This window comes from Phoxinus phoxinus (assembly GCF_949152265.1).
Source record: "Phoxinus phoxinus genome assembly, chromosome: 3".
NCBI lineage: Eukaryota > Metazoa > Chordata > Actinopteri > Cypriniformes > Leuciscidae > Phoxinus > Phoxinus phoxinus.
In genome coordinates this window covers 4711402-4855580 of record NC_136878.1, presented here as the reverse complement: position 1 = coordinate 4855580, position 144179 = coordinate 4711402, and the positions used below count along the sequence as shown (strand labels likewise).

Genomic DNA, 144179 nt, shown 5'->3' with positions numbered 1-144179 from the left:
ACCTTGATGCTCATGGCAAGAATAGCATGTATCTTTATTGAAGTGAATTACCGGTAGGTTAAAATCGCCGTCATGCATGAATGAATGATATTTTTGCTATTTTACACATAATAATCCACGATGATCGCATTACACAAATCTGAAATTGCACGTCAAAATAACACATTGTCAAACTTTTTGAGACCCCCAAAAATTTCACAAATCACGTTTTCAGGGGAGCCGAGCTCCCCCTAGCTCCCCCGTAGTTCGCACCCCTTTTAGTCCATTTCATTCCTCTTACCTGTTGTTTTATGTGTGTATGTCTTTAAATGATTATGGGTCTGCCTGTCATGTGAGCAATCACATGACAGGAAACAGGAAATAGACAGTATTCGTCTATTCCCTACCCTGCAAAGGGTGCAGCATGTCAAACAATGGAGGTCGTTGCTCACACTACGGCCAAGTGGACTTTCCTTTCCAGGACTATTTGGATCATCACTTCCATGGACTTTGTATATACACCAGTGGACATTACTCACATTCACTTCAGGGACTAGCAATACGCCAGGATTCATGGACTGTTTTAGGGTATGGTGCAAACGGACCCCACACTTTTAACAGCCTAAATTTTCTAGTTTTATTGTGTTGTTTTAAGTTACTTGTGAATATTGTTAATACACTTAATTTATTGAATTTAATTTCTGTTGTTCGTCTCATCTTTTTAAAGCACTCTCAACCTCACACAGTTTAATCTGACCCCAATTTCAAATCAAAAATGTCTTTATGAGCAAATCATTGAATCATTTGCATCTGATTCGTTCAAAAACGATTCACTCATAGTAACAAGTACTGGTTTATTCTGAAATCACAGACAGTATGTCTGACAGTCGAATTTACAGTTCTCATAAAAGCGATTAGGCAAAAAGTACCCCGGATGACCTCCTGTTTCAGGCGAGATTCTGAAGTGTGCATACGATTGACACTTTACTATCCTATGCGGCCATGGGAGAGGATTTGGGAATGGCAGTGAAATGTAGTGACATGACAAAATGTAGTATGTCCGGATTACCTTCATACTACGTACCTTTTTGAGGTTGGCAAAGCAAGTACTTATTCAAAATAAGTACCTTCTCAAATGCCACTGTCTTTGAGTGAGTCATTCAAAAATTCTAATTCAAAGACATTTATTCATTCAGGAACTAAACAAGCGACTTTCTTTATGAACAACCTAGGCTATTTGTTAAAAAACCCTAATTAATTCAGGAACCAAAAGACTGAGTGAGTCATTGAATCGATCACTGAATTTATTTATCTAAGTTACTTGATATTACATTCTTGTGTATTTAAAGCTACACTGTGTAGGATTTACTACCATCTAGTGGTGAAATTGTATATGACTACCAGCTGGATATTACTTTCTAGCCCCTCCCATTCCGAAGGCGTTTTAACTCCTACGGTGGCCGTGTTATTTCAAATCTGCCGGCAGTCGCGAGTAATCTCCCCCTCGCATTCGTCACAGTGCCACTGAGTGTAAAAGCGCAAAAGGAGAAGCTTGAATTTCCAGGTATGTCCCTCTTTGGCTAATGCATTTTCAACATGGAGGCGCAACATGGCTTCAGCCATTCGAGTAGCTCACCCGTATGTATTATAAATGGCAGATTCTACGCTCACGAGAATACTTGATTAGTTGGTGGAAGTAATTATACATTAATGAGCACATATCATTTTGAAAGAACAAAGTGGTTTTTGATAAGAATCAACAAAATGTTTTACACAGTGTCGCTTTAAGTGTTGTATAAAAGCAATATAACACAATTGAGCTGTTAATTGGTCATGCTATCGTTTCCATTCTTTATTGTTCGGTTTTACAAATTTCAAATAAAACTCATCTTAACCGACATGGATTAGGAATTAAGATTTTATGAATATTTGTTTTAATCAAGTAATAGCTTTAGTACAGTGCAGTCACTGCAGGATTTTACCACATATAGATTGTATGTGGCTGCCACTTTACATCAATAACTGTTCGTTTTCAAAATAATGGAGCGCCGACATGCATGAGAACGCTTCCATGCCACAATATAACGTGCTCTCGGTATATCTACTTCACAGAGAACGAGTTACGGGGGAAAAACAGCAGGAGAAAATGCACAACAAAGACACCACTTATACCCAGAAGGGGAAAAAAACACTTTAACAACTCAAAAAAGAGCGCAGCATCAAAAGAAAAGGATGAAAGAGGCCAGAGAGGACACAGGCGGGAACAAGCCTTCACCGCTCACATGAAAGCGAGGGGAAAATGATCCAGGGTGGATTCTGTGCTCCTGACTCCTGAGGTGAGACGAGAAACAAGCGTTTACACCCACAAGTGTCTTTCCACTTGAACGGATTGAATGTTCTTCAGAGATTAATCACCATGATGTATGGCCACATCTCATTAATAAATGAAAAGGCAGAACAACAACAGAAGAAGAAGAAAAAGACTCATTAGAAGAGAAGCTATTCGGATACTACCAGCATACAGCATAGCACACTTTTATTCCAACATTTAGACTTTACTTTAGGTCTGTCAATCGATTATATTTTTTATCCAATCACTGACATTGCATGCTGAATAATTCATTAAATGAATCAAGATTCTAGTAACTTTATTGGCACGATAAAAGACTGTTAAAGCATTGGTATAATATTAATCATAGTTAATAACATATTTCAATAATTGCTAAGAAAAGCCCCAGAATGAAGATTCAAAAGACATTATTATGGCAAATGATGAGTAAATCTCAAAGATCCGCTATAGATTCAAAAAGTGGCCAGCCTGTGGTAATGTCACACATTTGTATTGATGCTCCAGAGCTGGTGGGGCAGTGCAGAGGCTAATGCTGTCATTTGAGTTGTTTAGTAAGACAAATAAAAGCCAGTGAAGCAAACGGCGTGTGATTACTCTGTGCACCTGCAGAAACAGTCAATATTTGACTGGAAATCCTTCAGTCATGAAGACACCTGCTGTTGTAAGTTACAGTGATACAAACGTGATGTGATTGTGTTTTTGGGAGCTGACATAGGCTGTATTGACACTGGCAAGCAATTGTGATTTTGTTCCCATCGATATCTTCAGGGGAAGTCCGACATTTGTTTTTCGAATAGGCCTACAATCTATTTGGACATTACTACTCCTTTTACTCCGTACTGCTTTTATATATAGTAGGGAAATATTTGAGTTTGGATGCAGATATTGTCGTGGGAAACAGGGTGAATCTAACTTCTAGGTTGGCCAACAAAAGTACGCCATCACAGTTTTTAAGCACCGGATCGTATTTACTATAAGCCCGAACAGTGACATTAACCAGCTGGAATTTTTTTATTTCACTCAAATATTACCAAATATTAGTAAGTGAACCCAATGACTGATTATATTAGACTTAACCTAAACAGATCAAGTGCAGCAGACTTTTGCTTTGTTTAATGCCTTGTTGGCTGGAGTAAATTGCAGGTAGTGCAAAACTCGGCTGCTAGAATCCTTACTAGAACTAGGATAAGAGATCATTACTTCCATTTTGGAGTTAGCATTGGCTCCCCGTTAGGTTTAGGGTAGACTTTTAAAATTCTGATGCTTATTTACAAGGCTTTACATGGGTTGGCACCTCAATACTTGACGAACTTCTAATTCCCTATACTCCAACATGTGACATTTGTTCATTTGAAACTGTTCTTTTAACTGTTCCTTTAACTCACTTATGATTGACGGGAGATGGGCTTTTTATGGAATTCTACCGATCGAGATAAGGCAAGCGAAATCTCTTAGCATTTTAAAATCTTACCTTACAACTAATTTTTCAGTAATTTTCACTATGCGTTATTGTATTTGGTGTATTTTGTTGCTTTCATTTTAATTTTATATTGTGATATGTTTATTTTATTTTTTTTGTTTGTTCTCAAAGCGATTTGAGATGTACAGTTACATATTGAAATGAATGTGTGTTTTTGTACTATAAATATAAGTGAGGGGTGTGTTCGTGTTTAATCTTCTGTTATGTAGGGATTTATTGGGTTTCTGTTCTGTTGCAGTTTTGCAGGTTATCATTATGTTGAAAAATAAAGACCATCTTTGCCCAAATAGTCAAGGATGACTGCAAAATTGGAAAAATATGTATATGACATGTTGCATATATGCAAATTAGTCTCCTTGCTAGTTGTATTAGCACTAACTAGCAGCTTTTGAAATTGTGTTAGTTAGCTTATTCAAAATTTCAGTTGGAATTAACATATTTGTGTAGTACAAAAAAAAATCTAAATTTTAAGTTCTGCTAACTCAATCTTGGAGTTTAACTTTTTTTTTAAATGTATGCAACTGATTACCTCATAGTTCTGCTAACTTATTAGGGTTTACAGTGTTTCTGAAATTCTGTTATACCATATTATGGAAATGATTCCTAAATTGCATATTCATATTTTAAGAGTTGCAGAGATCATATGTCCTGAACATGAATGACCCAGCTGGAGTTTTAGTTGTAGCGTCCCATGGGTCGACGGAGGTCAGCGCTGAAGTTTCTGGAAGATGGACTTCATCTGTCAGTACTCCTCCTCTTAGTCTTGTCTCATAAATTTCAAAAACATGCTGTGCTTTTTCACCGAATCACTGTGGTAGTGATGGAAAGGAGCCCGGTGAGAAAGAGAGAGATTGAAGAAGGGAGATTAAAGGAGCGGGAGATGGGGATAGACAGAGGGGAAGGTGTAGGGGAACTTTACACCCAGGTTAGCGGTTGGCAGGTCAGTCACAGACTAAGGTTTGGAACAGTGACAGTGATAGGAATAATATGTTTTATTCAAAAGGATGAAACTGCAAGTTGGGCCGCCGAAGCTCTCAGCGATTCAGACTTCTTGTCATTTGCTGGGGTTCAATTAAGCTGCAAAGTATCAGGTTGACGTGAGGAGAGAGCCAAAGAGGGGAGAGATGGCAATGGAAGCCAAGTATATACCAACACAGCAGCTGTGAGAAAGCAAACCCTGAAGGAAGGCCACTGAGGATTGAAATTCACTCATTTTCAGAGCAGAAAACCAAGCCTTGTCCTCTCACGTTGCATATGAGCTCATCTCTTTAAATAAACATTCCTGTCCTTCTTCAAATGGAGGTATATTCAGACCTACATACCATCTCAGAGGAACAACATATGTGTACTGTACACACAGTATCCAGATTTTCTATATGTTTTAGAATTGAATATGCTAAGTTCCTTAGAAACATCCTTAGAAATGCTTTGAACATAGAAAGTCAGTGGAGAAAGTATATTTCATCATAACATCATAATATGCCTAATTCATCCGCTATATTGCCATATACCCATTTTTTTCTGGTCCTTCTTAAAGGTATTCTTGAGCTCACTGTGTTAAAATGTAACATTTCCTAATGATAGGAAAAGCCCCGCCCCACACGTTGATAGTATTGGTTACATGTTTGTGATGGAAGTAAACGGGTGATTTCAAACCGTGTTTTTGAGGCCTTCTGAAGCAGAGCGATGAATTTGTGTAAGCAAAATATTCATATTTAACACGTTACAAAGTAAAATTCTAGCTAACGGCCATACGCAGTCTACTTGCATCTAAAGCGCAACTTATGACGTCGGAAGTAGCGAAGTGCGTCATGGCGTAGCGTAAATATCAGCAGTGCGTTGCATTACTCGCATACGTTTGTTTGGCCGGAAGCTAGTTATTTTATTTTATAAAGTTTTAAATATTTATATTTTTCTTACACAAACTCATCGCTTTGCTTCAGAAAGCCAGAAACCCTATAGCCGTGTGTAGCACTTTTATCATGGAGAGATGCACTTTTTTTGCGCTTCAAACTGATGGTTGCAATTCACTTCCATTATAAAGCTCGGAAACGTCAGGGTGTTTATTAATATAACTCATATTCTGGCTTGAGGGTGAGTAAATCATGGGGTAATTTTCATTTTAAAGTGAACTACTCCTTTAACGAAAAGTGTTTTTAATAGTTTTAATCAGTTAACAGTAACAACAATAGCTCAATAAACCCTTATGGTTGTGGCAACTTTTTTTTTTTTTAACTATAAATTGGATTAAAACTGCGAAATGAGGAATTTTTATTTATTTTAGAATCGATTGCTGTACGCCATTTATCCGCAAACATGCAACATAGCGAGGTCATCTATGCATATGCAGTATGCCAGTGTTTCATTTCAATCATACACTCTTTCTCCAGTTCCTCTTCCTCATCCACAGCGGTGTAACTCTGCTCTCTCCCTCCTCGCTGACAGACAGGATCACTTCTTGTCCTACTATCCACTCACTCTGGCTTTGTACTTTCGCCAGCTCTCCTCCCCTCCTCTGGAATTGTGTTCTTCGCACTGCGGAACCGAGTGGAAATCATTGAATCCGAGGAAGTTTCAATGCATCACAACTATCTCCTCGCGCACTCGCTCGGGTTCATCTGCATTCCAGCTGTACGTCAATCGCCCCTCCACTTCCATTTATTCTAACGCTAAAGATAAACTGCTGCCAGCAGGACAGTATTTGTAAAATATCATTTTGTATTCTCTCTTTGTCTCTCTCGCCCTCTGTGAGCGGAAAGTTTCCCCTCAGCGTACGTGTACATGCTCATCAATGGGGAAATGGGTTTTAGCTCCCACAATATAGCTCGGGTCATTTAAAAAGATAGATTTTTTTTTTTTTTTTTGTCAGTAGGCAGTCAGCTTTGAGAAAATCTTATGGATATACAGTACTATTTGATACATGCTATTTGACCTTTAAGTTTGCCCGTGTAGTGCACAACACAACAAAATGTATGTTTTCTCTTTAAATTTGGTTGTGCTGTGCATACTGGGTCATAGTCCTTGATGGCAAAGCTGAATTTCAGCAGAATTGTAGGCTATATCATGGTTTCCATAAAAAAATATTAAGCAACAAAATTAATATTATTATTATTATTGATAGTAATTAATGTTTGTTGAGCAGCAAATCAGCATATTATAATGATTTCTGAAGGATCATGACACTGAAGACTGGAGTAATGATGCTGAAAATTCATCTTTGATTACAGGAATAAATTAGATTTTAAATACATTAAGTTATTTTAAATTGTAATAATATTTCACAATATAACTGTTCCTAAAGTATTTCCGAACAAATAAATGCAGCCTTGGTGAGCAGAAGAAACACACAAAAAATCTTAATGATTCCAAACTTTTGAATGTTAGAATATACGTATAATGTTTTTTATTAAGACTTTCTCAATAGACTTTCTCAATAGCTTTTGCTTCAGGATGCCGATTTGGACATCACATCTTATATCACTTCTTTTATTTTTGTAGTTTTGTTCAACTATATCACATAGCCTGTTATGATGCTTTCTGTATAATTTGAGTTGCACATATTCAGCGTATAAAGTCTAGGTTTTCTAACATGCATTGAAGCTCTAGCATCTTTTTTCAGTCACAAAACACAGGAGATCCTATGGAGTTGATGCATGGCGTTTGGTGTCATTGATGCAGAAGCAAGTTTGAATATGAATATGAATTTTAAGAGCTGCGGCAGAAGGAAATATTACCAGTGAGTGAATAATAACTTTGTATGGCTTCAGAACATAGAGTGCACCAATTGTGCAATGTTAGTTTTCTGTCCTTTTTTTCTGAGCTTGACAGGTCCAGTCCTGATTGACTTTGATTTGATGTAAAAAGCAGCCTGTGAAACCCATTTTGCAGTCCACAGCGGGAGACTTTTTTTTTTTTATGTGACAAGAGGGTGAATAGATGACAACATTTTCATTTTTGGGTGCCCTATTTTAGCAAACTATAAGGCCTCATCCAGTTGTTGTACTGTGATGTGTTGTATGTCTTCTGAGTTTATTGAACAAATGCACAGCTGGATTTGAAAGCAGGGGTTAAGTGAAGCGGCTCCTGTTTAGTTACATGCTGACTGATGCCCCCTGCTGGCAAATAACAATCACTCTCTTCATTAAAAGCCGCACACACCTCATATCACCTTTCAGATTTATTTTTATAGCACTTTATACAATAGAAATAGTTTCAAAGCAGCTTCACAATAGGAAAGTAACAGAATTAATGATGCAAACTTCCGCATAGAGGAGACAAATTCAAATTCTGCTGTGAAGCAGCTGTAACATAATTGTCATTATTTAGCTCAACTCAGTTCAGTGATGATTAAGTTCAACAATAGTTCAATTCAGCTATAAGCCGCTCTACAGAAGACAACAGTGATGTTATTCAGCTCAATTCAGTTCAAGTTTTGTTTTCAAATAACCATTTTAATTAAACAAGATTAATGAATGACAACTGTTAAATAATAGAACTAATGAATGAAAACTAACTAGAATTCAATTAAGTTCAATGCAATAGATATAGTGTAAAACGTATGTGACATTGTTGTATGTCGTATTGTATGTCGTTTGGACTCTGATAACCTCTGAGGCCAAATCATTTTATTGGCGGGATATCGAAGTTTATGGTGTTCAACTAGCTACTTTTAATGGCATGTTAAATAATAGTTTATCAAACATATCAAATCGGTTTTGTGCAAAAAGTGGCTTTTTGACACCAAATTGCAGTCTAAATGTGGGAAGTACCAGTGTTTTTGCAACCATGTATTTTCACTATACAGTTATTGGCACAGGTCTCCTAGAGTCTTGGCAGTGAACGACCTGAAAATTAACATCATTCAGTTTAGTGAAGATTATAGTTTAGAACAGTTTTACACATACTTATATGTAGCCAAATTAGGAAGTATATTTTCTGTGATTGTGCAATAACTGAAAGAATCACAAATGCAGTAAATGATCAAATAATTTATGCTAGAAAACGGTGTGTTTATGATTAAGCTAATAAGTTAAAGGTACACTATGTAAGTCTTTTTTGTTGTTTAAAATTTTAATGAGTCAAATACCTCATCAATCCTTCGAAAACACATTTTTGTCTTACCCTGATTCATATGGTAAGCCAATTATAAGTGTTTATATTTTAGACCGGGCGGGATGGCTTTCGCGGGAAATTGCTTACATGCTCACTTGTGTCTCATCATATCCATAAATAGGGAAAAGTTACTCCGGCTAGGTTAGTTGTCACAACGAACGATAAGAGCATAATCTCAAACCTTCGCTGAACAGAGGAGAATCTACTGGCAAAAAAAAAAAAGAATGAGACAGAGCTCGTAATAAAACAAGAATCAATATTGGCTTGGCTTTTCGTAGAAGGCGAGAACTGAGTTATTTGAAATGTTGTAAAACGTGGAGAAGGTGTTTTTATTGCCAGTAGGTGAGTAAAGTGTTTTATAGATAAATTGCCATATGTAGAGTTCATTGCAGTTTTCATTGCATTGCATTTTTAAACTGCTATAGGGCCAAAAGTGACAGTTAAAATAATTTTAATGTGATAAAAATAACAGATTACAATATCAAGCAGCATAACGGACAGTTCTTACAGCTAAAATAACCAGAAGCGGATGAGACCGGAAGCCTTGACACAATCAAGTTACTTCAAGTTGCGCTTTTACGTTAAGAATAAAGTGAATATATTTCCAAAGAGATGCATTAGAAATGTCTGAAGCCTAAAACATACTTTACATTCGCAAAATAAAGCAAACGCTTAACATTATTCACAAGCTAGTGTGACGTTGCAATCCAGATTTGGTCCAAATGTTGATGGTGCCGTGAGTAAATAAATGTACATTAAATGTGATCTTCATATATCAAACAAATTGAAATCTTTTACTTCTACAGTAAAAATCAACATAACCCAACCTGAACTTAAATAATGCTTCAGCTCTCAATGACACGTCAGTATTGTAGATGTAGTTTCATTACAGGTTCTGCAGAATGAAGGCCGTTCAAACTATTCTCGACTGACGGGTGAATGAATCTCGAGCACCAGCTCATTCTCACTTTAATATAGTTCCACTTCACAGAGGGTCATTGAATAACTTTGAAAGATGAAAACGCACACAAATGCATGGAAAAATTCACATTCAGCAATAAATATGTAAAGGCTTGCATTTCCTGACTTTTTTATTTGGTTAATGCATGCGCGTCATGTTTTTCCCTCTGCTTTTCCAGAGAACTGAATAGTATGTCATAATCAATTCTTCTGAAAGCACAACAACATTATAGATTTATTTTACACAAGCTGCAAAATACATTATTAAGTCGTGTTTTTTAGCAAAGACAAGAAATATGCCAGGCAGGCGGAAACTATTCTGACTCATGAAGCCAAACGCGTGTGGCATCCAAAGCGACGGTCTTGGTCCAAGATGGATATGCTAATGGAACTGTAACTATCCAATCAAAGGCGTTCAGAGATGCGGACAGAACATATAGTGATATTCAGTGTTGGGAAATTGCTTGAAAACAGTTTCCAAAGCTGCTCATAGTAGACTATTAGGCCTCTAAGCTGCCAACAAAAATAGCTAACCACATTGATGCTATTTTTTTATATATAACTATCAACATTATAAATGACTTTACCGTCACTCTTGATCAATTAAATGGATCCTAGCTGTTAATGTTTGAACAGTAGGGTAGCCTTTTACAGGAAAAGATTGGCTGTTATGAAACCATTGTATGCTAAAGGAACATGTGGTTATGTTAGAAGTTACTGTTTCCAACACTGGTGCTGTTGAGGGAGAAAGAACAGTGAAAAAAGTGTGTGTTCACACTTGGCATGTTTGGTTGGATTAAAACAAACTCTGGTGCGATTGCTCTGTCAGTGCATTTCATTTGAATAAGTGTGAACGCTGCCATCCGAACCCTGGTGCCAAACCCATCTTTTCAGCGGTCTCGGTCCGCTTCCAAACGAACTCTGGTAAGGTTATATTTGAATTATTATATATGAACGCAACGCGGACCAAAGACGTGTAAACAAAACCAAAAACAGGAAGATGAGACCCTAAAAAGGACAGGATGCGCAAGTATACATTTTTTCCCTCTCGTCAGATGCCGCATTGCCATAACCCTTCAAGTTGCGCAAATTGAAATTGAAAATTGAAAATGCGCCCTATAGAAACTTTTTGGAAACCTATGGAAAACGTATGGAATTTCACAAAAACTCCCATATATTGCAAAAACAGTTTTTCCGCATTTACAGTCACCTGGCGTACATAAAAGTCGATCATTCTTTAAAGATGGCGTGGTATGTGTGGACAGAAGACGAGATAGAGTCCTGTTTTAAACTAATGAAAGACAAAAGTATTACGGGAATACTGGATTCTAAACAACAAAGAAATGCCACAATTTACTAGTGCGGTGATTTTTGGATGACAAAAACATGATTTTTGGATGACACATCACGAGAGGAAAAAATTATGTATTAATCGCATAACATCGGTTAATGGAAACGCCGCCATTTCGCAATGATTTTTTAATCAACATTTCGAAAATATCACAAAAAAGTTTGCGCAAATCTGTAGTGGAAACACGGCTATAGTCGCAATGTTGCCCATCAGAGGCATCAGACCCGCATCTCCTCGCAGCAGATCTTCATGTGTGTGTGTGACGGAGGGATTCCTGTTTCTGTTTTAACTCCTTTGCACATTTTATATAAGCTCTTCACAAGTTCTCAGCCGTTCAAAATACATATGTAGGCTACGCACATACAACGAGCGCATCTAGCCCAGCACACGGCATATTGTTTAGGATTTTCTGTAACTTCCGTCACAAAATATATGTAATAAAAGCCGACCAATCAGGTTGTGAACGTATCCCTGTGTCTTTAGGTTCGGTGTAAAAATGCCAATGTGAACGCTAAGCGTTCAGGCCAAGCAAACCGAACTACAAGTGTGAACACACCCTAAAACACATTCATATTGTATGACCAGTCATGTGTGGTGTTAATTTCCAGGGGAAACTTATTTTGATGGTCCACTTTAGACATTCTACTAACTACTATAAGTAACTTTGCAACTACAAGTCAACTAACTCTCATTATTATTAGTAGACTATCTGTTTAATACCTGCTAACACTTTATTTTGATGCTTCGCCAACAGAAAATCTACTGAAAACTACGTCAACTTATTTTAACCTGAACTCTAACCTCTAACCCTAACCTAACAGCCTATTAACACTTTAATGAGAGATATCTGACATGTTGTTGCATAGTTACTTATAGTTAGTGAATGTATAAAGTGGACTATCGAAATAAAGTGTAGCCGAGCAAACATGCTGTGACATATGCTGCCAATGATCAACAATGTAAGGCGTTTTCTCATGACTCACATCAGGGCATCAGCGAGCCTCTTGCGCCGCTTTGACCTCCACATGAAAAACGTTGTCACAGACCGGTGATTTTACGAGGTTGCTATCTTGGAAGAAAGCGTACATGGTAGATTGTGAAAATAGTGAATGCTGACTTGCGGTACATAAAAGTGTTTGCAGAGACAGGTGTACGGTAAGGTATCCTTGATATGTACACTTGATAATCGTACATGTGCAGAATGAATTCTATAGCATTGCATTCTCTGTAATGTGTTGCTATGAAACATCTTTGAAAACTGAACATATGAAAAACGAATGGTAGTCAGTATGTTTTCTAAAAGCCAATTCACACTGCCACACAACAAACTGCAGAAGTTGGGAATTCTTTTTTTTTTTTTTTTACCATTAAATGATGTGGATTTTCTGGAAATCATTGGGGTGCTCTTTTGAAAGGTCAATCAATAATGATACAATTTAATAATAATAATTAAGTAAGTAATTAACACAAGTTAACGCAAATCTTTAAAAATGTTATATACTTTTAACGCTATACTTTGTGTTATTATATGTAATTTTATGTTTCTAATACAACAGCTGAGGGAGTGAAAGCAATTTTGACACCATTCTCTCTTCCGACTGTTCCCTCTATTTTTTCCTCTCTGTTGGAAAGTCACAGAAATGCTGTTGTGCCCCCCCCCCCCCCCCATTTGCTGTCATCTCCCATTCACCACTATTGAAGTTCCTATCTATGACGACTTCCACTTCTGAGATCTCCAGAAATGTGAAAATCGTTTTAAATCAATTGAATCACATATTGAACGTTGTTGTCTTATATGATATAACTTTTACTTGCAATTCATAAAAGTGATAAGCCATGAGAGGTTGTGTTACAGTGGTTTTACCACGGTTAAGGTGGTTTCAAGAACTTCTCTGAACCTACAGACATTTATTGAGTTGTATGCATCCCGCTCCATTCTGCTGGTGAATGCGTGTTGATTTCTGAATGCTGACGTCTCCCACCCAGCGGCTTCGAGCAGCAGTGTATCTGAGTGGTTTTTAGAGATGAAAAGTGGTTTACAGCTGTGGCTTTGAAAGCCGGATTCAAGTCATAAAGAGGCAAAATAATAATTTTAAAGACTTGTTTTAATTAACACAGTCATGACTGACTGCAATGACAAGATTGTGAGCTGATCTTTTAATAAAAATAAAAAAAACTTCAGGAATGCTAAATAGCAGCCTTTCAAGCACTACATAACTTTTAAATATCCAGCAAGAAATATCCTTTCATTTCAGAAGCCTCAGACCGTAGCATGTTTGGGTGTTGTATTGTGCTATTTACTGTTTTTAAAAGAAAGTTATATGCACGTTTTCAATAAGCTATATGGATCGAACACCTAGATGCATTTGCATACTGCATATTGTTTTCTTAAAGAAGGCCTACTACTTGTATATGGGCTGCAGTCTTTAGCCTCCTTGTTAGAACGCCCGACTCTCACGTCGGAGACCCGGGTTCGAGGCCCGCACAGAACGGAGCGAGTAGGATCCGGGTGGAGGGGTTACATTGGTGCCGTGACCCGGGTGGGAGTGAGGTTAGGGGGGTCAGTGCAACAAAAGCCAGCTAGTAGTTGCTGTGCGAGTAAACCTCACTCCTCTGATCTCAATAGGCACTCTAGCGACTGATGCTAGAGGCTGCAGTCTTTAGCCTCCTTGTTAGAACGCCCGACTCTCACGCTGGAGACCCGGGTTCGAGGCCCGCACAGAGCGGAGCGAGTAGGATCTGGGTGGAGGGGTCTATTTATTTATTTATTTATTCCTCTTTCTTAAGTGTATAATGTTACTGTTTGAGCATGACAAGGTCTACAAAGTTACAAAGCATTCTCTAAATCAGTGTCACTGTTTCTGAACTCCCTGAAACACCTCCATTGAAGTCCTGAGTTTTCTTCTGGGAACGAACACGTTACAATATTCCTCATTTAAATAATTCCCGTCCAAGGCATACGCAAAATAAAGGGCCGGGGCCTGATTGAATTAGTTAGTAGTGTGTTGAAACTCGCAGTTATGGTAAGCGGCATGACATTTCCTCAAACAAGCTTGAAGTGGTTGACCAATCACAACACACTGGCCAGCCAGCCAATCAGAGCACACTGCACACATCAAGCTGACATTCAGTACATTCTGTATCTTTAATCCCATTTAAATATATGAATCTATATATTTTAGCATGCCAACAATCACCCGTTTTTGAGGAGTGTGCAAGTGCAATGTGTACAGGAACCCCGAAGTATGACACATGACATGAGGGAACCCACAATGAATCAAACATCAAATAAAGCAAAATGACAGAGAACAAAAACAGTGAAGTTGTCCTTAGTTCATTATAGCAGCATGACAAAAAAATGATGTTACGTGGAGAAAGCTGCGGACTGAATGAACCGCATACGGGTAAATTAATTTAAATAATGCATGTTAATGTGATTCAATAAACGGAACAGCTTTCTGTTGTTTGTGTAATTTAACTATAATAATTTTAAATACATTTAATTGCTATCTCGAATCAATTAATTAGCAGAAGTTATTGCTATACCGCCTGCATAACGATAGTCATATTGTTGCACATGGTTAAAACGGTTTAGGGAAACAGTCGTGACTAGCTAGTTAGTTTCTATGGTGGTTAAGCAGCGAGTTATTTCAATGTACGGGAAACGCAGCACAGAGCGTTACTGACAGACTGGGAAGAGAGGTGCTGCAACAATGTCAAAAATGTGACAAATAATGTTTTATAAACATGCCAGCATGGAAACATTCTAGTAGACCCCAAAAACTTAATCAAGACTTTGAAAAAGAGCATAATATGGACTCTTTAAAAACCGAGTGTGCAGTATGGAGTAAACCCTATAGCCTAAACTGCAGTGCATTCTGCACAGCCTGAGCTGCAGTGTGATTGATGGAGTGTGTCTGTTGTTTTGTGTGAGAAGGAAGATGGCCAGTTAAAGTTTGTGGAGGTAGTATCTCAGTAATCTCAGAGGTAGTAGTTACTGTCCTATCAGCAATCTGCACGCGCTCAGTCTCTCTTGCGTTCTCAGGCTGATGTTGGATCAGTCCGAGTCAGGTCCTCATTAAAGGAAAACCTGACCACAGAGGACTTCTACAGTCTTTCACAAACAAACACACTCAGTTTCTGTGTGTGTTCAGTGTAGTTTAGTTCTGAGGTTGTCTATAGTGTGCTCAAAGGGTTAGCGCGTAACTTTTAGGGTTGTGCACCATTCATAATTGAATTGAGAATGCATTTTAAATTCCAAATTAATTCCTGGATTTTAATTTGAATTGAGTTAGCAATCAGGATGCAGCATTGGGAAGGAGAAATAATCATAATGAATTTAAATTCAGGAAAATACATACCGTTTAAAAGTTTGGAGTAATTATAACTTTATTAATGTAAGTCTCTTCTGCTCACCAAATCTGCATTTATTTGATCAAAAATACGGTAATATTGTGAAATCTAATTACAATTTAAAGTTGTTTTCTATTTGAATATATTTTAAAATGTAATGTATTCCTGTGACGAAAAGCTGAATTTTCAGCATCATTACTCCAGTCTTCAGTGTCACATGATAAGTATATGCCTAGATGTTTGTAATGTCACCTATATACATTTGTATTTAGTTTGTATATTTCATCATTTTTTTTGTGTGTGTTTCATTGTATAAGGACACCCCATTTTCCTGAAAGCAATTTAAATTTCCTGTTACTGTTATTCCAATACAAATTCTAGTTCAACTTCCTGTGGGTGTGGCCAATTCAATTCAAATGAACATGAACATGAACTGAATCGGAGCCATTTATTAAATTCACATTTTTTTTCATGACCCTGATGCATATGCATACATCACAATTAGGGAGAAACAATTCTTATGATTGCCATTCCATAAAATTCCTTTGGCTTTAATGCAAAAAATATTCAGTAAAAAAATAAAATAATATATAAAAATACTTTTGCAAAAAATTACAAATTGCAGCAATTTGTCAAACTTGGGTTAAATGACCAAAAGTGTATGTTATATAACTATATATTAAAGCATGCCCGGTTTTGTTTAGTATGAAACATCTGTTTGTTTGGCCCAGTGGATTTGCCACACATAAATAAATTCACACTTCTTCATGTTGTGATTATTGTCACTTCCGTGCCTCCAAACTGCTGGTGTAGGACAAAATCGATAAACATCCCAATTTTTTTTTAGGCTTAATTAAGTTATCATTGATCTTTCCCTATGACAGAACACATGCAGAGCGTTAACACTAAACATATGGCAGCCAAACACAGAGAAACCTCAATATGTCCGTCCACAAATCTAACCTACCTGACAGTTAATCAAGACAATTCCTTCATTACTCGCCGGTACACATGCGACTGAAATGCGCTTTATGTAAGACTCACACAGGCTTGATTAACATTGCTGTGGCTACACACAGAAGTGGATTTGCAATTAATTATCAATTGTCAAATATTTCTGAAAGAATAAAAGGCCATATTCCAAAACCTAGTCTACTGAGGTACAGGCGGCTGATGTGCAATGTTGATGTTCATGTACTTATGATGCCTTAAAATTATGCCTATATGTAGCTTTCTAGGATTTGCACCAAATCATTTTCTTTGAGAACGTGCTTATTGTATTTTATACTGAACTGTTAGCATACACCCTTGTGAAAAAGAAGCACACTTCTATTAAAAAAAACTACCGAATAGGCCTAAACATTTCAGACACTTAACTGAAGTTATTTACAATTAAATGAACAGTATTTTAGTTAACATTTATATTAAATATAATTAGTTGAACTTAAGAGTGCTTTTTGACCCACTTATGACATTTATAATAATTACTTCTGTTGTCTTATATGGCTAAAGTGCACTGACAAATGTATATGTGTGATTACACATTTTTTGTAATAATGAGGTTGCAATTTAGTACATTCAAAATATACCAACTGGATAATCACGTACTTTGCAATGTTATGACCCCTTTAAAGCTCAACGTTTATTAAAACATGATTTAAAATGTAGCCACTTTAAAGTAAAACTTTTAATTTGACATTATGTGCACTTTTTCAAAAGCGTACTTAAGTGTGTTAAGAAACAGTCATGAAAGTTACACTCTTACACTTAACTCTTTCCACACCGTTGGTGGAATTTCCCGACGTTTAATGTTATACGGTAAATGGCACTATTACGCAAATTCTGAAAGATTACAGAATCTCTGGGTCAAAACAGGCAAAAAAAAAAAAAGCGAAAAGTATTGCTTATGCATGTTGTAACCTTTGACATTAGATAGCATTTTGTTCATAAAGTTATGAAACTTACCCACATGTGTTGATAAAGAATGCATGAAGCTAGAATAAAACGTTTTGTTTGTTTGTTTGTTTGTTTGTGTGTTTGTTTGTTTGTTTAAAATGAGAGACAATATATATATATATATATATATATATATATATATATATATATATATATATATATATATATATATATATATATATATATATATATATATATATATATATATATATACTGCATGTTCATGTGTTCATACAACAAAATATTCTGGGGGCCATACATTTTTTGTGAAAATTATCAACAATGCTGGCAGTGGCTGGCAACTTTTTTTAAAACGCTGGCAGGGAAAAAGTTAAGTGGCCTTTTATATCATAAATATTATATATAAGCGGCAAATAAAGTTTTTTTAAATGTGCTTTTTAAGATTTGAAATAGCTACACAACAAGTGCACATTCAATACAATTAAGCGCACTTCTTTTTCAGGGATATTACACTACTTATTTTAGTGTATATATTATATTTTACAGTACGACGACTGCCAAAAAAAAATTTTTTATATGTTGCATTGCATTGCAGTAGCACTGCTGTACTAAAACCATTAAAGAACATTAATGCATGAATGCTTTAATATGAAAACCAGCCCAAGGGAAAGGAGAGGCAAAAAAAAAAGAAAAAAAAAAAAAAAAAAAGGAAGATTTAATCAGTTACTTTCCCTTCAGCATTCAGAAATGTTCCATATGCAGCCTCCATTATATTCTAACTACACCATTGAATCAATTTCTGCCTTGTGTTTTTGTACTTCTTCTGTCAGTCTATATTGCACATTTCAGATCTTCAGCTGGGAAAAGCAGTCTGAGGTTTATTCTTGAAGTTCTCATGTGGCGGCTTTCACAAGTTTCCATGTCTGACTGAGAGGGTTTCTGTCGTTTTGTCATTCGATCAGCCTTTCCTTCTATAGAGTTTCTCATAAGTAACAAGTGTATTTTTTCTGCGTTCAAATACTTTCATCTTTCTCAGTCTTATGCAGAAACGACCAAGAATGTATATGAAACCTGGAGAGAGTTTTCATTAGCATTCATATTCATCTCAGTGGAAATCGCTTGGCTGGCATGGCGACAGTCCCAGAAGTCCTTGCTTTTAAACCAATCACCTGAACTGTAAATGCCATGTGTCTGAGAACTCCTTGCAACGTCTATAAAACACTTCCACAAAAAAAAAAAGAAAAAAAAGAGTAAGAATAGATTGTTGTTGTTGTTGTTTTTTAACAATTAAAATGTTGCATGCTTATGTATTCAGTCAGATTACACTTCTTTTTTTACACTGAAAATTACCCCATGATTTAGCACCCCGAAGCCATCCTAGATGTAAATGACTTTCTTCTTTCAGCCAAACACAATCGGAGCTATATTAAAAAAATGTCCTGGCTCTTCCAAGCTTTATAATGCCAGTGAATGGAGGGCAAGATTTTAAAGCCCAAAAATGTGCATCCATCCATCATAAAAGTGCTCCACACAGCTCCGGGGGGTTCATAAAGACTCTCTGAAGCGAAGCAATGAGTTTGTGTAAGAAAAATATCCATATTAGTAACTAATAACTCGCTTCCAGCAGACGGCCATACTTTTTTATGTTTATTGACGAACGCGGAAATGCAGAGGAGAGAGCGAATCAAAACACAATCAACATGTCGGAGGATTTGGATATAAGAGAAGAGGAGCTTGAGTTTGTTGCCCAGCCCTATTAGTTTGAACCGCGAAAGGCGTTAAAGCTTGCGCTACACCCTATGTCATACATCGCGTCAGGGTTACTTTTGGCGCAAGTCAACTTGCAGACCGTCTGCCTGAAACTAGTTATTCTAATCTATAAAGTTTTAAATATGGATATTTTTCTTACAAAAACGCATCACTTTGCTTCAGAAGGCCTTTATTAACCCCCATGCAGCCGTGTGGATTACTTTCATGATGGATGGAAGCACTTTTTTGGACTTCGAAATCAGGATCTCCATTCACTCCCATTATAAAGCTTAGAAGAGCAATAATATTTTTTAATATAACTCCGATTTTATTCGTCTGAAAGAAGATAGTCATATACACCTAGGTTTGCTTGAGGGTGAGTACACTTTTTTTGGTTAAACTATCCCTTTAAGTTGGTCTGTGAAAACTTTGAATATATATATATTTTTTTTTTACTTTTGTCAGTTAATAAGAGAATCAACAAATCACAGATTCCTGATTTTATTGCATTTTACAAAATGTTCCAACTTTTCTGGAATTGGGGTTATGTTTTATGTTCAGTTCAATTTTTTTTTTCAGTGTAAAATTCTCTAGAAACTTAGCATATTATTATTGTTATTATTTATATCTTTAACCAGCCATTTAGAGCGACTGGAAAAATCATGCTTAAAATGATCATTGAGCTCTGTCACTGGGAACTGACCCCATGATCGTGGGTGATTTACCGAGTTCAGTGATCTGCAGGGTTTGCTGTGCGTCTGTTATCAGTGAGAGACTCACAGAATGCCTGCAGTTACCAGGTGGGGGTGGTATAGTCCAGATGTTGAGTAATTCTCTGTTTCAGTTCGTCACAACAGCATCATCTGTGACTCTGAGACAAGTAACTAACAGAACAAAATACAGTGGTTCCAAGATGTATTTGAACAATTCAATCACATTTAAAAAGTCTAAAAATGGCATTCATTGGATAGCAAAATATGTCATTTATTTTAAAGAAACAGCTCAAAAACACCTTTCAAGGAACATTTTTTACAATTTGTTTTTTAAAAACATGATACAAATGAAGACTTTGTTTTCCATGTGTTTCGTGAAGCATTATAAGACTATAGGCCTATGTTAATAGTCGATCTGATGTACACCTGTGTGACAGAACTGACTTCATACATCCACTAAAAATCATCCAAACAACACTTCGTTAAAATACATTGTACAAAAAAGTGAAGTCAGAGAAAAGATCTTGCAGCATTTGAACACAGATCTCATTTATTTTGTGATCTAATGCAATGACATTTAGACATTTATAAGTGTCCAAAATAATTTGTGGTTCTATTGTATATTGCATTAGTATTGTATTTAGCTGTAGAGGAATTTCAATACATAGAGTCCATGAATTATGCATTTATTCTGAAAGGATCTTTTTCACTGTAGTATTGAGCGAACATGCTGTCAGTTCCTCTTTTCCTTCACGGCACCATAAATGTTTTAATAATTTACACCATTTGGAAGGTTTGTGTTGCTGCATGGAAAGCAGAGCGATTCATAGGCATCCTAAGAGGACGGAGTGTTCCTTCTGGACGCGCCAAACGCCTGCTTTTGAAACCAGAGACAGACGCTCTGGACGGAGTATCCAGGATACAGGTTCATGAGATACAACAAATAACAAAAGCGATGAAATGTTAATTGATGCGATGGACCCTCATCGCTTTAACTTTCTATTTATGGAAGATTCCATGGTATGGATGATCACAGTCTCCATGTGTGATGCATGAGACCAGAGACCAGGCCTTAACAAACACCTTAGTGCACTGAAGTTTACAGCAGGAACAGTATCACTCTTCAAACTGTATACTTTCATTGTTCTGTACTGCTTCATATACTGTGAATGTTCTGTATGCAATCTTGCATTTGTTCAAATGTGCAGTATACTACATCCAATGCACACTGTGTTAGAAGCACCATACTACCATTTTACATCTGCTATCTCTGCAATATGTGCAAACAAAGTATGCAACTTGACCTAGCAGAGATGTCAATATAAGAACAATGCATGAAATACTGTCTCTTACTAAACATTGCACTTGACTTGTCCTTCCATTTCCAGTGTGACGTCTGAACCGGAAAACATATCAGCCACAATAATAATAAAAAAATAATAATTCTTGACTCGGACTGCCAAAAGTTTCAAAAGCAACAGTTTAAATTGCTGATACAGTTGTAGAAACACCATCCCTGCACCCCAGTTCGCCTACTTATGCCCTAAAAGACTTTACTGATAGGAAGAGCTACAATCCCATGAAGCATTGTGAACAGCATAACTCAATTAAAAATAATGGAGAAATATAAAACTACTCATTTAAAAATATTGAACAATATATTTTAAGTTTATTGCTAAATATGCATATTTTCAGAGAGTATTTCGAGAGCATAGGGAGATGCTTCATGGGAGTGGGCGAAGCTAACAAGATCTTCTGGTGCTTTTTGCTTGTTTTGATACTGTAATTTGTAATCTGGTGTAATTTTCTGTACAGCATCATTGGTAATGTAATTTTTCACCATGAATTTGGCTGTTAAACACGATTAATTTAAAACTAAGTTGAAATAATGTGGGCTTCAATAGAAGCAAATGCTATAAATGAACGACCTCGTAGCTCAGAGTAAGGCTGTCTTTAAAGGTTTATACATTTTTTTTTAAATCCCTATGGAGAAATGTAATGGTGTTTTTGCTTCTGGAACCCGACTGTTGCCCTTTATTGTCAAAAATGTCACTGAGGTTGTTGAAAAAGCATATGGGAGTATATCTTCTATATACTGGATGTGATGCTGCCCAAATAAGATCTTATAGGATGCATAACGTTTTTGACCATCTAATCTAGAGCGTGCCTGTGTCCTCAAATGCTGTCTATGGCTGTTGTCTGGAACAGAGCCAGTGTATCATGTAATAGCAGATGTTAGAATGCCTACCGCTTTCCACTTACAGATCACAGGTGTGCGTTTTTTTTTGTTTTTGTTTTTTCAGATAACCATGCAACATGGTCCTATACTGCTCATGACATGACTATATATATATAAGTAAAATATACACTCATATATTTATTATAGACATTTCTCAGATGTAGGCCTATTACCTAAACATTGGTGTACTTCAGGATTTCTTGAGGTCAAGAATAAATTCTTCTTGTTTCAGGGTTCCTGCAGTGTAATCTCCAGATTCCTGTACTTCTGTTATCTAAACATTTGGTAACACTTTATTTTGATAGTCCACTTTTGACATTCCACTATATAAGTAACTTTGCAGCTACATGTCAACTAACTGTCATTAGACTGTATGCTTAATATCTGCTAACACTTTATTTTGTTGGTCCCCCAACAGAAATTCAAGTATAGTAACTTGGCAACTACAAGTCAACTTATTAACCTAACCCGAACCCTAACACCTAACCCTAAGCTAACAGTCTCAACAGTCTACTACAGCCTATGAATACTCTAATGAGAGTTAGTTGACATGTAGTTGAAAAGTTACTTTTAGTTAGTAGAATGTCTAAAGTGGACTATCGAAATAAAATGTAATCAGACATTTACATTACTTGTGTCCACGCAGATGTGTGAAAGGGTCTCTGAAGTTGCTCTTATGCAACAAGTTTTGACAAAAGGATAAGACATACATTTAATTGTGTTTGAGTTTTGGATTCTTCTCCTCTTATTGGGAAAAATATTTCATTGTTTCAATTTTCCAATGTTGTTCCAATATTCCAAAATAATCCATTGAAAACATACCAAGATTCGTTGGACCATTTCTCACAATTTAGACCCAAAATCCATCAATAGTGGACAAATAGATCACTAGAGATGAAACCTCATGTATTTGAGTACTTTGGTTTCTCTATTTTCTCTGAAATCAGTTATAGCTTTTAGGACACACATAATTGGATGAATTTCATGAAAACGTGCAATGCCTTTAAGCTCAAATTCTCAGTATGTGACAAAAAAAAACATTAAGTAAAGTTACTTTACTTAACATTTTATGATAATAAACTAATTTATTACAATAACATAAATTATTATAAAAAAACAACTGTTTTGCATAAGCTACTTACAACTGTACTTTACTAATGTGATTTAATCACCATGAAAATAATGAATAATGTAAAAATGCAAACATGTTCCTAAAAAAAAAAAGTCCTTTTATTTGTGAAAATATAATTTATTTTGATACAATTTTACCTATACATTTATTCATGAGATTCAGACCTTTAGATTTGTGCTTGAAAAATCATGTAAAATATTGTATTTTATAGACACTTTACTTTTTACTTTTTTCAAAAAACAGTCTCACTATTGTCCATGCAGCTCCGGATCTAAAGAAAAAGGATAAAGCTGGATTAAGACAGGAGATAAATATGAGTATATTGGTCAAGGGCATTTCTTGCTGCAGTGCTTCAAATGGCTTGTCAACTGCAGCAATTCCACGCTGTTCCATAATTCACGGATGATGCCCGGATGAATCCCAGCATGATGGAATGGTAGCTCTAGAAACACGTGGATGGAAAAGAAAAAGATCCCATGCTAGCAGGGTGAGTTGTTTAAGAGGCGGACCGGTCTCAAATCTGCGATTTCCAGAGGCGCTACATGCTTGTCTGCATTGTGTAATGAGATACTGTTACCTGCAGGCCCGCTTTACAAGCATCTGACTCACATTTGAGACACCTGGAAATAATCATTCCAGCGACCAGAGAAGCGTGAGGGTTGTTACGGCACTCAAGAACCACGTCAAGTCTTTATGAAACCGTGTGTGCTGACCAGACATTTGTCATGGAAGATAAAAGCCTTTGCCTCATGGGTACCACAGTGCATTGCCATCACATGAGCGTATGCCTCATAAATCACCGTTTGGTCCCGCTATGGCACTGTCTAATACTAATAAGTTTTCTGTATCTTGTAAGCAGCAACTAACAAGTGGGTCTGTTTGTATGACATAATTTGTGGTATCAAGAAATGTATACTTTTATTCAGCAAGGACACATTAAATTAGTCAAAAGTGTCAACATTTTTTACATTCAATTGTCACAAGAAATAAATATATTCACTGTTGTTTTGAACTTTCTATTGATCAAATAATCTTAAAAAATGTATCACAGGAGTACAGGAATAAATTACACTTTTAAATATATTAAAATAGAAAGCAGTCGTTTTTACATTGTAATAATATTTAATTATGTTCCAGTTTTTACTGTATTTTTGATAAAATAAATTCAGCCTTGGGCATTAGAGACTTCTTCCAAACACATTAATTATTTTTCAATTAAAATATAATATATAAATGTTGAAGGTATGTAACTAACAAAATGTAAATTGCGTACACTGGCTACATCACTACATCAGTTGTACACTCGTAATTGCAGTGCATTGTGGGATTGAATAAGTGCACTTGATAATGGTTTCGGACACCACTACAAATGGCTGTCCACTCAAATAGTGCCCTATTAACGATTTTGGACACAGCCATTGACATGGAGAATGTTCCTATCGGATTGTGGGATGTCGTGTAGTTCCTACCAGCCGTTTGTTGTAGTCCTTTTCTTTAAAAGCAAATATCTCCCTTTGCTTTGAACTTTGAGCGTTGTAACTTTGCAGATGTTGTTTATGCTCAAACAGCAACATTACACACTAACTAAAGTTAGAAAAGTCAAATCATAATCAACCACCCCTTTAAATTCTGTAAAAGCGACGCGGAGATGATGGTGTTTTTATTACTCAGCAGGAGATCAATGTGTTTTATTAAACAGATAAATTGCCACATGTAACTCTCTAACAGAGTTCATTGTGAAGCATTATCTATTGTAACGACTCATTTCATTATATGGTTGTAGCTGTGCTGGAATTTATTTTCAAGAAAGTAGCGTGTCTATTAACGGGTAAAGATACAGTAACATCTTCAGACAGCTTGAGATCCTTTCCATCTAAACTGGTTATATCTCACAACCAAAACATGCATGCAGTTTTGTTTTTGAACAACTAGAGGGCCAAAAGTTACATAGTGTACATTTAAATTTATATTGCATATTGTGTGATTAAATCGAATCATATTTATACAGTATGTGATTTATTTTATACTCAATGTATGATTCTTCTGTGCAAATGCGTTTTGTGACAGGATTAGAACTGTTGTGCTTTACTGTAGATATATTGTCTGTTTTTGAATATTCCTCAGCCCTTCTGAGCCATAAATAACAGTTTGTGGAAACAACCGGCATTCTTGAAGACCTGTGTCTGCTTCTGGCAGGAAACTTCCCCAAGAGTGAACTTACACATGTGGGTGCTGTACACTAATAATGTCAGAGAGATATACGGAGTAATAGACGGAAAAAGACAAGCACACCTGACAGTGTCGTAAGTTGTAAGCACTGCTGTGCTTTCATGGAAGAACATTACGTGTTGCCAGTGTAAACTGATATTTGAATATTAGTCTATGATAAAAATGTTTTGTGCAAGGGGTGGGAAACTCTGACCGTTTCGGTGTCGTCTGATGGATTTAGAAGCATCTGGATGTTTTTTAAGGTTGTGGAAAAAGGAAATAGTGTAAATGATCCTTATTACCGAGATTTGCAACTCACTTGACGAGACCAGAAAAGACCATCTTAGACCGGATTGAATTTCCAAGCTGGTTAATGGAGGTTAGTGCTGGTTTACAGGCTGGTGGACCAGCAAAACCTTCCTGTGAAGATGCAGGGTTCCCACGGTCACGATAAAAACCTGAAATATTTTACAATTTGGCCTGAAAAGTCATAGACACTTTTTTTTTTTAATCTAGAAATTGCTTTTCGTGAGTGCAATCTTTTTAAAAATTGTTATCTAGCATTCACAAACTTTTGTGAAAGTTATGGAAATGCTTTGGTCAAAACTTGTGGAAACCCTAAACTTGTATCCACGGTAGTCTTAGAGTATAAGACCAACATCCAATACTAGGGACTAGAGGTTTGTGTGGGAATTTCAGTTAATTCTTCTTGATGGAGACAGAAAGAAAGAAAGAAAGAAAGAAAGAAAGAAAGAAAGAAAGAAAGAAAGAAAGAAAGAAAGAAAGAAAGAAAGAAAGAAAGAAAGAAAGAAAGAAAGAAAGAAAGAAAGAAAGAACATGTTCTCTGCTCCATGCACAATTTTCTGTATGATCTTGAGAAATTTTGTGAACACTTTGATATAAAAGAATTACCGAGTCATATTTATGTTTTTCTTAGTTTGTTCTTTATTTTACTGACTATGTTTTGCCTGTTTAGTTGTCATCCATGTACAAAAATCTCTCACCAAGGCTGCATTTTTTTTTTTATATAAGTAAAAACTTTACTATTGTGAAATATTGTTGCAATTTAAATTAACGTGTCTGTTTGAAGTTTATTCTTGTGATGGCAAAGCCATTATTTTGTGATATAAAAGAATCACTGAGTCTTTTTTTTAACCGATTCATGGAAATCAAATTTTTTTTTTTTGGACTTGAACACAACTGGGAACAAAGAACATATATATATATATATGTATATATATATGTATAAATATAAATATATATATATATATATATATAATAGTAATAATGCCAAAAAAATCTTTACTTTTCAATTTATTAGGATACTCCCAGACTGGCCAGCTCAACTCTGACCTTCACTCTCTTGACTCAGAAATTCAGTCTCAGACCCTCACACCAACAAATCTAACCGGATCCCACTGGATTCAGGCCTTCACCGGGGACCAGGATCCATAGCCTGACACATACTGGTGAGCAGGTTGAGTGTTTCAGCAGAGCAGCTTTTTGTCATTAACTTTCTCTTTAATGCTCTCATGCATTTGTTTCTATTTCAACACTTTGCATTTTGAGGAGTGACATCTGTCAAAGACTAAATACAGACTAAACATGAGTTTCCGCAGCACATCCAACCAAAAAGGCCCCAATAACCATAAATCTTCCTTAATGCATGTCATAAATATTTACTTTACCAACATTTCTATTTGACATAATGACACAAATTAAATTAAAACCGAATGTAAGTTAATTGCATATTCCCATGTGATTTGACTATGGAAGCAATGGTCTTTTTTGTCACAAGTTGTAACTTGAAAATGGCTATATTGTATACACACACACACACACACACACACACATATATAAAACATATGTAATCTTATAAAAAAGGATTAAATTAACCATTTTCACTTTTGACAAAAATCTAATATAAATCAAAAATAGTCTATATACTGGTATGCAAATATATATAAAAATACAAAACATGTAATCTTATGAGAAATATAATGTATGTTTATATTAACACTATTTATGCATTTTGCATTTGTTTTTTTATTAGTGTAATATATATATATATATATATATATATATATATATATATATATATATATATATATATATAGACAGTATAACATTTAAACAAATACAAAACTAACGCATAATTCATAGTTTTGGCTTGGTTATGATAAATAACTAAAGGTCTGGTTGCATGTTGATAATGTTTTGAATTGATACATAGGTCTTAGCACTTAATTAGCTTAATTAACATTTTGATAATGTAACATAAATGGTGTTCCATAAGACTTAGGACTTGTACCATGTAAAGACTTGAATTTACATAGCTTTGCTTGGTCATTTCAGAAGTCCCCTGCATTGCGTTTAAACTGTTTGTTTGCAGATGTTTCTAAGTCGCTGTAGTGATGTAAATAAAGATGTCAAGAATAACGCACCCACTGATGTCTAATTCTGATCTTGTTCCAGACTTTTGGCCATTCCCAGGAAAGCCCTGACTTCATTTCATCTGCATTTCTTTCCAGTCCTTTCACTGGATGACTTCACCTCACTGCCAATGCGATGTCGTCAGCTCACCGGCGTGCTTTAGTCATCAGATGTGCCAGCGTCGAGCTGCGGTCTGCAGACTAAACACAGGCCCGTTATGAATCTCCCACTGCACGGACTGTGGCTGAAGTCACATTATAGTCGCTGATAAATGTGAAATGCTAATCACTCTCCGGAACGCTGGTATTAAGATTTGTCATGAGCAATCTCCATTAGGAGCACTAAAAGCAAACACAACCTATTTTGTAGGATTTTAAAACTCATTCTCAGACATGAGTGAATGTAAATGATTATGTGCAGTCTGAGGATTACTTTGAAATCAATGCTAAATGCTGAATGTTTTCCGGATTGTTAGTTGAGATGGTAAACTGAAATGAAACCGAATACTTCACCTTTCTTTGGAGTTGGTAAGATTTTTTTTTGTGAGTGTGTTTTTGAAAGAAGACTCTTGCTAATAAAGACCTTCAGTGATCTTCCAAAGAAAAGCACTGGGTCAAATCACTATTACTATTGTGCACACTTAGGGTTAGGGGTTTGTTTAAATCACTTTGTTTGACTGATTTCGGACAGACTTCTGCGCAGTGAAATGGTTTAATGATCTACAGCTATATAGAGAGAGCTTTGGTGAAAACTAAGTGCATATTTCACGAGTTCACACTTACGAATGATCAGAGAGTAAATGGTTATGTGTATTTGGCGTGCTGTCCGGGGGGAGGGCTCCGAGCTCGGAAATTGGGCCCGAACCCAGAGTACTCCCCCCGTCTCTGGTTAGGAAGATAGCCATGCAAGTGTGAGGAGATGGGGTGGTGGAGGGATGCTGAAAACTGTCGAGGAATAAGGGTGAGTTCACTGCGTATAGGTTTTACTCATGCTGATTGAGTGGATCTGTTGATTACTGATTGATGACAGCTGGTTGGAGTGACTTGATTGCTTGATCATTAGAACGTGTTCCTCCCGAACCTTGTTAATAAAACATCATTTAATTACTACAATAGTCATTTCTCGCTAGAAATTACATAAAAAGTGGAAACCATTGTTCAAAAAAACGTAAATTTACACATAAAATGATCACCAACCTCAACTTTCAGACGCCATCTTTCTTTTTTAGCTCAGCTATCGCAGAATTGGAAAGTTCAGGATTGTGGGATATCAAAAGCAGCAAAGGATACATCTATGTTGCCTTCAGAAATCGATCAGATGAAGGTATCTCAGGAGACAGGAAGGATTTGGACGTGCCTAGATGCTTTCCTTGTAATGTTGTGTTTGTTAGGACACCATCGGTACATGCAATTTACATTTTTGAGCAGAACTATAACCATACAGTAGTAATGTTTCTTGTCAACACGATCTTACGGGAAAACTTAACTATTTAACGAGGTGGCAATTTCAAATACATTTATATGAGTTGAATCGTACAAAACGTATGATTTTTTAAAGAAACTCATCATGAATGACCACCCCAAACCCTGACCCTAAACTTATCCATAACTGAGGTTTATACTGATCGTAAGAAAAAGTACAAGTGAGATTGTATGAATTTGTATGAATTAGCCACCAATTAAGCAAAACGTACGAATTGCTGTTAGATTTTGTAGTTTTAGCACTTGTACTTCTTCGTTTATTAGGATTGCATGATCCTTAAGCCCAAAGTATACTTCACTTCTTACTTATGCACGAGAGTCTGCGTATATTGAGCGTGACGCGAATTTTCAGAAGAGTACACGCTTACTGTACGCGCACCGCTGTACTTTGTCCGCGCAGGTTGCACATGCGCATTTAATTTTTTAGCAGTATATTTACACCGTGGCGAGAGATTGCTCAAAGCTGCTCATGCGTCGAACGCCTGTGTACGCGTATGAGTCAAAGGAAGTATACTTTGCAAGGCTGTGAGTTCACTTTCAGCTTTATGCCTGCTACATTCTGTGCGATTTCGACAAGATCATTACAAATCACACTGTACGACATGGATCTAATAAACTTGGATACGACAAGTATGTAGACTGTACGACGATGACACCTATTGAATAGTAGGCTACGACGCAAGTTAGTATATAGAGGAATAAAACGTCATCAGCATGCGCTAGTGGTAAACAAATAGAGCAAGATGAATCGCACTTTGGCAATTGTGGTTTTTATGTGCACTGAAAAAAGAAGAGGAAGCGAAAGAGAAGAATATATGAACGCCGTCATGGCTAAGGTAAAGAGGCCAACTCGGCATGCTGATTTTGCAAATGGAGCTTATAGTTTTAAAGCTACAATATGTACTTTTTTTCGCAGCTAGGGGTCGCTAACCTCTTACAATAACAAAGGCGTAGGTTGATGACGCAGTGACAAGCTGAATGATGGGACTTGCTGTCAAGCTGATGGATCTAATAATGTTAATGGATGAGTGAAAACATTCATGTTTTTTAACATTACAGGGGTATGAAGCAGGTCGTGATTGCTTACAATAGACAGATATCACCAGCGAGTCCCGCGGATATAAAGGAAACTACCCGCAACTGCTGAATTACTACTCGCGCAGGTCAGTTTATTTGACGAATTAAACTTGTGAGGTAACGCAGCGCTGTCTCACTTGTTCTAACGTTACACTATCATACTAAACAGCATGTATTGAAAGTTATAATGTTATTCTATGTGTTAGTTCGTTTGCTATATGAAACTAGCAGCTTACTAGTAAGCTAGATCAACATTAGAATAACATACAGATCATATTCTAACATTTCATCATGTTGAGTTATATACCATTGATTTATTTTATGTACATTTGCTCACCTGTCTAATAAAGAATGTGCAAGAGCGCTGTCGCTGTCAAGTTGTGACTTGTGAAGCTCTGTCAAGTCCAAGTTTGTCAAGGACGTGGAGCTCTCGGCATCTTGATAACGCCATGCTGATATTGAGCCTCATTTTAGTTCTCCTTTTTTGTCGCAATGTCTGCTTGCCATGGTCCATAACGTTTGAACGAAATAAAAACAGCGTGCCGCTAAACGTTATGCACTACGCAGTTGTCCACTTCTGTCGCCATGGTTACGTCAATATGTCATTTCATGTCGCATTTTTATTAGCTAGTCAGTACTCAGTAGACATAGGTCGTCAGACACTGTCAGAAAATGATCGCAGACTATCTTTGGTTGCAAAACCGTGACAACGGCCATCATTAAACCTCTCGCACTGACGTATGACCACTGCTTTCAGGAGCCACGACAACTAAAAATCTCCACACTTGGTCATCTTTCATCTGCAGCCCACAACCGTACAATGTGTATCGGGCATTAGAAAGACATGTTCCTCTGCACTGTAATCAACAAAAGCAAGGACTTACAAACCTTACTGTTATTACCAGAAGATTCCACATGGAAGACATCGAGAAGAAGCTGCCATTTTCCTCCCCTAAGGTACTTCACACATCTGAACCTTTACTAGCTCCATGCTGGGATGTTTAAAGTCATAACTGCGAGTGATAATAGCCTCCATTTATCTTCCAAGAGCACATACAGCACTACCTAACAGTACTATAGCCACTCGCTCGTTGCCTCTTGATGTGTGGCCGCAGTAGCTTTAACTCTCTGGAACAGTTTTTTTGACTGACTAATGAATTACTGGCCATAAATTCAGAGATTTTGTTTTGGCAGACCGAGATGATGTTTTGCTTTCCATTCTCCCCCAGTTTTAGAGGGTTTCAAACCAGGGGTTTTCTCGAGGACTGTATCCAGACAGTGTTTTCTACATCAAAACAAGTTGTGTAATCCAATATCCATAAGAAGCAAATCTCAAATTTCCTTGAATATTTCCTACGGAACATCTTCCTGAGTTTTTTGTCCAAGTATATTTACTTCAAATATGGAAATGTAATTTGAATCAATTTGTACTAAAGCATTAGGGAGTAACTAAAAGTATTATTTGGCTTCCTGAAATATTTGATTATTCCAGAATCCTGCATTTAAATAGATTTGATCTCTTTCTTCTGACATAAGCAAATTTGATAGGGCATCTTACAATTATGTAAAATAATACTTCATGAGAAGACCCCAAATTAAGTCTTTGTTTTATTTAATATAATTGACCATGTGTTTATTATTGGCATACAGTCAATTTGTCCCATGTAGACTTAGGAACCGTTTTTTTTTTTTTTTTTTAGTAATTTCATTTGTCATTCACTTCCATTCAATGGTTTGTGGTCTGTAAGATTTTTCTTCATAAGAAGTATCTTATGCTCGCCATGAAAGGCTGCATTTATTTGATCAATAATACAGTAGAAACAGTAATATTTATTATCATTTAAAATAACTATTATTTTAATATATTGTAAAATATGTATTCCTGTGATCAAAGCTGAATTATCAGCATCATTACTCCAGTCTTCAGTGTCACATGATCCTTCAGAACAGTTTTGCTTAATTTTTTTGCGGAAACCGTGTTGAACAGAAAGTTCAAAACTACAGCATTTATTTTAAATAAAATCTTTTGTAACATTATAAATGTATTTACTGTCACTTTTGATTAAGTTAATGTCTCCTTGCTAAATAAAAATAATAATACAAAATCTTTTCAAAATCTTTACAAAATCAGTTCAAACTTTTGAACTGTAATGTTTATTTCATTATTTTAGGCCTCGAAAAACTCTTATCTGTCAACCAATACTGTACAGTCATCCCATTCCCATCCGTTTATAATAGCAAAAGTCAAGCTGATAAATGCAGATGCTTCTGTTGTGTTTTATTTTTGTATTTGGCAGGAAGATCAACACTGGTTGTCAAACAGCTTTTTCTCATTGTTTTAGCTGTCAGTTACAGTACACACATGCTCTCCAATAGCAAATGTAAACTAACTATGTTTATGTACATACAACTCTGACACACTGAAAATATTGAACTATGGGAATCTATTGAAATCATGTTTCCCTTTGAACCTGGATTAGAAAAAAATATTTTAATGAAAGCCTCAGTCACTCTTGTCAGCAAATGCTGAGCTACTGTAGTTGGCAAATTTCAAGTCTGAGGTGAATAAGTAGGAAATTTATGTTCAGCTAAAGGAGGATGTGGTTTTTAAGGAAGCACTCGATGGGAAGTTACAAAAACCAGCCCTAAACTGGGAGAGGAAAGTCTGACATCACTCATTAGCCAATTAAGATGCCAGGGAGGAACCTCACAATGTTAATGAACATGAGGAGACGGCAAATGTGAGTCAAATTCTAAATGGAGATTTCCAAACATGTTTTTAATTAACTAGTCATCTCATGCAGTGCAATTCTTGGTCAATAGCGGAAGCTCACGCGTGCGAACGCGCACAAACACACCCCGTAGACGCAGCAAACTGCCAGTTTTTTGGATTAGTGGAGCGCTGTGTTCATTAAAATGATTTTCCCAGATGTCTCTCACCCTTCCTCGGTTATCCGACCAGGTGCGGAGCAGGGCTGCAGCTTTTTTTGCAGCACATGTTCTTCTATTTGTGCTGAAATGGCCTAGCTGGGTCAGAGTCGACCCCTGCGGTGAATCCAATAAACAATTAAAAATGCAGGACAGGAAATCAGGGCTGGCTTCCTTGATGAGTTTGTATGAGATATTTTGAGACACATATTGATGATGATATTAAGGGGACGGTTGATGTAGATCTTTCTGTTGGGGTGCTTGTGATTTTTCACATTTAACTAGTTTAGATGGATATTTGGTAATGGCTTGTGGTCCAGTCATTTAAGCCAAAATGGGGGTCAACCTAGAACAAATTGCAACAGAAGAAAACTCAACTGATTTTGTCTCCTCAATATGTCCTGAGTAAGGGGAAAAAAGCCCTGAAGAATCCCATCAGGGGAAAGTTTAGAAAAAGACCCAAATGTAGCCTATTCATACGCCTATTATTTTCCTCACGTGAATAGGGTAAAAGATCTTTAGATATCACCATGAAAATTAATGAGTTTATTACGTGCATCAAGACAAACAAAAAATGTATTACAAGTTTTTTGAAAATGTTTGTTAACATGGGCAAACGGAGCATAATCTAATTATGTATGTGCTAATTTGCATAACCACAGCAGATCTAAACATTGTGTAGCCAGGTGAAAATGTCTTGTTGAATCTTGTTGACATATAACAGTAAAATACTTAATGTTAAGGTCTAAATGGAACCAATTTAGGCTACCCATGAGCATAAATACAAAGAGGCAGGAAGAAGTTTAAACCAGCCTTATTAATTATTATTGCAGAGATGGGTTTGGGGCTGGGTCCGTGCCTGTTTCTGGGGGTTCACTTTTTTTTTTTTACTTACCTTTTGTCTTCTGCATTCTCCTTACCCTTGTTCTTCCCTCAGACTCATCCCCCAGAAACCCACGGACATAGCCCCAAACCCCATCTCTGCAATACTAATACTGGTTTAACACTCAATTCACCTTTGGCTAAGCCCCGCCCCCCTTAGTTACTGTTGCTACCTCCGACAACTTCATCTGGGCTCTGGTTTGGTATCAACATGGCTTATGCTGTGACAGCTCTTCCTGCTGAAATTTTATCAAACTTTTATAAAGCAGCAAATAAAGTCTCCGATAGAAGTAGGCAAAAGTGTCTGCAGTGTGCGTTTGAAGGCTTTATTCAAGACATACGGTGAAACGCGAGCAACAACAAGGCATCCAAATACAGGCAAAAGCATAACGGTCACAGTCAAAAAATGAACACAGCATATCCTAATCGAGACGGAGGCTGTGACTCACAATATCAGGAGAAACACTGTTCATGCAAAGCTGGGTAGGTCTCTATTCACTTCTATAATCGTTATTATTTACAAAGCAAACGGACTACGCGAGTATAAAGCTGTATTTATTAGCAGCGTGTGCTAGCGTATCAACAATTAGGATAGAGAACCGAAATCATAAATCTAAACCAGCATAAAACTGTCTAACTATAACTTCACAGTAAGGTTAAAAGCTAAATGTATCTTAGAGCAAAAAAGTGAGCTTGTTGATCCTTGAGGGGTTTCGCTGACTGAGGACGTCCACACAGTTTAATCCAAAGACGACACTTGTCAGTATTTAACTTCGGTTTTGGGAAGGGGGGAAAACGGACACCCCCCTCCAACCTCTCTGGGAAACGCGTATCTGTGTTACAAATGCCCCAGGCACAACGTTTAACCATATTTTTTATAAAACGACGACGTAATAGCCTGCCGAGACCAAAAATATGAGCCGCCTGCGTTGAAGTCAATGGAGCGCCGTGAAAAAGTGTCGGACCCTCTGTGGGAGCTCGTTCTTGGCTGCGCTGTGATTGGTCAATCTACATTCTAGGGCGTGGCTTAGCCAATGGCGAATAGTCAATACTGGTTTAAAATACTTCTTCCTGCCTCTTTGTATTTATGCTCATGGGTAGCCTAAATGGTTTCCATTCAGACCTTAACATTAAGTCTTTCACTGTTATATGTCAACAAGATTCAACAAGACATTTTCACCTGGCTATACCCAATGTTTAGATCTGTTGTGGTATTTATCCAAATTAGCACATACATAATTAGATTATGGAGCGTTTGCCCATGTTAAACAAACAATTAAAAAAACTTGTAATTATTTTTTTGTTTGTCTTGATGCAAGTAATTAACTCAGTCATTTTGATGGTGACATCTAAAGGTAAAATTTTTTACCCTATTCACGTGAGGAAAATAATGAATAGGCTATTTTTTCTAAACTTTCCCCTAATGGGATTCTTCAGGGCTTTTTTTCCCTTACTCAGGACATATTGAGGATAAAAAATCAGTTGAGTTTGCTTCTGTTGCAATTTGTTCAACCTTTTTTCATAAAATGACAGACTATTGTTGCTCCTGAAAGGGAAGATTCCTGTAAATGGTTGTAATATGTGAAAACGACCACATGGACGACACCTGGCTTCACGTGGGAGGAGGAAATGCCTTTCTGTTGCCTCTGCAGTTATAGAGCATACATCGTCAACAGCTGTATCACCAATAAAAGAGATTCACAATAAACACATTTCAGGAGATTATTTATCATTATTTACTAATTCATCATTTAGCAGACAGTGTTACGTCCAGGGACGTATTGTGTACAGTGTTCTTTTCGGTATTTGCTTTACTTTGTGAAATATTGTTTTTGTTGTGTGATCTCTCTTGCTCTCCCTCACTCTGCTTGCATTGCAGCTAAATGGACACACCTGAAACTCGTAAGGAGGCTCGTTAGCTGCTATAAAAGGACAGAGTGAACACTGCTTGAGGAGGTTCACTTCTCCCCTGCACCAGACTTGTTGGGCTCTTTGTGAAACTGTTGTGCTCGCTGTGAAACTGAAGTGTTGTGCTCTCTGTGAAACTGAAGTGTGTGCTATCAAACTGAATATCCCTTTGGTGTGGGAGATAGCAGGTAGCTTGGCTACATTTTTTTATTTCTCTTTCTCAACTTTTCTTTATTTGTTCGGTATTAAAAGGTATTGTATTTACTTTTACTTTGTATGGGGACTGGTAGGGAGTTTGAGTCACCCTTTTTATTTTGTAAGACGTTATTCCCTGTTTTTGTTTAGTCAGGGAGTGGAGGTTAGCTTATGTTGTTTATTTATTTTCTTTTACCTGTGTAGGTCATTTAGATTTCCTTCTAATAGTAAGATTCTTTTTGTTTGTTGTTTTGGTGACCTTCTCCTGAAGATTGAACCCCTATTTTCAGTTGTACAATAAATACTTCTCATTTGATATCTGGTGGTGTTGACTCACATTTCTGGGGCAGAGGATTGAAGAGAACTCTCCTCGTTTACTTTTTTTTTATTTTATTTAAACCGGTTACCTTCTCCCAACCCTAGACTGGGAGGAGCTTGTAACAAGTGGGGGCTCGTCCTTCCGTTAATTGGCTGCTGGTAAGTACTCTCTTCTCTCAACATTTGACTGTTTTCAACTGTAGGTGGGGAAGAAAGTGTAGTGTCCATTAAGATAATGGAGTTTGATTTGATTGAGTTTACTCTTTATCCTACTGTTGAAAAGTTTAATAAGTGTAGGAAAAAGGATCTTGTGTTGATAGCGGAGTTCTTTAATGTTTCTGTAGAACAAGATGTCGCTAAACAGGTACTTAAGGATGAGTTGTATGAGAAATTAGTAGAGGATGGTATTTTACCCAGAGAATCTGATGAGGGTGCAGAAACTGAGGTTCAGAAGGAACCGTCAGTAGAAACTAAAGGGGAGGATTTAAATTCTGAGTCAGCTACGTATCACGATCCAAAAATTGCTCTGAGGTTAAAGGAATTGGAACTTGAAATCAAAAAACAGGAGTGTGAGGCAGAGGTTATTAAGCTACGTGTAGTGGAGCGGCAGGCTGACCGAGATATCCAAATCCGTAAATTAGATCTAGAATCAGAGCGCCTGACTAGAAATCCAGTACCACCAATGCCCTTGTCAGTTGCATCACCCTTAATGTCTGGCGGTAGTAACATCACCGGGGATGTTTCTCATGCACCCCCTAGCGATTATTTTGATGTCAGTAAGTATATAAGACTTGTACCTCCATTCAGAGAGACTGAAGTCGATTCGTACTTTGTGGCATTTGAGCGCGTCGCTAGTAAATTGAGGTGGCCAAAAGATATGTGGGCTTTATTGCTCCAATGTAGTCTTACCGGAAAAGCTCAGGAAGTTTGTTCAGCTTTGCCAATTGAAAGCTCTCTTGACTATGATATTGTTAAGGCTGCAGTGTTGCGAGCATATGAACTAGTCCCAGAGGCCTACCGACAGAAATTTCGTGGTCATTCGAAAACAGTCAAACAAACATATGTTGAGTTTGTAAGAGAGAAGAGAGTCCTTTTTGACAAGTGGTGTTTTTCTAGCAAGGTTACAACCTTAGAGCATTTACAGGAGTTAATCTTGCTAGAAGAATTCAAACATAGTCTTCCCTCAAATATCGTAATGCATTTAAATGAACAAAAAGTGGTTTCATTGGCTAGTGCTGCCGTCTTGGCAGATGAGTTTGTGCTGACACACCGAAATGTGTTCTCGGCCCACACGTCTGCCAGGTCTCCATTTGCGAATGTGGAAGGCCCAGCAGCACCGCGTGCAGTAAATTCTTTTAAAAGTGAATCCGCATCTAAATTTGCGCGCAAGCCTACAAACAGTGATAGGCGAGTTTGTTTCTTTTGTCTTGATCCAAACCATTTAATTGCTGATTGTAAAGCTTGGAAACAAAAGAGCGTGGTTTCCAGGCCCAAAAATGTAGCACTCGTGCACACCATGTGTAGTGACAGCTCTCTTAGTGAAGAGAGTTATCGTCCTTTCTTATTCGAAGGCACAGTTTCCCTATCTCCTGATTCTGGTTTTCAACCTGTAACAATCTTACGAGACACGGGTGCTGCTCAATCGTTTATATCTGAGAATATATTGCCTTTCTCTGCTGACTCTTTTACGGGTAATGACGTACTGATTCGTGGGATTGAAATGCACTGTGTGAATGTGCCACTTCATACTGCGTATCTAAGGTCAAGCATTGTTAGTGGTGTGGTCAGCTTAGGAGTGCGTCCACAGTTGCCTGTTGAGGGTGTTGATCTGATTCTGGGGAATGACCTTGCGGGTGGCATAGTCTTTCCTAGACCAGTTGTATCATACAAGCCAAGTGCTATACAGAAGTCTGATCTGGCCAAGAATTTCCCATCCGTTTTTCCTGCCTGCGCCGTAACCCGTGCCCAGTCAAAGAAATTTGAGGAAGTGGTGGATATCTCAAATTCCTTTTTGGGTAATGAGCCTGACCCTGTGGAGTGTGTTTTGACTGTTACTCCAGACCCTGTCTGTGAAGAAACTCTCGACAATTTAACCTCTGAAACCCCGCTAAAAGCCAGTAGGGAGTACTTAGGCATAGCACAAAAAGCAGACCCTTCCCTAGCTAAGTGTATAGCGGGTGCAGGCAGTGCTAACCAGGTTTCTGATTTTGGTGTGGTTTTCTTTTGGGAGCGTGGATTGTTAATGCGTAGGTGGAAACCCCAGCGAGAAGACTTAAGCTGGCAGGAAGTGCAGCAGATTGTATTGCCTACAGGTTATAGACAGCAGGTTTTAAAACTCGCCCATGAAAATGCAATGTCTGGACATCTCGGTATAAGAAAAACTTACCATCGCATTACTAGGTTTTTCTTTTGGCCTGGTCTTAAGTCAGCAGTGTCCAGATATTGTAAGTCATGCCATACTTGTCAGCTGGTAGGAAAACCCAACCAAAAGATCCCTCCTGCACCTCTTTATCCTATTCCAGTTGTAAGTGACCCATTTGATCGCTTAATTGTTGACTGTGTAGGACCGTTACCGAAGGCTAGGTCTGGACATCAATATATTCTGACCATTATGTGTGCGGCGACTCGCTTCCCAGAGGCTGTTCCACTGCGAACGTTAAAAGCTAAGGTTGTGATAAAAGAGCTACTCAAGTTTTGTTCAACTTTTGGATTGCCGAAAGTAATTCAGAGTGACCAAGGGTCAAATTTCACTTCCAGAGTTTTTAAACAAGCACTAGAAACCCTTGGTATATGTCACCAAACTTCCACAGCCTATCACCCTGAATCTCAAGGGGCACTAGAGAGGTTCCACCAAACCCTTAAAACAATGTTACGCCGATTTTGTGTAGAAACCGGAAAAGACTGGGTTGAAGGTCTTCCTTTTCTAATGTTTGCAGTAAGAGAGTCTGTGCAGGAGTCCCTTGGCTTTAGCCCTGCTGAGCTGGTGTTTGGCCACACAGTCCGTGGCCCTCTAAAACTGTTAAGTGAACAGCTGTTGAATTCGAGTTCCAAAGCTTTGCCTGTTGATGACTACGTCACTTCTATTCGTGAGAAACTGCACAATGCCCAGACTCTTGCAAAGCTCCATCTGACTACGGCACAATCTAGAATGAAGGCTTACTTTGACAAAAACGCTGTGAAAAGAGATTTTAATCCTGGTGATTCTGTCATGGTTTTACTTCCAATGCCTGGTTCTATTTTACATGCAAAGTTCTCTGGTCCATACCGCGTTGAAAGGAAGTTAAATGAGTCAAACTTTCTGATTGCGACTCCAGATCGCAAATGTAAAAGCCGGGTTTGTCATGTAAACCGGCTTAAACCCTATGTAAACAGGCCCCATTGTGAAGTGACTTTAGATCAACCTGTGGTTAAGCCCCTGACAGCCTCTGTTGCCACGATAGGTGTGATAGCGAATTACTCCTTGGAGGAAGATGGTTTAATGTGTAGAGATGTACCAATTTCCTCTACGCGGTTAAATAATACTGCTATAATGAAAGATCTCCCACAATTTCTTTCTCATCTGACTAAAGATCAAGCTGGTTGCTTAATTGAATTGCTTTGTGCCTTCCCTACCCTGTTTAGTGACGTGCCGGGTAGGACTACTGTGTGTGTTCATGACATTGATGTTGGTGAGGCTGCTCCTATAAAACAACATCCTTACAGAGTAAATCCAAGAAAACGTGAGATCATGCAGACGGAGGTTGAGTATATGTTGCGCAATGGTCTGGCTGTGCCCAGCCAGAGTCCTTGGAGCTCCCCCTGTTTACTCGTCCCAAAACCTGACCACACCTTTCGCTTCTGCACTGATTTTCGGAAGGTCAACAATGTAACAAAGCCTGACTCTTTCCCCCTTCCAAGGATGGAAGACTGTGTAGATAAGGTGGGATTAGCAAAGTTTGTCACAAAACTAGATTTGCTAAAAGGTTATTGGCAAGTGCCACTCAGCCAACGTGCTTCTGAGGTTTCAGCGTTTGTAACTCCTGACAGCTTCTTACAGTATCGGGTTCTAGCCTTTGGAATGCGAAATGCACCCGCTACATTCCAGCGTATGATGTATCACATACTGTCAGGTGTAGCTAACTGTGAGGTATATCTGGATGATATTGTGGTATATTCGGATAACTGGACAGATCATGTGAAAACACTCGAGAAGGTGTTCAATCGTCTATCTGCTGCTTCATTGACTCTTAATCTTGCCAAATGTGAGTTTGCAAAAGGGGTTGTTACATACTTGGGTAAACAAGTTGGTCAGGGAATGGTAAAACCTGTTGATGCTAAAATTACAGCCATTCTTGAATTCCCTGTACCTTGTAATAAACGAGAGTTGAGACGCTTTCTAGGAATGACTGGATACTATCGAGGTTTTTGTCCCAATTTCTCTGCCCTAGCCTCTCCTCTTACAGACCTCCTTAGTACAAACCGAAGGTTCTTATGGACCAGGGACTGTCAACTCGCCTTTGAGGCTGCCAAAGATCTCCTCTGTCATGCTCCTGTTCTGTCAGCGCCAAACTTCAAGATGCCTTTCAGTCTGCAAGTGGATGCAAGTGCTAAAGGAGCTGGTGCGGTTTTGCTGCAAGAGGATGAGTACCATATTGAACATCCTGTCTCCTTCTTTTCTAAGAAGTTCTCCAAGACCCAGCAAAACTATAGTGTAATTGAAAAGGAAGCTCTGTCGCTATTGCTGGCTCTTCAACATTTTGATGTATACTTGGGGAGTAGCTCTAATCCTATTGTTGTGTACACTGATCATAACCCTTTGGTGTTCCTTTCTCGTATGTCAGGTTCCAATCAGCGGCTATTACGGTGGTCACTCACTGTCCAGGAGTATAATTTGGACATTCGACACAAGAAAGGCAGTGAAAATATTATGGCTGATGCCCTCTCTAGAGTATAAAAGGAATGCCTGTTTCTTTGAACCGTGTGCCATTCAACAAAAATGAAAGTGTGTATGAATATAAACACCCAGTTTGTATTCTTGGTGGTGGAGGTGTTACGTCCAGGGACGTATTGTGTACAGTGTTCTTTTCGGTATTTGCTTTACTTTGTGAAATATTGTTTTTGTTGTGTGATCTCTCTTGCTCTCCCTCACTCTGCTTGCATTGCAGCTAAATGGACACACCTGAAACTCGTAAGGAGGCTCGTTAGCTGCTATAAAAGGACAGAGTGAACACTGCTTGAGGAGGTTCACTTCTCCCCTGCACCAGACTTGTTGGGCTCTTTGTGAAACTGTTGTGCTCGCTGTGAAACTGAAGTGTTGTGCTCTCTGTGAAACTGAAGTGTGTGCTATCAAACTGAATATCCCTTTGGTGTGGGAGATAGCAGGTAGCTTGGCTACATTTTTTTATTTCTCTTTCTCAACTTTTCTTTATTTGTTCGGTATTAAAAGGTATTGTATTTACTTTTACTTTGTATGGGGACTGGTAGGGAGTTTGAGTCACCCTTTTTATTTTGTAAGACGTTATTCCCTGTTTTTGTTTAGTCAGGGAGTGGAGGTTAGCTTATGTTGTTTATTTATTTTCTTTTACCTGTGTAGGTCATTTAGATTTCCTTCTAATAGTAAGATTCTTTTTGTTTGTTGTTTTGGTGACCTTCTCCTGAAGATTGAACCCCTATTTTCAGTTGTACAATAAATACTTCTCATTTGATATCTGGTGGTGTTGACTCACATTTCTGGGGCAGAGGATTGAAGAGAACTCTCCTCGTTTACTTTTTTTTTATTTTATTTAAACCGGTTACCTTCTCCCAACCCTAGACTGGGAGGAGCTTGTAACAACAGTTGTGACACATACACAGCAATTTACAATTTTGCTGAAAAAAAATGCTTTTATTTAGCAAGGATTAATGAAATTGAACAAAAAATTTTAATATAAAAAGCATAAAAGTAATGGAAAAAACATTTAGAATAAAAAAATATTAAGCAGCACAATTGTTTTCAACATTTAAAATGATTGTTGAGGAGAAAATCTGCATATTATAATGTATTCTGAAGGATCATGTGACACTGAAGTTTTTTTATTTTTATTTTTTATAATTATTTCACGACAGCTAAAAAAGTATGTTGTAATAGTATGTGTGTGTGTAGCCTACTATGAAGATAATCTGGACGTACATCTGCAATGTTGTCATTATGTGACCTAGTGTTAATTACGTCGCTTCACTGTCATTCATAAATCCTCTCCTGTCGCCTCATGGGATTGTAAATTGTCCATCGTGTGCACACTTCAAAATCTCACTGGAAGTAGTAGGTCATCCGGGTACTTTATGTCTACTCTTTTGAGTACTGTGAATTCAGACATATACTTTTTCACATACTGTTTTTGCCTACTATTTATAGGGAAGCATGCGATCTTGGATGCAGCCATTGAGTGTGAACTGAGACGAAACTGCCAAGGTAGAGATGATCATTTCTTAAGAATGATGACAGGGAATCCTGGAAAATCAGGGAAAATGTGTGAGGAACACGTCAGGCAGGGAATTCGTCCAGCCAAAGGAAGTCTTACCTAAGAGACTGAACTTTACCGTAACACTGCAATGTGTCCCAGCAGTGGAATTAATAACAGCAACTGAAACAACAACAGCACTAGATGATGAGGTGGAAAAAATCTGTTTAAAAAGTCTCGGGAATTTTTTATTTATTTTGCTAACGACACAAAAAAAGAAGGAACAACAACAACACAATTCTTTCAGCTGACAAATGCAGAAACTCAAAATGCAACAGAAGTTATTCAAACTGTTAGAAATGTTATGAAACTTTATATAGGCTATTCATACATGATTGAATGTAGGCTACATTTTATATGCATACACTATACCGTTCAAATGTTTGGGGGTCATTAAGATTTTTGGTAACACTTTATTTCGATGGTCCACATTCTACTAACTATAAGTAACTTTGCAACATGTCAACTAACTCTCATTAGAGTATTAGTAGACTGTCTGCTTACTAGGGCTGTAAACGATGCATCGCGATTAATCGAATCCAAAATAAAAGTTTGTGTTTACATAATATATTTGTGTGTATTGTGTATAATTATTTTGTATATATACAGTAAATACACACACATGCATGTATATATTTAAGATTTTTTATTTATTTATATATAAAATATAAATCATATAAAATATGCAGTATATAAATGCAAATAATTCTCAAATATATGCATGCATGTGTGTGTATTTATATACAAAATAATTATACACAATACACACAAATATATTATGTAAACACAAACTTTTATTTTGGATTCGATTAACCCTCTGGGGTTCTTCGGACCAAATGGTCCCGAAGCTTTTGAATAAACATTTTTCAAAAATCATAGCTTCATCGGAATGGTCCGAAATTTGGTAACTTTGTTGGTACTTGGTATATGAACACCCAAAAAAATTGGCGACAGGATTTGAATTGTCTAAGTGGTTGTAAAAAAAATAGTCACACTCAAGACCTTCGGGTCCAAATGGTCCCCCATAGGAAATGAATGGGAAATTGGCAAAAATGTGAAAATACAGAGTTTTTTTGCGCGTAAAATCTACAAATCAGCCACGATCCAGAAAAAAAGCACACAACAGTGAAGGGGTGAATCTATAAAACATCAAGAGTGCAAAACAGACACATCCACACACACACACACACACACAAACACACTTTTATACACATACACACTAATAAATTCAGATTACATAAATCTATTTTGAATTTTTAAAAATCACAGCTTCTTCGGAATGTTACGAAACTAGGTGACTTTTATGGTATTAGGTATGTGAACACACAAAAAATATTGAAGTCATGATCCAAGCATGCTAAGTGGTCATCACACTTCTGCTCTTTGGTCAAAAATGACCCCCATAGGAAATGAATGGGAAATTGTCAAAAATATGAAAACACAAGAGTTTTTTTGTGCATACAATCTACAAATCAGCCAGGATCCAAAAAAAAAGGACTCAACAGTGAAGGGACGAATCTCTAAAACATCAAGAGTGCAAAACAGACACACACACACACACACACACACACACACACACACACACACACACACAAATGAAAGCTAATTTGACTGTATTATAAAGTAAAACTGGCACTTCAAATTACCATTTAAACCAACCAAACTAACAAAAAAAGACAAAAATAGTCTTTGAGAATCTGTTATTATATTTTAAAATCAATAACCTGAAAAAAAATTGGCAAATATGTGCAAAAATCACTAGAATTTGCAAGCCTTTCTACAGAAATCTGTAAATCTATCTAGTGGTAAAAATGTGCTATTGCGTGATAAAAATGCTCAGTGTATCCACCAGATGGCACCAATCTAATTAAAAAAAAATTTTTCATGAGGCCTAGGCTTGACTCTAAAATGAAATACAGCTTTAATAAAAAAAAAAAAATTATTACATATATAAAAAATTTATATTATATTCAATGGGGAAAAATGGGTCATAATTATTGCATAAATATTAAACCAACCAAACAAACAAACAAAAAAGACAAAAAATAGTCTTTGAGAAACTGTTATTATATTTTAAAATCAACAACCTGAAAAAAAATTGGCAAATATGTGCAAAAATCACTAGAATTCGCAAGCCTTTCTACAGAAAGCTGTAAATCCATCTAGTGGTAAAAATGTGCTATTGCGTGATAAAAATGCTCAGTGTATCCACCAGATGGCACCAATATAATTTAAAAAATTGTTTTCATGAGGCCAAGGCTTGACTCTAAAATGAAATACAGCTTAAAAAAAAAAAAAAAAAAAATTACATATAAATAATTTTTTTATATTATATTCAATGGGAAAAAATGGGTCATAATTATTGCATAAATATTAATTACAAATCATAAAATTATCTCAAAACACCAAAAAAGAAAAGAAAAAATATTATAAAAAACAAGTAAAAAAAAATTTTTTTACATTTTTTTTAATAAATATTATTCCCACCCTCCCGGACCATTTGGTCCCGAAGGTCCTAAGTGTGACTCTGAAACGAAGGACACCAGAGCAGGAACGTGCAGAGAGTTCCTCAGGGGCAGGGGCTCAAATATAAAAAGGGGCATATATATATATATATATATATATATATATATATATATATATATATATAATGTATATGTGTGTGTGTGTGTGCTTTGCATCACAGAAATAAGTTATATTTTTTTAAAGTATATTAAAATAGAAAACCATTATTTTAAATTGTAGGGTTTTTTTCTGTATTTTTGATCAAATAAATGCAGGCTTAAAGCGCATAAGGGACTTCTTTAAAAAAAAAAAAAAATAGTAATGTGTGTGTGCAAAAATGTTAAAATAATAAAGTCACCATTTCGAGTGTTGTTGTCAGGCAGCCTACACTTCACATAATAGGCCTGGGCTTCATTTAACAAACTATGATAGTTTCATAATGGTAAACGGTGTATCAATATAGACTAAATACAAGTGACTTGAATACTATACTTACCATTAATGCTACTTTTGGTGCTGGTTTGTAGTCAATTAACATATTAGGTCAACGACGGAGATTCAGATCACTTCAATGTAAATTCGTCTGTCCATGTAATTTTCAAATGATTTATTTATAAATGACCGTCCAATGATATTTGAACTTCTTGTGCCAGATGACGATTGGTCGGTGTATTATGCATGACAAACAGGCTTCAGCGTTTAACACAACATAAATGTGTTATGTGGATTTTTAATTGAATCGACACGCAACCTTTTATTATAAAAAAATAATAATAAAATAAATAAATAAAAAAGCTTCTTTTTTTTTTCTTTTTTTTGCCGTCGAGCCATACTCACTGAAAGACGCTCGAGAGCATCGGTTCCCAAGCAGACTGTGTGGGATACCTACGTGTACACTAGTACATTTTCATTTTAAAACGCATAACTTTTGCTACGGTTATGCCTGCCGGCCACACACTACTCCGGAGTTTTAGACCCTCGAAAATGGAGACCGTCAGTCAAGACCGAAGACACGCACAACTTGACGCAAGTGACGCAACCCATAGCAACGCGTTATAGCAACGACTCTCAGACTGACAGAAACGTAAAAATAAACGTGAATTTAGGCTACTTTAGTCTTGTACACATTGTCATGTAAATTATAAGCAAATGCATTTTGTTTTATTGACCACAATATTATCAATGATATTTGTTTGAGAAGGGCACTTTTGAATCATTTTGAAAAAGGGCAGGGGCTCGAGCACCCAAAGCCCCCCCCTCTGCACGTGCCTGCACCAGAGGGTTAATCGCGATGCATCGTTTACAGCCCTACTGCTTAGGCTACTAACACTTTTCATTGCGATGCTCCCCAACAGACATTCTACTGACTATAAGTAACTTTTCAACTACATCAACTTATTCTTCTAACCTGAACTCAAAAGTCTAATATAGGCTACTCTAATGCGAGTTAGTTGCCCTGCAACTGAACTGTCTTAACATAAAGTGGCAAAGTGCATGACACTACATGAATGTAAACCTTAAAGGGTTAGTTCACCCAAAAATGAAAATAATGTCATTAATGACTCACCCTCATGTCGTTCTAAGCCCGTAAGACCTCCGTTCATCTTCGGAACACAGTTTAAGATATTTTAGATTTAGTCCGAGAGCATTCTGTCCCTCCATTGAAGCTGTATATACAGTATACTGTCCATGTCCATAAAGGTAATATAAACATCATCAAAGTAGTCCATGTGACATCAGTGGGTTAGTTAGAAGTTTTTGAAGCATCGAAAATACTTTTTGGTCCAAAAATAACACAAAATAAGACTTTATTCAGCATTGCATTCTCTCCCGGGTCTGTTGTCAATCCTTCACAGTTACGCTGATGGCGTAAGACGCTGATGACGTGTTATCTGGTGCGCCCGAGCTTCATTTATAGACTGAGGGAAACGCACGCTGTAAAAGTGTCTCATCCGCGACATGCACATTTACGCACCATTAAAAAAATGATATCCACGCAAACAATGTAGAATAGCTTGAATATAGCGTGCGTCTCCCTCAGACTGTAAACGAAGCTCGGGCGCACCAGATAACACGTCATCAGCGTCTTACGTCAGCAGCGTCACTGCGGAGTCCTGAACGCAGATTGACAACAGACCCGGGAGAGAATACAATGCTGAATAAAGTCTTATTTTGTGTTATTTTTGGACCAAAAAGTATTTTCGATGCTTCAAAAACTTCTAACTAACCCACTGATGTCACATGGACTACTTTGATGATGTTTATATTACCTTTATGGACATGTATACTGTATATACAGCTTCAATGGAGGGACAGAAATCTCTCGGACTAAATCTAAAATATCTTAAACTGTGTTCCGAAGATGAACGGAGGTCTTACGGGCTTAGAACGACATGAGGGTGAGTCATTAATGACATTATTTTCATTTTTGGGTGAACTAACCCTTTAACGGAAGATTGCTGGGAGTGGAGCTCTGGACTGACCAGACATCCACCTGGAAGTGTATGAATTATATCCACGTTTTGATTGAGCTAAGATGTTAACTGTTAACAGTTTTTGCATCTGGAATGAGGATTTCCTAAAAAATCTGCAAATGCAGTCTTGGGAAGGGGATTGCAATTCTATTTCTATAAATACACTTGCATTTTTAACATGGGATGTCTATGGTGGACATTTTAATCCTGATTATATGATAATATCCTGATAATATTTTGAGTTTTAGTAGCCTACTTCAACTTTTATAGCGAGGGGGGAGGGGGGTATCATCTTTATCATCTAATGTGTATGTTTTATTTTATTTCAGCTTTATTTCAATTAACGAAAGACATCATTTCTGCAACATGTCATTCTGCAAAAATCTGCCTTTTTTTTTTTTTTTTTTTTTTGTTATCTCGGGACGCCTGTCCCGAGATAACTCAAATAGAGTTCGTCAGCTCCAGTTATGTATCCAGCCTCTCATGGAGACTTCAGATGCCCCAACGCCTGTGAAGAGACGACCCAACGCCGGCGATATGTTATGCCCTAAATTTTATGATTAACTAACTGTATTTTTGTATACTATTTTTGAAATGCATTTTCTGTAAAGCTGCTTTGAAACAATATGTATTGTGAAAAGCGCTATACAAATAAACTTGAATTGAATTGAATTGAATAATTGTAATCGTTTGTTTTTGATTCAGTCAAAAGAACCGGCACCTAAGAGTCTTAGGTGCCGGTTCTTTTGGCTGAATCAAAGAGTCATTTGTTCGTGAATTACAATACACTGAATGCGATGTTTTTGACTCGCTCAAAAGAACCGACTCATAAGAGTCATTTGTTAATTAACTGTACAATGACATTTTTTTTGCGTGCTGGCCACATTGACAACTCAATAGAAAGGCACTTTTTTGGGTATTATTTTGTGGTCTTTTTTTTCTACCACATTAGATTGAATTCAAAATGCAAGCTCACAAGGTGGGTTTTATTTAATTTGCCATGGCGTTGTTGTAGTAGGTTCAAGACTGGCAGGAACTGAAGTAATTACTGAGAGAACATGCTCGCGCACGATAACTGCTGTAGGACTGTTACCTGTGGATTCGGTCCTGATATCAATCAAGTTCGGGAAAAGAGAAAGAGATGCAAAAAGGTAATGGGATGTTACAATCGTGCTTTATATAATGTGAGTATTATATATAAACATAATGAGTTACAGAGACAACGCATGTTGGCCTAGGCTACTGGCATTCAAAGTAGGCACAGGACATATAAATATAGTATTATTTACATGATAGTATTACAGTACATGGAGAGTGGCATTTGTTTACCAATGCAAAACTCAATGACACAATGTTATGGGGTGTTATGGGTAGTTGCTAGGGCGTTGCTATGCAGTTTGAGAGTTGTTGTTACTGTGTGGTTGCTGGGGTGTTCTGAATGGAGCCCAAAACATATTTTATGATATTCTGGTCTCTATTTGTAACACAGAATCTTTCAGATATTTTGATGGTCCAGTTTGTATTTATTCAATAATAATACAAAGTCACTTGTGAATTATTCAGAATGCAGCAACATATTCCTGTAATTCAAACAAAGCCCATCATTAAGGTCTGTTTCACATATCGTGCATCTGATTCCAAACCTCTTCATCCTAGAAAAGGATGCCAGAGAGGTTACTATGACAACCAAATATTCCTTCATAAGGGGAACATTTTTTATACTTTTCATGTTGGTGACAATTCATCACCATCTTTGTAAAGTCAAACATTGTTTTGAGTGTTGCAGCTGTCCAATACGAGTGGCAGACAACAATGCACATGAGATCATTCTGCTTTTGAGTTTCTCAAATCTTGGATCTTTATGTTGTTAATTATTTATTTTCTCAAGGATCTGCCTGGGTTTTGCCAATCTGATGATCTTAAACATAAATAATTACAGCATACTACTAGTGGATAAAGTCTGTTGTCAAGACAAATAAGTTATTTAGTCGCTCTATAGAGCTGCACGATTCTGGATAAACTGAGAATCACGATTTTTTGTGGTTGTTTCAAACTGAGATCACGATTCTGAACAGACAACTAAACAAAACATGTAGCCTAATTTACTTGAGGTTCTGACAAAATCTGACGTTTTTAATGATTCAATCACTCACTTATAAATAGGGGTGTGCCGGTTTCAGAATTGGTGATGACGGTTATGATGTGAGTCAAATGTGACGGTTCGTAACATAACCGTCGGGGGGTTTTTTAAATCCTTAAAAAAAAAAAAGCAATGAACATGCTTTGTTTTAAATAAATCACACACACTAAACAAATCCTTTTAAAAACGTAGGCTGCTTAAATTATATAAGAGCTGCATAAAAATGAATGAGTAGGCCTAAATTACAGATGATAAAATCTACATAGCCTACCTTTATCAAAGAAAAAAAAAGTCGAACAACGATTGTTGTGATAATACCTTAATTAAACTAACTAAATACAGGAAACTAAAAAAGTGCAATGACATTTTAAATTCCTAATCTTTTTCGACTTCAAAGTTCCGTGACAGGAACACCAACATGTTCACTTTACTCGGTTTTAGTGACGATCTGACAGGGGTGGCTATGTTACCCGCAGTGCTAAAAACTCGCTCTGATGCTGTGCTTGTAGCACAAATACACGTGTTTACGTGCCAATTTTGCTAAGAGCGGATAGCGTGTGTCTCCCCACCATGCTAGTGGATTAGCCGTAGAGTCAATAAGGTTCTTCTTGGAGATAGCGGGTTAACTCCGTGTCAGCGCGCGCTCTGATCGGTAAAGGGGCAGATATTTCAGACCTCCGTTTATTAGGGAGATCTCCAAGATTTCTCAAAGCCGCACCCGTCTAGAAAGGATGTAGCAAAGATATTTAATGCTAATGCATGAGGCAGGCATAGTTTCATTCATTTACGATGAGATGCGCTCTAGTTCACAAAGCAATGCAAGTGAACGCGGCGCGCCGGCGCCTCAATGTCACGGTTATTATATTGTCTACTATATTATTAAATACATGCAATTGGTTGATGAAACATTTATTAAAATTAAGGTACAATTTGTACAAAACGAAATTCGCTTTAAGGAAAGGCTTACAAAGCAAAACTTAGCCTATATGAAGTGGTAAAAATCATTTCTGACGATTTACAAAACAAAACTTCATTAAGTGGTAAAAACCATGTCTCCCGATGTATTGCGCATATTATGATCCTAACTAAAAAAATTTTTTTATTTTTTTTATGTTTGTAAAAAATATTTTAATAACACGGTTTTGGCGGTTATAGAGTTCTAATGACGGTGTTTAACTATAACCGTCGGTCTCACGGTTAGGCCTATATACTAACCGTCACACCCCTACTTATAAATATACTTCACTTGTTTCATTACTGGATGAATCAGCGTTTCTGAACAAATCTCTTGAATTAATTATCCAATGACAAATACCCTTTTTAACAGTCACTTGTCATATTTTCAAATGGTGATTTGCTCTATTTTGATGGCTGCCATAGACATCAGTGTTTATGTCCGAACTAAAAAACTTTTATTCCAGTACTTTTGCGATCATTTGAATATTTGTAACATGGAATGATGATATTGAGAAGAATGTCTGTGAAGCTGATTCATACGTAGATTGCCTAACTGCGTGGAAATGGTTTTAAAGACATTTTTCAGTGTATGGTCTACTTATATGGTGAATTTTGACAGTCTGTGGTCAATGTATGTTTCCCTTTAATTAAAGCACATTTGAACGTTTTGTCAAAACTTCTTTTATGTTTCACATAAGCAAGAGAGTCACATTGGTTTGGGTTGACAGACATTGGTTTCATTTTTGAGTAAACTTTTTTTTTTTTAGTATACATACTAAACGAATGGGTCGTCGGTGAATGTGAGGCAATATGTAAAGCGCTTTGGTGGCCATGGGTCTGTTGAAAGCGCTATATAAATGCAGTCCATTTACCATTTTTACCATTTACATAGAGTCTTGGAGAATTATTTCTAGAAGTGAAGGAAATAAGCATAGACAAATGAGACCCAAGAGCCACATTAAACATGCAGACCTAGTCAGCACTACCCATAAGGCCGTTTGCCACACCACAAACGCCTCATGACTCTGCACAGATTTCCAGACTTCTTTCATCCAAAGCCATGCTGCAGTTAAGCAGTCTGCCTCTGTCAGAAATGGTTTGGCATCTTTACTCAAATCCCGGACTTTTGCATTTTAGTTTGGCTGTAAATCAGCAAGTTAATTATTTGTTACCTTGAGGCTCTGTATTTCCCTACTCTTCCACAATTTATGACCTTCTCGGACTCTCAGTCCATCTCAATGAATAATAATTGCGATCAGTCTTTTTAAGGCGCATTTAAAGTCGGACAACATTTCTTAATCAGATTATTAACGATTATCTGAAAAGTTATTACATGTGGACATGAATGCTAATGTGTTTGCGAGAATCTTTTTAGACAAGAGATTTGTATGGATAAATCATTTAAAATAAATACTGCAATATTCCAATAAAAAATAAGAATTGTCCATTTTGATTTATTGCTGAGTTTAAAAGAATGTATGTCAGAAAATAAAATCTTTCCAAAAATCCTTAGATTTAAGGTTGGGCCCAAGCCAAATCTAGAGACAGGAATATCACAACTACCGGTTATATTCTACTTTCTTAGTCTTTTCTGTATTCCAGGGGAAGGATATTACAATTCAACCATCTGTTAAGAAGAGATGAATGTCATTAGTATATTGTAGATAGTAGGCTAAGTGCTTGATGTAACTGTAATCATGATCAGTATTGTACATCCTGTCATTCAGCTCTCTGACCTCTTTCGATTGGCTGATTACTCTGTATTAGTATTGATTGCAGGCCCTTCTGAAATCAGGCTGACATTGAACCATCCACACTGAGGACGATGACTGGCACTAGTGCGTGCTAAACTCGGTCTCTTGGAGAATGGATGGTCTTCTGTTACATATGTTTGTGAGCTGATCAACCGTAGAGAGGATCCACAAATCAGTAAGTGTTGTTTGTAAACTTTTCCATGACTGACGCTCAAATTGTATATATAGAAATGTGAAGTAACTTGCATGACAACAGTGTTGCAGAACATGCAGATATATCTTATCATGGAAAACTTTAGGAATTCACTTTAAGCGTTTCTGTTTTCTTTCCTGAAGCTTAAATCTCACAGTAACCTTGCTGAATGTGATCAGTAGACAGTTTATTGACCCAGTATATAGATCCAGGCAAGAGAATCAAATGTGTACTCTGAAATTGAGTCATATTGTGTATTTTCTTAGTTGATTTACCATTTGTAGATTTTTTTTTAAAGTGCCAAAATAGTCATAGTTTAGGTTTTTACTACCATTTTTTTTCTGCTGTCTGGCCCTTAAAATTAAACAGCCTGTTTGTGCTACTGTAACTTTAAGTAATCAATATCTAAACAACCTTTTTGCATGCAAAATGAGTACCAGCAATAAGTCATGGGATAAATTAGGATCCTCATCCCAATTAGGAATTGGCGTCATTGATGATTGTATGTGGGGCGGTTCATCTGTGTGATGTCAAAAGTTGTAGAAGTTCAGAAAGATTTGTTTTTATAAAAGGTTCTTCAGTGGTTCGTTGCGGCTCTTCAACAAGGAAAATTGCGTCCCTCTTCTATTGTAAAACCATTTCTCATTTAGGGTTCTTGAGTGGCTTTGGTTATAAAAAATAACCATTAGTGGACATTTTGTAGAGGTTCTCTTTAGGTTTTCTTTACTTTTTTAAAAAAAAACTCGCAATGTTCTGGGAATGCTAGTTAATGGTTATAAAAACAAAAACAAAAATAACCATTAGAAAATGCTCTTTATAGGTTATTTTTAGATTATCACAAAATCCTCCCCCAATCTTTTGGCAAGGTTAGTATTTGGTTACAAAAATAGCCTACAGAGAATATTCCTGGAATGTCATTTAAAAAAATAACCAAACCCGAACCAGATGGTAATGTTAGCGGAACGTTCTGTGTATGCAGGGATAGTCCTTTGGAGATTACATTATATTTTAGATTCTTCTTTGGCATATTGGTCCTATATGTTAAACCTGTAAGACTTTTTTTTTTTCATCTTCGTTTTCAACACGAGAATGAACCTCATTGGTTTTTGCTGAAGCTCAAACGTGCTGCGTAACATGAGAATGATCCTCATTGGTTCTTGCAGAAGCTCAAACGTGATGCGTAACACGAGAATGAACCTCATTGGTTCTTACAGAAGCTCAAACGTGTTGCGTAACACGAGAATGAATCTCATTGGTTCTCGCTGAAGCTCAAACGTGTTGCATAACACGAGAATGAATCTCATTGGTTCTTACAGAAGCTCAAACGTGTTGCGTAACACGAGAATGAATCTCATTGGTTCTTGCAGAAGCTCAAACGTGTTGCGTAACACGAGAATGAACCTCATTGGTTCTTACAGAAGCTCAAACGTGTTGCGTAACACGAGAATGAATCTCATTGGTTCTTGCTGAAGCTCAAACGTGTTGCATAACACGAGAATGAATCTCATTGGTTCTTGCAGAAGCTCAAACGTGCTGCGTAACACGAGAATGAATCTCATTGGTTCTTACAGAAGCTCAAACGTGTTGCGTAACACGAGAATGAATCTCATTGGTTCTTGCAGAAGCTCAAACGTGTTGCGTAACATGAGAATGAATCTCATTGGTTCTTGCAGAAGCTCAAACGTGTTGCGTAACACGAGAATGAATCTCATTGGTTCTTGCAGAAGCTCAAACGTGCTGCGTAACACGAGAATGATCCTCATTGGTTCTTGCAGAAGCTCAAACGTGCTGCGTAACACGAGAATGATCCTCATTGGTTCTCACACGTCAAGCAAACATGCTTGAGCTTCTGTATACAACAACTGATGTGTGAGTTGATGAATGTTTATGTGAATAAAAGCCTAAATTAAATCTGTTCATCATATATTGACTAAACCGTACAATTCATACGATTAGTTTTAAGATCTCTTTATGAACTTTTAGAAGCATCAGAGTGGTAGTTGAGTAGCTGTCAATGGAGGGACAGAAAGCTCTCAGATTTCATCAAAAAGATCTTCAATACGATTTTAGAACGGCATGAGTAATTAATGACACAATGTTTATGCTTTGGGAGAACTATCCCTAAGAGGTTATCTGATATTCTGAGATATGGCACACAATTTGAAGTATAATATGTTTGTAGCAAAAGCGAACCTTACAGTTTGCATGCATTTGGAGTAGGGATGTTAACCGATGACCATTTGACCGATGGTTGACCGTATCAACGTTAACCGATCAAAGTTTTCGGCAGTCGGTAAAAAAAAAAAGAAAAAAAAGTGATCTCTAAATTAGTCTATTATAGACAGTGGACTAAACGCTACTACAGTTAGCATCTCATTCCAATATCTTTTTGTGTGAAGTGAACAAATCCCTCTCACTCAATCTTTCATAACTCGCCCGTTTGTACTTAATAAACCAATAAAAACATTCGGCGCGAGGTCACAGCGTTTGGGTTCGCGCGCTCACAAGGTTTGCAGAAAGTAAAGGCTACAGGCTAACACACTCGAGGTTAGAGCCAGGGCAGACAACAGGAGGAAGCGTGCAGAAAATAGTAGCCTAGTGTGTGGGACCATTTCACCAAACAGAATGACACAGATGTAACGTAAGTTGCAACTTGTGTGATACAGCGCTTAAATATGAAAATACATTACAAATACATTTCAGTGGTAACAGATAAGGTGATGATGATCATCATCTTTCTTTATTATTGTTAGCACTACCTCAAAGTAAAGCGGCGTCTCTTCGGTTCGGAGCTGTCATTTTCTGAAATGAGCCGCGGCAATGTTTCAAATGAGCTTCTAACGCTAGACAAACGCCTTTATTTTCATGGTTTTGAGACTGGTATGTTTCCGACTTGATGGGATGCTGGAGACAGTGAGGAGACACCAGCTGGTTCTTCTCTTCTATCTGGTCATCCAAATGGCTTCTGTCTTCCTGTTAATCTGTTGTTGTTTCTATTTGTGATAATTTATTATGTGTTTAATCTCTGTTGTGTTTCTTCCATCGTTTTCTCAAACCACCAAACCTGAATATGAACTAACGCTCTTCTCAGAGGTTTATTTCAGTGGGCGGTTTAGCAGACAATGGACTGGACTGATCTGGGCTGCATTTCCCAAAAGCATTGTAAGCCTAAGTTGATCGTAGAGACCATTGGTGGCAATTATTCTACGATCAACTTAGGCTTGCGATGCTTTTGGGAAACGCATCCCTGATCTTGAGTAGTGTCTCTCATAGTGATGATGCCCTTCACTTCCATCACAGTCATATTGTGCCATAGAGATGCAATTCTGTTGGCATAGTCTGCGCACAAGCAAGGGAAAATGACTAATGTATTTGACTGTGTGCCATTTACCACAGATGTATACATCAAAAAATTATGATACAGTAACAGTTGTCTTGGAGATATAGACATGTTTTGGTGTAGCATTAGTTTAGAGACGTTCCACACCAAAGTTATTGGCACATGTTAGCCAGCTACAGTCATCGTAAATTCATCTCTATCTATGTTCATAAATGTATATGTTAAGAATAACTATTTTAAAGGAGAACTCCGGTCAATTTTAACATTGAGTTAAATTTTTAGTAGTGATGCACCGAAATTAAAATTCTGGGCCGAAACCGATACCGAAAATTTAGGATGCACTTGACCGAAAACCGAAACTGAAGCCGAAAATGTATTTTTCATTACGCAATTTTTTGGTGCCCTCTCAGCTCATGCGCGTGGTGGGAGCGGCGGCGCTGGTTGTCCTCATCTGAAACTTTAAAATACTTCCATACCGCTGACATGCTCAATCTTTGCAGACGCGTGCAAACAGCTCGACCGTGAGTGAAACCTGCTTGAGCACGGAGGGGAGGGGTGGGTGACGAGTGATAACAGCTCGACCGTGAGTGAAACCCAAGCGCTTGCATTTTCGGTTGACATTTTCGGCTGGCTTTTTTATTTCGGCCCGAAACCGATAATGCCATTTTCGGCCGAAATTTTCGGTGACCGAAATTTCGGTGCACCCCTAATTTTTTGTAAATTTGGAGTGCTGTCAATACAGAGAACAAAGACAAAAATCGGTGTTGCCTACACAGTGTTATCCTATTTTTAAAATTTGCACCCTATTGACTTGAATGGGGCAAATTTTAAACCTGCTTTTATCCTCTTAACATTGATGTGTCATACAAGTGCCCAGCCATGTTAGAGGATTCCTTCAGAGTGAACACGGTGAATCACTCTGAAGGAATCACTCACATGGCTGGGCACTTGTAATGACACATCAAGGATGATAAGAGAAATAAAAGCAGGCTTAAAATTTGCCCCATTCAAGTCAATAGGGTGTACATTTTAAAAATAGGATAACACGGTGTAGGTAACACTGATTTTTGACGTTGTTCTCTGTATTGACAGCACTCCAAATTTACTAAAAATGAGCTCAATGTTAAAATTGACCGGAGTTCTCCTTTAAGATCATCATTAAAGCTGCAGGACTGTGAGAGGACGACCTGAACTTCAGCACCAGGTGACATTAGGTATGACTTTCTACATCAGATATACTTTCATAAACTTCTTAAAACCATAGGGCCAAACAATCCAGATTATAACAGAGTCCAAGACACAAGGAAACGATCAGAAGATCGAAACCACGACACTCAGAAATGCAGAGTAACACATACAAGACTTTGCAAAGAGTGAGAGAAAAAAACAGGGCCTATATACACAGACATTAACAAGCTTATGACACACAAGTGGATGTAACTACACGATAATGAGTCCAGGCAAAGGTTTATGGGAAATGTAGTTCATGATGGAATAGGAAAAGCACTAGGGAGGAGTGCCCTCTGGTGGCTATATCATAGGCACTCCGGGTGTCAGGGGTGACCGTTTCTTGCAACAAAATCGATTGCAATCTCTTTTCTCCTCCTCTTCTTCCACTTCTGAATTTGAAACTTATGTATTCGATTTCCAGGCATATACCTTTAATGCTATGTAAGTCGATAGAACTGTCTGCGAAATGCATAAATGAAAACCGATTTGCTACAAATGGTTGCGTTGAATTGATGTAAAATGTAATGCCAGGTTAAATCAGTATTTTGAGATGTTAATTTGATTTATTTGACTGAGCCTCAGGAACATGACATTGAGTTTAATACTAAATGTGATTATAAAACCTGTTTTACTTGGGCAGTTTAATATCCTGCCTAAACGTTTTATTTCTCTGTCTCATTTAGAAAGGTAATGAGGCATATTTACTAAATGTTCTTAGCTAAGGCAATATTTCTTTCAGCTATTAGAGACTAATTAAGCGTAACAACTTCTCTTTTTTAAATGCAAGAAAGTTGGTTTTGGTTTAATAATAGAATGTAAATGCATGCTGCCTGCAAATGCACAAAACTCAGCATCAGTAGAAACTGAATGTATTGACTTACGGTAGCAGAACAGAAGTGACTCAGAGATGTTGTTTAGACTGAAGCAGCTGCAGTGTTAACAGACTTTTTAGCTTTACAAGCAAATTGAGTCTCTTTTACTAACAAAGACCTTTAGTGATCTTCTAAAGAAAAGCATGGTTCTTATCACTGTTACTATTACTCACACTTAGGTTCAGGGGTTTGTTTAAATCAATAACACTAAGTATTAAACTGTGTTTAACTTTCCCGCACAGTTAGTGCTCCAGACTTGAATCATCACATGTTGTACTTTTACTTGATCAGACAGGCAGTTTTTGCCTGGTAAATGGAGGACATAAATCATTGAATGACGGACTTCAGCCATATCTAGAGAGCAGAATGTCACATAGACTTGAGTGTGTACTTGGGTCAGTAAGCAACCACTAAAACCATCGTTCAAAACATTGATCAGGAACAAAATGGGACTTTTGATTTCACGTTGACCATATAAGTATAGCTGTTCAATTCAATAAAACAATTCAAAACATAAAGTGCTTTGAACATGACTGTAGGAATAGTGCTGTTTGCTTTCGGTGCATTTCATACATCAGAGCATTGATCACTGTTCTGTTTTCATAAATATTTATGCTGACAACAGTACTGTGCTTTCTGTCAAGACTAACCTCACTGAAGAGGTATGCAAATGTCAGTCTAATCTAAATACAAACCGATGTCTTTTGTCTGATAAACAGTTTTTAGAGCTGTTTGTCTTACAGGGAGATGCTTCCAAAGAGAACGCAGTGCTTACTGATCCAATAATCAAACCGACAGAGATTAAATGGATTTTACCATCTAAATCTCTTTTTATTTTTCATGATATCTCTGGTATTGCTACACAAAGTGTGTTACTACAGTAGCTTATATACATTTGAATACACACTGCACTGGTATGTGTAAAATCAACATAATGACAGCAATTGTAAAACTTTTATAAATGTATGATTTAATTAATAAATTCTGAGTAAATTTTCTAGGCTGCCGTTTGATGGATGTAGAAACTACTAAACAAAGTACATGTTGTAAGTGTTTTTTTCATAATCATTTGGAACAATTTGCGAAACTTTGTTATAAAGACTAATTCTAAAATGACAAATTGATATTTATGGACAGTTAAAATTGGCTAAAATGAATCTGCAATTAAAAAAACTAAATTCATAACCAAATAAAAACTATAGTTTTCAAAAATATAACTAGAAATGTATCCCCAATGGCTGTATTTTTCCATTGTGATGTGCAGCTGTAGTTAACATTGACAGAATCCCTTCGGAGCAGCTTGAACTTAAGCCTCGGAGGCAGTTTGGATCCTCACGAAGGTGCAAAATGTTGGAAACTTTTAGGATGCATATGCAAAATGATTCAAATGTGCAGGTGAATGTTTTCTCCAAGATGAGTTTGGCAGGTTGATAGGAATGAATCTCTATTAATCTCGCCCTGTTCCTGGAAACTTACTGCTGGCGAGAGAGAGTTTTGTTTTGCTTTGCTTCTGGATGTGCTACAATCAATTCTGGCCTATTCCATATGTAAAAAAAAAAAAAAAAAAAGCGTAAATAAGATTGAGTGCAAATTTTTCACTTAAAAACTAAGGTGCATAAGCTCAGATCAATGAGGCCTATGATCAATCTGTTCCAAAAAAAAATTCAAAACCTGGGCTAATTGACCCTTCGCAGGGAGCTTGATTAACAGGTGATCTGACCAATCATACTTCGCCATCCGCCATTTTGTCCGACAAAGCAGTCAGGAGAGTTAGTAGATTAACATGGGAGGATTTGAACTTGAGAAGCGGAGTGTACTGACGCTTTTCCGCGGTTAAAACAACATTCCTTCTGATGTTCATTCATGTTTATTTGATGCTATAAATGAAATAGAAGAAAGAGATGATTGGTTCACGAGCAGCTTTAACTGAGGCGACACAGCGATCTGTCACATTAAAGAGCCACAAAACGGTATTTATTGTTTAAATTTCTTTTTAAAAATGATCAAATTTGAAAGGTGAGACTTTGTTTAATATGTTTCATATCAAAAGTAACTAAAAAAGTAACCTGTCCTGTCCTGTCTGTCAGTGTGTTGTCAGTCTCCTCTCTGCTCCACGATGTATTTTTCACTGCGTGAGAATATGGTGTGGCGTGAGAGCGGCGTAGCTTGTCGGGCATAGCGACAGTAACTAAGGGGGGCGGGTCTTTGCAAACGGTCAATTGATAGAAAACTAGACAGAAAGACTGAACCCAATATTTGGTGATTATATAGCGTTTACAAGCAATATAAAAGATGTGGGAACACCAACTTGGGTAGCTCAAGCACACAGCACAAGGGTTAAAATACCTTTAAGTAAATTTCACAACTATTTGTTTTTACCGTGAATCAATGGATAGTTGGCTGCTTGTATTTGGAAGGACCAGCTTCAGCTTTAGTCCAGGGACCACTGCTAGTTCCATTTAGGGTATTATGACAGACAAATCTCTAAGCTCGCTGTCATATGGGAATGACACAGAATGAATAGCCCTCTTACTGTAGCACGTAAACCAGATGCTTCAGATGACTGAGTACTCTATCCTTGTATGACGAAAAAGGAGCATTCGCACCACAGCAGTATCTATGACAATAATAATAGTGTACGCAGCTTGTCAGGGGCCTTTTGGGAACCGGGGATATTTTAGTGGAAAAAATACTCATCACGGCCCTTGTGTGTCTTCCTCTGTTATGCAATCGGACCATCTTGCCTTCAAGAAGCTTCGTCGCTGTCTTTGGAAGAGATGTCCCAGAACTAGCCGTTCAGTTCCACTGAATGCCAAGCATCCGAATTAAGACTCAGATCTGCAGCCAAACTAAATGTGAAACGCTTGAAAATTCCATGACCGGAAACTTCTCACATCTGTTTTTCCTGTATCAATAAATGACCCCGAAAAAATAAGTCAATGCCATTTTAAAAGGCTAGCAGAAGGTTTAGTATGGACATGACTAAAATAAATAATAATAAATCCATCAACTTTTTTAGTTGGGTTGTCTTTCCCTTTAAACAGGAGGTTATTATAGATTCTACATTTTAGAACTTCTTTTGAAATACACTTTATTTTTATAAATCACTGATGTTTTAGTGATTCATTTTCATTTAGCTAGTTTGATGCATATTGCACACAAAACTGACAAGATCTGGCTGAAATCCCTAGTTGCAATTTAATTGCAAGCCTGGAAATTAAATTGTGTTTTTAATGCAGTTAAAGCAATGAGTGCTTATGAGAGAAAAAACAATTATCACTGGATTGGCTTATGGTTAGCATGTTAGTGGCATCAGTTTAGTTTGAACTACAGTCGCAAGTTAAACGTTTAAAAGTTGAAATGCTTTTTTCTGTCCCAGAGTAAACCATTGATTCCATTGAAAATGCAACAGTAGTTATATTTGCATAAAACATTTGTGAATAAAGCAAGATTTCCATACCATGTGTTCAAGAGAACAAATTCGTCACGTCCTTGGGAAATTTGTGGAAAAAAAACCCTCAAAAAAAAAAAAAAAAGAAAGAAAGATGGTGCAATTGGGGGAATCACTGTGGCTCTTTTTTTTTTTGTAAATCATCAAGGGATTTATTTGGTAAATGTTTTTCCATCGTAATTTATGTGCATGTCTTCTTGTCGGATAAAAAACATCATACACCGCAAATGAGTGCATTCGTTTGTCATGCACATTTTTAGAATTAATTTGGATGTTGGAGTTTCCATTCATAATTTTTTTATGCAAAATCCCAAAATGATGTAGGATATAATGTAATAATGTATGTTATTAAGACTCATATGGTGTAGTTTGGCAAGAATTATCCATCGCTACGTCACCCAAAACATTTTCTAGCATTTGTAATCATGAAAGAGTTCCTGTTTATCTTGTTTATGAGGTTATTCGGTATGTTGAACCTGAAGTCATTCTCAGGAACGTCTTGGGTGGTGGTGGTCATGCTGATGTGATGGTGGTCCAGTCCTGCACACGATGGCTGATTTAGGACTGCTGGACCACAGGGCTGAGTGGGGTGACGATATTATATATCTTACAACGATAGGAATGTGTCAACCGGTAGAGATATTAAATGTTTATTTTTTTTGTTATTTTAAGTACTTTTAGTTATTTAAAAATTAAAAAATAAAAATATATGCATCTATGTTTTACAGTCTTTCTCACCTTGGAAAACGAACCAGGAATATTGATGATAAATATATGCCAGCATTTTTATATTGAATTTCCTGCAAACATAATTACAGTATATAGTGATATATATATATATATATATATATATATATATATATATATATATATATATATATATATATATATATATATATATATGCAGTATTGTAAAATTACCCCTAGTTTAATATAAGATCTTGGTCATACCGCCCATCCCTACAATATCCAGTGTTTCAATCGAGTTCGGGAAGGAGTTTGTGTGGTGTCTACTTTTTGTCTACACCTTATTTTCATTTACTCACATATTCATAATTTTCTGAGTAATACATTTTCTAAGGAAGGATTGGTCAAGGGCACTGCGCTGTCAAAGTGCATCCATGATTCATCCATCCAAAAGCACATCCCTCTGAAATACATATGGCTTCCATGAATCCGTGTGACCTTCCCTTAGAGGTCAAGTGTATCTTTGCAGTCACGCTCATGTTTTTGTAATGTGTAAAGAGCTCAGTGAACTCTCAATTGTCCTGTTTAATTTTTTCAGCATTCAAGGTTGTAACCTTGCTGTGACCTTGTATAATTTATCACAATCTCGTCCCCTCTCTCCGTACGCCCCTTTCATACCCATCTCTCCATGGAGAAAACTCAAAACACCATAAATAAGTCATATTGTATATATTTCTTGAGTTTTATGATGTTTTAACAAAGCCAGACGTGCAGTTCATATGGTGCATGCCACATTTCTTGGTCAACAGCATATATCGTTTGGAAGTTATATAATCTAATTAATTTCACATGGAGGAACTTCATCCCATAGGAAAGAAAAATCTCTTCAGAGATTTCAGAGATCTCAATATCAACTTAAACATTTCTCATAAAAGTTTTAATGAATGATCATGCAATCATGTAATAGCTTTATACAGTTACTGTATGCCGACTTTTGACTCTTTCGTGTCTGTTTTTTGAATGAGGCTCAATGTCTATAGAAGGAAAAATGTTTCATGGCTGAATTTTCTTTTCAATGGGGTTACAACTCATTGAAATATTATTGAGAAGTAAGTGCAATTTTATAAAGATTTAATTTGTGATTATTATTTTTTTTAATGGAAATATTATTGCTTAAGTGTTGCTCTTTCATAAATCCAAAAGACTTAATGACGCTCTCACACTGCAAAGAAAAGAAAAAAAGCTATTTTTTGTTTTTGTATTGAAAAGTCATCAAAATAAAGTTTATGCTTAAAACAAGAAAATACCCCATTGGGCAGGTTGGTAATACCCCATTAGTAATACCCCATTACAGTACCAATACCCCCTTTTTTTCCGGAAAACAAAAAACGCCATTTTGCTTCTGTTTAGATATTTGTATCGGAAAACAAGACAACAAAAAAACTGAGGAAGAGCATATTTTTGCAGTGCATGTGCAGTATTTGTTATTGAATAATCAACATTATCTCAGATGTTTCTCCTAAAATTCCTTTGGATGTGTAAAAATAGACACAAATAAGTCAATAGTTGACGCACAATAGGAGTATAGAGGGATCAAATGAATGAGGAACATTGAGATTTTGATTGCTGGCATCACCTGAGCACAGTTTGAGACATTATTGAGATTTTCTGAGTCTCTGCATGTGAGAGATTACTGGGTATTTTTTTCTGACAAGGAACATCTGATAATCGAGATACTTGTGCAAAATTTGCCGTTTGGATCTCATTAATGAGAAATAAGCATAACTATTTATATGTAAATTACAAATGCATAAGTTGTCAGATTGAAGTGAATGGAACTATTTACATGGGAATAGTTTTATGAACAATTTGCACAAATTCATTCTGCTTGTGTTTCATGAATGAGGCTCATTGCCATCTAGGAGGAAAGATTCAATATGTTAAAGATCTTGTGGCTTATTTTTCTTTCCAGGGGGTTAAAACATCTGCTCATGACAATCAGACACACTTGCTGATTTTAAATGTTAGTGGTATAACAATATATCATGTCATCAGGGCATGACATTAATACCCGCCAAATGCAGGTAGCTTTCAGTGGTGGCGTGTAACGCAGTCACTCCTACTAGCCACTTTAGCGGGTTGACTTTTATATAATTTTTTTCAATTGTAGTCTTTTTAAAAGGCTTCTGAAATAATAAACTATGTGTAGTGTAGTGTTGTCAAAAATACAGCGAGCAATACACAAACCCGCCTCTCCTCACTCGTTTCATTTGCTCCGGATGAATATTGTTGATGTTACAGGGCTTGGATTTTAGCGTGGGATTGCGTGTATTGCGCATAATTTTACTCATTCCCGCAGATTTTGTCGTCGCACCCAAAGTGCGGCACATATAGCCACCTCTCAGTACTAAATTGAGGGTTTTTTCACAGCTTACTGCGCTTAAACAGTCAAATACACACAAAATAATGTCAAAATGCCGGTCTTGAGGAGTTTCACGTAAACAACAGCCCTGATGTAAGAGCAAATTTAGCATTTGTATATTTTTCTAACCCGTTTACCATATATGACCCTGAACCACAAAACCAGTCACATGGGTCAATTTTTTGTATTTTGGGTTTATACAATTTTGTATTCCAGGGTCACATATGTGTTAGGAGTAATAATTCATAAAAACACGCTATTTTAACTCAATTTTGGCTTTGTCAGTGTATCGAACCGAATCGTTACACCCTTAACCAATTAAATGTTGTTTCTCAGTCACGCAGACAGCAGTGGATCTGGGTGTTTTAAGCCTGGTTCCCTGACTCAGACCTGAGCATCAGAGGGTGTGTTGGGATCTGACAGTGGTCTCTGCCAGGCCGAGGGTTTCCAGCTGCTGGCAGAATCGGAAGGAACTGGGGCTAAATCCCATATTTGTTCATGTTTACATAGAGGGTGACAGATCTGCTGTATGTCTGAGGAGTAACGTGTGTAAAACCCTTCATCGTATTCAGTTCTAAGGTATCCCAGGACCTCATTATAATCAACACTCATTTGATGTGCTTTTAATGGCAAAATAACCATCAAAATACAGTATATTCTTGAATAATTTTTGTACCGGCAGATTAAGTATACGAGTGTGTGGTGACACTGACATCATTCCCCATCATAAACTTTTTGATTACACTATTAAAAATCATTGATACACGCTCACATCTCTGCCACTTAATCAAAAGGCCTTATTTAGGTTATTTTATGGCGCTTTTCCACTGCATGGTACGGCTCGGTTCGGCACGGTACGGTTCGACACGGCGCGGAACGGTTCGGCTCGCTTTGCTTTTCCACTGCGTGGTAAGACTCAACTCGGTACGGCACGGTTCGGTTCGCTTTAGCTCGGTTGCTTTTCCACTGCAGTTAGTACCGCTTCAAAGTGGGTGGGACTGATCGTTAATAGTTGCAGGTCCGGTGGTAGCCGTGTGCGGCTAAGAGCTGTGCTACTTCCGCTCCTCGGCAACCAACGAGAGGAACGTCTGCACCTCGTCCACTGACCACGATTCAGCCATTTCTTGTTTGATTTTTTTTGTCAAGTAAATACTCTAAAAACAGGTGTTACCGCGTTGGCTGTTGTCTGTTGTCTGGCTATTTAAATATAGCGGGTTAGTGTCTCGTGTCGCAAATACAATGACGCTGAAGTGACGATTCTGTCTGACCAATCAGTGATCTGCAGTGTTTTCACGTCACATTATAGTATCGGTACGGTATGCTTGGAACCTCAACAGAGGTGGTACCATGTAAAGCGAGCCGAAGCGAGCCGTACCGTACTGTACCATGCAGTGGAAATGCGCCATAAGTGAGCCGTACCGAACCGAGCCGTACCGTACCATGCAGTGGAAAAGCGCCAAAGCGTGCCGTGCCGTACCGAACCGTACCGTACCATGCAGTGGAAAAGCGCCAAAGCGTGCCGTACCGAACCGAGCCGTACCGTACCATGCAGTGGAAAAGCGCCATTAGCTAATCAGATTGTGGATCTTTATAGGGTGGACTTCACTAGAGTGGTTATGTTAAATAAAAGTTACTTAGTCAACATTAAGCCAAATTTTTAACTATTGGATTTCTTAATAAACACTGTTTTATTTCATCGTATAGGCTTGGTGAGCATAAGAGACTTATTTTAAAAGCATAAATCTTACAGACTCCAAACTTTTGAACAGTAGTGTAGATTGTCCCGTTATGTTTACATTACAAACTCCTTATCTTGCGTGCCACATGTGTTTTGTGATATAATCTACATCAGGCATTTCATTGGGCTTAGTTTCCCATCTCTCATTTCACCCATCAATGAACCGTCCCGTTCCCCCGGAGGTCCTCATGTCCGGAGGATCAATAGAAACCGTGTCCATTGTGTCCAGATGGGCTCAACAGGTGCTTACTGAACGCGTATTATTGTGCTGATGCACTCATGAGGAATCCCTCGGATAAATATTTATACTGCTCCTATAGGCACATCTCCAGGATAAAGTTTTTGCATTTTTATGTCTGTAATGTGATGTATTTCCAAACGAAATAGCAAGTTATTACGTTTTGTTGAAACAAAACAATTTTATTCTTTAGAATAGCGTGCACTGATGTTTATGAAATGTTTATGAATGCAGATTGAGTCACCTTCTTTTCTTCATGTTGACTTCAGCAGATATTTGTGGTTCTGTGTATATAGCACATGTTGTGTTCCTGTGGTGGTCTCGTTGGAGTAATGCCATGTTTATTTTAGCTTCTTTAGAAACGATGATGTCACTTCCAGACGTTCAAGTGCTCCAGCTCTGAGAGGTTATGTCCGGATGTGTTGTCATGGATTGACTTGCACTTTATGAGGTGAGAGAGAGAGAGAGAGAGAGATAGAGAGAGAGAGAGAAGGGGTGTCTTAAAGGGGTGGTAAAGTATGATTTCACTTTTCTAACTTTAGTTAGTGTGTAATGTTGCTGTTTGAGCATAAACAACATCTATCTACAAAGTTACAACGTTCAAAGTTCAAAGCAATGGGAGATATTTTCTTTTAAAGAAAAGGACTGCAACAAACGGCTGGTAGGAACTACACGACATTCCTCCGGGTTTAGTGACATCACCAACCCTAGAATTTACATAAACCCCGCCCCCGGGAACACGCAGTCCATGTTGAGAATAGGAAAAGTTGTTGTATGAGTACATTTGTGAGTCAGTCTTTTGTCCGTCTTTTCACATGCAATAGAAAGTCACTCTGTGTGCATCTCACAACAGTTCCTATATGAGCTTTTTATAGATTACCATGACAGAATATCCTAATTGAAGATAGTTAACTCCACATCAGCAACATAAATTCATCAACTAACCATTCAGAGACGTCCTGTTGCTTCTACATGTTGTCACTTCTTCTTGAGTCTCTCCATCTTTGTCTGACTCTGTTTTAACATTAAAGACAGAACAGTTTCTGTCAATTTAGTGTGTCTGCGTGAGGTAATCGCAGCTGTTAACACACTCAAGCTCTTGAAATCCCGCCCTCTGTGACAAGAACAGCAGCTCATTTGCATTTAAAGGGCCAGGCACAAAACTACGTGTTTTTGCCAACCCTCAAAAAGTGACAACTTTAATATGCTATATAAAAATATCTGTGGGATATTTTGTGCTAAAACTTCACACACACACACTCTGGGGACATCAGAGATTTATTTTACATCTTGTGAAAATGGCATTTTACCACCCCTTTAATTCCAGTGTTGGGGGAAACGTCTAGGGTTACGATAGTAAGCCTTGTTCCCTGAGAAGGGAACGAGACAGTGCGTCGATGACGACACTATGGGGGACGCCTCTTAGCGTAACGCGTCTGAAGCATGAATGAAAATAATCCTATTGCCGTTGCGTGATGACGTAGCGTGTGACGGCATACACGGTAGCTACAAAGGGACGCCGGCACACAAAAGCGTTACTTTTGTGAAAAAAAGTCACTCCCAGGCAGGAGGAGGCGTGACAAAGGGATGCAGTGTCTCGTTCCCTTCATAGGGAACAAGGGTTACAGTCGTAAACTAAATGTTCCCTTTCGAGGTATGGGGAACGAAATACCCACTATGCCACAATGCATGAAATGCATGAAACATTCACAATAAGACCTGAACTGTTTATTAAGAAATCCAATAGTTAAAATTTTGGCTTCTTGATGTCTAAGTAACTTTTATTTAACATAACCACTCTAGCGACGTCCACCCTAGAATAAAGATCCACAATCTGATTACACATTAGAGCACTCGTTCTGGGTGTAGAGGGGAGGTCCAGATTATAAAATCATGAATGTGTGCGGAGTGGCCCAACCAGCCGCATCACATATCTTATGAATAATTGACCCTGAAAGGAGGGGTCTAAAGGACGCCATGCCTCTGGTAGAGTGAGTCCTCACGGCCAAAGGTGAAGGCAAACTGCGCACCTGATAGGCAGGAAAATAGCCTGAAGAATCCAGTTGCTGATGGTCTGTTTAGAAGCGGGGAGCCCCTTCTTGGGTGACCCGAAACACACCAGAAACTGGCCCGCCTTCCTCCACTGAGAAGACCTCTGAACATAGATGTTAAGTGCTCTAACAGGGCAGAGCAAATTAAGTAATCTTCTGCCATCACATGAGGTGGGGGATGAAATGCCTGCAGAACCGTCAACCTCACCATAATACGGCACCTTATAGGGACATAGCCCGGTATAGGGTGCAAGATGGCCTTAAGTCTCCCAGGAGAAAACTCCAAGCACTGCGGAGATATGGAGAGGTAATGTCAAGGAGAAAGACCACCTTAAGCGACCGGTTCTTGGCCTCACGACTCCAGAGGTTCAAAGGGGGCCTCGACTAGCCCTTCGAGAACCACTGCCAGATCCCATGTGGGACCTCTGCTACGAGTCGCAGGACTCATCCTCCAGGCCCCACGGAGGAAACGTAACTGATGTCTTCCCAGGGGCCCATCGCTCAGAGGAGTGTGGAAAGCCACAATGGCAGCCACACCTTGAGTATGGACGGGGTAAGACCAGCAGAGAAGCGGTCTTGGAGGAACTCCAGCACTGAAGCCACCGGACAGTTAGTCTCAGCCCTTAGACGTGACGCCCACGGAACGTGGGCTAAACGTCTGATGCATATGGTACACTTAACTGGAAACACTTCAGGAATGTCGAAGTCGTCATCTGATTGGTTGAATTTGATCAGATTTCCGGGGGGAGCGAGTGTCGCGTTTATTTTCGGTCCACCGGGAAACAAAGCGCAGACGTGTGATTGCGGAAGAAAAACTGTTGTGCTTACATGAGTGACAATGAGCATTTATCAAGATCAGCTAAACGTATGATTCTCAAAAGTATGCGAGGTTCACGGCATAGACTCTTTAAGAGATGTCCAGGAGTTTTGTTTGAGGCACTTAGCGGAGACTTGTTGCACGCCGGTCTGTTGTTGTGGGGACATTTCCACGCCCCGAAACGTGACGCTGAACGAAACGAACTGTAATTGGTTGTTTGACATGTCGGTCAAACGGCCTTATGGGCGGGCCTTGGCCAAAGAAAGCTGCTATGAATTCCAGACCTTCAGCCGTCAGTCTGAAGGTCTGGCTACGCGAGACTACCGGGCAGTTAACTGGGTCCATGCCGCCCGGATGCTCTCCACACCAAGTGGTGAAAAGATTCGGTGGACGAAGCTCTGGAGCTGAGTATGGTCTCGACTACTCCTGCTGACAGGCCAGCCTAGGTACTGTGCTCCCTCAGGGGCCAGACCCATAGCTTCCACAGCTCTGGACGAGGGTGAAATATTGAGCCTCCTGATAAAGTTCACGGGTTGATCATGCAGCGATCTTGACTTCAGAGAGTATTTCTACATTTAAGTTGTAGGATTTTGACATCCTCATTCCCTTCCAGATCAATGATATTTTAGTATTATTTATATACTATATATTTTTTTTTTTTTTTTTTTTTTTTTTTTTATGTTTGAAGATTTTTTCTCTCCAGTATTTCAAGTTTGAGAAAGGGTCATTTATACCTGACAATGGACACCTCGAAGGGCATTAACCTGCTTATACCATGTTCACTTGCCAAATAACACATTTTTAAAACATTAGTTTATATTTTAATTAGTTTTACAATCGAAATTTAACGGTTTTAGAACTCCTTTACTGGGTGTCCTACATTACTTTTTAATGGACACCCTGCAGCCAATCAGAATCGAGTATTCACCCAAACCATGGTATAATTAGCTTTAATTAATTTTTTATTTTAATAAACTTATTTCAGTTGATTTATTTAACTTATTTAATTTTTTCATAATATTTACATATATTATTTTCTATTTTAATAATTATATAAAATAATTCAGCTTAATTTAAAATACTGAAAATACTGAAAATCACTTTTAATAGTTTTAGCTTTACTTTACAATTACACAGTTCCAGATCCTTAATGGAAAAATAGGGTAATGCTGTTGTCATGCAGGTGTGGGCAATTTGGTTTTATTTGGTGAACATGACATAATCGGCAAACAATGGTAACAACACAATCCAGCCTTTATGACTTTACTTTTGTATATATAACAGGCCTGAATCATTGAAGAAAAAATATGTTATTGACTCATGCTGGCCAGTGAACAATCTCACAAATATTTTTAAAAATTAAAATGTTCCATTAGTTTTATTTAAAGCATAAAAGCACAAAAACGTATGAGGGAGAGAACTATTAAATATGCTAGTTAAACTTATGAAAAATAATGTAAATATTGCATGAAATGTAGCTAATTTTAACACATTTCTCTTGTCACTACTAAACAGATCATTCGGATAATTTGACATTCATCTGTTTATTTTACCAAAGGGGTTGAAAAGTAAGAGGCATTCATGACTCTCAATAAGAGCATTAATAAAAATGCATTATTATAATTTAAGGCATTTAAATGCATGCATTTAGATGCTTTTATCCAAAGCGTCTTACAAAAGAAAATATTTGGAATATACAATTCCAGGTTTATTAGACAACTAGATTAGGAATCAAGCCAGAGAAGCGGAGAAATGTGTAGATGAGATTTCCAGTCCTATTTGTGGAAAGTAAAGTGTCATTTAGACTGTAAAATTTTTTTTTAGCAAAACACTTCATGCACTGTCAGCACATCAAAATATCAGCTTGCATTTAGATTGAGTCTTGAATGCAGTTAACACTAGCAAAATAACCATATAGATAAGAAAATATCTGGCACACACACACACACACACTGGCCCTCTGGGTATCTCCGAATGAGAAAAGACTTCTGTTAAAGCTACATTTGTGAGCTAGGCACACTTTCTGTAGAAATTGCACAGTAGTTTATAACCTCTTGGCAGGGATTCCACCCAGATTGTCATTTAAGCGACATGGAAATACTCTGTAATGGGGAAATGGAGAGAGGTTGATGTGATAATTGCAAACAGGTGGCTGATTGACCCCAAAGTAGTGGTTGTTGATGTTGTATGTCAGTTATAATGTCATTTTTAGTGGCATCTTTAGGCTGCTGTTCAGACAAATATACAAAAGGACACATTTCTTTCTGCTAGAACTGGAAGTGAAAGTGTTTCAAGCCTGCTGTTGATAATTAGTGCTACATCAGTCAATAAATCTGGCTTTCTGACATTTTCAGCTGAGGTGAAACAAGCTTTTTGTGTTTACTCATCTAGTAGCCGTAACTGAGTTGTCCCTGCATGGCTTCTGGTCCCAAGATCTGGTTTACATCTTCATGCCTCTTGTCTGTTTTTTATCTTCTATCCTAGCTGAAGAAAAACTCCCCATCTTAAACTAGACTAAGCTGTTTGGCTGATCTTAGATGGTCTTCCAGCCTGAAGGTCTGATGGTCTTCCCTCTGGTTTTAGAGGGGTTTTAGCCACTTCTTTAGATGGCCAGTATGCTGACCAACCAGCTAAACCCAGCTTTGCCAGGCTGAGAGGCCAACTTGACCGGCTTAAACCAGCTATATTCACCCTAAACCAGCTAAGACCAGCCAGACCAGTTTGTTTATCATGCATGGGTATCAACTGAAACATATTTGGGTAGTTGGATTTTAAAGATTTAAAGGTGCTGTCTGAAGTTTTCAGCGGCATCTAGCGGTGATGTTTCAGATTGCCACCAATACGTTCACAAGCGAGTGCTCGTGCTTTCTTTTGTTTTTTATTATTATGTGGAGTTTGTGTTGGAGTCTGTGTTGTGCTGGTCATTTCCTAGTATTAGCAGACTCCATGTCATAAAGCTGCAGTGTCGTCGCTGTTGAGTGCAAAGTCAGTAGACGAGGCGAGAGGCGAGACGCTCGGGAGCGCGCATGCAGGTCTCAGTCACGGCACTGGATTTCGCGGCAAATCCGACCCGGAGACTTCACATAGAAATAGGAATACTTGCTTTCAGAGTTAATAGCAAAACCCGCCAAGTGGATCATTTTATTGTGAGATTACAACCCCTTCACACACAGGTAATAAAAAATTTATTCATTTTAGTAGAAAAACTCCATACAGCACCTTTAACAATTAAAAAAAAAAATCTGTAATTTGACCTTTTGCATAGAAATGTTAAAGTTTGCATGTTATTTGCAAAAAAAATTGCTTCTGTAATCTGTGTTTTTGAGTAAAACAGAATGTTCATTAGAAAAATTAGGACAATATTCATTCCTTCATGTGCTAAAAATAAAGTAAATAATAAATATTATAAATATAAAATATTATAGTTTTATATTGTAATTTATTTTAAAATGTAATTTATTCCTGTGATCAAAGCTGAATTTCCAGCATCATTACTCCAGTCTTCACTCTTCAGTGTCACATGAATCATGATCCTTCAAAAATCATTCTAATATGATGATTTGCTGCTTGAGAAACATTTATTATTAAAGGGCACCTATTATGGAATTTTGAAATTTACCTTTCATGTAGTGTGTAACATAGATCTAAGTGAACAAAAACATCCTGCAAAGTTTGAAATATGAAAGTGCACCGTATATAAAGTTATTGTCTTTCAAAAGTAAGAGTCGACTCGGAGTCATTTTTATGAATCGTTAGAAGACCGAAGCTTTTTCTCTGACTAGATGACGTCAACTTGTCAAGTTATTTGAATACGATACGCCCACTTATTGCGCTCCAAGGCCAGCAGGGAAAATATCATGGCGACGAGACGCTGTGTTCTGAAGTGCGACTCAAAAGCCAACTTTTTTCATCTGCCCAAGGAGGAGCATTTGAAGACTAAGTGGCTACAATTCATATAACTATACCACAGAAGTATAGTCCGAGCCTTGTGCTTTGTTCGCGCCATTTTGAAGACGATTGCTTTACCAACTTAAATGCAATCAAACTTGGATTCGCGAGCTGGCTGATATTGAAGGAAGGTTCAGTTCCAAGTGTATTTGCATCAGCTTCCTCCTCCGTATCACAACCTGTAAGTGTTATTAATAATTTTTGCTTTTATATTTTATGTAGCATGCTTAATAATTATTTTGTTTGTTGTGTAAGCACCGTTTAGCTTCTAGGTCTTCAATGGCAATTGTATTGAGATATGTGAAGTGTTTGTCGTTGTTTTCGGAGTTGTCTTAAGAATAGAGTAATACCTCGTAGTAACGTAACTGCATTTTTTTGTGTGTAAAAACGTTATGTTTATGCATCGGGCTAATGCAAATAAAGACTGATTGTGCTTTTACAATATGAACTCTGGGCTATGCTCTCTAACATAACATAAAATTATTTATCTTATTTTTCGTTTTTTTTACTACAAACTATAAAGCAGTGGACTATAATCATTATTATAACACAATTTAATTGATAAAAGCATCATTGTACTCCGTGTTAAAAATAAGTATTATCTCTGTAAACACTGCTGGGTCATCTGACCAATCGCAGATTAGCGTCGCGCAGAGGAGGGGTTTGGAAAAACGAGTCGTTGAACGAATCATTTGGGAGTCGGTGAGCAAATCAGGTAAAAATAAATGCATATTATACGAAAACAAAAGTGTTTTTTGTCATTGCATGCATGTAAAACTGTTGTTGGGGACTCCCACAACAACATTAGGAACATTTTAAATGTCATAATAGGTGCCCTTTAATATCATCAACGATGAAAACAGTTGTGCCGCTTAAAACGTGATGCATTTTATTCAGGACTCTTGATGAATAGAAAGTTAAAAAGAGCAACATTTATTGAAAATATAGATAATTTGTTATATTATAAATGTCTTTTATTGTCACTTTTGATCAATTTAATGCATCCTTACGGAATATTAATTTCTTTCCAAAAACTTTTAAAGGGTAGTATGCATTATCTAATGCAATGCCATTCAGATGTTTTTAAGTGTGACTCACATAGTTTCTGTTTTTTAGTCCATCCTCTTTATGTTTCTGTGCATACAGCATTTCCGTTGCGCACTTGGATTAAAATTGTAGAATTATTAAATATTCTCTTTGCTTTTATGTCTCTGTAGAATCTTACACCACACTTGAACTTGTACGTATAGGCGTATGTTCTGGCTCCAGGGAGAAGAGAGTATGGGTAATATATGCTGAGTGTGTAGACATCTCAACACCTCAAAGCAGTAGGAGGGAAGAACAGGAGTGGAAAGAGAGAGAGAGAGAACGTGTATGAGTTCGTGAAAAGGCTATTTAAGGGCAGTCCTTGCAATTCACAGCGCTCTGACTGAAGTCTCTCATATTAAAGAGGTATAGTGCTTTCATCCTCTCTCTCTCTCTCCTTCTCACACACTTCAGCCCAGAGGCTCGGCGGGCAGAGGGGTGTGTGGAATACATCACGGACGCTCTCAGATCTTCCAGCACGTGGAGACACGGAGACAGACGGAAGCTGGAGGTCTCGCATCTCGTCGCCTGGTTCAGCTCACGTCTTCTGCACCTCATTTACTCCGCGGACGCTTGATTCATCACCACAGGTATCTTTATCCTCTTCATCTGGCTTCTCTTATGGATGCAGTGCTTTAGTCTTTTTTTGGATGTTGAACTTTCCATTCACTCTGCTACTGATTTTTCTCTTTCCTTGCTCAGGAGATTGTTGAGCTCTTGTGTATGCCTCTTTTTGACAACTTTGTCTCAGATGTTTCTCTTAAATATTATTGTAAAAAAGATTCAAATTAGTCAGCTGTTAGATTTCAATTTATATTGCAATAAAAATACTGAGTTTTGATTGTAGACATTGATTTCTTGATAATTCAAGAGACATTAAGATCTCTGAAACTAAATGGTTGAGCGAACGGAGTCTCTTACTTCTCTTATAATCTCATTACTGTCTTGGAGAAACAATTGAGACATTTAAAGAGATCTCATTTTTATTGCATTTCCATGTGTGTTGTAACCTAAAGCAACATTTTATTTGTCAGAGTTCTGTTGAAGTATTTTGTCTCAGACAACTTTGTCTCAGATGTTTCTCTTAAAAATTATCATAAAATAGATTAAAAATTATAAAAATTAGTCAGCTGTTATCATGCAGAGTTCATATTGAGATAAAAAATACTGAGTTTTGATTGCAGATATTGATTTCTTGACAAGACTGAGTGCAGTATGAGACAATAAGATTTTGGAAATTAAAGGAGACTAATTTTTCTCTCCATATAATCGCATTACTGTCTTGGAGAAACAATTGAGACATTTAAGAAATCTCATTTTTATTTTCTTTCATGTTGGTATAGTCTAAAGGAAAATGTTATTTCTCAGAGGAGATTCAGTTGTTCAGCAGTATCAGCTCTGTCTCAGATGTTTCTTCTACAAATCCCAGTAAAAATAGAAATGAGTCAACTGTTATCATGCAGGGCTCATATTGAGAAACATACTGACTTTTGTTCTCAGATATTGATTTCTTGACAAGACTGAGCGCAGTATGAGACATTACGATTTTTGAAACTATGGGAGAAGTGGGAGACTCCTTTTGCTCTCCATCTAATCCCATTACTGTCTTGGAGAAACAATTGAGACATTAAAGAGATCTCATTTATATTTTCTTTCATGCTGGAACCTGAAGGTTTCACAAAAGAGATTCAGTTGAGTTCTCAGTTATTTTGAAGTATCAACTTTGTATCAGACGTTTTTCCTAAAAATCCCAGTAAAATATATACAAATGAGTCAGCTGTCATCATGCAGAGTTCATATTGAGAAATATACTGACTTTATGTTGCAGACGTTAATTTCTTGACAAGACTGAGCGCAGTATGAGACATTAAGATCTCTTCTGAAGCGAATTATTACTATTAATGGGCTCTTTTTCTCAGGAGACGCAAGAGAATCCTTTTGCTCTCCATTTAATCTCATTGCTGTATAGGAGAAACCATTGAGACATTAAAGAGACTTTTTTAGAGGTTGTTTTTTCACAGCTGTGCAGATTCACTTAAGTTCTGGTTATTTGAAAAGTAACAACATTGTCTCAGATGTTTCTCCTCAAACTCTTTTTGAAAAATGAAAATGAGACACAACTGAGATAAAAATGTTATAGACAGTAGAAGAGTAGTGCTTTAAAATGAATGTGGATAGCATACATCATTTGGTAATTAGAGATCATATTGAGATTTATTACATTTTATTAGGGCAAAACTGAATATAGTGCGATTGAGTGTCTCATTAGTGCAGATTATAAAAAAATATGTACTGTATGCAAGCATGTATGAATACCTTTTTATGTATGTACTTTTTAATAATGTGAACTGCATCCCTCCAATCCCCCCCCCCCCCCCCCCCTCTCAAAGGGGATTTGAACAATGTTTCATGATGAAAAATATATGAGGTATTTAAGTTGGCATGAAACTGAAGTTGCTGTATATTGTGATATATATCCGAGTGAAACAGCTTTAGGAAAAAATTTAGGGCAGGACTTGTCCATCAGGAATTGATTGGATGGCTGTGGTTTGCTATTGGTGGATCTCATGTGAGTGACAGGTGCCAGTTAACAGATCATCAAGAGAAGAGATGAGATGACGCTTCAAGAGGAATGGGAAGATATTTTGATTACGAGTGCATATGAATTTGACAAAAATGATGAGCATGTATAAATCATTTATAACAAACTGCAATATTCCAAGAAATGTCTATTTTGATTTCATAAGGCATGGTCCTCATGCAGTGAGCATGGACATGTGTGTTTTTATGTAAGGGATTCTGACAGACTGATGAAAGGCTGAAACCAGTGCTCTTGTCTTACTTTGATATCACCTGGAAAATATACTTTATTCATCTGTCAGTCTGTGCATTTCTATATGACTTGAGTGCTCATGAAAATGACATCCTCCTGTGGAAACGGGAGAATGATCTGTAGTGCAGTTGGGAAGAAGCTGTTGCTGTGTGTGTCTGTGTTTAAGGGAAAGACTCCAGACATTGTGGTTTTTGAGGTTCAGAAATGGACAATTACTATTTGATGTGTAGCTCTTGCTTTACGAATCATCATTATAATAGTTCATGCTTAAAGATTTAGCAAAACTAGTGTGTAACTCATCCAGCACCATTTGTGAGTGATTCCTCAAATCAGCAAATATTAAAAAAAAATAGTATACTGTTCCAAAACCTAGTGAGCATTTTAAAGCATTGTGCACAACCATCCTGAAGACCATTTCAAAAGTGAGGCAGCAACATTATGCTACCCTGTAATTTACTTCCTTTATGCAATTTATAATGTATCATTGCATTCTCCTTTTCAGAGAAGAAAATTGCTCAGTAAATAAACCCTTTTCATCAGAGTATCAACAAATAGTCAGTCAAGTTTTATGCTTATTCGAGTTCTGCATTGTAGCGACACACTACTGTCAAACTCAAGTGTCCCATGCCAAACTCTACATGAATGACACACAGACTGCCAACAGCATGTAGAGTGTTACTTTTGGGCTTTTAGAAAGTATTCGAAAGTATATATAAAAGAATGTATTATTATTATTACTAATACTATTATTACTATTATTATAAATTACTAATGCTAATCCTATCATTATCATGAAATATTATTATTGTTACTACTACTACTGCTATTATTATTGTTATTATTATTAGTATGTTTACTACTTCCACTACAAATTGCCTCTTTCTATATCTATATCACTAAAATATCTCCTTACTTACCAATGTACCTGCATACACTAATATATAGATATCTATATTTAGCTGGTTTCCATCTCTTTTTGTTTTGTTTTTGTTTTTCACTCTTCTGTATGTGTGTCATTGATTTATTTCCTTGTATAAGCTACTGTTTGGTTAATTTGCAAGAAAAAAAAGAAAGTGTTCGCCTCTGTAGGCACTCAGCGGACCCATTGTGAAAAAGCTAATTGCATTTAATGTAAATTTCAACTATAATACATTTTTATTAAATTGCAAAAGACATGCGTCTGAAAGCATTACATTCATTTCACACTTAAGTATTATTTATTTCCATAAGTACTCTAAAAAGTATGCTGAAGTGTACTTTTTCACAAGGGACAGCAAGGCAGCTCGCTAGGTTTTGGAACAGAGCCTTTATCATTTGTATGACACAGCAGAAGCTTTTATATGAGGAAAATGGACCATTTTTGATGACACTCAGTGATGTTTTGACTTCTACTGCACTATTAACAGAACGTGTGGCCTTTGTGTGGTATAGAAGTGATCACTCAGCCTGATAATGCAGAGTGAATTGTTGCAGTTCATTTGGATGTTCTGAAGCTCATGCTAAAAACCAGATGGTGTTTTTCTTCACGCTGGCAGTTTTACCTGCAGGTTTATGGATGTGCATCAGGTGAGCACAGTGGGACGTTTGAGGTGAGTGTTTGAGGTTTAAGACCTGAGGAAAGAGTCAAGCCACTGAAATGAAAGGGCATAAATTGTCAGAGGTCAGCGGCAGACGGGGTTTATGATTCCTCTGCTATTTGCTCTTCCTCCTGTGTTGGTGTGGAAGGAATGATGGGAACAGAGAGAAAGAGAGAGTGGAAGGGGTCTGTCAGGACAGCTGGAGTGAGATCGACCCACGGCCTCAGGGCTTCACTTAAGAGAAAAAGAACATTGTTTGAGTGTGAAATTTGAGGTTTTATTTTGGTGGGCCAATCTGCCATTCATGTGATAGTGGCCAATTCATTTAGTCCAGATTGCTTATGAATAGATTGTCAGAGTGTGAAGAATATAGAGAAATGAGAATGAATGTGTCATGCAGTGTTATTTGAGTAATATTTATGTACTAATATATTAGTGTATTAATATTTTGCATTAGCTTTTTTTATATATATTTTCATTTATATATATATATGTGTGTGTGTAATTATAATTATATATATTTATTTATAGCTTTAATAAAATGTTTATTTTAGTTAGTAATTATATGTACTTTAGTCCTTTTATAATAGTTTAGTTTATAGTAATTTTCAAGTTTTTCATAATTTTGTGGATCAATCTACATATTGTTGTGGGCCGATTAATTGATTCCATGTTGCTTGAATATGAAAATATAGAGAAATCATAACTTTGTGAAAATGAGAATGAATGTGTCATTCTGTTATTTTAGTATTGTTATACTGTAGTATTTATTAATATTTTGAATTAAATTTAAGGACATATAATTTATAAAATGTATAATATGTATTATACATATATATATAATTTTATTTTTTAGCATTTTTATTTTTATTTAATTACGTTTTATGTTGACTTTTGTACTTCAACTCATTCATCTCTAATTCTTAATTTCATAAAGGGATAGTTCACCCAAACAATGAAAATTAGCCCATGATTTACTCGACCTGAAGCCATCCTAGGTGTATATGACATTCTTCTTTCAGACGAATACAATCGGGATATATATTTAAAACTGTCCTGGCTCTTCCAGGCTTTATAATGGCAGCCAATGGGTATATTTTTTTGGAAGTCCATCAAATCGCATCCATCATGATAAAGGTTCTCCACACGGCTCCGGGGGGTTAACTGAAAAATATCCATATTTAAAACTTTATCTACTAAAATAACTAGCTTCCGGCAGACGGTCGTACGCAAGTCGACTTAAGCCAAAAGAGTAACAAATATTTTTACTTTATTAAAAAAGTAACAAATATCTCGTTAGAGTGTTAGACAGTATTCTAGGTTATTACGTGAGGAAGTTTTTTGTCCAATAATTAGAATCTCTGTTTTTTCAGAGTTAAGTAGTAGGAAATTACTAGTCATCCATTTATTTTTATTTTTAAATGAGCTATGCATTCCGGTAATTTTATGAATTGGTAAGTTTCGTCAGGGCGTGAAGAATTATAGAGCTGAGTATCATCATCATAACAGTGAAAACTAATGCCATGCTTCCAAATGATATCTCCCAAGGATAGCATGTACAGAGTGAACAGCAATGGTCCTAGTACTGAGCCTTGTGGTACTCCATACTGAACTTTTGATCGATAAGACATCTCTTTATTTACTGCTACAAACTGATAATGATCAGATAAGATTTAAACCATGCTAATGCAATTCCACTAATGCCAACATTTTTTTCAAGTCTATTTAAAAGAATGTTGTGGTCAATAGTATCAAATGAAGTACTAAGATCGAGTAACATGTTAGAGTGATACAACCACGATCGGTTGATAAGATATTAGGAGCACAGCATTTACTGAATATTGCCAAAGCGAAGATGCAGTTTGATCAAATAAGTCAAGACAGAAGTGTTAATCTAGTTCATTTGTTATACGTTGCATTGTTTAACACAGTGTTCTGTGCAGTGTGCTCTGGTTATTTAACGCACATTTCACAAAAGCAGTAGGTCATGTGGTTATTCCATACATGCTGAAACGTAACATACTTTCCACCGGATTTATGCTGCATTCAGTGTAAGTTAGTGTGTTCTGAACATTGAAGATGTCAACAAGTCTTTCCTTTTGATGTTAGCATGCAAACTAAAAAGAAATTTAATCCATGTCCAAGTGAAAATTTTAATTTCAGTCAAGTACATCCAGGTGTTGAATAAAATGAACGTCAACGGTGATCTGGACCGGACAGCTGCGCTGCAAACCAGTTATACGGTGTGTTCTAGGCTCTGTGTTCCCATGGGTAATCTTTGATATAAGCGCCTACTTCCCATAAATCTCAGTGAGTCTAGACAGACAGGTCTAGGTTGCATGTGGACCTGTAGTGCAGATGGCCTGGTGCTGATGGATCACTTCCAGGTTCTTTTGTTTTTTATGAGAATCACTCATTTGATTTGGTGAGCGGCCACTGAAGAAGAGGGAATTCATGTCTGGTGTATCCGTTCCACCATGAAACTTCTCACTTACTTAAGGGAAAGTGTCACGTAGGGGCATTTCTCTGATGGTATCCTCATCATGGTCAATGTTCTGGAGGTATTCAGCAGTTCAGTGAAATTGGAGATTTCTGGAGGTCGCCTTAATGAGGAAAGCATTGATTCGCAGGACAATAAAGTATCTTTCCATCCAAAATTATTCTGATATAACAGAGCTTGTCACATGCTTCAGTATCACAGATATCAGTTACGTATCAAGCAATATCTTATATAATTATAAATATGTGTGCTTCAGTTGGGATTTTCCTAGTTTTGCTTTTCAGAGTATGAAATGCATTATGGCTTTGGACAGCTTTTCTGAGTACAAAATGCATTAAAGTGTAACTGTATTTTGTCATGCATTTGGTGTCACATAATTCATTCAGTCCACAAAATTTGTTACGCTTGGCGGCCCATACAAAAGAGCTCAGCATCAACCTCTCACTCCCATGAAGCACTGCAAATGAGTTGAGTCTCCCTTTACTCTCCAACTGTTTGAGTACATGTCTAAACTTAAAAATATATTGTTTTATACTCTTAATCAGGCACTAGTTTTACAAGTCAGTAGTTTTATTTGATAGCATAAATTATAATGCTTCATGAGATGAGTTGTTCATTCACTTTTAAAGTATGTCATTTTGAGTTTTGGTTGCCTCTCTTGTGCATTTGGTTTGTGCATTTTATTTATTTATTGTGGTTTATTCACACTTACAAGAATGTAAGAACACATTTGTCTTTTTGTCAGATTTTTCATATTTTATTTTTATATTTTTTTATGGCTTCCAATTAACATTAGTCCTAGTTATTTATTGTGGTGTGGTTCATGGCTTAAAACTATTTTGTTTTGTGAAATATATATATATATATTCTTCCCAAAATTGTAATTGAGAACTACTTCTGGAACTAAGGTTAATAAAAAAGTAGCCTAAATAAATTGGCAGCCATTCTTGCGTTCTATTTAGAAGCTGATTATCTCATGAATATTTGGTTGCACAATCCCCTACCCTAATGATTTAACCCTGCGGCACTGTTTGTGTGTTGGCACTTGGCGGATATGTGATTAAGTGAAAAAAAAAAAAAAAGTTAACGTGAAAAAAGTTATACATTTTATGAAAAAACATGGTTAAAAATACCATTTTAAATTTTTATATGAAATGTATATTTTCCAAAAAAAACTTTACTCTAAAACTGCGAGAAAATCAAAGCCATAAATCTAAACAATCTGTGATACAAATTTGAGGTTGATATATAAAAAAAATTAGCTTTCAGTAAGAATTAGTTTGGCCGCAGTACCAAACGCTTCCACTAGATGAAATTCGTCTTTTTTTCAGGACCATTTAACCTTTTTGAATTATGTCGTGTGAGTGTGAGTCTGTGAGTTCAGTTGTAGGCCTACCATTCCAATGAACAAAAAAATTAAACGAAACGTAAAATCCAGAGGAACAACTTCTGGATTATATTATGTTTTTATTTTAGATATAATAAAAGAATGGCATTAATCACAGCAATACATTGATGCTTTACTTTCTAGAAAGTAATTATTACACAGAAAAATTCTAAATCTGTTTCCTTCAGCAAGCAAACCCGCATGTGGCATTGTGCTGTGTGTAGACATCAATCAAAGTCTTGTAATCGCCCACTGGCGGTGGACTAAACATGTAAGAGTGTTCACATATACAGCATGAGTCTGCGCTACACTTCTCCTGGGGTGTAGATTGATACATCCTGCTATAGGGTTACAGTGGATAGTTTATCTTTAAGCTCTAGACTTCCACCAAATTGTATATTTGTTAGGGGTGGAATCTACTGAATGCTGAAAACGTTTGATGGCCGGAGCTCTTCTAGTCTAAACTCGTATGACACACACATGCACAGAGTCTGCGCTGTGGACCAGGCTAAACAGATGGCTGAATGTACAGGCCAACATTCCTAGTCCCTGTTTTCCAGGTGGGAAAGTTCCCTTTCTTTTGCCAGTACAGGGAAAACTAATAAAGATACAGTAATTCTGGATTATAACTTAAAGCGCTGATTTGTGTTCCAGAAGGAGGATTTCCCTTTATTATATTCTTTAATACATAGCCTCTTTATTTCTAAGCGTCTTTGTGTGTGATTAAGTGAAAAGTAGCGTGGTTTTATTAAGCATTATACAATAATATGAGCAATTTTATATCAAGCTAATTGTAGTATAATAGTAGCAAGCTAAATATTTGTATATATGTGCGTGTGTGCATATATTCAGTATATATACAGTATATGCGCAAACACGCATATATATATCACCTACAGTACCATAACTTGATATAAAAGTGCTCATATTATTGTATAATACTTATAACAAACAATATATACAGTGTATATATATATATATATATATATACACACACACACACATTTCTGCCACATAAGCAAAGAAAATCATGCTTTTGTAAATCATAATTGTGAGAGAAGTCACAAGATGCTAAGTTGTAATTATGAGGTGAATGTAAAAAAAGCCATAAAAAGTCTTAAGTTTATGAGATAAAAATGATTTAAAAAGTTTAAATGATTAAAAATGAAATAATTATTACATACCTGTAAATTGAAATTATGAGATACTAACTCTATAATAATATATAGTAGTCAACATTTGAAGTGGGTCAGAAAAGTTAATCAAAGTCCTAAGACAATATGCATAACTGATGAAAGTTGATCCACTTCAAATGTTGACTGCTGTATATTATCATATATACAGTATATCACAAAATTTGATATTTGATATGTTACTTGACTCATTTATTCCTATTTTCTATGAGCCAGTTAATGAAATGCTTTTTAAATGGAAAATAAATCTTTTGAACTATTTGGAAAGATCCACTACAACGGATTACATAACAGGCTGTAGTTTTCCGCTTGGTGTCAAGTTTTTTAGACTGCGGTATAAATGGTCTTGCAGAATCTCTGGAGCTTAACAGATTTCCGTTGCGTGGTACATACATCACACCGCCCAAACGTAGTCGCTAGTTACAAAGCATAAGTAAGTAGTGAGTTGTAGCCAGATTAGCATTAGCCACACAAGGTATTTTCCAGAAACTCTCACCAGATGTAGGAGAAAAGCCTGTGAAATTCAAGCTCAGGTTTTTATGTTCACATGCTGGGGTTTTACAGAACGTAGGAGGAAACATAATAGATCTACACTGAATTCAAACCTTTGTTCCTGAACCTACCGTAGCGACCCAATCGCTGGCCTTTATTTTAACTTTATTGTTTGCATGCTGTGTATACGATCTCATAAACTCGTGTGCTGTGTTGTAGATCCTTTGCATTAGTTTTACATGTTTTGATCTGACCTTTAAAGGCTACAGGGTCACAAGGTCAGCCCTTGTTAGGGTTTGAAGGAATGTACAAAACCTGGGAGTGTAGAGTGGACACTTTAAGGTGCAAGGAGGAGGTGACGGTGGGGTTAAGGGTCCTAACACAAAGGTCACAGGCTGGAAGAATCATAAACTGGAAGGTTTCCATGTCTTCACAGATAGCAGTTGGTTGATTGTAAGTCACCTTATTTTAATCCATCCTAAATAGTAAGCAACTTAGGATGCATACTCATAGTTTGGATTCACTCACTGATGATTAATCTAATGTCTTTTTGTGTTTTCTAAGTACATTTCACACAGAGGAATGCCTACTGTTAATCTCACTGGTTGGTCTCACTGTAATATTCAAACGACTGCATCTTTATGTAATATGCAAATGACATGCAATTTCAGTATTATAAACGTATTTATATTTATAATAGTAGAACACGTAATAACACTACTTAGTCCTATTACACTTTGTTTCTCATTTTCTTAATCTCACGTGTTTGTTGCATCAGTCTGGCTGTACTTTCTGTCATGATGAATGAACTTTTAATGTGTTTTAAAGACTGTTAGCGCTCTGAGAAGGTGACGACTGTAGTTCTGACATATTAGATTACATGCATTTTTATGAAGTTGGCAAAACGTTAGAGTTGGGGTACTCGAACTCGGACTCGGACTCGAGTCCGGTCTCGAGTCCAATTTTGAATGGACTCGGACTTGTCACGCACTCGAATGAATTTGTACTCGGACTTGACACGGACTCGGGACATTTTAGACTCGGAAAAATGTCCGAGTCCAGTCGAGTCCGGGTACTGGATGACACAAAACGAAATTTTGTGAATTTTTTTTATTCAAAAACGAAACGAAACAACGTTGTTTCAGCGTTGAGCATTGTAGCCAATCACAGTTAAGTGCATAAACACAGTGGCAAATCAGAGGCGTTTTAGAGTCCGCATGCGAATAATTCGCTCAAAATGTATGTTTAGAATCAGCATGAGCTTTATCCTTTCGCAAATCCCCTAATAAACAACAAAGTCTCTCTAGACGCAATATAAATAAGATATTCACTGTGCAGTGCGGACAACTTCAGTCAGTGTTTATGACGAGAGTTTTAGGGAGAGTGCCGAACGCGGTAAGTGATGGCTTAAAGGGAGCGCTGTTGACAATCTAAATAGTTTTGTTTTTCATACTTCTAGAGGACCAGTGGTTACGTTCACACTGTAAATTATAAAGAGTGATAACTGCATTTAAATGTGGGATTGAATCCACTTAATTTTTGTCCTTTGAGTCATGAAATTGCGATGATTTGACACATAGCAACATAAGAACGTGTTAACCATAGCAACATTTTGGCGTCTGATAATGTTATCATTTTTGTTGCATTTATACTTTAGTCATAAGTTTACATACTCCTTGCAGAATCTCCAAAATGTTATTTTTATATGTTTTTTAATAAGACGGATCATACACATTGTTTCTATTTAGTACTGCCCTGAAAAAGCTTTTTCACATAACAGATGTTTAATAGCCTAAATAAAATACAAACACAAAATAAAGACAAATTACATAGGCTCGATTTTAATATTGTGTCATTACCTGAATGATCAACAACTTTTTTTTCTTTTTTCTTTTTTTTAATGGTTGAGGAAAAATCATCCAGCTCCTGCACATTCTTTGCTTTTCCAGCATCTTCTGCATATTTGACTCCTTACTAGCAGTGACTATGATTGTAAGATCCATACTTTCACACTGGTGACAACTGAGGGACTCATACACAACTTTTACAAACCCTGCAAACATTTAGTGATGCACAAGAAGGAAGCATCCGTTAAGAGCCAAGAGGTGTAAACTTTTGAACTGGATCATTGGTGTAAATTGGTCTTATTTGTTTAAAAATGCATTCATTAATTTAGTCCAACCCTTCAGAGGCTAAATAAGATATTAGCATGTACAACACAATAAGAAAAATGTAAACATCATCATCTTGCTCAAAAGTTTACCCCTGGCTCTTAATGCATCGTGTTGCATTATTAAGCATTACCTTGCAGATTCTAAAAGATGTACAATAGGTAAACGTATGACTGTAACTATACATTGCAATCATTTTGTAAGGTTTAAAATATTAATTTAAGAGCTCAGTGTTGAGACCTTTCGCCGGGATTTGATTGACAGGTGATCTGACCAATTATAATGCAGATACACGCCATTTTTGTTCGACAAACAAACCAAATCAGTTAGTAGATTAAAGGCAGTGGACTTGAACTTGAAAAATAGTGTGTATTGATTTCTTTTTTAGAAATTTGTGCTATAACTAGAAGAGATTATCAGTTCACGTGCTGCTTGAACTGAGGCCTAGACATTAAAGCACCACAAAACAGTATTTATCGTTTGAATTTCATAAAAATTAAAAAAATTGAAAGCTGAGACTTTATTTCAAACCAAAAGTACCCTGCTCTGTCTTGTCTGTTGGCACATTGTTAGTGTCCTCTTTGCTCCGACCGAGAACATGTGGAGTGAGAGAGGAATGGCTTGTCGGACGTAGCAACAGTAACCAAGAGGGGCGGGTCTTTGTGAAAGGTCAATTTCAAATAATTTAAATCTTTGTGGACTCGGCCGGACTCGACTCGGACTCGGATGTTAAGGACTCGGACTCAAGTCCGACTCGACCCTCTTTGGACTCGGACTTGGACTTGTACTCGGTTGTTAAGGACTTGGACTCGACTCGGACTCGACAAAGGTGGACTCGGACCCAACACTACAAAACGTTTATTAAAAAAAACTTTAAACGCTAATAATATCACATGAAAAGGAGTCATATAAAGGATGGGATGACTCTTCTCATAATATTGACTGAATCTTCTGCTTTTAATTTACTGTATATATGATAGAAATACATGTTTTCAACATATAAGAACATAAATATCAGCAAATCATCATATTAGAGTGATTTCTGAAGGATCATGTGACACTGAAGACTGGAGTAATGATGCTGAAAATTCAGCTTTGATCACAGGAATAAATTACATTTTAAAATTTATTACAATTGAAAAGTTATTTTAAATGATTATAATATTTCAAAGTATTACTGTTTTTTGATCAAACAGATATAGCCTTTGTGACCATAAAATACTTTTTTTAACTGCTTTTCAATGGTGTTTCTGTATATATATATACACATTTATTTATTTACTTTATTTTAACATCAGTCATTTTAAATTGATTCTTTGATATAGAAAAGAATCAAACTTACTAACTCAAACTCAACCAAAATGATTGACAGGCAGAGAGCCTTTCTTATTGGCTTGTTTTCTAACAGTTCCCCTGACTCTGTTTAGAATGTACTTGTGACACAGGTGCAGGTGTGAGATCACATGACATATTTCACTGTGTTATTCCAAACCAAAGTCACTTACAGCACCTTTATATCAGAAATGTCATATCTATTAATGTGAATATTCAATATATCAGCCCTACTGGCAACAGGAAAGTGTGTCGATCGTTGAAATGAGCAAGCAAGCAATTATTAACATAATACAGGCCTGGACTCAAAGGATGTCATTAAAGTGTTCACAAATTATGCACATGCAAAAAAAATCATCTATTGTATGCATCTAACTTGAGGCACAAGGCTTATCATTGAACTGCTCAGTGAAAAAAATGGCGTTTGTAAGTGGCGCTCACACAGTAGAGACAGGAAGTCCCTCTCGCTGCGGTGGTGTAGGTCTGATATCTCTTTTGAATCACGCTGGGGTCCCGCAGTCAAGTTTTCCTCTCCGACTCACACACGCTCAGATATCTGAGACAAGTGGAGGCTGTACGGACATCCAGAAGGAGAATCAGATGAGTGTTCCCACGCTGCGGAGGAGACTCTGGCCCCCATCCACCATCCACAAATTACACTGCTCCAATGTCCAGATATGAAGTCATCCCAGCTCAAGTGTGCAGACGGGAAACACAGATTTTATTAGTATGCTCAAAGACTGTATTTTTAGGAATCTGGCAGAGTGTCTTAGAAAAAGAAAAATATGAATTTATGATTCAGCAATAAGGGTATCGTGATGAGCGGTGGACCTCATAGTCTTGTAAGATACAGTGGCAATCAATTTTGTTCAATAACTGGTGCAGACTTTAAATAGGCTTTTATTCAATACATGCATTGAATATATTGCCTATCAATATTTTATTACAGACACGTCACTTTACCCCTCGCATATTGCATATAAAATTTGTTGAAACAAGAATTTAAAGGTATAGGTCACCCAAAAATGAAGATACGTACTAAGGAAAGTATGAACATTGGTTATGTTGTCAATGTTTGCATTCTTTATGCAAATATGTTTTTTGAAATTGAACTCTCTGGCCCACCAGAGGACCGGGACCAAAGGCTGGAGGGGGACGTCCGAGAGCATGGATGTTCAGCCAAATATGACAATTTTGAGGATGACATTCCTCCAGGGTGTCTAAGCTTGATTCGTGCCTGGGTACGGTGCATCTTGCCTGGGATGCAGTTTCAGAAAACCAGCCTGTCAATTCCTGGAGGTTGGAGGTTTCATTCTTCCTGAGCTCCACAGCGGTGGAAATTGAATTCTCTCACCCAGCAGAGTGAGCCTTTGTGGGCCTTACGATGGACTAATGTGGCCCTGGAGCTTAGTTCTCAAAGAGCCTTAGTTCTCAAAGCCTCTAAAAAAAGTCAAGACTTCCAGGCAGCGGGCCATTATTTAAGTCATGCCCGGCACGGTGCATCTTGCCTGGGATGCAGTTTCAGAAAACCAGCCGGTCAATTTCTGGAGGTTTCATACTTCCAGAGCTCCACAGCGGTGGAAATTGAACTCTCTCTCACCCACCAGAGTGAGCCTAAAGCGGACCTCATGATGGTCTAATGTGGCTCTGCCTCAAGAACCACGTTGTCACCCAATCGCCAACACCCGACAGCCCGTTTTCTGCCAGTCTTTTACATGCGACTGCTCTTCAGAGGGCGTTCGAATCAAGGCAGCCTCCCTGGGCTGTCAGAGAGTACGGGTGTTTGGCCAAATATGGCAATTTGGACTCAGCTGTTTCTCTGAGGAGGACATTCCTCCCGTCTTATTTAAGTCATGCCCAGGACAGTGCATCTTGCCTGGGATGCAGTTTCAGAAAACCAGCTGGTCAATTTCCAGCACTCCACAGTGGTGAAAATGTAACTCTCTTGCCCACTGGAGACTTTTTTGTTGTAGTCAGTGGATGCCTTTTGCTGTGAAATTTTTAATTTACAATGCATTTTATTTCCGCGTAATAAAATAAAACTTATTGCTTTGCCTTTGCCAAATAATTTTGACAGATAAATACCTTATATATTATATTTATATATATATATATATATATATATATATATATATATTACCGACTCACACTTCAGATTTGATGGTGCTTTGAAAGGGTTTTCTGGCTTTTCTATTCATTCTAGGAATTGTAATGTCATTTTAAAATTTCTTATAACATGTTTTGTGTGTTGTCTTTTTCAGAGACATCACCACTTTGTCCAGACTCACCAGGCAGGCTTTCTTGCCCAGACAAGCTTTCATTAGTGCAGAAACATGTGGTCAGGCCGCCTGACTTTCAGCTGTTTGGTTTTGGCCACCCTGATGACTCTAAATCACGCCGGCCTGGTAAAAAAGATGATCAGGCACCGACGGGAAGCTCTGACGATTCCCGGCATACACAACGTAACCCTTCCGAACTCTTCCCAACCGGTCGTTTTCAACCACGTTTACAACATCAAAGTCCCGGGTAGCTCTCTGTGTGTGGATCTAGACTCTCCTGGTGGTTCGGATCTCGAGCAGAAGGATGCACCGTCTGGCTCAGAAGTAACAGACCAGACATTGGACGGCAGTAATCAGATTGTCTTCACCCATCGCATCAACATCCCCAAGCAGGCCTGTGGCTGTACAGGTGGACTGCCGGATCTGAAGGAGCTCCTGAGTCGATTGGAGATGTTGGAGGGTGAGGTGTCCACACTCAGAGAGCAATGCGGCACAGAGTCCTCCTGCTGCAGCGCGCAGGTCTCAGGTACAGGACACATTCAGATTTACTTCTCTATTGAGGGTCCAAAGTTTCACAGTGTTAACTGACAGTCAGATTTTAAGGGTGTTTTGTTTTAATGTTAAATGCTTTCTCTCATAATGCAGGGAAAAATATATGCCATTCATACTCTGATTCCTTCAAAAAGTATGAACACGATGCGTCACATTTAAAAGATGGGTCTTTTTGAGCATCCTGACCCCGATATAGCAAAATTGGCTCAATGGTGTACATTTGAGGATGGGCTGTTTGACGGAAGAGGTGGGAAAAACCAGTTTGCAAAGCCAGTTTAAAAAAAGTTCACAATTTTGCGATTTGATTTAACTTCAGAGACTGAATTAATATGAATCATAAAGAAAACATTGATTGATTTATTTTAACCTCAAAGACAGAATTAATCATGAGGAAAATTATTTATTTATCATTTACAGAATTAATCATGAGGAAAATTATTTATTCATCATTTTTTTCAGAATTAATTAAACTCATAAAATATTTTTGTTTGTTTGTTTATTTCTCAGATACAGAATATACATCATAAATAAATTTATTTATTTATTAAACCTCAGGGATATAATTCACATAAATCCTATAGAAAACAGTTATTTACTATCCTTATTTACAGAATTAATTTAATTCTTAAAATAATTATTTGTTTGTGTCTATGTGTGTTTGTGTGTTAGCATAGAGGAAAATATGTATTTATTAATTCGTTTATTTATCCATCCTCAGATACATAATTAATTAAAATCATAAATAAAATAATCAGTAATCTATAATTCACTATGTCTAATGCTAAAGTCTTCATGTGGCGTAATCATGTAACTGTTTGCAATATACTTTGGCAAACCTGCACAACTTATAAATAGGAGGTCATGGTGCTTTCAAATGAATGTTTACATGCCTCTTCCTTAGCAAATGCTATTTGGCAATGATATTTCCATAATTGAAAATTGCATATACGTATTATTATTATTTTTAAGTTTATTTTAATTGGGACAAGTATGTTACATAGGCTCATGTTACATACTACAACATTTTAGCCGAAGCTAATTCTCAATGTTTGTCCCTAATGGGCCTTTACATAAATTTAAACAATACATAGTTAAAATAAACATCATAATACAGTATAACACAATATAAACACAGCGGACAGTCAGTGGTCACATTTCTGACCTCTGATTAAAGAGTCTTTAAAGCTAGGGTCGGTAATGTTGGAGAGCTAGCCAGATTTGAAAGTAGCACCTCTTCTAAGCTCCGCCCCCTCCTGTCAGTGCTCCGTCCAAAGCTACGCCCCCCCCCACAAACATGAACGCGCATCCACATTTGGAGTCAGCTGCATGTACCTACCAGTGATGCACGGGTTGATCCAAAATGAGCGGGTGCCTGCGGTTACCCGCGGTTACGAGTCATCCAAAAATATTTTTAATGATATTTGGGTCGCGGTCGGTCGGGTCGTTTACCTTTGTAATTTATATAGTACTAGACACAATGTTCTATGAAATACATAGGTCTACACTTTATTGGCTGAATGCGCGAGGATGACGCACAAGCTCAGTCTGCAGATGAAAGTGGGAAATCCTTATTTACCTTTTGAATGTTTACATTACATTTATTCATTTAGCAGACGCTTTTATCCAAAGCGACTTACAAATGAGAGACAATAGAAGCAATTAAACTAGCAGTAGGACAACAGTATGTAAGTGCTATAACCCTTCACAGTACAATCCAAGTTTTTTTTAATTTTTTATAGAATAGATAAGAAAGTGTTAGTAGTACTGGATCAAGTGCTGCCGAAAAAGATACGTCTTCAGCAGTTTCTTAAAGATGGCTACAGATTCAGCAGCTCTGGCTGAGTTAGGCAGATCATTCCACCAGCAGGGAACAATCATGGTAAAGGTCCGAGAGAGAGATTTCGTGCCTCTTTGAGATGGCACGAAATCTCGAAGTTGGCACGAAATGTTGAGCGCGTTATTAACTTTTGAATAAATTATGTTTTATTAACAAGGTTCGGGAGGAACACGTTCTAATGATCAAGCAATCAAGTCACTCCAACCAGCTGTCATCAATCAGTAATCGACAGATCCACTCAATCAGCATGAGTAAAACCTATAAATATACGCAGTCAACTCAACCTTATTCCTCTACAGTTTTCAGCATCCCTCCACCACCCCATCTCCTCACACTTGCATGGCTATCTTCCTAACCAGAGACGGGGGGAGTACTCTGGGTTCGGGCCCAATTTCCGAGCTCGGAGCCCTCCCCCCGGACAGCACGCCAAATACTGAGCAACGCGTTGAACTGAGCAATGCCATTGTGCCATTTTAATAGGCTACTTTTAAACGCATATAGCTCAGTAATGTCAGTTTTATGTAGCCTATTTACTGAGAGGGGGCGGGATTTTTGTTGGGAAAGTCGGGGGAGAGACGCACGCGTCGATTAGACTGGATAAACACATGCAGCATCTTAATTGTTAAGAAAATGAAACGAAATAAATGAATAAATCAAGCCTTTAATACAAAACACTAGGCTATATCATACAGCATTCTGAAAAATGCGCACCCCTAGTTCCTCCGTCTATGGCCCATGACACGATGAGCATTTACTTTAGCTACTTTAAAAAACGCGGGTCAGGAAGCGGGTCGGGTACAATATTTTCTTTCTTTTTTTTTGCGGTCCGAGTTGCGGGCGGGTTAGTTGAAAACGTCGGTCGGGTGCGGGTTGTTTATACATTGACCCACGCATCACTGCTGTGCACGCAGTGGTGCTCGGGCACGAGACATGAAGGCATCTGATTGGTTCTTTACATTCGCACCGAATGGCAGTGATTGGTCAGAGTTTTTACTGTCCTACAGCTGCTACAGAGGTCAGATTTTTTTCATTCCTTTTTCTGAACACATAATGTATTGACTACTATCAGAATGGAAGGACCATTTCACCCAGTATAAAAAAAAATGTTTCTGAACAGGATTACCTACCCTAGCTTTAAGTTTGTGTTTGAAAAGGACCCAGTTTGACTCTCCTTTCAGTTCAGTGGGTTAACAATATATAAATAAAATGATGTATGTAGCTCAACCAGCACAGCATGGTGCCAGCAACAGGGAATGCGTGAACTGATCAAATGTATACCTTGATGTATACAAGCATCTGCCAAATGCATACATGTAAATATACGTATCTCCTGATTCTGCAGGTGCTGTAGGAACGAAGCCCTACTGCAGCGGCCATGGAAACTACAGCACTGAAACCTGTGGCTGTGTTTGTGCTCCCGGATGGAAGGGCCCCAACTGTACCGTTCCCGACTGTCCCGGAGACTGTAGCGACCAGGGCCGCTGCGTTAACGGAAAGTGTGAGTGTTTCGAAGGCTTCACGGGTGAGGACTGCAGCTTGGAAACCTGTCCGGTTGACTGCGGTGAGAACGGCCGTTGCGTTGATGGAGCGTGTGTCTGCAATGAAGGCTTCTCTGGGGACGACTGCAGCTTGGAAACCTGTCCGGTTGACTGCGGTGAGAACGGGCGTTGCGTTGATGGAGCTTGTGTCTGCAATGAAGGCTTCTCTGGGGAAGACTGCACAGAGTCGGATTGCCTCAACAACTGTTTAGGACGCGGGCGCTGCGTTGATAGTGAGTGCGTCTGCGACGAACCCTGGACTGGCTTTGACTGCTCCGAGCTCATCTGCCCGAATGACTGCTACGACCGCGGGCGATGCGACAACGGGACCTGTTACTGTGATAAAGGCTTCACCGGAGAAGACTGCGGGACGCTCTCTTGTCTGAACGACTGCTCGGGACGAGGTTTCTGCATTGATGGCCACTGTGTATGTGACGCTGGGTACTCAGGCGAGGACTGTTCCAGCTTGACCTGTCCGAATAACTGCAACGAAAAAGGACGCTGCTTTAACGGAGTGTGTATTTGCGACATTGGCTTCCTCGGAGAGGACTGCGGGAAGCTCTCATGCCCGGACAACTGCAACAACCGAGGTCGCTGCATAAACGGTCGGTGCGAATGCGACGTTGGCTTCCAAGGCCAGGATTGCTCAGAGCTCAGCTGCCCGAATAACTGCAATAATGTTGGGCGTTGCGTTAACGGGCAGTGTGTTTGCGAAGAGGGTTTTGGCGGCGAGGACTGCAGCATCAGAAGCTGCCCGTCGGACTGCTACGGTCGAGGCCAGTGCGTGGACGGGAAGTGCGTTTGCTTTGCAAACTTCGCAGGCGAAGACTGCAGTGAATTGAGCTGCCCGAGCAACTGCCTGAACCGTGGACGCTGCGTCGCAGGGCAGTGCGTTTGCGACGAGGGCTTCACCGGAGAGGACTGCGCTCAAAAGAAGTGTCCCAATGACTGCCTCGGACGTGGACGCTGCGTGGAGGGCCAGTGTGTTTGCCAGGAGGGTTTTGAGGGGCAGGACTGCTCCGTTCCCACCTGCCCTGGAAACTGCAACAACCACGGGCGCTGCGTCAACGGGAGGTGTGTGTGCGACGAGGGATTCGTTGGAGACGCCTGTGGAGAAAGAAGCTGTCCGAACGAATGCAAGGGAGTGGGCCAATGTGTGGACGGCCTCTGCGTTTGTGATGAAGGCTACATTGGCGACGATTGCTCTGAAGGTGATTCTTATAATAGCAGATATTCTGTTTTGTTTTTAATTTTTATTATTATATTTTCTTTTTTAAAGTTTAGTAGTTTCCTTTTTTTTATATATTTTTTTAATGTATATATATATATTGTTTGTATACTGTACATAGACAAAAAAATTAACTAAAACTATTAAAAAGCGTTTGTTGAAATAAAATAAATGTTAACTGGAATAAAATAAAATATAAAATACTTAAACTTTTTATTAAAACTAGTTGCTAAGGCAATGTTTCTCATTTTTCACATTGTCATTCACAATATTTTACTGTATTTATTAGGGTTGCACCGATACTTTTTCTTTATTATGCTTTAATTTTTTGTACTTGCCGATACCGAGTACCGATACCTTCATTTTTTTATATTTTAAAATATTGGGCAGAGAAACCAAAAGAATATGAATCGAGATAATCACTTAGCAAAGAGATTTTTTCTTCAGTTATTTTCATACCTAATTATGCCTGTTAAAATGTTTTGTAGGAGCTTCTGTTACTTTCTCTGTTTATGTTTTTGCATTATCATTTTGTATCTTTAATTTGATAGCACAGTGAATATTTATAGCTCCAGCAGGACTTAATGATCATTTTTTTTCTACTGGTCTGCTTGGGCCAGTGGTTCAAATTTTAAGATACCAGTGAAATATCACAATTTTCAGGTACAGAAATTGAATAAAGTAATCAAATGTAAAATTACACTCTATAGTCTTCACAGTATAAAATATAAATGAATCATTATTAAAGTTACAAAAGTCATTTAGTCAAGAGTAGTGAGTGATTTTCTCTTTGTCTTTTGTCGACAGCAGTGGGTGTATTATTATAAACTCATTTCTTGACTAACACCATATGTGTGCCTGTGAAATCCATTAGGTTTACATAGAGGACAGTTCATAAGAAACAAAAGATAATTTACTCTGTGTAGCTCGAATTGAAACCTCTCCATAGTTTGATTGGATGTTTCCCAGTCACCACAGTGGAAACATGGACAGTTTTCCGACCACTTGGCACTAAAGGTTATTCGGTCTCTCAACATCTGTGACGTAAATGAGCTTTAATATCTTTCCCAGTCTCACCACCGGAAGACCTGACCGTCACAGATGTAACCACAGAGAAGGTGAACCTCACGTGGAAGAACGAGATGCTGGTGACGGAGTTTTTGGTCACGTATATCCCGACGTCACCAGGCGGCCTGCAGTTGGACTTCCGAGTGCCTGGAGATCGCACGTCTGCTACCGTCTCTGAGCTGGAGCCTGGGATCGAGTACCTGATCAACGTTTATGCCGTCCTCAACAACAAGAAGAGCGTCCCAGTCAGTGCCAGAGTGGCCACACGTACGTCAACATTACACACACGTGCAATCACTATACCCACCTGCACACTTTGTGGTAAAACAAATGTTTAGGGACTGTTCGTTATTTATTTAAGGGGCCACCGGAGGAGTTTTGAGATCTATAGTCAAAAAAGACTTGACCCTCCCTTCGCCAGCAATACATTTTTCTATGACCCTCCAAAATGATTGTGAAAAAAGGCATGACCCTCCCCGATCATTTATTGATTAATACTGGTAATTGCGCTTGGCAAATATGTTCAGATATCTCTATGCCTAGACCTACACCAAACGTTCATTAAAAGGCTCCTGTACACCCGCCTTTTTCAAACTGGCGCAGCGCTGACTCGCGGTAGAAACTGCATGATTTGATTTGTTAAACATGAGGATTATCCGTCTGGCATCGCCGCTCACTCTAACATTAACCTAGATATTTGTTCGCTGTTCTTAGGCGCATAACCAAGTGTGTGTGCGGAGTGTGTAGCGCGCACTGCATGACATGGAGGCGCTGATGCGATCAACAGTGGAAACAACTTAAAATACTCTATTTATGGCCATACAGAAAAGAATAATGCATCTGTCGCAATACTTGTATTTGTGTAAACTCACAATAACAAGAAAACCTTTTGCTTTCGTAAAATAAAATAAAACAACCAGGGCGCGCTTTCATGGTCTCCGTGAACTGGAGCGCGTCAAAAAAAAAACAAAAAAAAAAAACAGAAACATATCGTAGGCTATATAGCATACTAGCCTCAAATATATGAAAAAAAAATATATATAAAGCTTGATATGTCCACTTTTAAACTAAAAAAAACAAACAAATCGAAAGCAAATATCATCTGATTATGTAATCCGTATGAAAGATGCATTTCTCTTAAAGGCGCACTTTACAGCGGAGATGTATGGAGACATGTTTGCAGCGGACACTGATTTAGAAAAAAAGAGTTTATTAATAAACAATTAAAATGCATCGTTATATTTAAATACATATTTATTAATAGCCTACTTTTGCGGCAAGATTATACATGCGCTTGAGCGCAGACTGGGCTATATCCCTTCATGCAGTAGGCTATAAGCAGAAATTAACGTGCGACTAGTCAAATATTTAGTATGGCAACAATACATTTACTATATTTGACATTATTTAATTAGTAAGTATCCAGCTCTTTACATTACATTTTTTGAGTTAACAATTAGGCTAGTTAATGAACTAATAAAATAATAGAACAAAGTTAAGATGCTAACTATAATTCTATTTAGCATGACTTGTTCCACCACGCAAATGACTGTTTTTAAGGTGACAATCTGTTTTCACATCTTCACATTTGAAGATTTACTGTATCTTGAAGATTGTTGTATTGTGTTGTATCTTCTGTTATAAAGATTGACATTTCGTTAATTAAAAAAATGAGCACATAAGGTTGTTAAAATGTTCTGTTAGATGTTCTGTGTTTACTACTTTTTAAATGTTGTATAATAATATATCTAATTAAGATATATTAACAAAAAAAAAAAGTATATATTATATATAAAACATAGCCTAGGCTATATAAAATAAAAAAAGGTCCTCATTGGTTAATTTTGCCTGGGGCTCCCACTCAGTGTTGGTTCGCCTCTGTCTTGCGATGAATGGGGCTGTTTACACCTGGCCACTTCATGCGTGTTCTGTGATGGGATAGCTATCCGATCGTGAAAAAATGCCCTCTGAAACGCATTCGAGACGGATTTGAATCCGATCGCTCAAACCACTTCAGGGGAGGTCTGGGCCACATTCCCGACAAAACTGGACAAGTGTAAATGCATCTGGTTGTTGAAACCACATATGTAAATTGTACTCCTCCCAAAAAATGCAATAAAATAAAAATAAACGTGAGCGTGTTATAGGCTATATGTCATGTTATAGCCAGACATGACGACGCTACTGCAACACGCATCACTGCAGATGAGCCAACGTGCAAACTATTTGAAGAATTGAAGATAGGATTTAAATCCGTTTTGCAAAAACGCATTTATGCGACCACACCAGATGTAAATGGAATCGTTTTGATAAATCAGATAGCTATCCGATCTGAGAAAACGCATGAAGTGGCCAGGTGTAAACAGCCCTAGCACGCGTTAGGCCTATTTGTGTTTGTTTTCAGACATGATAGCGACGTAGGCTACATCACATGCAGCGGTAGAGTTACACTCACAGGACACTGCTTGTGATTAGCAATCACAAAAGTTTATTATTTGCTCGTGGTAAACATTTCATTGGCGTTCTGTTCTTTTTCTGAGCGCGTGCGCACTGTCAAACAGCACCAAACTGGACTTGATCTTTCCATCTTTCGCGTCTGATTTTTGTTGGGTCAGACCCATCTGCTAGCTATGGGGGGACCGAGACTGAGAGAGCTACATGGAAAAATATGCACAAAACAAGCCACTTTGAAAGTTTGTTGTTTTTATGAATACAAAAGTTGGGTGACCCTCCCCCTAGACTAAAAAAAGTTGGATGACCCTCCCCTCAACAAAGAATAAAAAGGCATGACCCTCCCCTATTTTCCTCCGGTGGCCCATTCCATAAATACCGAACGGTCCCTTATATATATATATATATATATATATGATTTTTTCTAACACTGGAATTCCAGATGCGTTCTCTTGCAGTTCAGTATTCTCATAACCAACATCTATCCAATAATACTAATAACTAGTTTTTTGTCTTGTTTTCCAATAAAATAAAAAAATAAAAAAAATCTGAATCACCTAAGATGCAAAAGTCTGATTTAGGAGAAAAATGTATCTCATATTTTGTCTTTGTCAGATTGTTTTCATGTTTTTCATTAATTTGGGAGTACAAGTTATGAATCCTGTCAAGAAAATGGCATAATTCACTCTAAAAAGACAGTAATTATTAAAGAAAGTTTGCCTTTTTTTGGGCTGTTAATATTTTTCATCATTATTACTTGAAAAATAAGGATTTTTTTAAATATTATCTTTTAATTTGTAGGTATTTTTTTATTTGTATTTTAATACATTTTATTAATAATACTAATACAGTTATAATAATATAATAAATCATAGAAAATAATATAATACTATTCATATTTTATGAATTACTTACTTATTATTTAATTCCATAATTAATTAATTAATATGTTTTTTATAATTATGACAGTTAAGCATTTCTTCTCACCCCAGTTCTCATCAAAATTACAATTTTATTTTTTTATTCTCAATACAGCAATGTTTAATGTAAAAGATTATAAAATATATATATATGTATAATGATATTTGTTGTACTGCTTTCAGTTTGTAATTTTCCATGTCACTTCCTCTTTCTATTGTCATTTAGCTGATTCTTTTATTCAACGCAGCTTACAGTTCACAAATTATAAGGATCATTAAGAAACCCTTGTAAACCCAGAAACATCTTTAACACAGACAGTAAAGTTGGTCAAAACTTTCATTGCACATGCAAAACTGTCCAAACCGCATTAGGAAATAATCCATTGAGCCACTATACATTTGCACATGTAAACCTCTTATATCCAGGCACTGAACAACACTGCTAATACACTGAATGAGTGTCATGATAGTCGGCTAATAAACATGTGCTGTTTCCCTGCAGATCTCCCGCAGCCTGAGGGCCTGAAGTTTAAATCCATCACCGATACGTCTGTGGAAGTTTTGTGGGACCAGCTGAACATTCCTTTTGACGGCTGGGAGCTCAACTTTCGTAACACGGTTAGTGTCAATGAGAGATAATGTTAAAGGCTTTTTTCCCTACGCATTTACCTGTATATATTTGGCTGTTCAGACTAAAAAAAAAAAAAAACGGGGGTGGAAACTTGACTCAGAAAGTACACCAAAAATATATATTTTTGATGCCTTACTAGGCAAAGGTATTTAGGTCAGTGTCATTAACTTTGTAAAAACATCTTCTCAGGACATGAACATTTTTTGAAAACCACATTCTTTAAAGCACAGGGCGAGAAAAGTGTTGAAATATCTTGAAACACTGATCATTTTAATAACTTGCTGTAAAACTAATAGTAAAAATGTATTTCTGTACCAGCTGTTAGAACATAACATGTCAACCTTTAGGTCAGCAGATTTACTGCGGTAAGTTGTTCACACAGCGGTTTATTCCTAAACGCGGTCCTAGGTGCCAGGGTTATACGGTCATGCGGCTGCTTTCAGAGTCTCTCTCTCTCGTATTTAAAACAGAGTAATGGACAATTTAATCACTGTTCATTAGTAGTGATGTGAATGGGCATTTTCTCCATTTGAGTCAGAGTTACAGGCGGCCATGAGCTCATACACTCATTCAAGGAGCCATTAAAAAGAGCCATCCTTGAACCATAAAGTCTCCATTAAGACTCACTTTAATGGTGCTCCAGAAATCCCAGATGTTTGAACTTACTGCTCACTTTCAGTTCTGTTGTTTCATGCCACCAGCATTTAGGAAACTGTCAACTTTTGCACGACACGTTTTCTCTGTCAAATCATGACTGCCAATAACAGGGGTATAAATATAGACTCACAGTTGGACTTTTGTGACTTTTAGTACACGTCTATTAGATTTGAGGTCAGCAAGTTCAGTGGTTTTCAGCCTTTTTGACTCCAAGGCTCCCCATTGTCTACAACAATATTAGAAAAACCCATTATTGTTTTTTATTTTATTGTACTCAAATTTCTTAGATCTTGGCATACCTAGAAATACTATATTCATTATAAAAATGCCCATGGAGTTATGATATTTTCTGAATTAAATTACTTTTTTTTGGTATGTTTTCCAATATATAAAAAAAATCTGAATCCTTAAAACAAGATAAATTCACCTGAGAGGCCAAATTGCATGACACAAAATGTACAGTATCTCATACTTTGTCAGATTGTCAGAATTTATAACTCTCATGACATCACTCAAAAGCCAAGACAAAAAAAAAAAAGACTGAAAAAATACTAATTATGAAAAAAAAAAAATTGCATGTGGGGAAAAATGAAAATATTAACGCAAATATGTTTTCGTTAAAAAAAAGATTTTTCGGCATCATTATTTTCTTGATTTTTATTTCACCCTTAAAAATTATACCACCATATATCCAGGTTTTTGAGGGTGTTAAAATGCTTATTTTGATGCTTGTTTTGTCTTATTTTTTTTATCTTTAAGCCCCCTTGGAAAATTTCTGAGGTTCCCACTGATCTGGATTTTAGCATTTACTAAATATATGACAGGTTTTGCAGAAACAATCATGACTAAAGGAAGCTAAATGCATATTCCTCTGTCTTGTCCATTACAGAAGGAAGAAAACGGGAAGATCGTGAACAACCTGACACCTTCCCAGACCAACTTTGAGCAACCAGGACTCGGGCCGGGACAGGAATATGAAGTCACTTTGTCCGTCATAAAGAACAACACCAGAGGACCCGAAATAAGCTCGACTGTAGTTACAAGTAACGCACCTTCTCTAAACCTCTTGTTTATTGTCTGTGTCATGATCCCATTTCAATATTGTAGTAAACGTTGAAGGCGCCGCTTTTGATCCGTGCTGTAATTGACTGGAGAGCTTGGCTTAATCTACATCTGGGAAACGACTCTAAAGTGTCGGAGGTCAAAGGTGAAACTAGCTCAGCAGTAAAGAATTTGAAGGCTTGCTGTTTGGAAAGGCCAAGAAGAATAGGGGCCATCATTTAACCATATTAAACATCCAGCGTGGGCTGGGCGGCAGAGCTTTAACAGCCCAATTCTGTGCTCGACCGTGAGAAATTTGGAAGATCCATGTGTCTGGGTTGACATTTACAGCCTCCACGATAACAGCCAATAAGGCGTGTTTTGGCTTCAAAGGCCCCTGGTTTCTGACAGTAGTTAGTGTAGATCCCCATTTTACTGCCTGTAAAGTGCTCAGATTTCTAGATCTGGAGATATGGTGAGGTCAATCCATTTATGCTGAAATGTGCTCCTCAGTGCATGAAAGAATTGTGTAGGCATTGACAAGTTTATAGTCTAGTTTATTCATTTGAATTAACCCATAACACGACATATTAAACTGCAGTGTGCAAGTTGTCCTGCAGCATTTGATTTGATTCCTTAAATCATGTGTCTTGCTGTGGGAGAGGTGTATATTCAAATCATATAAATAATAGGGGTGTAAATCGGACAGTTCATCACGATACGATACGATATCGATTCTCTCAGCCAGCGCTACGATATTTGCAGATACCTCAAAAAAATTCTGCGATACGATTTGATTCGATTCAGGGCTATATCGATCGATTAATCGATATTTAGATATTATGTGCCAAGTGTACACAACCAGTTATGTTTATTAACTAACTATATATCCAAAAATATATAGCATGAAAGTTTTAATTCAACTCTTTGAAAATTGCACACCGTCTTGAAAATGTTTCAGGTTTATTTTTCCTTTTACGCCCCGAAGAAGATATCACGGGTTCATCAAGTTCGTTGAAATCCAACCTCGATCACTTTTAGTCAGCTTTGACGAAACTCCTCTCAGCTAGCGCGTCTTTTCAAAGTGACTTGTCACCTGACCTGAATACTGCGCACTGATTCGCTAAAACAGACTTTTCGGGTCTTGTCGTTTCTGCTGTAAAACATGAACTCGCGATGCCTTGACAGTGGAAAACACCGGCTTTTGTGACACAGGGTTCAATCAATCTTTTCAGGCATCTAGTTCAGCTGAGAAAAGTTACGTGAGGATGTGGAGAGTGTCAAAATAAAGGTACCGTATATCGATATTTTATGTGTGGCATCGATGCATCGTATCGTTAGACGTTTGATCGATGTATCGATCCATATTGATGTATTGTTACACCCCTAATAAATAAATACATATATACATGACGGTAACGGTAACACTTTGATAATAGACAATAAACTGGCACAGGACTGCAAACACAAGTGCTGCATCTGAAATGGTACAGTATGCTCTCTTGAGCAGGTACTTATTTTGAATATATAATTACTTCATGGTCGCTAAAAAAATACGTTCTATATAGTATGAGTATGAATGTAATCGGGACGTACTACATCTGCAATGTTGTCATTATCATGTGACAAATCCTCTCCCATGGCCTCAAGGGATTGAATAGTGTCAATCTTATGCACACTTCAGAATCTCACTGGAAGTAGTAGGTCACTTTTTGCCTACTCTTTTAAAGTTAAGTACTACGAATTCGGACATACTACTTTTGTCACATACGTTTTTTCCCCTACTACTTAGTAGGGAAGTATGCGATTTCAGATGCAGACATCGAAAATAAATAGAGCAGCAAACAAAGCAGGTGACGAGAGAAGACAGGTGGGGAAGATGACCAATGATCAGATAAACAGAAGGCCAGGGTGAAGACAATAGACAGGAGAGCACATGACAAGCCATGTTCTGACACCAAACAACACAAAAACACGAGCACAATCACAAGCCATGTGCTCAAACAAAACACACATGCAGCTTATGAGAACTCAAAACACGAAAGCACACGGCCGTTAAACCAGCCGTGATACACAGAACATGACAACACGAACGCCTGGACAATGAAAGCAAAACAGACGCTCACAAACACACGAGACAAGAGCGCTCGGCGAGTGAATGAACACACAACCTGAGACAATATGTGACCTGGACCACAAAACCAGTGAGTCACATGGGTACATTTTGTGATGAAAAGTTGTGATGTATACATCATCTGGAAGCTGAATAAATATGCTTTCCATTGATGTATGGTTTGTTAGGATAGGACAATATTTGGTCGAGACACAACTATTGAAAATCTGGAATCTGAGGGTGCAAAAAAATCAAAACATTGAGAAAATCTCCTTTAAAGTTGTGCATTTATGTTCACGATTGTGCTGCATTCACTCACAAAAATACATGTTTTATATATTTACAGTAGGAAATTTACTAAATATCTTCATGGAACATGATCTTTACTTAATATCCTAATGCTTTTTGGCATAAAAGAAAAATCGATAATTTTGACCCATACGTGTGACTGGTTTTGTGGTCCAGGGTCACATATTATTTGAACTGAATATAATTGTAAGTATAACCACATATCCCTCCTTTTGCTGAAGGAATCGATTCTCCAGGACAGATTGATGTTAGCGATGTGACTGACCGGTCAGCAGTGATCTCCTGGTCCAGGCCTGGGTCTCGGGTGGACGGGTTCAGGGTTTCGTACGGGCCAAGCACAGACCCGTTAGTCCATCGTGATGTCGACCTCTCGGCCAAAGACACGCAGTACAGCCTGGAAGACCTGAAACCCGACACTGAGTACAGAGTGTCTCTCAGTTCTAGAAGGGGAGATTTGACCAGCGAGCCCATCTCTGAAAGCTTCACCACAGGTATGATCACTCTACAAATTACTTAACTCAGTCAAACCAATGTTTTACTGATGCTGTGTGTCTCAGGCCTGGATGCCCCCAGCGACCTTAAAGCTGTAGATCAGACTGACAACAGCATCACAGTGGAATGGAAGAACAGCCGCTCATCCGTCGACGGATACCGTATCAAGTACGGGCCGATCGCAGGAGGTGCTCATGGTGAAGACATGTTCCCTAGAAGAGCAGGAGACACCACATGGGCCACAATTACAGGTAACAATGATACCGCTGTTACTGAGAGAACTGCATTTTATTTACTAGTTGCTTTGCAAAAAAATATTCTTAAAGGGATGGTTTGGAGTAATTTCAACCTAGGGTCCTTTGCACCATGACCTCGAGCCAAACACACCTCGACGTCCGGGTTAGCGGTAGCATAAGCCATTAGGCAAGTGTTATTTAAAGGGACAGTGTGTAGGAATTACTCCCATCTAGCGGTGAAATTGTAATTTGCATTCAAACAAAATAGTGCTCTCTCGCTTTTTCAAACGCGTGTTGCAACTACGGTAGTCGTTATGTACCAAGAAGCTATGACAACAATAGCCCTTCGTCGAGATTAACTATACGTACATGTTCTACTGTTATGCTGCCTATAATAAATTACACAACCAAGCAATGAAAAAAAAGCGTAAAATTTAGACCGTAACATTGACTTACCCGTCGAGAAGAAAGCAGGAAACTTCAGCGTCCCTTTCAAAGTCTTTCTCCTTCATTAGCTGTTTCCACCTGGGTAAAGCTATCCCCATATTTACTCACGGTTTTTGAATTCGCCGGTCACGTTTCCTTTTAAATTAAATTTTGGCATTTCTCCTGTGGCTCGGCATGAGTATGATCCTGAATTATGAAGTACCGTGCAGTGCAACCTTTCAAATTTACCGGGACAGTGACACGCAAATAAACTCCTGATGTACTCACAAACTTTCCAATGCCTCGTTTTATGAGTACAGAACCTGTTTGTACTACTGTAGAAGTTTGGTACCATTCCGGGCATTATTAGTGCGGTAATTTACCAGATACAACCTTGGATCCATTAGCGCCTGCACTAAGCCATTCGGCTGATATCTCTAAATAAGCTCTAACTTTAATAATGTTCGACCAAGGGGGAAAAAGCTTCTGGAGGGGTGTGTTTGGCTCGAGGTCATGGTGCAGAGAACCCTAGGTTGAAATTACTCTGAACCATCTCTTTAATCAGTATTTTTGTCATTTTGTTCCAGTTCAAATATCTAAACATTCATAAATCAAGATACATTTACTTAAGAAGCAAAATAAGGGAAGGTATTAAATCTTGTTTTCAAAAAAATAAAAATAATTTGCGACTATTTTTGACAAATGTCTGTCAATAGAGTAAGAAAAATAAAGTTAATTCAAAGGGGAAACAAGATTGTCTCTTTCCCCATTGGCAGATATTTTGTCATAAACTCGCTTAATTTTGATCAATTTTGCCAGAAAACGAGACTTAATATGTTAAGTCATTTTCCCCCTAATTTATTTAATTTTTATTCATTTGAAATGGAAAACAAGATAAAAAATACTAAGCAAGCAAATATTTTTTAGCAGTGTGTTGATTGTGATTTTGTAATTTAGTCTGTTGGAAAAAAAGGCAAAAATGTGGAAACACATTAAAATACAAGATAAGAAAGTATTGCCACAAGACACAAACAATTTATGTTTTAACTTGAAACTAGAGTTATAAAATAAAAAAGGACATGTCAGTTATATCCAATAACTTCTGCCGTGATTTTTGCACAATATGCACAAAGATAAAAGAGAAAGATCATCCCAAAAAAGAATGTATTACATTTTTTTTTTATCCAAAATCATTTTAAAGAAATTAAGAATAAAAGGTGCTTTAACAAAAATAGAAACTGCACATTTCTTTTTTTAAACCCATACTGTAAACAAGATTTTGATTTGTCACAGATGCAACTTGTTTTGTTTTACAACTTGTTTTTGTGCAGACTACTACAGTAAGTGCTTAAACTTGGTGCATTGTATAAAATCAAAAGGATTATTTAAAGAAACTCACATAAAGAGGTGAAAATGTTCACATAGAGATGTCATAACTCAGAATTTCCCCCTTGTTCCCTGCTTGAAAATGCATCAGTTTCGAGTTTCATCTTCTGGATTAATGGATTTTGTGTGCCGTAGGCCTGAAGCCTGGAACGGAGTACGGCATTGGAGTCACAGCCGTGCAGAATGAGAGAGAGAGTGAGCCGGCCACCATCAATGCACTGACCGGTGAGATCTCTTCTCTTTATATGAGCGACAGACACTGCCGGTCAAAGGTTTGGCGTCGATATTATTGTTTTTTGTTTATTTGAAAGATATTGATACTTTTATTCTGCAAGGGTGTGTTAAATTGATCAAAAGTGACAGTTGAGAAAAACATGTATAATGTTACAAAAGACTTATATTTCAAATAAATGCTGTTGTTTTTAACTTTCTATTCATCAGAGGATCCGGAAAAAAACAGTTTTCAACATTGATAATAAATGTTTCTTGAGCAGAAAATCATAATGTTAGAGTGATTTCTGAAGGATCATGTGACACTGAAGACTGGAGTAATGATCCTAAAAAATTCAGCTTTGCATCACACAAAAACAAATAATTTTTAAATATATTCATATAGAAAACAGTTACTTTAAATATTATAATATTTCACAATTAACAGTATTTTTGATCAAAGAAATGCAGCCTTGCTGAGCAAAAGAATATTCTTTCAAAAACAGTAGTGTACATTACACTGTTTAAATAAAGGCTGTTTATAAAGATGCCCACCAAGAGTTATTCCAAGAACATTTACTCCTCTTATATCCTCTTTTCAAACCAGTATGACTTTCATCCATGGATCATGTTTTACACTACTATATAGTGAACACTTTTATGGTGTGGGTTTTTTTGGTCATTTTTGAGCTTGATAACACCTGGCTCATGCTTATTATTAGTTATTTATTTTCTTTTATATTTTATAAAAATATTTATTATTTTATCTTTTAACAGGGACCATGCATATTCACGAACATTGCTGTATAAAAATGTAAATATGCCGGAATAAGTAAAAATAAATAACTACTTTTCATCTGCAGTCCCTAGGCCGGTGACAGCCAACAATCATACAGCATTCATTCACTATAACAACGATATTGTATACAATAACAATATACATTGACAAAAAATAAATAAAAATAGAGAGAATCTTTGTTTCTGTTCCATATTATATGTCTTTGTCATTATGTTTATCATATATATATATATATATGATATACATAATGGCAAAGACATATTATATGGAACACAAACAAAGATTCTCCTAAAAAGCTCCTAAAGCAAACAGACTCACAGGTTGGGAATGGCATGAGAGTGAGTAGATGATGACAGTCTACGGTAGTCTTGATCTCTTCAGTCTTCTTAATTCCATTCTCTTGAATGACGATGAATCTTCTGTGCTTTGTCTTGAACCTCCACCCGCATAGACCTGGATCCACCACGAGACCTGGAAGTGCGAGACTCCACTGAAACCAGTCTGGAACTGGTCTGGAAGAGGCCCAGGGCTAAGATCTCCACCTACAGGCTAGCGTTTGTGTCCGCCGACGGGCGACGGGAGGAACTGGAGCTGCCTGCGACTGCCACCACACACACGCTGACCGGCCTGACTCCTGGCATGCGCTACACCGTCACACTCGTGGCCGAACGCGCTCGGAGAAGAAGTGCTCCCGCCACTGTAACCGCATCCACAGGTGAGGCCTTCCTTACTTCGGTTTGCTTTGGCAACATGATAATAGTATTGTTCTGTTTGCAGGTGTGGACGAGAGATTGTGAAAATGATCATCACTAACTTTTATATGCATGTTTTTTTTCCCCAAAAATATTTGTTCATCAGTTTTAGGCATGAAACATTCAGTAATCTATGCTCTGTTTCATTTCTGAAGCATTCCTCAATGCAATTCATACCGCGATGCAATTATCAACATTGCAAGGATTGCTTTAGCATGCATTAATGTTTTCCTTTTGCTGTCAGTTTTATCTACTTGCAGGCCAGTTATCTAAAGTTAAGAGCATGTTTATCCACCTTATTTTTTTATGTAAGAGCCACCTTATTTTGCAATATGTATTTTAGCTGTACAAAACAGTCTGCTTGATATTGCAATTGCAAACTGAAATTATTTTAATTATTCATTTAGCAGATGCTTTTATCTAAAGCGACTTACAAATGAGGAATACAAGCAATTAATATAAACTATAACCAATAATGAATCAAAACATTCAATCACACATTCATTGTTTTTTATTTCAGTTATTTCTATAGTTCTTTATACAGTGTAAACCCGAATAAGTTGGCAGAACTCAAAAAAATTTAGGCAATTTATTGGCTTAAATTTTTTAAGTTCTGAAATTCAAAGTTTAAGTAAGCAGAACTAGCAGATTTTTATTTTGTAATTAAACATTTCAAGTTAAGAACAATTAAAATGTATGAGTACACTCATTTATACAATTAACTTAAAGCAGAGGTCGGCAACCCGCGGCTCTAGAGCCGCATGCGGCTCTTAAGCGCCGCCCTAGTGGCTCCCTGGAGCTTTTAAAAAAATATGAAAATGGAAAAAATATTTTTTGTTTTAACCCTTTCGCACGTACGTACACCGGTGTGATCAGTTTTGGCTGGTCCCTGGAGTGTACGATCACAACGGTGTGATTAGAACCTATGATTAGAACGGTCAGCGCATCACGTGATCAACTGCTAAATTCAAACGGGCTTTGGCGCGTTGGCTGGCGCTGAGCCAGAGACGGACGCGCTCAGTGCTTGTCATATATCACAACTATTCAGTGTTTTCAACCACATAATGGTTATTTTAGGTTTAAGACATTTAAGAATAACATAAGTACTAAAAAAACAATGAATTTGATGTTGTAAAATATACACTGATGTCTATGGAAGCGGCAATAATAATCCTTTATAATATAAAAAGACGACACGTGGATGAATTGACGTGTTGTAAATCCAACAGATAAGTTACAGCTAGGGCTGGGCGATAAATCGATTTTATCGATTAACTCGAATGTGTAGTGTACATCGATGTGTTTGAATGAAAATCGGTTTTCTCTATAATATCCGCCGACGCTCCCCTCTGGGCTCCCGTAGTTCCGAACACGCTCAGCGCGTTTGCCATAGAGTATGGCGGCAAATCAATGACAATAATAAACGAGCGCACAGCTGATGCTGGCGCGCGCGGTAAATGACTTTCGCGAGCGAATAACAGATCTACACGCGAGGAAACGGGAACTCGCGAGCTCATTCAAGCAGTGCGCGCGCGCAGACATCTCCTCTGCACGCAATTCAAGCCCTCGCGCGCGTGCAGACATCTCCTCTGCACGCAATACAAGCCATCGCGCGCGCGCATGATCTTTCCCCACGCTCTCGCGCTCGATCTGCTCTCGCCTGCTGGTTTTGCTCGCTCGAACACTTTTATTTTTGGCAGTCGAGGGGCGGGGCTTACTGTTTTAATAACCTCAAATGTCATTGGTTACATCCCTTTTCCCGGAAGTCACTTGTGATTGGACGCCTGTGATTGTCAATCAAGAGCGGCAAAGGCACGACCATAGACAGTATATGGGCATGACCCAAAAGCTGGTTGTCAACCACCGTTAAAAACAAAGAAGAAGAAGACAATCACTTGACTTAAGACATGGCTTCATTAACGGAGCAGATGCATGCGAGTTATCACTTAATTTGTTTTTATTTTATTTATTTATTGTTGTTTATTTATGTGTAATGTGATTTAATGCATTGTTAATAAAGAATAGATTCTTACCAGAAACTCTTGCTTATTGATATAAACACATAATTTATCTTTCATCCAAAGCCCTTGTTAGATTTACAACTATTTAATGGACACTTTTTACATTTCTGAGGTTCTCGGAACCAATATAATTTTGGTTGGGTAAACGCATGGTGAATGGGAGGGAGTATAGTGGTTATGTAGTGGTGAACTACAGCATATATATCTTTGCATTCCCATTTTCCTCCAATTTTTAAAAAATATTTTAATACAAATAACACACATAATAGTGTTATAAATATAAAATGTAGAAAATTGTAAACATTTTGGTAGATTTACAATGCGAATAACCATGGAAATGTGTCATTACAGTCTGTAAATATCTCCTAACAACACAAGAATGCAATCACTACCCCTAAGACTAGTGCACTGTAAAAATGAAAACATAGATTTTATTTATATCTAATTAATAAAAATGAGGCAATAGATTATAAGCAATATTATTAATAAAATTTAACAAATTAGAATTGAGTAATAATTAATCAAATTAATTCCTTAAATGTTAACTATTTAAAATGTGTAAAAAATACAAAATATATGTTATTGCCAACATTGAAGACACCTGATGTTAACAAGCAGTTTTTTGTAATTTTGTAATTTTTACTCATTTTCAACAGCATATATATCTTTGCATTCCCATTTTCCTCCAATTTGTAAAAAATATTTTAATACAAATAACACAAATAATAGTGTTATAAATATAAAATGTAGAAAATTGTAAACATTTTGGTAGATTTACAATGCGAATAACCATGGAAATGTGTCATTACAGTCTGTAAATATCTCTTAACAACACAAGAATGCAATCACTACCCCTAAGACTAGTGTAGTTTCTGGTAAGAATCTATTCTATATTAACAATGCATTAAATCACATTACACATTAATAAACAACAATAAATAAATAAAATAAAAACAAATTAAGTGATAACTCGCATGCATCTGCTCCGTTAATGAAGCCATGTCTTAAGTCAAGTTATTGTCTTCTTCTTCTTTGTTTATAACGGTGGTTGACAACCAGCTTTTGGGTCGTGCCTTTGCCGCTCTTGATTGACAATCACAGGCGTCCAATCACAAGTGACTTCCGGGAAAAGGGATGTAACCAATGACATTTGAGGTTATTAAAACAGTAAGCCCCGCCCCTCGACTGCCAAAAATAAAAGTGTTCGAGCGAGCAAAACCAGCAGGCGAGAGCAGATCGAGCGCGAGAGCGTGGGGAAAGATCATGCGCGCGCGCGATGGCTTGACTTGCGTGCAGAGGAGATGTCTGCGCGTGCGCGAGGGCTTGAATTGCGTGCAGAGGAGATGTCTGCGCGCGCGCACTGCTTGAATGAGCTCGCGAGTTCCCGTTTCCTCGCGTGTAGATCTGTTATTCGCTCGCGAAAGTCATTTACCGCGCGCGCCAGCATCAGCTGTGCGCTCGTTTATTATTGTCATTGATTTGCCGCCATAATAGAGCTACACAAACAACATGGCAAATGAACAAGACCGCGGCTGCACAAGCACACCCGCCAAAAACATTTACAAACTGAATCTGCAGAGCTGCCAACTCTCACGCATTCAGCGTGAGACTCACGCAGTTGTCACTTTTCACTCGCTCTCACGCCACACATCCATTTTCTCACGCAGAGAAAATCGCGAAGCAAAGAGGACACTGACACCGACAGAGGTTTACGGTACTATTGATATAAAATAAATTCTCAGCTCTCAGATTCTGTCAATTTAATTACAAAATTCAAACAATAAACACCGTTTTGGTGCTTGTAAATGTGACGTGACAGATCGCAGACAGATCTCAGTTCAAGCGGCACGTGAACCGGTCATCTGTTACTACTAACTTAGTTAACATAAATAAACACGAATGATCAATAGGTAATTTGAAAGATACAGTTCAACTTACCGAAATGTAATAAAAACGATCGATCAAGTGTTTTTCAACCGCGGACAGAGGTCAGCTGGAGAACAGCTGGAGAACAGTCGGGTAACGTTTACCTCAGGAAAGCCGTTTAATGACCATAGCACGATAGTTGGACTTAAACAATTGTCTGTATTTTGCTAAATATGATAACTATATTAAATTTTATTATATTTTTTCCTATATCATTAAAATATTATAACATTGTCATTATAAAAAACGCATTAAAATAAATTTGAGATGTTATTTTTAACCTTTAATAATAATACCAGCTGACAGGGCTCTGTATGTTTACAGTAGGTGCCTTTTTTTTTGGGAGAGAAAAATTAACAACACATTAATGTATCTACTGTACCTAATATTTATCCAAAGGAATCGATATTGAATCAAGATCAGAATCAAATCACAAGAATTGAAATTGTGAAATTTGTGTCAAGCAATAGCCTAATAAAAACAGTAGCATACAGTCAGTGTACCATGTAAACATTGTGTTGTCACTAAACTTAATAAAATTAATTGGGGTTATTGATTTAAATCGTAAATCGGATTTTTTATGGAAAAAATCGGGGATTTTTTTTTAGGCCATATCGCCCAGCCCTAGTTACAGCTCAACTAACGCGATCGTTATAAAGATGTTTATACAACAAAACACATGCACATGCACATATTTGACAATCGGAATATCAGTGTTTCATACTATAGATAATGAATGTGTGAATATTTGTAATAAAAAAGGAAAAATTACATGAAAGCAGATCATCATTCATTCAGCGCTGTGTTGTGATTGCGCTGTGTCACGTGACAAGCAATGACGCGTAACCATGGAAACAATAAAGTGACAGATTCGGAACAAAGGTCGCCTTGCTCATTACCGGTATGTATTTGTAGCATACTTATCATTTTGATACTAGGGGGCTAATAAAGCTAATATAGACACTAACAGCACGTGTTGACTTCATTATAAGGCTTATATAAGGCTTTTAATTTTTTGTGGCTCCAGACAGATTTGATTTTTTTTTTTTTTTGGTCCAATATGGCTCTTTCAACATTTTGGGTTGCTGACCCCTGACTTAAAGCTTTTATGTAATCTCAATGTGAACTCTTTTATTAGTATAAACTTAGGTAGCTTTAACAAGCTAATCTGCTAACACTTGCTGTATGAGGGCAACAATATAAAGGTATTATTTGCTCTCAAATCAAGCTCATGCACCACTTGTCACCATGATAGTACCTATCCTAAAACCAACATTAACAGAAATTCTTCTAAATTAGCATAACAAAACATTAATCACTACTAAATCTCCCACTTAACATTAATCTTACACAAAAAAAACACATTATATTACACTTATTTTTAGCATTTACTCTCCCTTTCGAGTGCCATCGGCAAAGCATGCTGGGAAATAGACATCCCAGCCATTTCAGTTAAATGTAAGTTTGTCTAAATTAAAAGAAATAATTTCATAAAACTCAAAACAATGAAACAGTTCAGTTTACTTAAAATATATCAGTTCTGTGAACTTGAAAGAAAAAGAAAGTGCTAAATACTCATAAAAATGTATTTGACTGAACTAATTAGTTTAATTTAAGTTTGTCCTGCTCAAACCAATTAATTATTTTGAGTGTTAGGGTTTACGTACAAAGCAGCTTTACAGGGAAAATAATGAATGAACAAAACAGAATTAAATTCTGCTGTAAAGACAATAGTGTCATTATTCAGCTCACGTCAGTTCAGTGTTGATTCAGTTCAGTTTAATAACTATAAAGTTATTTAATTATAAAATTAGTTCAATCCACCTATAAGCAGCTCTACAGAAGACAATAGTGTTATATTCACTTTGAGCCAGTAATTCAGTTCATAGCTTACCTCTGCATTAAAAAATAAGGTGGATATAGAATCATAACACACATGGCGGAAACTTAATCGTGCGGAGAAACGGTGTGTGTTAAGTGATCTGCATACTTGCTGTAGTGCATTGTTTGCATTTGTGCACTTGCGTGAAGAATGTTTCCTGTCATAACTAATTAACACTGTGTCCACACCAGATGCGACACCAGTAAACCTGAGTTTTTGAATATGCCCGAACACAAATCTCTCTCCACACAGCTGTGTATTAAACATCAAATATGATCAGATTATTTGCGATTATGATCAGCATTTTTCACTTTCAGGAAGCGTGTTGTGTTGCACCTGGTAAGGGAACAGTGTGAGGGCTTTTTGCTGACATTAGTCAATCATATTTGTTCTTGAATGAAGGGATTTGCACGTGTGATCATGCTGTTGTCATGAGGTTTCATCCGTTGTTGCCCAGTTTCAAATGTTTTTGTCTTTTTCTTGTAGCATCTTTCACTTTTTATCTAGCGAACACATTTCCTGAGCTCGGTTCAGTCAAAGGCACCGACGACAATGTCATTAGCTTTGTGCCTCTCGACAACTCAGAGATCCCGTTCTCTGGGAGTGGATACGAGGATCCGACCGGCACCTTGACCGTGTCCGATGTCACATCCGATGGATTTGATCTTTCGTGGGAGTCAAATTTGCACATCGGCTATGATAGTTACACTGTAGAACTTAAAGATTTCTCAGGGAAATGGAACAAGGAGGTTCATCTCCACGGGGAGGTGAATGACACTAGAATCCGAGGCCTAAGGGCTTCCACTGAGTACCAAGTAAGGCTTTATGGAATATCCAATAACCAAAGATCTTCACTACTAGAAGCAGTAGCAGTTACAGGTATAACCTATCTTTGGGTTTCAAGTCATCTGTTTGATTTCGTGCCATTGCTGCTTTAAGAAATGTTTGGTTTCATAGGTTTAAGAGTGGAATGACACATTTTGCATGACATATGATATGCAACTGCTCCCATACAGCAAATGGTAGAGCACAAAACATGCATGATGATGAAGCATCAGGATATGGATGCGTATTTGGGCTGGGTGATACAAAAGTGTATATATATATGTACTTTTTATATTTTTCACTCTTTTAACTCAATTCAATATTTAATTTTGACCATTTAATTTTTTCAAAGAGGAGCCATTATTTTAACAAGAATTGAAGCCAATTCAGGTTGTTTAATGCAATAAATTATTTTGCATTAAAAAAACAGTTTTTGCTATATTAGCATAAGGAAAATGCCACATTTTTTTATAATTTATTTAATATAATATAATAATTATAATTATTGTAATAATTGTTTATTGAATATTAAAATGAACCAAACATTTGCTGCTTAAATGCATAAAAAATATCATGTAGAGACTTCTATGACCTCCATGAGTCATGCTGCCAACAAATAATGATTCGGGCATAGAAGTCTAACTCTTATTTTTGGTTTTTCAGATATATATTGCAAATATTCAGTATATCACCCAGCCCTAGTTTGTAAATGACAAGAATATCCACAAATCTCAGTGGAGAAAATAGTTAATGCTCATAACAAACTAAACTGTGAGGTGAAAAAAGAGAATGCATGAGAACACAGAATAGTGTTTAACTTGTTAGAGTTAACAGCGGATTAAGTTCATGCATGCCGTTTCCTCAAAACATCTCTCGGTCTGCATGGATTGTCCATCAGTCTGAAGTGTCCCATGTACTTCCACTCTGGTGGACTACTTGGAAACTTCAGCATTTAATGGCTCATCATAGCCATTAATGCCAGATGTTTTCAGATACATGCATGCAGATTTCAATAACTAGTAACATAATTTGCATGTGAATTAAGTTTTATCGCATGCAGTGTGTCTCAAATCTCAGTGCACATTGAAAAAAGTGAGGGGGAATATGTTTTAAATATATATTATATATATTTATGAAAATGCGTTTTATGGTCTTAGTTAAAAATAATAACCCTGACACACAAATGTGGATGAAATACCACATGTTAAAGTGGTGCAACTATTTAATGAATACAGCCTCATGGCACTCCAGTCAGAATATGATTGACCATCATAATGTTAATTCAAAAATAATTATAAAATGTACTTTTGATATTTCAGTAGAAATTATTTTACTGTTATTAGCAATAATAAGCAAATCAAAGATCCACTTCCCAGGATAAACAGGAGATTAATGGTATGTTTAAAGTGAATATAGTCATATTTTAAAGGTGTCATGACAATTGTTTTAATATGTTCCTTGAGGTTGACTTATAATAAAAACTATAACAATATTATAAAAACTATTATTTTCCACCTTCATTCTGAAATTACCCGTTTTAAGGGCTGGCTTTTTGAAACTTGTTTAAATTAATGCTTTGTTGAGAATGAGGACGACTTTTTAAGCTTTAAAACTTTCAGGATGTTTTAATGGTACAAAGACCTCTTATATGTCAAAAGATCAAGGCAAATTTGATTTCTCTTGTCATGACCCCTTTAATTGTGCACTTAGTCAATGACTTCTTAACCTCTTGTTTTCACAGGAAAAGCACTTCTAATTCTGTCCCGTCTTTAATCTCTGACCTTAAATGCACTGAATGTACTTTCCTCTAGCACAGTCTACCTCTCCTGATGTTGTTGCTTTGACCGTCAAAAGTGTTTCAACAATGCTACCAAGCCTCCATAAGGAGGTTCAACCGCCAGTGTCTACCTCCACTTTTTTAACAGAAGATTTTAAAGCTGAAGCCTCAGGTGATGAACTTGAGGGCCCAAGTCAAGGGCCTCCAAGTGACCTAAAAGTTGCAGATGTGAGCAGAAAGAGTTTGAGGCTATCTTGGTCAGCTCCAGAAGGAGCCTTCGATAGCTTCGTCGTTGAGCTGAACTCAACGTCGAATAAGTCTAAAGAGCACATTATTGACGTATCTGGAGAAGCCAGGCAGGTCCATGTTGATGGGCTGACCGCTGGCATGCATTATGAGATTACTTTATATGGGATGAAGGAGGGCGAAAAATCTCAACCAGTCAATGTTCACGTCAAGACAGGTACATGGACATCATCTTCAGAAACCACAGTCATCTGTCATGCGCCATCACAGTACTAATGTCATTTATCATGGGAGCATTTCTGCAGGCGTAAGATGGCTTGGGAAAGAAATTTGGTTTTGCACGAGTGTTTAGTTCAAACCCAAATCCTGCAAGCGACGTTCTGTGCATGTTAAGTATTTAGTTGTACACTACCATTCAAAAGTTCAAAAGAAATTGTGTTTATGAAGTTATAATACGAAATGTATGCTTTTATTCAGCAAGGAAACATTATACAGTATCAGTGTTATTTTATATTCATTGATACACTTTTATAGTTTTTTTTTGGTAACAATCTCTACAATAAGGTTTCATTAGTTAACTGCTTTAGCTAACATGAACTAAGAATGACTAATAGTTAATTTTATTAGCATTTATCAATCATAGTTCGTGTTAATTTCAATGTTTACTAATACAATGTTAAAATCAAATGGTGCATTTGTTTACATTAGTTAATGCACTGTGACCTAACTAATATTAACAAAGATTAATAAATACTGTAACAAATATATTGCTCATTCGTTGTTGGTTCATTGTTTACAAATGAGAACTTATTGTAGTGTTGTTTCAATCCGATATGTTTCTTGAGCAGCAAATCAGCATATTCAAATGATTTCTGAAGGATCATGTGAGACTGGAGTAATGATGCTGAAAATTCAGCTTTGATCACAGGAATATATTACTTTTTAAAAATATATTAAAAAACAAAACATAATTTAAAATTATTATAATATTTCACACAATTTAATACTGTTTTTACTGTATTTTTTTATCAGGTAAATGCAGCCTTGGTGAGCATAAGAGACTCAAAATCTTACCAACCCCAAACTTTTAAATGGTAGTGTATTAATTATTTATTAAACATTGACTATTATTTAAAGTTCACTTTCTCCAATCAAACTAAACATTTTAGGTAATACCCAAGATGTGATCCTATACCTAGTGCCACAAAACGCTTGCAGAATTGTTCCTGTGCTTTCCGAACGTCCCCTCAGGATTATGGCATGAAATAATTCTAAATGTTTTTTGTTTTATCTGATCAATCTGACCATTATTTCTCAACGTGAATGAACACCATCTCTGTGCCTCATGTCTTCATTCATATCATTTCAATCCATCTATTAACTGTTTTATCTGTGTCTGTCATTGTGTTTATGCCAGTGGCACTGGCAAGTTGAGCTCATTTCATTATGCAAATGTAATTAATTTCAGTGACAATAACTCATTTCTGATTTCTTTGTCTGTCAGAGGAGCAGAAGCCGCAGAATGGCAGTCTGAGTGTGTCTGATGTATCTTGGGATAGTTTCAATGTGTCCTGGATCATTGAGGATGGCCTTGCCTTTGACAGTTTTGTGATTGAAGTGGCAAATTCAGCAGGTGGTCCAGAAAAACAGAACCTTTCGGTATCTGGCGATGCACGTAGTTTATGGATGTCTGGGCTCAGCCCCGACACGTCCTATACAATAACGCTATATGGAGTGCATCAGGGCTCGATCCTGGGGTCGATCAACATTGAAGCAACAACAGGTATCCATGCTGACCTGGATATCCCTTGTGAAAAAGACACTTAATTGCATGTTATTTGCAATTAAATGAAAATTTATTATGGTTTAAATGTATATTAAATACAATTAGTTGAACTTAAGTTCAACTTGAGAAACAAACTCACAATGTGTGTGTGTGTGTGTGTGTGTGTGTGTGTGTGTGTGTGTGTGTGTGTGTGTGTGCGTGCGTGCGTGCGTGCGTGCGTGCGTGCGTGCGTGCGTGCGTGCGTGCGTGCGTGCGTGCGTGCGTGCGTGCGTGCGTGCGTGCGTGCGTGTTCAATTAATGTTATATTAATTATCATAAATGTTATATCAATGTTTAATTAATCATATTATCTGCAAGTACCCTTTTTATAAATATACTTTTACGATTTAAAATGCAATGAAAGTGCACATTCAATACAATTAAGCACACTTCTTTTTCACAAGGGATGGGAAACCTATTATCTATTCTACCTTTTTTTCTTAATATTTTCTCTCTTTCTGACCTTTTTCATTCTAGTTGGGAGCTGTGGTGTCAAGCAGGTGCTTCTGCGCTTTAACATTTCCTTTTAATTCTTCACGAAACCTTAGTATCTTTGTTGCATGTGGCCCATGAGAATAATGACCGAACACATAACGGCGTCTCTCGAATGTTCACAATAATTTGTTGATCATGAAAAACGACTTCATTTAACAAAGCTAACTGAGCTGTCCTGTTCCAGCCACTGTGTCGGTCTTGCCTCCAAGTTGATTGCGTTGGGTCAAAGGATATGTCATGTTTCCATTCATTTCCACTGAAATCAAAGCTTTGTGTTCAGCAGTAATCATTGTCAACCATTATATTTCATCCAGCTTCCCCAAATGCATGGCACTACCCATCTCATTTATTTACCGCATTGTGGTGAGTTTGATGTGCTGCAGTGATTGCAACATATTTCATCCTCTTACATATAATTTCATTGACTTCGTTGCGTGATCTCATCATATACCTGCATCATTTCACACATCAATTGATTTGATATAGCAACATGAATTTGAATAAGTGATACATTTTGATGTAGTGTTTATTTTGTCTTTTTCATCAGCTGAACCCATTTTTACAGTATGTAAATTTTTTATACATTTAATAAATTATAATCACATTTTTTTATTACATATACTTCTTGAAATAATTAAAGTAGCCTTACATAAACCAAAATAGATACTGGCTGTCACCATTATAAAATTCAAAATGCTGCTCATCCATCTTCTGACATGTTGTTTCTTCTAACAGATTTTAAACTCTGTTATTTACCCCTTCACTGGAAATACTGATGTGATATTCAAACACTGCTTTCTGGGCACCATCTGATCATTAACTTTTATCTGAATTGGGAATAATCAAAAATTGGCATGGGAATAATTTGGAGTAATATTTATACACCCTTTGTGTTGATTGCTTCATATGCACTAACACAATATTCTTGTTAACCTGTTTTGACACTACAGTGAACAAATACAACAAAATAGCCTCAGTTTTATTCATATCTAAACGAATATTCTTGAAGTGTTTTCCTTTTCTTTTTTTCTGCCCAGCTTTTCTGTTTTCATATGTGAGGCCCGTTTAACATCTCACATCTGCAGTGTGTAAGCGAACAATTCATGAAAACATTAAAAATGAAGAATTTAAGTATTTTATTTATTAATTTATTGGCTTATTATTAACATTTTAATTATATTTTTTACAAACTTTGCCATGAAATCTAATTTATGAAAACTGTAACCTGTATGCATGCAAAAATAAATATGCGCTGTTTGCATGCTGCAGAAAACAGGCCTGATCCGACAAGCACAAATAACACTAGTCAGTATTTAGCCTATAACAATTCATATCAGTTCTCACAATAAATAGCAAATCATTTCCTCGGCTAAACAAATTATACATGCAAATTATGCATATTGTACAGCAAGGATGTAACCACCATAGACATTAAGGCTGACAATGTCCAAACACTTGTACAGCAAGTGCAACTATACATTACCTCTGTTCCAATAACCGTTTCTCCCTTTAGATAGCGCTCCAGTGGTTGGCAGTCTGTATGTGTCTAATATTACATCAGAGAGCTTCTCCATTTCATGGAATGACACGAGAGGAGATATTGAGAGGTTTATCCTGGAGATTATAGACTCTAGCTGGCAGCGGGAGCCAGTTGAATATAACCTAACACACGGTACACAGTCATATGAAATCACTGGGCTACAGCCAACTACTGACTATATAGCTTACCTCACTGGAGTTATGAAGGGAAGGAGAACAGACTCCGTCAGTGCTGTCGCCTCCACAGGTAACTGGAATTATCCCTTTTCCTTGCTTTTTTCCCTCCGTTTGTTTATATTGGAAGTGGTAAATCAGGCCTTAAAAGAGTAGTTCAACCAAAAAGTTCACATTTATGTACTCATGTCATTCCAAACCTGTATGTTTTTTCTTCATCTTCATATGTTGAAGATTTCTCTAAAAGTGGTCCATAAAACTCAAGTCTTCTGAAGTCATGTTATAGCTTTATGTAAGGAACATGCACAATTGAAGACAAAATTTTAGCATCTGGAACATGGAAATCTGAATTGTGCCACAAGATGATTTGCATCAGGTTTGACTTGCATTAAATTTTGTATGCAGCACATGCATGTATGTACGTATGTATGTAGTCAAGTGTATGTGACTACATTAAAAACTAAAGTTTGTACAGTGCTTTTTTTTATGTTCCTCTAAAATGACTAAAAATGCTGTATTCTGCTGCCAGGCCAGTAGATGGCGATGTTACTTTGTAGAGAAACACTACGTGCCTACACTCTAAAAAATGCTGGGTTGTTTTAAGCCAATTTTGGGTCAAATATGGACAAACCCAGCCATTGGGTTGAATTTTTGATCCAACGTTTGGGTTTGTCCATATTTGACCCAAAATTGGCTTAAAACAACCCAGCATTTTCTAGAGTGTACAGACTGAACACATAATAAGCATGCGCATGACGTCAACGTTTTCACAAATGTGTTTTTTTTTTTAGGCGATATCGGTATCGTTTTCCAAAATTGCACTTTGAAACCCGTGTTCAAAAGTTTTCATTTTCAGGCCCCCAAAACGCTGTTGTCATGTAAGTGGATGGCCAAAATGCAGAAAACATTGTAAAAAAAATGTAAAAAAAATTATGTTACTAAAATGATGTTACTCACACAAAGCTGCTGTTTGACTTCAAAAGACATCAAATATAGTGCACAAGTTGAACTTTGCCAGCTAACAAAAATATGTTCTAAGAACATTTTCTTAACGTTCCCATTAAGTTATGAAAACATTAATACTGAATGGTCTCTGACCTTTCAAAACTTCTAGATAAAAAAAAATAGAAAAAAATAGTAATCTTTTTTTCTTGGTTACGCGACTCTTAATGGAACATTCCATTTTATAATTCCGCATGATGGGAACGTTACTTTTGAATGTTCTCTGAACATTAGGAAAAAGGGAAAATCGTTCCATTAGCAAAATGTGCTTGTGCTAACATTTTGAGAACATTACTAAAGACCAGATAACTTTGAGGGAATGTTCTATTAACGTTACTGGAAGAATGTTTGTTAATAAATTTGAGAGAACCTTGCCAGAACGTTAGCTAAAGTCCTGTAACTGTTTCCTGTTAGCTGGTTTCACAGTGCTTTTTGTAATTTTCGCCCAAATTAGCACTATGCGCATTGACCGACTTTCTTCAAAATATCTCCTTTTGTCTTCCACGGAAGAAAGCAAGTGTAACGGCCATAGGCCAGTAAGAGCTGTATGTGTAAACCTCACTCCCCCGGCCTCAAGAGGCAGTATTTAGTGTTCTTCTTGTGTTAGCGAGCCCGCCTCCCACACCAGAGACCCTGGTTCGAATCCCACTCGAAGCTGGTCGAGTAGAACTGGTTACATTTGGTGCCGTGACCCGGGTGGGAGTGAGGTTTAGGGGAAAGCAAGTGCAATGGACGTAGGCCAGTAAGAGCTGTCCATGTAAACCTCACTCCCCTGGCTTCAAGAGGCACGCTACTGACTGACGCTAGAAGCTGTGGTCTTTAGCGTCCTTGTTAGCGAGCCCGCCTCCCATGGCAAAGACCCTGGTTCAAATCTCACTCAGAGCTGGTCGAGTAGAACCGATTACTTTTGGTGCCGTGACCCGGACAGGAGTGAGGTTTAGGGGAAAGCAAGTGCAACGGACGTAGCCCAGTAAGAGCTGTGCATGTAAACCTCACTCCCCTGGCTTCAAGAGGCACGTTAGTGACTACCGCTAGCAGCTGCGGTCTTTAGCGTCCTTTTTAGTGCGCTCGCCTCCATGCCGGAGACCATGGTTTGAATTTTGACCAGTTACACAATCATACAGATTTGAAGCGAAATGAGTAAATGCTTTTTGGCTGAACTATCTCTTTAAACAAGACTGTTAGGTGGACAGTTAGCATGGATAGATCTATAAAACTATTGACAGCAGAGAAAGAGACACTAAACAAAACGCCATGGCTGGCTTTTTCCCTCCTGTAGCGACCGAGCCTGACTTGTCTGGGCTAGTTGTTTCAAACATTACCTCAGACACAGTGTCACTCTCCTGGCGGACAGGAGAGAAGGCGTTTGATCATTTTATAGTCGAGGTGAGAGAGTCTGCTTTGCCCACGCAGGCGACGGGGCGCACCTTGCCCACAGGTACCCGCTCCACGGTGCTGACCGGGCTCAGAGGAGACACGCAATATCAGATCAAGCTGTATGCCACCTCTGGTGGCGCCAACACAGCTGCCCTGACAACTGTAGTAACCACAGGTACAGCAGCGCATGCTTTTGAGTTCTCAGAATACATGCTTTAAACTGTTATACTGAAGATTGAAGATTTGGTTTGCTATAGAAGCCCATTTGCTGCCGTGGAATAAAACAATAAAAAGGTAATTGCAAATTTTTATTTCACAATTCTGACTATTTCTCGCAATTACGAGTTTATATCTTGCAATTTGGACTTTTACGTTTATTTTTTACTTTATCATTTTTAATTCCCACATAAAAAACTGTCTTAAAGTTGTTGTTTTTTTCTGGTTAGACCACTGGTAGTGTACGTAGTAATTCACTTCAAATCTACTTAACTCTTTCCCCGCTGTTGACTGAATTTTCCGGCTATCCATGTTTTCACTGTTATACGGTAGGGGGCGCTATTATGCATCTTCTGAAAGAGCAGAGACAAGCGATAGAGGCATTGCTTATGCAAATGTAAAAAAACGCAATAATCAAACATTAAACCACATATAAATCAAAACTGCCTAATGTTATTGAATGAAATGTCGACCCAGGAAGGATTAACGACTTTGAAGCTCCATCTGTGTTTTGATCATCGTTCTGAATCCGATCTGGACAGAGTCTTTAGTCTTTGACAAAGTGTTGTTTTGTTTAAAACGTTGCTTTTTTATGAAACTTACCCACATTTAAGTTTTGGTAAAAAAGGATGCATGATGCTAAAATAAAATGTTTTAAAAATAGAAAGAGTTAAAGTACAGTTAAAGGTTTTTCAAGTATATATATATATTTTACCTAAATAGGTACATAGTAGTATACTTAAAGTGCAAAAATAATATATAAATAGCTATATATAAATAGTAAAATATGAGTATGGTGTTATGATCAAGAAAACAAGTTGCAGTATAAAACTACTAAACTAGTAGTTTACTGAGAGTAAGTGTACTTTCATAAACTAAAAAATTGCTACAAGTATTTGACAAGTAAACTATCAGTATACCTATAATTTCACCTGTAGTATAGTTGCAGTACAAATGAAAAACTTAGTTGTAAACTAGTTGGCACAAATTCTACCAATGTTACACTTAAAGTATAGCCTACTTAAAAGTATACTTTTATACACTAAAAAGTTGGCCAATTTAGTCCCAAGTAATATTGAAACGGTACACTTACAAGTATACTTCTAGTACATTGATATTTGTATACTTACTACATAAAGTATATTTAAAAATAAAATGAACTTAAAGTATACTTATTTTTATATGATAGTCAGAATTGCAAGGTATAAACTCAACATTGCTCAGAATTATTAATTCGGAATTGTGAGAAATAATGTCAGAATTGTGCAGATGAAAAACATAGGCACAAAGTATATGAGAGCATGACTTAAAGTATTCCTGGTTGTTTGCAAGGTAATGTCTATGGTATGTTGTTGATTAGCAGGACTAGTGTAAATATGGATTTGCTTCCCAACCTTGTGTTTGCACAAGTTATGTCCAATTCGTTTCTCACTCCATAGTCTTTTGAATTGTGGGATAAAATCAGGTCCAAATTGCATTTTCTGGCCAAAATGCCTAGTTTACTTACTACATAGCATTTAAAATGAAACACTTGAGTTGCTATCAGTGATTTGAAGCCAAACAGTTTGTCCTCAAAGTGGAAAACTTAGTTGGTCCCACTGAATGCTAATGCATTTTCGGTTACACTTTATTTGGTAACCCTTTATTTTAAGGTGTCATTGTTACAGTGTAATTATATATTTAAGAGTAATATTAAGCAACTACATGTACTTACTATAGGGTTAGGGTAGGATTAGGATTTGGTTGAGGGTTAGTTGCATGTAATTATGCATAATTTACTGTTATTTCTATGGTAAGTACATGTAACATATGTAACAAGGACACTGTAAAATAAAGTGTTACCGCATTTTCTTTGCCATGTTTCAAACTGAGGACTAAGTCGTAATTATTATCTGTCGCAATTGACCACACATGCTTATAGACATTAAGGCAAATAACCCAGAATATTCCTACTGTATTAAACATCCAGTTTCCGCTTGTTTCAGCTACTGTTAAGTTTCGTAACGGTACCCAATACTTTCTTTCATTCAGAGCCTAAGCCTAAACTGGGCACCATTGTGGTGTCTGATACCCTCCCGGATAGCTTGGCGCTGTCCTGGAGCACATTGTCCGGCCACTTTGATGGCTTTGCTGCTCGTGTCACTGACCGTGAGCAGCTGTATGATGTTGTAGAGCTCAGGCTATCAGGATCAGAGAGGAACGTTACCGTGATGGGTCTTATGGACTCTACGGTCTATGACATAGTGTTTTATGGTCTGTCTCGTGGCCGTCAAACTCCATCAGTTTCCTTCAATACCAGTACAGGTACTGTGCAAGTTTTTCATGCTTCTATCACTACAAATCAGGACTTAACAGACAGAACTAACAAATTTGCATCCGGGTTAGACCTGGTTGCAAGCAAACTTCTGAAACTGACATTTTTTGTTTGTTTGTTTTGGTACAATTGCATGCATGTCATATTTAACATGGTTATTTTACACAAATTAAAAAACACAGACGCAGCCGGATCATTTCCAAAATGACCAACACAATCTTCCAATATATTGGAAATTAGCGCTGATACAAATACCAGTAAATTGACAAGCGCAAACCTTAGTAAATCACCTTGCATGATTCATTTAAATTCTCTCCTACCATAAATCTTGCGTCTGAAAGAGAAACTCCTACAAATGCATATGCAATGGGGTCAACCGCAAAAAATAACCCTGTCCACGGCTTTTCAGCGCACATTTTTCACTGTTGAATCTGGCCCCAAGTGTGAATTTGTGGACTATATCAAAAATGAAAAACAAAGCATTGCTCTGTAAAAAAAAAAAAAACTTCACTAATCCTCGCTCTGATGTTTCTGTTTGCAACATAATCTGCTGTGCTTGAAACATTATTACGCATTAGGAAAAGTAGATTTGCAGTGTGGAAACTCATTTTTGCATCTGTCTGACCACATGTTAGTTATATTAACACAGATGTATCCCGTTTTTGTCAATGCACATGCATGCAGTTGTATTGCACCCACTGAATACTCGGTTATTTTACATGAAGAATGAAAGCTCATACAATAATAGCTTAACATTGACAAATTAATAAGTAACATTTGACAAATAACAAGCTATTTTGACCTTGCAATCACTGCAGAATCAATTATACATCCTCACCCTGTATTGTCCCCTCCTATAACGCTGCAACTACGGGACCCAAATGAATCCTGTACCACGTTACCCAGCGTCATTACCTAAAGTGGGAAACCTCACCGTTTCGGATATTACCCCGTATGGCTTCCGGGTGTCCTGGGAAGCAGATTCCTCTGAGAGCTTCAGCCATTTTCAGGTAAAGGTGTCGGACTCTGGCCTGCTGCTGGAGCCACAAGAGTTCGTAGTGCCGGGAAACCAGACCTTACTGGATGTTTTGGGCCTGATTACTGGCATTGGCTATGAGGTCAGTGTGACCGGGGTGTCAGGGAATGGGTTACAGTCTCGTCCAATCACCACAGTGGCTGTTACAGGTACCGCTTTCTGCTTTTCAACTGCACGTCACTCCTTCACCTCAGAGCTTTCACTGCCCAAGCTTAGTAGTTTTTACTTTGTTGCGTAGCAAAATGTTTTTAATATCTAGCAGATCATATTTTACCGCTATTGCATTTTTTGCAGGGATTGTATGCACAGGACATGTTCAAGGTTGATAGATTCTCTCTGATATTTTAGACACACAATACCATGACAAAAACCTGATAAAATGTACAGTTGCTCTACAGTAAACACTTAATATGCTCAAGAAGCTTTTCTCGCCTAACTGAGAATTTTTCTAACTCTCTTTAGAGTATTAGTAGACTGTGCTTAATATCTGCTAACTCTTTTTTAATGCTCCGCCAACAGACATTCTGTGTCAGACATTTTGTGTCAACAGACATATAATATCACCTGACATGTCTGTTCAATGAAATGAGAGGCTGAAGTGTGTGTGATCTTTTGTTTTGGGGTGAAGCAGTTCTTTAATGAAGCAAAGCCACATGGTACACAATGCCACCAATTAGTAAGATAAATATCACTTTTAACTGTAAAATTACTTTAATACAATTGTTTTTAACCTTTGAGCATTAGATTGTTTCCCAAAATTGTGATTGCAGTGTAAATACATTTATGCCACATTCTGTGTAAAGGCACATTTTTCCTTGGATTCTATTGCAGTGTACAGATTGATTGAGCAAGGCTCAAAAGAAAATACTAGAAAACTGAAGTTCAAAGACCTACAATGCTTACGCAGATGACAATTCAATGAACATGTCCTGTGTTTACACGTCCTATTTGATGTCACAGTCTATACTCTAGAAGATGACGTGCTTGATCTAAGCTTTGGTTGGGAAACTCAACTACCCCCTCAATACTATCCCTTGTTTATTTGCCAGGTCTCCTCCATCGATAAGACTTTTTCTTTGTTTCAAGTGAACAATACATGCTTCACTTGTCCCACATGTCTGATGCCATATTTAGAAAGTTTTTTCCACTTAAATGGCTGGCAAAAACTATACTCAATATTCAAGTCCCATATCATCAGGATTCGTGAAGGTTTTTCACCAGCATGAGGCCAGAGGTCTTGTATGCAGCTCAGAAGGAAACAGTCTTGCATGAAATCTCTGCACAGTAGAAAGATGTCTTGTGTAAGTGGCGTGCATGATTTCCAGTGCCATATGGTGTCAAAAAAGTCATGAAGGGACGCGTATACATTGTTGTAATGTGTCCATGGTTTAACTAACACGAGAAGTAGTCGTAATACGTGATGCATGTCAAATGGTTGGAGACCGGCAAGGTATTTGGAATTGATCTCAAACTCTTTTCCTCGTTAAAACAAGAAAAAGACCCATTTCCTCTCGTCAACCAGAGGCAGAACCAGAGATTGAGCACCTTTTCGTGTCGGACGTCACCCCTGAGAGTTTCCGGCTGGCCTGGACGGCAGAAGACGACGTTTTTGATCGATTCGTGCTCAAAGTTAGAGATTCGAGAAAGCTCTCCCACCCTCGAGAGTTCGTTGTGCCGGGCGATGAACGAACCAAAGTGTTAACACAGCTTGTGGGGGGAACTGAGTATGAAATTGAGCTTTACGGTGTCACGTTGGAACATCGCTCCCAACCCGTTACTGCCGTTGCGAGAACAGGTATTGTGTTCAGTGTCATAGGATTGCCTTCCGCATTGTTTAAGAGGGCTTTCTTGGCTGCAATGTGGTGGAAGTGTCTTTAACAACTAAATAACACTCTTCATCCTAAACAGGGACTGCCTGATGTGTTAATCTCTGGTGCACCATGATTTGAAATGTATCTATCATGATATGTTTCAATCCAGGGTTAAAGTCGACAGCAAATACTGAGGTTGAAACAGTGCTATTTTGTGGTTTCTGACAGTTTCTTTCTGTCATTTAAAAAGATTCAGTTTGTCCACACATTTTGCTGTTGTCAATCAGTGTCTTTTCTTCACAAGAATCATCATTTTTCCATTAAGAAAACACTCTACAATAAGGTCTCGTTTGTTGACATTAATTAACGTTAGTTAACATGAACTAACAAAAATGTATTAATGTTAATGTTAGTATTCAACATTTGAGAGTGTGAAAGATTCTGTCCGCAAACATTGCATTTATGCATTTAGCAGATGCTTTTATCCAAAGCGACTTACAAAAGATGCACAAAAGCACCAAATTAAATACAATGTTCAACAAGAAAAACACATTGATTGTGGCTTGAAAAGTGTGTGCTTTAAAAGCTGGGGGGGGAAAAAAGACATTTTGACAAATGTTCAACTTCAGTTCATGTTGACTTTAACCTTGCATGCTTTCGTTTCTCTCACGAAGGAACGTTCATGTGTATGTTCATGCATCCAGAGGAAAGTCTCCCGATGTTCATGCCACTACTAAACCATCCAGTTACATTTCTCTGCACATCGTTGTTGGGAAAGCGATGTTAATTTGTCCGCATGCCCTGAGAACTAATGATTCTGTGTTGGTTTATGTAAATGGTCTGATCTAAATAACATGCCTTCTTTTTGTCATTGTCTCACTCCAGGTAAATGTGTGGAATGCAGATTAATGATTGTGGCATGATTGATCATGGTACAAATGGGAGCTTTTTTGCACTATTAAGACTAACGAATCTTTCTTTTAGGCCTTTTTCATTGCACCAGGGAAAGGCCCGCTTCTCCTGCAGTTCAGTGTTTGGTGCTGGGCTTTCTGTGTCCGTTTTCCAGTGGCTGTATTAATTAACCTCATATCTTAATGGCCATAAGGACCCTGGGTGGGACATTTTCCCAATTTTCAGCTTTTTCTTCTTGACATTGCTAAATATATGTATATCTGTATTGCTGTCTGGCAGGCCTTGGAGTTCTGCAAGACCTTCGTTTCTCGGACGTCACGGACACGTCAGCTGTGGTTTACTGGACTGTACCGCGTGCCCAACCGGACTCCTTCAGAATCACTTACTTCCCAGTCCAAGGAGGCGAGTGCTGGTCCTCTTAAAACCCTAAAAAATGCTTGAACACATCACTAAAGATATATGCAATGTAGTCATACTATAAACCATATTATTTAAAGGTCCCATATTGTCAAAACTAAAATTTCCTGGCTTTTTTTCATGATAACAGAGGTCTAGGGGCTATGAAACTACCATATAAGTTTCAAAACAGTCGGTCCACAGACAAATTCACACAGCCTGCATAAAGTGCACCAATGGTGGGTCACTCAGAAAACAACAGGCCAATCAGAAGAGAGGCTCATGAATATTAAGTAGACAGGCCAAAATCAACCTGTTCTTGGCAGAGCTCCTGAGAAAGGACATCAAAACCTAGAATAAAACTTCTGAAAGTTGTACAATATGGGACCTTTAAGTATATTCAAGTAGCTACTGTAAATTCATTCGTTATTGCTTCTCTTCTGTGTATTAACAGGTACACCCATGATCGTGATGGTGGACGGGTCACAATCTCAGGTTTCGCTAATAAATCTGATTCCTGGAGAGATGTATCAGGCGTCAGTTATTGCAGTGAAAGGTCTGGAGGAGAGCGAACCAGTGTCCGGCACTTTTACCACAGGTCGGTTAACTCACTTAACTGGTTATGGTGTTTTCTGAGATGAGCAGCCGTTATTGCTCAAACCGAGTGTTAGTAATCTGAACAAAACCTTAAACCTAAATATAATATATGATATAATTAGTACTTTCAAATTGATTGGTTGTGATTAATCATATCTAACAAAAGTTTGTAAATCGATTGATATAGAGATACTGTAGATACATACATAGATTAGATACATATACACAAATATATTAAATATTTACAAACTTTTATGTTAGTTGTGCGATCAATCGATTTGACAGCACTATATATATAATAATATAATTAGTTGCGTCAAATCAATTGATTGTAATTAATCACATCTAACAAAAGTTTCTAAATATATGTGTGTGTGTGTGTGTGTGTGTGTGTGTGTATATATATAACAAATCAGTAATTCACATACAAATGTAAAGACATGAAAGTTTATACAATTAAAATATAAATTATATAAATAAATATATATTACATTTATTTTGTATATAACAAATTGTACCTTAATTCATTTTTTATTTTTTATATATATAATATATAATATTAATTTATTTAATTTACATACCGGTATAACACAATAAGTCGTCACATTTATTTCTATAACACTTTATATAATACAGATTATTTCAAAGCAGCTTCACAATAATTAACAATTTTGTTAAAAAGTTTTTTTTTTTTCTTTAATCATCAATTTTGAAAACAAACTTAAACTAACCCGTTTACATTTTTTTTTATTCTAGTCAGTCAGTTCCATAACTATATTGATTTTATTTAGGCTATATTTTATATATAATATATAACAAATAATACCATTGCAAAATATAGTTATCTTCATTCTTTACTCCAGCGCTGGATACGCCGCGCAGCCTGACGGCTGTCAATGTCAGTGACACGAGTGCGCTGTTGCTCTGGCAGCCTGCAGTTGCGACTGTGGATGGATATATCATCACTTACAGTGCAGACACTGGTGAGAGACCGGCGATCTCTGTCTCTATTTTAACTTTTCTTTATTCATGTTTGACTTGCATGCATTGTCTCTTCTGCTACTCTCAGAGCAAAAATAGTTGTAGATATCTCAGTGTTGCACTGCTGGACGCTGCTGTCCCTGATGCCCCAAAATATACCCACACCTGTTATTCAGTTCACTGCATTAGCATTTTTTCTAATATGTTTTAGGCTCTATCGCTTTAAGTGTTATTATAGATAACTTCTGCTTCTTGTATTGTTCTCTGCAGTGCCCCCGATATCAGAGCAGGTTTCTGGCAACACGGTGGAGTTTGAGATGACTTCACTGGCTCCAGCTACTGAATACACAGTCAATGTTTATGCCACAAGAAACCGAGAGAAAAGTGTTCCAGCGACCACAGACTTCACAACAGGTGAGATGCAGTCACAGTCCACCATTACTAGTGCTGCAGCGCCCCCTACAGGCCACGCGAGATACAGCTTTACAGCATTACTGAAGACTTGAAATGGGTAATTCCCATTAAACAGTGAGGATTTACATATAAAATCATAGTGATATTCTGTTAGGCATGTGCAGTGTTTTGCATATGAAGACTGCCATCTGAAATATTCTTCTAGAATGATCATTTTTATCAAGCTTGTATGTTTATGTTCAGTTATTTCACTTTAATGGTAATGCAAATTACCTATTAATTGTAATTAAAGTTAAATTAGTGAACTTAAATATACAAGCTTGATAAAAATGCTAATTTTTGAAGAAAATTTCAGATGGCACTTAGAGGCTTTTGCATCTGAAGTCTTCATATATATATATATATATATATATATATATATATATATATATATATATATATATATATATATATATATTTATGCAAAACACATCTTTAATATATTAACATCATTATTAATATTAAATATTTAAGATTCAAATATAAAAATAGTTGTATGTGTCCTGATCGACCAAGTAAACCATTTAATGCATCACAAAAAAAATATTTACAAAATTATTATTATTTTAATAATAATAGTAGTACTATTAAAAAGCAGCTTTAACACAACTTTTGTTGTTTTATTTTTGTTAATGTCCAATAAATTTTGCATATGTGTTCTGATTGAGAATAAAACACATTTAATGTATCACAAAAAATAATTCACAAAATAATAATAATAAATATTAAAAGCAGCTATAAAACCATTTCATGTATGACAAAGACAAAAAAAATAATTATAATATATATTTTTTTTTATCGTTTTTTTTGTTTGTTTTTTACATATTGTATGTTTTGCCTAGCATTTGGTAATCAATACAAAAGTACCCAATGGACCTACCTGAATAATATTATGAAAAATTGCTCACTTCCAAAAAATAACTCACTTCCACACTTTTTATTCTGCTTTGTCAAAACAACAATTCTGTAAATAAAAATGTATTCTCCCATAATGCATCAGTGATAGAAGTTTAGTTTTTTGTTTTTTTTTTACTAAAAATTCTGTCATTTTATTTCTCTGTCATCTTATTGTTTGTTTATTATAAGCAGAGTGTGCTGTGGTTGTGTGTTATGTAGATGTGGACGCTCCGCGGGATCTGGTTGCCAGTAATATTCAGACAGAAAGCGCTGTGCTCTCCTGGAAGCCTCCCCGGGCAGCCGTCAGCGGCTACATACTGACCTTTCAAACATCTGACGGGGACGTCACGGTCAGGCATTTCTCACTTACTAGTAACTTTTAAAGGCCATATCACCTTATTTTAGCAGTATTCTGTGAATGTGCGAGACTTCTTCTGATTCATCGCTATAGCTAAATAACTAGAAGATTCACAAATGCAGTAAACGGTGAAACTATTTGCAGTACAAACCAGATTTATGATTTGTTCATGATTATAATATTACAGAAATTTAATATATGACATATATGTCTCTATATCGCAAATGACGCTGTCATATGCTAAATATAAGACAATATATTGCTATCAAATATATACATACATATCTCTTTTAAATGAGTATACGATGTATATGATTATTGTTTATATAATATAGTATGTTATGACCATATATGTCACCGATATGTTTAATTTATATATGCCAATTTATTTACACAACATACATACATTTTACACAGCAAAATGTATGCCATTTTAGAAGTCCCATTTTAGAAAATAAAGCAGGAAAAATAACCAGAAGAGAATGACACCGGAAGCCTTGCACATTCAAGTTGTATTTAAAATAATATAGAACATTTATGCAGACTTTCTGTCTAAATTATTAGTTTTAAAAAATATAACTAATATGTTGCATGCATTAGTAATTTATCTGGAGAGTGTTGTTTCAGATTATACAGTAGAATTATATTTCTATATACAATTAGACATCAATAATAAATAAAACATTTTATAATGCGCCTTTCTTATACTTAAAGCGCTATAACACGTCACAAAAACAAGCAAAGTAATACACCATATATGTTACATAATAGCAATAATTATTCAATATTAAAAGGTTTTGCTAAAAATGTGTTTTTTTTTACTGATTTTAAGAGCATAACTGATGTATGTTAACACAGGAGTTGAATCTAGACCCGTCTGTCACCTCACACGATCTGTCGGAACTGAGAAGCACCACATACACCGTCAGACTGCAGGCCGTCTTTCAGGACAAGAGGAGCAACATTATCAGCACTGTCTTCACCCCTGGTCAGTCACTTTACACACACACCGCTGGCTTTTATGCAGCACAAATTATACAGGCGAAACTCGAAAAATTTGAATATGGTGCAAAAGTTCATTTATTTCAGTAATTCAACTTAAAAGGTGAAACTACTATATTATATAGACTCATTACATGCAAAGTGAGATATTTCAAGCCTTTAATTTATTATCATTTTGAGGATTATGGCTTACAGCTTATGAAAACCCCAAATTCAAAACTAGAATATTGTGAAAAGGTTACATAAGCTGTAAGCCATAATCATCAAAATTATAACAAATAAAGGCTTGAAATATCTCACTTTGCATGTAATAAGTCTATATAATATATTAGTTTCACCTTTTAAGTTGAATTACTGAAATAAATGAACTTTTGCACCATATTCAAATTTTTCGAGTTTGACCTGTATATGCTATATTACTTTTGCTTAAATAGGGAGTGTTTGTTTCAGAACCTGGCATGTTTTATCACTTAGTTCAGCTACATTAGTCCACAGTCCAGACGAACTGTGGACCCAACAAATCAAGCTGGATCATAATTCATATTTGGAAAATGGAAATGTGTTGGGTAAAAATCAGTGTCTGATTCTGTGGGTGAACACATTATTAATTGCATTTGAAAACCAAAGAGTGCCACTTCATCTTAAAAAGCTAACTTGTCAAGCTATCTTGATTGCATAAACACATTTTTGTTCTGCTTTGAAATGTTGAAATGTTGCTGTGTAAAATGAAGAAAATGTAACAATTTATGTCCCTGTTTTTGGAAAAAAGCAAATGATCTACAGTTGTAAAAATGTGAATAGAATTATGGGTTTGTTCATATAAAGACACCATGCAATCAAAATGGACAAGTTTTATTTTAATGGAATATTATTGGACCAAATATATAAATTTGGTCCAACAGCAAAAGAAAAAATCCACAAAAGCATTTCTATGACTTTCCAGAAGAGGAAATCATATTGAGAGATTGATTACAGTGCTCAAATTCGCCGTCACTCACTCGGCCGTTGTCTTAGGGTACCTTACCTTTACACGACAACGATGTACTAAAAACTGAAAAGTCGGTTCCACTTTATTTCGATAGTCCACTTTAGACATTCTACTAACTGTAAGTAACTTTTCAACTACGTCAACTTACTTTTATTAGAGTATTAGTAGACTATAGTAGACTGCCGAGACTGTAAAGGGCCGTACACACCGGGACGAATATCGGCGCGCATTATTTGTCAGCGTTTTTCAACGCGTTTTTGTGTTCACACCCAAGCGATTTTCGCTGACGATGAGCCGAGTGAACATGCAAATTCATTCCCTGACATTAGATGGAGCTTAATGTAAAACAGAAATACCCCGCGTAGTCGCTGGCACGTTTGTCATATAAGTTAGTTCTTTATGTTCCGACACCAACGAGACCAACAGCTCTACATTCATCTTGTCTTGCATCTTCCTCGTCTTATTTCTTCCCGGCAGTGTAGATTATAGAAATGTATAGAAAGGCTAGATAGCTTACCGGCGCTGAGAGCCAATGGGACCCGACGACGTCACACGGCGGCCATCTTAGGACAGGACCGCTCGTCCAGTTATAACATTAAAGTCTATTGTGCATGTAGTGCTGAAATAACTATATTTTGCTCAATTTTCAACCGATTTTCAAACGGCTTGGTGTGTCATAAACGTCAGGGATGCGGCTATACACAGCTACGCTGCAATGTTAAGCGTTTCTCAAAACGTGAAGCTACAATTTAAACATCGGCATCAGCACAAATCATAGCCACGTTAATAAGGTTTGTAATAAACCAAACCGTTTGTAAATCCGTCAAGAATTCAGCAATTTACGAGCATTTTAGTTGGCGTATGTCACTCACCTTCCGTCCACAGCAGCAGGGAGCAGCAGCGCGGTCTCCTGACCTAAGATGGCCGCCAAGTGACGACACAGCTGACTCCGCCTTGAGCCATCTAGCCTTTCTATACATGTCTATGGAGTAGACGCTATACTTGGCGTATATCTTCTTCGCGTTACGCTCGGCAAGACCGTTTTGTGTTTGAGCGCCCCCAAGTTGTGTTTTACTGTAACTTCAGAAGCTCCAGACACGTGAGCAAAAGCGCCAATCTCATTGGTCGGATAGTTTTTGACGCGGCGCGTCAAACCAAAAAAACGAACCCGGGGCGTTTTTTTTAAAAATGACGCTTTTACGCGTGGCGTTTTACGCGTCGGTGTGCACACTCACATTGGCACCCTTTGTTTAGTCACGAGGCGTTAAACGTCGGCGAATATCGGGCGCGAAATTCGTCCCGGTGTGAACTGGCCTTTAGGTTATGGTTAGGTGTTAGGGTTAGGAGAATAAGTTGACTTGTTGTTGCCAAGTTAGTTATAGTCAGTAGAATATCTGTTGGGGGATCAACAAAATAAAGTGTTAGCAGATATTAAGCAGACAGTCTACTAATAATCTAATGACAGTTTGTTGACATGTAGTTGCACAGTTACTTATAGTTAGTAGAATGTCTAAAGTGAACTATTGAAATAAAGTGTTACCGAAAAGTCTTTTCTTTCCGTTTTTCACGTAAAAAGACCACAACGTTGTAAATAAAAAACAACTAAAAACACTTTATTCTGCTGCCAGGCCAGTAGTTGGCGATGTCAATTTGTAAAGAAAAATCAGGTGCCTATAGACTGAACACGTAATACCCATGCGCATGTAGTCACTGTTTTCACAAATTCAAGTTTTTGTAGTTTGTACAGAGACGATAAGGGTATTGTTTTCAAAAACGGCCAAAACACATACAAAGTTTTCCGTTTTTAGTTGAAAACGGTGTTGTGTAAACGGCCCCTCAGAAACACTCACACAGCAGCGTTACCTAGTTCTGTCATTTAATGCCAAAATAATATAACAAAGTATAGTGTTATAAATCTACTTTATATATTTTTTTAAATAAAAATATAAAAAATCTTGTGATCTCTCTTCATTATTAGTGTCTGATTCTTGAATCAAACCTTGTTTTGTGTGTGCAGTTGGCATGCTCTACAGTAAAGCCAAGGACTGCTCAGAAGCTCTGCTGAACGGAGAGACATCCTCCGGTCCGTACACGATTTACATAAACGGAGATGAGAAACAACCGGTCCAGGTGTACTGTGACATGACCACCGACGGCGGCGGCTGGATGGTGAGTCGACATGAGCTGTGCTCACGGTTCAACTTAGCCTAGTTTTGAGTATGCAACTTGCAAACTATGAATTTAACTATACGTAATTATATCAATAAGCTCTTTTTTACCTGACAGACTTCAGTCCTTTAGACATCCAGTGTATGGAAATGTTGACACTTATACTGTATAAGAGAGAGCATTTATGTGAAAAACTTACTTTGTTAGCGACTCTTCAACATAAACCAGATCTAAACAGCTGCGTCTCTGTGTGCGCCGGTCTGTGTTGAACATTTATTAATAAATAAATGTAATTTCTTATGTTTTTTGTATCAGTATTTATTTATTGATTCGGTTCCACTTTATTTCGATAGTCCACTTTAGACATTCTACTAACTATAAGTAACTTTGCAACTACATGTCAACTAACTCTCATTAGAGTATTAGTAGACTGTCAGTAGACTGTCAGGTTATGGTTAGGTGTTAGGGTTCGGCTTAGTAGAATAAGTTGACTTGTAGTTGCCAAATTACTCATAGTCAGTAGAATATATGTTGGCGAACCATCAGAATAAAGAGTTAGCAGATATTACGTAGACAGTCTACTAATACTCTAATAAAGGTAAGTTGACATGTAGATGCAAAGTTACTTATAGTTAGTAGAATGTCTAAAGTGGACTATCGAAATAAAGTGTTACCATTGATTCTTATTAACTTCAAATACAGTTTCTGAATGTTATTTACATGTACAAATACCTTATCCATGATAAAGTAGTATCGTATTTAAATGGAAACATACTTTTACCATTAGTAAGGCAAGAGGAGTTAGAATCAAGGATAAACTGAAATTCACTATTTTCAACACAACTTCTGTTCGTGTATTTGAAAGCTGCTATTGGATTATTGAGGATAAACGTCATTTTATGTGACTAAGCTTTACTTTGTATATTAGTTACATTCTGTCTTAAAGGGATAGTTCACCCAAAAATGATCCCATACTTGACTTACTCTCAAGTCATATTATGACTTTCTTCTTTCAGGCAAACACAATTGGAGTTATATTTTAAAAATCCTGGCTCTTCCAAGCTTTATAATGGGAGTGATTGGTACTTTAGATTTTGAAGCCTAAAAAAGTGCATCCATCCATCATAAAAGTAATCCATACGTCTCCAGGGGGTTAATAAAGGCCTTTTGAAACGATGGGTTTTTGTAAGAACAATATCCACATTTATAACTTCATGAACTATAATCACTGGCTGTAAAAAAAAAACCTGTAACATCTCCATTATCCACAGGTGTTCCTACGGCGTCAGAGCGGCAAGGTCGATTTCTACAGGAACTGGAGGAATTACTCGGCAGGATTCGGTGACACGAACGATGAGTTTTGGCTCGGTGGGACTCCATTTGACAGGCCAATGTCATTATAACATTAAAATCTACTCAGTCCATTTGAATCTGCATTCTCTGACAAAGATTGTGCATTGTTGTCTTTCAGGACTGTTGAATCTTCACAAAATAACAACGGCTGGTCAGTATGAGATACGTGTGGACCTGCGTGATGGACCAGAGACTGTGTTTGCTGTTTACGATAAATTTTCCGTCTCAGACCCTCGTTCTCGCTACAAGATCCAGATTGGTGCATACAGTGGTACCGCAGGTGAATTAGATTGAACATTCACACTTATATTTATGCCTTTGGAAGATCCTTTTATCCAAAGCGACTTATTTTTGCATTCCACTGTGCTGTTTATCATTGATCTTCAGTGTAAACGCAAGCTAGATGGACGTCTTTGACTTGCTTCTCGCATCTTCTGCATGAGATTCTGCAGTAAAAATGCGACATTATTAAAGTTCAAATAAGTGCAAATTTTGAAAAAAGTCTCTAGACCTGCAATCTGTCTAACATATCTTGTGTGAAGCGCCCCTTAAAGTGTATTCAAGGTATTACTTATACATATTATCATGATTAGAAGATCATAATAAAGATAATTTCACCCTTGAATACATGCATTGCATACTTGATGTTACTTCTTTCTTAGGTGATTTCTAATATTTCACACCCAATGATTGCAAAGGTATCATTATAAGCTTTTAATGTTGTGTATTTGTGTCCCTCTAAAGGCGATTCCTTGTCGTATCACCAGAACAGACCCTTCTCCACGTATGACAATGACAATGACATTGCCGTCACCAACTGCGCCCTCTCCTACAAGGGAGCGTTCTGGTATAAAAACTGCCATCGAGTGAATCTGATGGGGAAATATGGAGACAGCAGTCACAGCAAAGTAAGGAACACATCGAGTAATATTCTCCACTCATAGACAAAAGTAAATAATGTTGTTTTTTGGGGCAATTACATTTAATATAAAAAAATATTTTACTGGCTGTTTTAAATAAAAGTAAAGTAACCGAACCATGATCCGACTTATCTCAGTAAAATGATGAAAAAATGTATCAGTACCACTTTGCAGTAAGGTCCTGTTAGTTAATGAATTAAATATTTAGTTCAGTCATGACGCCGGCTAATTGGTTCATTACATGCAATCTGCAAGCAATCCTTTAGATTGCTTGCTCAACATTTAAATAGTCTGGTTCAGTGTTTGCTGTAAGCTAGTCCTCTGAACCCCTCCACCTCCCCCAGCTCCACCTGCCTAGATCTGCTACGGTATTTATGTATGTCTAATCATGCAGCAGCTGCATATCTTACATGCTCACAGCAGTGTGTGTGTGTGTGTGTGTGTATGTGTGTGTTAGTAGTGGCGAGTCCATACTTGCTCTGCAGCAGCAGCGTCAGGCCAAATCTGTAATTAGGCTAAATACATTAACATTGACATATTCAGTCACATGCTAAAACTATTCCAAAAGTTGTCATGAGCAATAGATTTGTTACTGTATTTAATTATCTTTGTTTTCGTTAGTTAATAAAAATACAACTGTTCATTGGTAGGTCATGTTTGCTCAGGTCATTTCAATAACGTATTAGTACATTTTGACATCAACTAAGAATAATAAATGCTTTAGAAATATTTTGCATTGTTTTTTCATGTTAACAAATGTAGTTAACTATAATAAATGGAGCCTTATTGTGAGGTGTTACCTATTAATTGGGGGCTTGTCCGGGATTATTCGGGTGCTTGAACTCGAGGCGCAAACCTTACGTGGTTGACCAGTTCCTATACCACCTTCCTCTACTGATCTTGATGAGTCTAAATCTGACTTCAATATAGACAAGTACGTCAAGTTGGTACTGCCTTTTTGGGAAGCAGAAGGAGACTCTTATTTTATTGCTTTAGAGCGTGTCGCCTTTAAATTGAACTGGCCGAAGGACATGTGGACTCTGCTGCTTCAGTGTAACATGGTTGGGAAAGCACAGGAGGTGTGTGTGTGTGTGTGGCTTTGTCGAGTTCGCCAGAGAAAAGAAAACGCTTTTTGAAAAGTGGTGTTTTGCCAGTAAGACTACCACTTATGAGGAGTTTCAAGAGTCAGTCTTGCTGGAAGATTTAAAAATGTGCGTGCTGGAAAGTGTTGTAGTTCAAATTAATAAAAAGTGTTAAAGCTTTCTGATGCGGCGGTACTTGCAGACGAATTTGCGCTTTCCTACCGAACCGTCTTTCCCTGTAGTCGTCAAACAAAAACCTCCTTAGCTACAGAGTCTATGGTTCGGTGAGGATACAGTATATATGCATCCCAATAACTTTGTAATTTGTAAAAACGGGGTATTTTTTTACTTAAGTATTACATTAGTTAAAAGTATAACCCCACCCACACTTAGTGCTTAACACGCCTACATATTAAACTTTAAAATGTTTTGTAATTACATTAATTTCACCTATTTTAATTCACAGGGCATCAATTGGTTCCACTGGAAAGGCCACGAGCATTCGATTCCATTTGCGGAGATGAAGATCCGGCCAGTAAATTTCAGAAACTTGTAAGGCAGACGGAAAAGATCATAAGACTTCAAATGTCCAAAAACCCACGCGGTCAAAAGCACGATACAACCCCTGAGTGAAAATCTTCTAGTGATACAAACTTTGTCTTTCGCCTCAACATTATTGGATGCCACAGAATACTGTTTCGTCAATCATTTTTATATGTTATAAAAGGCTGCATGATTATTGGGGAGTTTTACATAAACTTGACACATAAAATGTGATATTTGTGACACCTTCACTGTTCAAAATCTTCCTATAAAAAATCTAAAACAGATCTTTATTATGAGAATACCACTATGTGAATAAGTCTCCACTATTACACTGATAACTTTTCAAGACCAGCGATGTCATTTCCTCGACTGAATCATTACCACACTCAGGTCTGACATAGTCAGGATGGTGCAAATAAGTGTGTTAATTTTTTCAGTTTTCAAAACTTAAAAAAAAGTAAGCAAATGTCAATGTGATTATTTTCTGAAAAGTTTAGTATAAGCCAGTTTGCTTATTGATTAATTATTGATAATTTGTTTTGTTTTTAATGTTTTTTTTATAATGTTTTTCCCCCATGGAGTCCTAAATGTCCATAATCCCTCAATGCAGAAGTGTCGATTAAACTGCATCTCTTCTCCTTGAATGTCTAAAATTGATCTTCAACAAAATAGGAAATAAAATTATAATTTGTAATGTTGGAATTTATACTTTTTCAATTTCCCTACTTACCTATCCCAAAGATTCATTACCCAAAAAAGTAGGTCAAAAAAGCAGAACATTGTCCAGAGCACCACACTCCCTCCATCGGCCTGTCGTCGTCGTCCCACAGTGATCCAGGCACCATCACTTCCCCAGGTAAACGGCACACATGTCCACGGCCGTCCATGTGATGTAAAAGAAAACAGGACTCATCGGACCAGACGACCTTCTTCCACTGCACCAAGTTCCAGTTCGGACGCTCGCATGCCCATTGTAGGCGCTTTCAATGGTGGATAGGGGTCATCATAGGCACATAGGCATTGTGTGTTGTGACACATTCCTCCCATATCCAACAGAAAAATTTAGTGTGAAGTGTGTTACTGGGCAGACAAAGTAACTGTAGACCTTTAGTCGGTTCGGACCAGATGGGATAGCATTTGTTGCACTCGTGCATTGATGTCACCGGTTTGTGGTTTGTTTCTCCTCAGACACTGTTGGTGAATTTTCACCACTGCTGACCGGGATCAACCCACAAGCCTTGTCGTTTCAGAGATACTCTTCAATTTGGTCCTTGTCAAAGTCACTCAGACCTTTATTCCTGCCCATTTTCACTGCATCCAACATGTTGATTATGAGAACTGAGTGTCCCTTTACCATCTAAAGCCGTTTCCACTGAAATTACCTGGAACAATTTGTCCCAGGAGCTTTTCCCCCCCAGACCTGTTGCTTTCTGCGTTTCCACCGCGGTCTAAAGTACCGTGAAGATTAGGCAAATTAGTCCGGAGATGTAGGACTGCATGTT

General features: G+C 37.3%; 1 protein-coding gene across 1 annotated transcript; it reads left to right on the top strand.

Annotated features, from left to right (window-relative positions):
- The first annotated feature begins 75535 nt into the window (after positions 1 to 75535).
- On the top strand, positions 75536 to 143383 carry tnca (tenascin Ca). Its single transcript, XM_079608237.1, has 29 exons — positions 75536 to 75737; positions 90894 to 91437; positions 94643 to 96049; positions 97138 to 97401; positions 101008 to 101123; positions 102683 to 102836; positions 105478 to 105747; positions 105814 to 105999; positions 107932 to 108021; positions 109257 to 109520; positions 115873 to 116265; positions 118023 to 118451; positions 119739 to 120017; positions 122068 to 122340; positions 124549 to 124821; positions 126894 to 127166; positions 128083 to 128361; positions 129735 to 130007; positions 131215 to 131337; positions 131786 to 131929; positions 132792 to 132911; positions 133180 to 133323; positions 134479 to 134609; positions 135476 to 135605; positions 138625 to 138776; positions 140048 to 140144; positions 140248 to 140409; positions 140874 to 141037; positions 142598 to 143383. The coding sequence occupies exons 2-29, from the start codon at positions 90966 to 90968 to the stop codon at positions 142685 to 142687; spliced, it is 7152 nt and encodes a 2383-aa protein (XP_079464363.1). The 5' UTR covers positions 75536 to 75737; positions 90894 to 90965; the 3' UTR covers positions 142688 to 143383.
- The last annotated feature ends 796 nt before the right edge of the window (positions 143384 to 144179 follow it).

Coding starts and splice junctions, on each gene's coding strand:
- tnca (XM_079608237.1), top strand. CDS start 90,966: ATGTGGTCAGGCCGCCTGACTTTCAGCTGTTTGGTTTTGGCCACCCTG. Junction 102,837..105,477: donor AAGCTCGACTGTAGTTACAA/GTAACGCACCTT, acceptor CTTTTGCTGAAG/GAATCGATTCTCCAGGACAG. Junction 122,341..124,548: donor CAGTGCTGTCGCCTCCACAG/GTAACTGGAATT, acceptor TCCCTCCTGTAG/CGACCGAGCCTGACTTGTCT.